Raw genomic sequence first — 143,756 nt, 5'->3', positions numbered from 1 at the left:
ATTGCTTTTAGACTGGAGCAGTTGAAAGGAGATAAGCATCTTGTTCTAAGGACTGTGGCTGTTTAATCTAAATATAGTGTATCTAAGTTACGGGTAACGGGGAGAGCAAAACTTCATGTGGGTTATGGGGTAGGGGAGAGGCAGAAGGAAAATAGAGGCAGTTAGTTTTGTAGTAGCCCTTACCAGCTTTATTACTTGGACCAACTGTTGCTAAATAATTTGAAATTTAGAGGCCAAATGTGAGAGAAACAGTGCTCTTCGTTGAAGTCAAGTCCAGTAATTAGTTTGATAAATAATACAAGGAATGGAAGAGGGATTCCCTTCTGGTGAAAATGCTGACCGTTTGATCCCCAGCTGTGGCTCATCATTTAAACTAGTGTTTTCCTTGTTTCTGTGGTTTTTACTGTAAGAAGTTTTTCCTAACCTCTGTATAAAGACCTGTGCAGCAAATGTAGGCACCCTTTGTTTAAAGAGTGCCTGGGGGGTAGAGTAAAAATTCCAGGGGCTGCATTTCAAAATGTATGTGGCTGTTTAAATGATCAAGTACTAGTAGTATTAAAAGGAGTGTGTGTCTTCTCTGTTGTCTCAGTACTGGAAATTTGCTTCGGGGCTTATAGGCTGGCCGTCTAAATGATGTGGTAAGATTTTTTTCAAAACCAGGAACTGCTTAATACTTCAGAAAATTTATTTGCCTCGGCCTCATTCCTAAAAATGCTTTTGAAAACAGAATGAAAGGCCAGCCTGAAAGAAGCGTATTTTGTGTAGCTGTGGATCGGTAGTGACTCTGTCTGGCTGCTGATGCAGAAACCTTAGAAGGCAAGGGAGACCTGAAGGAATGTGTGCTTAGGTCTTTCAGTCATAAGGAGGAGCGTTACATACACGTAAATCCAGAGAACGCGCAATTGTGTGAGGAACTGTGGATGTGTAGTCCTGAAAGACTGGTGGGTGTGGCGGGGTTTATTTAAGCTTTTCGTATTCTGCGGGACAAATCACTCAACAGAAGGTTGATGCTGCTGCCCTGATGCTCATGGCTGGTTCGTGTCTCACAGGAGCACGCCCGGAGGTCGATGAAAGGCAGAAATGCTTCATGAGAAGGGTCTCTCCGCTGTCTCCTACACCCCCTTGTACTTGGTGCTCGTGCTCCAGGGAAGGTGTGTTCTTGACTGGCTTTGTTTTCGTGTAACTAATTTTGTTTAAATACACATAACAATATCAACAGCCAAGATTTGTGTTTGTGGCAAAATTTGCCTCTTTTGTCGCTGTTAGTCTAATCCACATGAAAACTTGATTCAATAATGCACTGTTTTGGTATTGTAGATTCATGGTACTTCCAGGAGGTTGGATGTGTGAAGATCCACTCATGGTTTATAATAACAAGAGCATAAATTTTTGAAGACATCTGACGTCTCTTGGATTTACTCTACGCACTTGTCTTAAAATGGTTGGAGTAGCCATACACTTAAACATGATACAACTTCTGCTCCGGAGAAGAGCACAACAGAGATCAAGTAGTACATCTACTGTAATATCTTTGTTATTATCTAAATTATCTAAAGTAATTAACATCTTTAGCTTCTCTCATTGCAGTATCAGACTGAAATTAGAGATGAAAAAGTTGCTGTCCTGGCCAAATACAGAGATGTAGTCTTTTTTACTTTGTACGTTAACAACAGCTTGGATGTGTTCCTTACCAATTCTCAGTCCTGACTGTTGCTCGTTGGACTTGTGTCACCATCAGAGGGAATTACTGAGTGAAAACCAGTAGCGTGTGTCAAATGGTTGAGCAGAGTAACAGGAGCTCGTCTGCGGTGGCGCTGGAGGAGCGCTGCCCTGAACCCGAGGGCACTGCTGTGTAACGAACAGTAGCTGCACCGTCTGAATATTGCTGATGAGAGCTCCACAGTGAAATGAGGACTAGAACTACAGGAACATAAATATTTCCTTGCTGTCTAAGGAAAGTAAGAACCAAGATTCCCAAAAGAATGTCTTTTTCTGATTATTTTTTTTTATTTCTGCGTAGTGTTGCCTAGTTTAACAAGGACTCAAAAGCTGACTGATTTAACTAAGGCCCCATTAAAATGGATTTTACTCTGGGTCACCTAGAGTTTAAGAAGTTCAGGAAGAAAGCAGAAGAAATATTTTTGTGTGTGCTTTCAGCACGCCTCTGCAGGGGCTCTGAGCGAATGAGCCCTTGTGTATGAAGGGCCGGATCCCTTGGACAGAGCCCGTGAAGCTGGGAGGGGAGAGAGGTACCTTGTTGTTAGTGGCAGGAAAGCTATTATTTGTTATCAGGCAAAACTTAAAAGTACGTAGAAGTCTCCAGAGAGAACGGGGATGTGAAAGTAGTGTCACGTTCATTAAGAAGTGTTTATCTTCTGCTTTTTTCCTGCTTGGCGGTATGAAAGTACAAAGACCCTTTCTCTTGTTTTCTCCAGTGTATTTTGTTAACCCGCGCCAATTCCAAATGATTTTTTTTCCTATCTTCTCGTGGTTTGTCTTCACCTTAAGAGAATTCCACCAAAAATGAAACACAAAAAGGCAAAAGGAGATAAGAGACACCATCCTATCTTCTCATAGCTGTCTTCAGTTTCGGGAAGGGATAGGTACCTGTGGGACTAGTTTCCTTAAGCTGAAGGGAACTTCCATTTGCATAGTGTATATTTGCAGTGGCTGAGGAGTCTGTGGTTATGGGTCTCCAGGACAAAATAGGAGGAATAAAAGCAACCTGAATTCTAGAAGTCATGGAGTTTTAGACTTTATTTTTGACCAGGATCAACTCACACTGAGAATTGTCCCCTTTTGTAATATGGTTGAGGCACAAGTTTATTTTCCTGGACGTTTTACTTAAGCCCCAGTGAGGAAGCGAGCTGATCCAGACTGAAATAAGCACTGGGCACAATTACACAGCACCAGCTCCAGCGGGGCGGTTCGGCTGGTCTTGCAAAATCTGGAATTTGGATAACTAATAGATATTCCCAGCTCTGATTTCCTTTGTGATGGTGGCTATAAATACTGCTCTAGAAAAAGAATGTTTGCAATACTTGAATACTGAGGATTTTAAAGTTCTATTTTGCCATAGGTATTGAATCTCTAAAGATTCTCGTTTTTAAGTATTTAAGTTTGTAGTATTTAAAGATTTAGTGTGAGGTGTTCTATAGACTCGATCCTCTTGATTTGCGTTCAGAAAAGTGGATTTTCCCTTTTCTCTGTACAGGAGAGAAAATATTAGGGCTAAAGATAATGGGCCAGATGATGAATTGAGTCTAAACTTCTGGTGTCTTGGGATTCTGGGGGTAACAAGGGGCCAGCAGGCACCTCTGCGTGTTGAAGCAGTCTTCAGATGTCTTGCTGAAAAAGTATACATTCAGTGTCAAAATTGGGAATAGTTTAATTTCTATAAATTGTGTTGTACAGCTGCTCAGGTTGGGTAACTTTGAAGGTTTGTTTAATACTAGAATCAGCACTCACAGTGATTGCCTTCCACAGCTCAGGCTTAGTTTAGGTCTAGCATGGCAAGGGATGTGGGAATGCGACCACAGAGCACGGTGCCTGCTATGCCAGGCATGAGCAGGGTCCCCTGTGCTAGAAATAGTCATGGGAATGGCAGGGTTGTTCTATTCTTTTGTCTTGTATGAACCACGGGCTATTGCTGGTTAGAAAGTTTCTGACAAAATGAGTCGATTCACTGAACTGGAATTGTTACCAAGAAAGATTCAGCTAGATGAGTCTCCTGCTTAGAGGATCTTTGGGTTAAAAAAAACCCCAAAAACCCAAGAAAAAAACCCCAACAATTTAAAAAGGCCCTTTGACGTTGCCATTCTGACATTTTCTCTTTTTTCTATTCCGGTGTTGAAATGCTGCTTTTGCTCAGATAAAGGAGGTCAAAATCTGAAGGAAACATTTCAAAAGCATGGGAAGCAAAGCTGCTCTCTCCAGCCGATCTGTTCATCCTGCATAGTTTGCGGATGTTTTTCCCTCCAAATTTTCAACCCCTTTTGTGGCAAGGAAAAATGTTTGAGTTCTTAGAGGCTGACAGGTTAGGAAAACTGTTTCCCTTGCTGCTCCCCCTGTAACTGTACAGCCCTTGTTGGAGACTGATAGTGCTGGGATGGCAGCCAGGACCGAGGCGGTCCGGGGGCTCCGGCTGGCAGCAGCGCTGACAAAGGAGCTGCTCTGAGATGCCTTTGTTTTGCTGTCATCAATGTCCCATTGTCTGCCAGGATAATTGCCCAGTTAATCCTAACTGGTGGGATAATTGTATAAAGCTCATGTCCAGTGTAAACAGGAAACAATAGACTTTCCTTATCTTTGATGGGCATGGAGTTCCCTCGACTCCCATCAGCCTTCCAGGATTGGCCCGTAATTGTTTACCACCAGGCAATGTGGGGTGACAAATTAACTTCGGGGACATGGGATCAAAGCCTAATCTCCTTTATTATTCAGGTGAAATCCCTAGGTTTAGGGCTTAATTTTACTGGATCTAAGGATTACTCCTAGTTAGACTGTATCCTATAGCTACAGCTGTCCAGCTGGTTTTTCTAACTTTGAAACAAATAGTTCCAAAAGTTCATGCTTTAACAAGTCTTTTCTCAGTTCTAATAGCAGTTCTGCTACTGTTAAAAGGTAATTTTTTTTATACTCACAATAAAGAGGACAATTACTGAGTAGTAATACAGTTTGCAGTATAAAAATCTTAGTATTACTATAGCAAATTCTCCAGCACTTGGTTTATATAGTGATTTTTAACCAGTCACTTAATTGATTACAATTATGAGAAGCAGTTCTAAAGGTAAAGTGTCTTATAGTAACTAAAAACCATGGGTAGTTTTTCCTCCTGTTTTAACACTTGAGATTTAAGGATGGGATTTGCTTTGCATTCTGGCGTTGGATATTGGTGCCCTGCAGCACCAGTGGGGCTGTTTGCTGGCTCCAGTGGGGCTGTTTGCTGGCTCCAGTGGGGCTGTTTGCTGGCTCCAGTGGGGCTGTTTGCTGGCTCCAGTGGGGCTGTTTGCTGGCTCCAGTGGGGCTGTTTGCTGGCTCCAGTGGGGCTGTTTGCTGGCTCCAGTGGGGCTGTTTGCTGGCTCCAGTGGGGCTGTTTGCTGGCTCCAGTGGGGCTGTTTGCACTGCTGAGTGTATCAACATGTGGCTCGCAGTAATTGTTGCAAGAGTTAGTGTGTGCAAACTGGTAAAATGTTGGTGAAAAATCAGACTGGGAAGATAAAGTCTCACTTTTGATTTTGGAGTTGAGTAGCACAGAACGGCATGAGCACATGTGCGGTCAGATGTTGGCCTGTGTCATGAGTGAGGGGGATGTGGTGGAAGCCGCCGGTGCACCTTCCTTACTGCCAGTTGCTTTGCTCCGTAAAGTCTCGCGTATTTCCTAGGCTTGCTAACCTCCAGGGAACCATGCTGGAAGTGTTGGCAGTAAATCGGGCTCTGACTAACAGAGAGCCACTGGGCTCCCTAGCCTTGAGCAGCAGATCCTTGCACGTTCTGATTTAGGTGATGCAGTGTGCACAAGGTCGCTGATAGTCTCTTCCCTCCAGTTTTCCAGCTACAGGTTTTGTGGTGGGTGGAGCTGAGCCAGTGGTGGAAGCGGCAGGGACATGCCTCACGGTCGCCCGAGGGCACTAGTTTAATTTGCCTGCAATTCCCACTTACGTTAATGGAAAGACATCTCAAAAATAGCTGAAGAAAAGGCATTTTAACGGGTTATGTAAAACCTCCGGATGACCTGGTATGTTAGGAAAGACTTTGGCAAGCGGTATAGAAATGTATCCTTTCGTCCTCAGACACCCTTTCCTTTCCCTTCCAGGGAACATCTTGTGGGTCCACAGAGAGTACTCCACTATTTATCAGTTTTGATTTTTCGTTAACCATGTTATCCCCTGTTCCATCCTTCTGGCTGGAAGCTCTGTACAGTGCTTCGTACACTACAGCTTGTTTGTTCCCATAAACCTTTCTGCCACCTTTTAATCATAAAAAATTTGGTTTCTTGAGTCACCTTAAAAAATTCCGGGAGTGCATCCAGGAGAATCAGTGAATCCACATTCCCGTCATCCATCCTTTTGAGGATTTTGCTTTACAATGCAACCAGCTTTTGAAATCTGTCGTGCTGGGCAGATCAACAAATCAGATCGACATCTTTGGTCATTTAGCTGTTCCCAGTCACTGTTGACAGAATGAGAGTGTGGGCTGCTACCTGTTGGGTAACTTTCTGGAATAAGGTGGATTTTGGAAGAAACGAAGGGGGTTTTTAACCAGCAGCACAACTCCAGTGAAACACTGCCTGTCAGGCAGGTTTCTAATGGTCTCTGGCCCCTTTCTCTGTCCAGCTCCTCCATCGCCAGGTCACTCTGAACGGTAGGTGACCTTCCCAAGCCATAGAAGCTGCATTGCCAGGGTTGTGCAGGAGGCAAGAACTCAGAAGCCCATGGCCTGGGCTGGGCCAAGGGTCCCGGCTGAAGCAGGAAGGGAACGGGGAGGTCTGGAAAGCTCTGACGGCCACTGAGCAGTTCTGAAATGCCGTTTTGTTAAAGCCTCTGGGTTCCCAGGCCAGCAGGCCACAAAGCTGCATGTGCAGTTAACAGTTTAGTTTCAGGAAAGAATTAGCGTTTCATCATATGTATGTACTTTGTCAGATACCTGGAAAATTTCCCCCCAAAATGGTGTAAACTGGAAGTCTTGAATGTGAGAGACATGCAGCAGTAACCAGCTGGGGAGAAATAGTGCAAGGTGCACTTGAACCTAAATTTCAGAAGTAGAACTTGCTATGCTAGTTTATGGCTAGTACTAGGATTTGTCCTGTTAGTCAGCCCACATACTTTTTCTCGTTCACAGCTGTGAATAAATGAAATTAAACATTCCATTACCATAACTTCTGCAAAGGATAGGCAGTAAATTAAGGCTATTGGTTTCACAGTATCTGCTGCTATCAGTTTCCTTGCTTTTCCCTTTCTGCTCTTTGTCTTTTCTGTTGCTGTGCTTGCTCTGTGAACTGGCAACCTGCTCTGTACAAGCTTAACATCGGTCAAAAGACATTAGTTCTGACGATGGTGTGTCTGCAGACCTTCCCACACACGGCTGCGACTGCCATGGCGTTCTAGGGAAGAGCCAGTAATATCTGGAGACCTTATTTAGGCCTCCTTGATGAAAAAAAAGCTACTAGCAGTGAACAGGGAACCAGGAGAGATGTTGAACAATAGCTGGGGCTATGTCCCAGCAGGGGTAGGTCAGAATCGGCATCCCCTGGCACTGTGTTCACACCTCCACAGCGCAGTGGTACAGCAGGGAAACAAGCTTTGCAGTTTTGCCTCGTGGATGGCTTTCAGACTTGGCTCAGAAAGGTGCCTCCTGGAACATGTGATGTGAAGCCTTACAAAGCCAGGCTGTGCCTGACTACAGCTGCTGGTGGAACGACTGCTGTCTCTCCTGATCTGCAAGCGTCGTTGGAATTTTCAGCTGCCTATTGCTGATGGCGTTGCTTTCTCCATGCGACTGTTTAAGGCTTGTTTTCCATGCTGATGCTCTTGGGTTCAAGCTTCCAGCTAGAAGTCAGACAACAAACGTTTGAGAGGAAGGAAGGACTTGTTGCGCTACTGCTCTAATTGCATGCAGAAGATGTAGGTTCAGGTTCTGGCTTTGCTACAGATTTCCGATGTGACCCCGCACAAACGTCCCGGTACATGAGTTGCCATAGCAAAACAGAGATATCGTTTCCTTCCTTCCACTGCCTGTCTCCCATACAAGCTTTTGAGGACAAACATTTTTACTGACAGTTTTACAGAGCAGTGTGTGATACAGTGTGGTCCTGACTTTTGGCTGGGGCCATGAGCTGCCTCCACATTACCAATAATAAACAAAAATAAAGCAGCCTTGTTCTGCAGTGATGACAGTCCTGGACTGTTGTCCAGGCAAGCCTGATGAGAAGCATATGCAGTGTCTAAAAGGTATTTTATCTCTTATTACCAACTCCCTGGCTCATCTAGCCTTCCAGTTATTCTCATGTAAAGAAACAGCAGGGCCAAAAGCCAGCGAGTGAAGCTGTATCTCCCTCCCTTTGCTTCTTGAGTGGGACATGCAGAAGTAGCAGCTGCTCCTCATATTCTGGCATCACGTTGATGCCCAAGTGCCCCTAGAGAGTGATCCCCAAGCCAGGGATGTGAAACCTGCAGCTGGACTAGTGTCTGTTCCTTCAGCGTGTGCCAACAGACATGACAGGAGGTTCATCCTGACCTGCATCTCCAGTGGGGGATGCACAGAATCAGCCACATGCTGGGGGTCATCTGTGAGGTGGGGACTAGGAACGGGACCATCTCTTGCGATGCTGCCCTGAATGCTGCTTTGGGTGTCAGCCGTGAGTGCATTTCCCGTGAGGTAGGTGTCAGAGTCTGTGATGTTTTAAACTGCTACAGAAAAACAGCCTTAAAAATATGATCACATATTTATCCGGAAACGAACTTTAAAAATATGGTGTTATGGGCAAGTATTTCCAGCCGCTGAGAGGGGAAAATGGCAACTGACCCCTTAGTCCACGTAAGTAGCACTGGCCTGGAAGTGAATGAGAATGATGCCCTGTGCTCTGAGGAAACTACGTAGGAAGAACTTTTTTAAGACACCTGTTAACAGTGTCTACACCGGGCACTTCTGTTAGACTGCTCACTTCTGTGGAAGATTGCAGGGGTCTCGGGGAGTTCTGTGGTGCGTAACGCAGAGCTCTGAGGGATTGATAGCAGGTAGGGAGCAGTTTGTGTTGGTCTGGTGATGCCTTAGCAAATACGCTTCGTTGTAAACAAGCCCGAGGACAGCTACCGCTGGTATTGGAGTGGTGTCTCCTAATGGCATGGTGGGATGCTAACAGAACAGTAATTCACAGGGAGGAGTGTCCTCTACAAAATTACAATGTCTCCCTTTTAAGCTCCTGGTATGTTTCTGGAGGTTTTCATCAGCCAGACGTTGGCACAATGTTGTTTATCTGAACTGAGGAGACCGCAGCTTGAAGTGATTGGAGGCCATTAGAGTTACAGCAGAGGGGAATATTTTAGGCACATTTGGGGGCTTTCAGAAATATGTTGACTAAGGAGACAGCACTGTGATCAGGTTCCAAGAAGAGCATATAAAAAACCTTATGAATTAAAATTAATTTCTATTCTGCATTTCTGCAGAATTTCTTTTCTAATAAAATGAGACAGGGAGGGGAAGATGCTTGCTTTTTAAGTAATTCCTGTCAGATACCTCTGCTGCCTTTCCCACCTGCCCATTTCCTTGTGTTTCCCAATGGGTAAAAGATCTCTTGCCCCTGCTGCCTGCCTGTGAACTCGTCACTGACATTCCCTCTCAACTTTCCTCCATTTTCCTTTCTTTGCAGTCCTCATCCTCCTTTTTCTTTCTGGTTGCTCTATTTCTTGTCCCTTTTTGCCTCCCCCTCTATATCCAGCATCACACTGTTTATTTTTGATTCTCCCTCCCCCGACGCAGGGGAATTCTTTCCACTCTGCTCCTTTCAGATCTACCTATGAGTGAATACGCTCTCGTCAAGGAGTCGTATTCTGAAGTGTTTGCTGTGCTGTCAGTGTTCCAGTTAATTAGAGTTTCTGTAAAGGCTGTTGGAAGTCAGTTCAGTGCTTGAACACCTGTGACTTATGTACAAAAGGTTCTCAGTCATTCAAGTTCATATGACTAAAAATCATATTGTTAAAGGTCTTTGCAGGATCTGTGTGGACTCCAGGCGAACCGTAGACTTGCCACCATCAGATCCTGAAGCTCTCAGAGCTCTGGTTGTCAAAAGAGCCCAAAAGTAAGCGCTCAAGGCCAGGTTTCTGAAGCTCCATTGAGTTGTCTAACCGTCCCTGAAGCGGGAGCTTGCCTTCGGTGCTTGTTGCTGTGCAGTTGGGTTTGGTTACCTCGTTTTTCAAAGCTCTGTTGAGAACCTCTGCTTCCGTGTTTGTTGCAGAATCCAAACTTCACGATGAATCAATGGTAGAAGCCAGAAAGTGGAGGAAAAGCAGAGAAGAATGCTGTCACATGATGGCAAAGCAGGAAGGCAGTGCACGGAACTTGGTTCTGAGCGGTTTGTGACAATCAGCCAGGCACACAGGTTGGCCGGAGTGATTCCTTCATCTTCCAAAAGCAGAAACTAAGTTTGTGTTTAAATGTTGGATAAAAACTTTGCAGGAGCATATGTGCATTTGTGTGTCTTGACAAATAGTAACCAGCTTCCTGAGGAAGAGCTCTTGCTCCCAAACAAGCACCATGGACAACTTTCCTTACTCCCAAAGAGAGATATTTAACAATAAATTAATATTTACAAGGTGGGGTTCGCTCTGAAGTAAGAAGAATTAGATTTGTTGACCGTCCATGGGAGGATACTTTTCAGCTTTGAATGTGTTTTGCTATAAGATGAAATATACAACTTTTCTATAAGAAAGTTGTCAGTTACCACTGGATCAGTCGTAACTTTATTAGCCTTAGAACCATCCAGTGCTATTTGGAAGAATCTGCTTCATTTTCTATCTGCACATCTGCGTAGCAGCTGCAGGCACATACTTCCCAGGGGCTCAGTCTAATTTGTAGAATTACAGGGGTTGTGCCTGGCTATAGAGAAGGTCTATTAGTGTTGCTGATGTTGAGAATTTAGGCTTGATGCCTTCCACATGTTTGTTTTGTTTTGTTTTGTTAGTCTTTTTTTGGGTCCGTAATTAACCCTTTCAAGAAATTTTTCTTAAAGCAAGGTAACTATTGTATCATCTAATTCCTGATCAATCATTTTCAGGAGGCCACGGTTTGATACCGTGTCCTCTCAGAGTTTTTAACAACAGTGTCAGATGCACCGTGAACTCAGTTGGATTTTTTTTCCTCTCTCCCTCTTTCTCTTTCTTTTAATTGCATACAGAAATCAATTTCTCCGTTCCTGGAAAGCAGCCACTCTTAGAGAAATAACAGTTGACAGAAGAAGTGTGTAGGAAGCACGCAGAGAAGAATAGATCGGCCAAATTAAATCCTAAAAGGGACTTTGGGACGGCAGAGTGATGTTGACCAGATTTGAATTCGGTCAAGACACCAAACACAAGGCTTGGCTACAATATTCACCAGCCTGGTCCAAAGTGATGTGCAAGGCTGAGTTCTTTGCCTGCGGTAAATCAGCAGCGGCAGGGTCAGTCCAGCGGGCAGCTCCATGCAGATGGGCTCCTCGCCTCTCTGTTTCAGCCCAGCTGAAATCTACCATATGTTTATGTTCTGCAAGTGAAAAGCATCACGGGGGGAAAAAAATAATCCAACAAACCAACAACTGAAAAAAATTTTTTCCATTTTGGAACCTTTGGACAATATATCTGTTGTCTGGGGTCTGCCTGACCAGGGCTACTTGCCAGACTGGAACCTCAGAAAGAAAAGTGCCACCTACTGAATAACCGCTGCGGCATCCTGCCCTCTGCTGCGATAGCCCAGCCCCTCCGCTCCCCCAACGCTCCATGTCAGACACGGTCAGCGCTTGCAGGAGCCCTAGAGCTGAACTTCCAAGTGGGAAAAACATTGCCCTTGTGTGTGAGCTGGGCAGTATCGCTCGGTTGTCTTGTGCAAAGTGAAATGAGGCTTTTTAAAAATTATTTTGCTGAAGTTTGGGATTTGCTACCAGGAAAGAAATTGCAGCTGCGAAGAAAGCACTTTGTGTCAGGCTAGCTCTAAAAACATCAGCCTGTAAACCTAAGCCAGTTCTTTTCCTGCGAGATCTGCTTTTCATTAATCTGTGTTGATCTCAGTTGTTACGATACCTTCCCAGCGCCTTGTTTCGCTCCTGCCGCAGGGCCTGGGTTCCCGGGAAGAGCCACGGCTTGCCTGCCAGGTTACGGCCACCCGGTGCTGTTTGCATCACAGCGAGCTGTCACAGTGCAAAGCGTGGTCTGCCGGCAAGTTTGGCACGAATAGCATGGAAATGGGATTCAGACAGACTTGGTGAGGTGTCATGAAAGCTGAACGTAAAACAGTCCAAAGAAAAGATTTGTTAACGTTTCCCAGTATTGTGGATGGTAAGTGTCATTGCGGAAAATAAATCTCAGTATTTTAATTGTTCCTCCGTTGAGAAGGTAAAGGCATATATTTTCTTCACCCATGAGATCAGGTTTATAGCTTCAGAAGGCTGTCTGTAGGGACAGGTGTTTGCATGGAGCAATGTGAGCAATCTGTTTCAAGGGAAAGGACGTGGCCTGTAGGTGTTACGCAGTTGGAGGGAAAGGTGTTAAGACGTTATTTGCAGGACCAGCAGCTGTGCATCATGGAACTTATTATTACATCCAGACTTTCTGTGACCATTCCCCATATGGATTCACTTCCTGTAAGGAATACAGATAACTTTTTGTATTTTCTAGTTAAAAGGGACTTCACAGTCTTTATAATGATCTAACTTGACTCTTGCTCTATATTTTCATATCCTCTGTATTACTTTCTCTTCCATTCTTTAGCTACACAGACATGTATATGTGTAAATTTTATTTTAATTTCATTGATTATGTGATTATGAAGAGGTAATTACTCAATCACAGAAATTTGTTTCTGGAATGGTCATTGAAACTTTTGATGAAGGAGGGAGCAAATTATTTTGTTTTCATCACCCAATTCATGCTTTCCAGTCAGCTTTCTATTCAGTGTGCCACAGCTAGTGAATTGTTCAAGACATTATTGAGGAGATGGTTTACCTGCTTTTTTTATGGGAAAAGGGTTTTTAATTCGATTATCTAAGCAATTTGATAATGTATTTCAAGTACAAAGGCAATTTTGAGAAAGTACTGTTCATTAACTGTATGTGGACTAACGATACCTGACATTGATCCGAAATCTGTTGTGCAAGATCCAAGTGCACTTCAGCCACGATTACCATAGTGATCCTGCTGAAATAATTGATTAGACTCCCATAATCTTCAGCGGAGCCAAGAATTCGTCTTTGAGGTCTTTAAGCCCCTCTTGCTCTGTTTCTCCTTAACATGTGCCCTCTCCCTTTCTGTCTTTCGCCCTAAATTCCCCAATCTATGTTTACAGGCTTACTTCCATCAGGAAAATGCAGCTATTCCTGTTCAGCAGCTTGCAGCGGTGTTTGCTAAAAAAATTAGGAGCAACGTAGGAACGGGGTATCAAATGTCCTAGGTGGCCTTAAAACTTTGTGTTAAACATTCAGAATATTTTTAAAGAGTATTTTGACATTTGAAATTACACTGCCTTTTCTTTGCTTGTGTTCTTTCTTCAAGCCCATAGTCTTATTCCTGACAAACTGAGCTAATTCCATAAGAATTGCTCAAGTGCGTGAAAGTACATGTTGGCAGGTGCGGCTGGAAGCTTGCCACGACATAAGTACCTACAATGGATTTAAGACTCTCTTGCCTACAGTTGAGGGTAGTTTTATTATTGATTTAGGTAAGAAAAAATATCAGGCCCAATGAAATAAATTAAAGATGACTAATCACATTTTTCCTGTTCATTGTTTACCTGGCATTAATCATCTGTTCTTTAACTATCAGCTCATTATTTTATATTCTTTCAGCTGAATTTGTGCAAAAGAGATATATTCTCACATGCTGCGTAGCCATCTGTTTGCTCTGGCAAGTTTTGTAGTTGTGCCTTTCAGGGGGCTGCTGTGATGTTATGCAAACATGCCTGTTGGTTTGCTACACCGCCTCGGTCACCGCTGCAGCCGTGTTCTCTGTTCCAGCTCTCACATCTGTATCTCTGACTGTGTAACGTCCAAACTTAGGCCAACTCCATCGTGATTTGGAGAACTTCAAAACGAAAGGAAAAGATTAATGGTCATTTAATAACCTGTGACCAAAACTCTCTGCTTTGGTTGTCTTCATTGTTTAACATCAGTTGATGTATGTGTGAAAGAAAAAATGAAGTAATGGGAAGGAACTTGACTAAGTCAGGGGCTGTTTGGAAGTCAGATGCATTTCTGGTTTAGTGAGGGCCCGAAAAAGTAGCAGATCTGTGGGAAACGTGAAAATATGCGCATTAAAGCAAAGGGAGTCTCCATTGGTCAGCTTGACTAAAATACATGGGAAGATTATGCAGTGCTGCTTTTGTGGTCTGGAAAACAAATAAACATTGGGCCACATTCTTAGCACGTGCCTGTAAGCATAGCCCTTGAAGTCCGTGAGGTTACACCAGTACATTTGAGCTGAAATCTGCCCCACATACAGATAAAAGCGGTGATGACGGGTCATTTTTTATGACTGCATAGGTCCAGTTCAGGTTTCTGAAAAGCTGTGCTGTCACTACCAAGCACCTGCTGCCTTTTGACAGAATGAATAAAGGGATACAGGCTGCAATTATTATTATTCTATGGATATATTTTTTCCTACTCTCATATTGGTAGTGATATTGCTTGGATTTTATTTTTTTACTCCCCCTTTTTTTTTTTTCCCCCCTGCTAACAGCAAACTACATAAATGGATGCTTCTGCTAAGCTCGCAGTCCTGCAAAACTCAGCAATGGACTGCCCCAAACCCTGCGGTACCTGCTGTTTTGGGACAGCTCTTCAGTGATGGGTGCAAGTAAAATTGTTGGTTGGGAGAAGGAGAAGTCTCAGGCATGCAACAAAAATAGAAGAAAAGGTTGCCATTTGGCTTTGCGCCACTCTGGGACAAAGTACTGCAGCACTTCACGATGTTTTTAAGGAAGTAGCTTTTTCTAGGTGGTTTTGAAAACAAAGTTTGAAGGCACTTAAGGCTTCTTAGGGAAAATTTTGACATTGGTCATGTGGTGCAGTGTAAATCAGGAGTAACTCGACTGAAAAAAATAGGGCCATGGTAGGAGGTACTGCACATTTTGTTTTTGCAGTATTGTATTTGCTAGTATAGAACACACACTTGGAAAGAAATATTACAGTGGCTTTATTTCCTTTAATAAGTATTGGAACATGAATTTTCTAGGGTGTTGTTTGTTTTTTTTATGTTGTGTTTTTTAAAAAATGTATTTATTTTCCAGTACTTCACTGTGGGGCAACCCATGAAATTTCTCAGTGAAAAAGTGCTCAGGGAATTCTAACAAGCCCCACTGGATAGCTGCACCAGTGTGCCAGGGAAAGGGTAAGGAGCATTTGCATTCAAAGCAAACCTTTGTGACATCAGGAAACATTAATTGAAAATTTAGTCAGATTATTGAAGGTGCGTGGCCTCACGAACTAAAAGTAGTTGAAGAAAATCAGAATTTTTGAACTAAATAGAAGAATATAGCATTCTGGGGAAAATACTGGCATTTGGTTTGCTTTAATGTTGGATCGAGATAGTCTTTTTTTTTTTTTTGTCACTGTTGAGTCTGGATCTGGAATGCTGTTGTCACATCAGTGAGCTTCAGAAAAATGTTAGTAATCTGAAGCAAATTCAGGCAGAAGCAATACTATTCTTTTGTTTAAAGGCAGGGAAGAGTTCTTTTGTAAATGCAATAGAAAGCCTGTATTAATAGTTTGGCTAAAACACAGTTAATATTTTCCAGGTATCCATCACATGAATATATATCAGGGAGAATGACTGTTTATTTTTGTCTTGTTTGTAACTATTTGCCTTAACAGTCTCCGAGACAGAGGGTGATTTTTGCAAACTATTGAGAAACTGATATTAAAGTTTCTTACAAAGGTCTTTCTCTCCAAGGAGTTAGCTGTGGCTGATCTCGTGCACCTTGCAGCTATACAGAGGCAATTGTTAGACAAGCGTTGCCCTCCACCGGGAGAGGGATCGGATGGATTTGGGAAAAGCCCCTCCAGCTCCTGCTCTGTGTGTCTGAAAGCATTTCTTCTCTTAGGATGATTTTTGGGAAGCACAGGGCTCTTGACACCCCTCAGTGGGCATCTCCAAGTTGTCCCTAGGAGGTTTTGTCCTCACTGGGTATAAAACAGGCCATATGTCTGCTCCTAAAACCAGAGCAGACTCTCCACTGCTGCGTGCAACTTGTTGGCAAATTGCTGTGCCACCAGGACAAATTTGCTGGAATCGGTGTGCAAATGTCCGTGGCAAATCTCCAGACTTACTGAAACTTTCCTTCTCATATAATTCACAGCAATTCTTGAAAGCTTCCCAACTTTTTCCTATGTTGCTATTTTTATTTTGAATGGGAAAGGGGGAAAGAGCATATGAACAGTACCAGATGTAGACACCTTTTATGTAAAATTATACTCTGCTCTTCTAATAGCGCACAGAGATGAATTCATGATATGCGTTGGCATCACTATACGGGCTGCATTCACAGCCTGATGTGAAATTGATTCCAAACCAAACATTGGTATTGCAGCTGGGAGAAAATGCCTTGGTGAGCTGTCTGTGTACAGACTGCATTTGCAGAATAATGATGGCAATGCCTCGCCTACCATGTTCACTTCCAAAAAACCAAGATAGCTTCCAATTTTTCCTAAGCCTATTTTGGGAAACAGCAGTTCTTGGCTCTTCAAGAATCCGTGCTAGGAACTTAATTGGCTCATTAGAAAGACTAATTTGGCAAATCAAATCATAATGTTTTATCCAAGCTTTACGGTTTAATTTAATTTTGAGTAATTTTCAAGGCACTTGGAAAGCCAGCTGCAATCAAGGATGTTGTGAATGGCAGCTCCAGGCACGCTGGGGAGCTGGCTGCACCAGCAGCAGAGGCCTGGACTGGTTCCTCCCCAGCGTGTGAGGAACAGCACATGGGGTCCAGAGCACAATCCCCAGCGGCTGGTGGATGAGACCTTCTCTAGAGGAAGACCCCTTGGCGGCAAAAGGCATCTGGCAGCTCGGTTGTGGTTGTGTATCTGGATACAAGGGCTCTCCAAATAGCACAGGAACACCTGAAACAGCGGCAGGCGATGGCCTGATCATTCACCTGTGGACACAGATGCTCTCCCTTCCCTTTGCAGTTCACCCCGAGCTGAGGCTGAGGGGTTTGTAACGTAAACTGCAGGTGTTTACTGACCGTAACCACACCGTGTTTTGAGGACTCTACAGTGAGCCCACTGGGGTCAGACATTTACAACTATCAGCTTCTAAACCACTTACCGGAGTCGCAATCCAGTGATTGTGTCTGATGGACAGTGGAGTTGTGTTTGATGAACATGCCTGGTTTGAGCAGTTTCCTAATATGCTGTTCAGTTTATACAGCGCTGTACTCATCGCTTCCTTAAATTGCAGCTGCCTTTGTACCTGCTACGTTGACATGCGCTGTATGAGCAACCCTCTGCAGGGGATATTGCCATTTAAACCAAGAGCTTGCATGTTTCTATCTGTTCGAAACTCCTATGAGTCTAAAGCACTTTTGATTAAAAGATATGTAGAAATTCTTGGCTCTCAGTAACTACATCTCTCTCTCTCTCCTTCCATTTTCTGGGAGGGATATTTCTACATCACCTGCTGTGTTGGCCCATGAGTCCTCCAGTGGTTTAAATGATCTGGAAAATATATTTCAAGATAAATCTGTTACAGTTTAGTTGATACTGGAGTTTAAGTAATAGGCAAGCTAACGAAAAGAGTGGTGGTCACAGAGCAAAACAAGTAATGGGTGATGGCTTTTTTGGTTCGGTTGTTTTTTTGTTTGGTTGTTTTGTTGGGGTTTTGGTAGTTTGGGTTTTTTTGGTGGTTTTTTTTTTTTTTCTTTTACGCCAACACTCAGGAGGAGACATTCACTTCTGAACTACTTTGCTCCATGTATTAGAAAGAACAATGTGATAAGATTTAACTGAGGAAGACACTGGGTGTTTTCCCCAAACAGGGCAAGTTCATGGTTTGATGCTGGTTCCTGTCTGAAATGAATATTTAAGCAACTGAATGGAGCATTTGTATAAAGGCAGCTTCTTGAGCATCCAAAATACTACATCTATTTGTAAAGTACTGGCAAAGGATATTTGAAGTACTTAATATTCAGTGATACAAGTCCCTGCAGTAACAAGTTGTTTGTATCTACAATTACCATGTGGAGTTGAACCAAAGACCAAGCAAAGCTTTCCGTGCCTGTAAAGGTTTATGCTTATACTTCTTTCTTATTTTAACAGAATTTTATACAGCAGATGATGGGCACTGTGTATTTTGGAAAATGAAAGCAATTACCGCTTTAATAAACATTCAGCAGAATGTGATTATTTCAGCCCACCTGCAGGTGACTTTTTTAATCCATAATGCAAACAGTTACAAAGATACTCTAATCACCTGCAGGAAAAGCAAAACAAACAAAAACACAGTAGGAAAAGCCAATTTTTGATTAAGCCAGTGGAACTGAGACTAGCCAAAGCAAGCTGTGTGACACAACAGGAATGGAGAGGCCCGGTGCTAGGTTAGCCTCAGGAAACTTACTGGAGTTTGCAAGTAAATTTGGATCCAATATACTCTTTGTTAACCACCCGTTACAGGATTCTCAGAGGTAAGAAAAGTTAACCTCCTAATTACAGATGGGATAAGATACCACGCTGTCTCTTTTAACAACCCTGACTTGAGTACGGTCAGGATTTCAAAATAGCTAAATTTCTGGGAGCTGGATATTGGTAAAAGGATGATCTCACCTGGTCTTCTCTTTTCTTCCTCTTTTCTTTCTATAATATGGCAACTTTGAATCTTCTTATGGAAGTCTCAAAAGTGCTGACTCGGGCAGCACCCTCTGACATAAGTAACTGTGTGGCCTCGTACACATCGAGAAACTTTGCAGTTTCCCTGTTCTGTAATTTTCCTGGGCTAAAGAAGGAACACCACAAATATTCTGTCTGGGAAGGTAGTCTGGTCCTGGTTTTGCCAGTCTACGTGTTCCTTTAGCATTTATGTCTGTATCTCACTACGTATGTCTACAGTGGTACCCACCGTACTGCTAATGATGGCAGTTACTTTTGGGACTATGTGATTAACTTGTAGTGTGGAACAGCATCGCTAGGGCAGCCTGAGCCATACTCATAGCTTTGTTTCTCCTTTTATTTTTTATTTGTTTATTTTTTTTACTCATAGCCTTATTTTACTCTTCCTCCGTGGTTTTGTTTCTTCTTTAACTCATATGTTGCCATTTCTATATCTTTGCACTGTGATGTGGCCAAAGTTTAGAATAGGTATGTACGTGTTGATTTTAATCTGTTCTCACAAAAGGTCTGCAATTCATTTTGACTCAGCATTTGTTAAATTTTATGCAGTCTATTTCTAAACACCTCTCAAAGCTACGCTAACTTTTAAACAATGCTCATTTTAAAAAGAAGAATGTTACAGACCATGCCCAGTTGGTACAACATTGGAGCTAGGTATGATCCATCCTTTCTCATTGTAAAACACGTAGTTTGAATATGATTTAAGTCATAAACCAAAGTTTATTCGTCACGTTCTGAATGGTTGCTGCCTACTCAAAGAACGTGTTTGCTTGCTTGTAGCCAGTAGTCTCTTAACTGCTAATATAGGTTGCTGTCTTGCCTGTGAAGACTACAGAGAGCACCTCCTCAAGCTCTGTGACCTAACGGGAAGGTGAAGCAGCCGGTGCTGGAGAGCAGTGCTGCTCGGGCAGCAAGCCAGGCACAGCCCCAAACTGTGCTGAGTCACAGGAGGCCAAATGATGGGCTCAGACTGCCACCCCAAAATGTTTGGCTTTTCTGTGTTTTCTCTCATGTGATTTGCAAAAGCCACTGTGCCAGCACATCCCACTCAAAACCCAAAGTGCCAAGCCACCGCTCTTGGAATGGCAGCATCCCTTAGCACCTGTGTTCTAGCCACAAGCATAAAGCTGAGACCCCTGGTGGATCCCAGCACCTGATCACCTGAGCCTGTGAACCGCCATACAACACGTAACATCTGTGTAAGCCACCAAACTTTTTTTTTTCCCCATGTCTCCCAGTGCCCCACACACCACAGAAAATTTGGTGATGGCTTCATTGCTAAAGCAAGGACTGCGACAGCACACAAGAAGTCCTAACTGCAAAAGGTCACGCAAAGGCTGGTGGGGGGACTGAAAAACATGGTTTTTTGGAGACTGCAAGCATCTTAGGTCCACAGATATTTGTTTGGCAGGTCTGACAGTGGGAGGCGTAGCTTGCCTCCTGCTCCCTCTGATATGGAGGAAAAATTCTACAAGAGCCCAGACTGGGTGCTCAGTAAAGCTTTGTACCATTTGCTAAACCACATGTAAGTGCTTCATATAATTTAAAAAAAAACATTGACTTGCTTCAGGACGATACTGGTTGTGTGTGTTTTAAGCAAATAAAAAATACTGAGCTTAGTTAACAAACACAAAGGGGTTAAAACTTAGTAGCGCAGCACATTCTTTGGGGAAAAAAAATGTAGGGAGGAGAGCTGTGGTACCTGATTTGTTTATTTTTGCAGCTGAGGTTTTTTCCTCTTAGGACGCCAGTGTGCCGGAGCAGTGCTCCGTGTACAGAAGGTTCATTTACAGTGGCAGGCAGGCAGCTGCGCTCTGAGCTCTGTTCAGTTTGTGTTATGATGGATGACTTGAGTGGGAGACGTGAAGAGCGAATTAACAGCTTTAGTAAAAACACATTGTTTGTCTTCCCATTGACTTTCCACTTTGCCTTACCTTGCTGTCTTACCTCCCTCGGGTCGCCGTTCTCGTCTGCCTTGCTCTCAGCTTGTGTCTCCTGTCTTTCAGGACTGCTTTCCTGCCTTGTTTTTGTTGCTGGGCTTGCTTTCTTTGTTTGTTTGTTTGTTGTTTTTTTTCTTTTCTTTTTCCCCAAGCTAGTTTGTTGAAGAAATTAGAAATCATTGCTTCAGTTGCCTGTGGTCTGGGTGGAGGCATGCTTCCCGGCCAGGACACTGTTCTCTGTGTGGAGACCTCAGGAATCCAGCAATGCCCCTGTTGGTGAATAATTCATATCTGGAGGAAGAGAAGCCTTCAAACACCTTTTCCAGCTGGGTCTGTCTTAAAAGGCAGCTGAGGGAGGTTGCCAGCACCTTCCACTTGCTTCCCAGTGATAACTGGTTTGGCTCACCAGCCACAGAAGGGGTTTAGGCTGCCCCTTAGCAAGTCCCACTCCGGCTTACAGCCAGCCACTGAGTGCAGGCAAGGCAGGGCAGACCTGTCTCTGGAGAAGACAGCTGGGGAGGTAGAGCTTATGTGAAGGGTAGTCAGGCTGTTAGGATTGTCACTAGGAATCTGGGAGGCTGGTGTGCAGTATCTGTGGTAACAGAAAACCATCACTGTCCCGCAGAGGAATGACCTATCGGGTTTTATTTCTTCCTTTTTCTTTCCTTGTAGTACCTAGACATGTGCTATAGAAGATGACTAACTCTTAGTGGGGAATAAAGTGAATTATAACACCCCTAACCTGAGATGTATGGAACTGGAAGATTTGCATTCTTGTCTTTGTTTATTTAAATGTTGAATGCCACAGAAAAATAGGGACCTGAACAGATCCTGTACTTTCTTCCCCAATGCAATATTTATGTATCCCATATAAAGCCCATATCTGGCTTTATTCTTGGACATCTGCCATGATGAACACCCTGTAGTCTGATGCATTCTTGGCTTCCACTATTCCAAATGTGAGAAGTTTTTTCTTAAGTTTCTTAATTCTTGAGTATGCTGTAATGAAATATAATCCCCGTTACTTTTATTCATGACATGTCTTGAGAACAGATTTCCTTTCCTTTCTGTGACATCCTTTTATGTTCTTTAATATAATATATTTTATATTATTTATACACTGTATATATAACATATGCTATACATATTATATATATTAATGCAACATAATAATAAATTATATTTATTTTATGTTCTGCTTAGCTCCTACACTCTCATTTACCGGTTAAGCAGTCCAAGTGATGTCCTGGTTTTCATCCAACTTACATCCAGTCCAACAGCTCCTATTCTTTCCTGAAACACAACACCCTGAAATTAAGTGCTGAACTCCATCTGAGTGGGCTGGAAGTGACACTTCTCACCGGAGCCCAACAGATTGTACACTGCCTATACATCCCAGTGTGATGTTCCCCTCTTCCAGGTCTTCCTTTACCCAGCCTGTAGTTCCCTGGTTGGTGTGCATGAGGCTCTTTGTTCCTGTGTACTCATAGCACCTTGCACTTGTTCTTACCGAAGAGCAGCCTCTTCTTTAAGGTATGCCCTCCAACTTTTGGTTGCCCCTCCTTATCGTCATGTTGTTTGTCAATTAATAACCTCATTGTTCCACTCTCCTGACTGTAGGCTACCTGCTCCTAGTCATGTAGTCATAGGAAAAATCCTATGGCAATCCCTGGCAGAGTCCTAGCTTCCATTTACATTTAACATTGATAACTTTATCTTTTCCTACTAATTTTGTACCTGACCTATTACATTTTAATCTAGGACATGGTTGGTTGGGTGGTGTATTATAAGAGAATATGAAAAGCTTTACCAAAGTAAAACTATGTGATATATTCTCTTCTGCATACCCACAAGACCTAATACGCTGTCATAGATGAAAACTAGAACAGTTTGATGTTATTTACCCTTAGCATAGGTTCACACTCCCTGCCGCTCATGGAGCTCTTTTTAGTGCTTATAAATAGAGTGTTCAATTACATGTGCCAGTGTATTTTTGATAAATGAAGTGTGCTGTCAGGCCTGCAATTTTTTTGCTCCTTTGTAAGAATAATCACCATTTTCACTCTTCCGCAGTTTTCTGCTATATTATTAATCCTCCATAGATTTCCACAGATAAGCAATTGCCATGGGACTCTGAGATTTCCCAAGTTTTCCTAAGGGTTTCGTATATCTTAGCCTGAGTTAAAAGTATTTGACTTACCCAAGTACTCTCTACCCTGTTCTTTACTTGTTCTTGCCTCTTAGGATTACCTAAAATTGCTATTTAATTCTGATTTACCTTCTGAAATTGAGTGTATAAAAAAGCTTTAAGTACTTTGGTCTTCTCAATACTATCTGTCAATGGATCTGTATTGGCTTAGTGGACAAACATTCTTCTTAGAATTTCTCAGGTTACTACCGTATGTATTATGATATAAGCTGCTGCTTTGTAGGGACTCATTTGCATGCTTTAGGATAGGAAAAATATTATTTTTTCTTATCAAAAGCTGAACTAATAATGTATTCACTAGCCAAGCCTTAAAATCTCAAATACACCAATATTCATGGGGGCAAAAAAAAAGAGAGAATTTGTAACCTTTTCTGTGTGATGTGGGAGTGTAGCTAAACACATGTAGACAATCAATATCTGGGAAACAATTGTGTAGCTGACACACTGTTTGCTTATTGTTCTTCATCCAGGGGTTGGCGGATCGCTGTGTCAAATCACATTAACTACAACATTAGCGCTGTGTGTCAATTTTGAAATCTGATGGGATTCAATTCCCTCAAGTCGGATGTACACTGAAGCAGAGGTGGGCTGTGATATTTTTAGTTTATTGGGTAGACATGGACATGTAGTGCAGCATCCCAAAAGATGAGAATTGCAGTGAATCACATGGGAGTCTTTTGCTGCCAGGCATAAGAGTGTATGTGAGACTACAGCAAATGAGGTGTTGGTTAAGTTTTGTTATTGCCTGCTGGGCCTTTGGTGTCAATTTAATAATGAAGCACTGAACCAGTAATATCTGTGAGGGAAAAGTAGTACAGCCGTTGAATTTTCCTGCTGGTGACATGACTACTTGTCTCTTTTACTGAATCATTTTTGCTGCAGTTTGGGAGTGTGCACATGAAATTAGGCTGCAAAGAGAGCAAATATACCATTAACAGAGCTGAACAGAGAAGATAACTTAGCAGTAACTTGTGAAGTGACCACTTCTGATGACAGTGTCACCTGCATATATAAGCTGAGTCTAAACAGTAGCTGAAATATATATATCTTAAGAATGACCTGGCTTTCTTCTTTTCTTTTTCTTTTTTTTTTTTTTTTTTTTTTTTTTATAAATCTCACATGAAAGTCAAACTATTTCAGTTACAGTCCTACTGTTTTCAAATTAATTGAAGTTAGGGCAAAAGGATACTCAAAGGTGAAGTTTTGGTCTTACTTTTTTGGTTTTTTTTTTTGTTTGTTCTTAGGTAGCAGAATAGGTAGATGGTTTCTATTTAGTATTTTATTATTTATTAGGAGAGCGTGTGAAAATGAAGAATTTCTTATCTGCAAAGCAGTAGTGATCTCTTTTTCCCATGATCATTAAAGCCGTGTGAATTTGATTCTGTAAATGTGGCACTGAAAAATAAACAGTTCCTCCTGACAGATAGTCTAGTTCAGTAGAGAAACTGGTGAACACATCTTTTCGAAATTGAAGTTATGCTTTGGATGCTATGTATGAGGCTGTTTTCAAAACTGTGTGTTTTGAAATATGATGAGTATAAAACTAGTTGTAGTTACTAATTACAGTTTGTCTTTCGGGAAGAAAGGAAAGGGCTCTGATGGGCAAGGCACTGTACAAACTCACAGCATCTGCACAGATGTTATCACAGAACCATGGGCCGAAGGGATTGGGAAAGATCAGAGTTTGTCGTGCTGCCCCAAGGCAGGATTAAATAACTATCCCTGAAAGATGTTTGTCTAACTCATTCTTGAAGGCCTCCAAGGATGGACACTCCACAGCTTCCCAGGACAATTTTTTACTTACTTTTAAGTGAAGAATAACTTGAGTTATTTACTGGATTTATTAGTTATTCAGTTATTTTATGAAGTTTACTGCTTCACTACTCATCCTGTTAGAGAACTTCTTTCCATCATGTTTAACATAAATTTATTTTATTACAGTTGAAGCTTTTTATTTCTTTTCCTAGCTACCAAAAATATTGGAAAAGAGATTATTTGCTCCCTCCTGCAGCAGCCTTTGAACCCTGTTACTGTAGTGCTCCTTTCCTCTATCTCCTTTCACTTTTTGGCTAGGTGACAGAATTAATTCAGGCTCTTCTGGTGTCTTGGCCACGCTGGGCCTCTGCTTGCCCTCTCGTGGCTTTCTCAGAAGTCTTCCCTGGTACCTTGCTTTGCCCAATGTGGAGCCGACGTGGGGTGCCGTACCAAAGCAGGATGCTGTTCTTCAGCCGGGGCATGGCGATGGTGAAGGACGGCTGCGTGGCCGTTGGCTCTGCTCCTCTTCACGTCCTAGTGAGGAGTTTGTTTTTTTTGTAACAGATTCCGTGGTTGACTCATGCTGGTGTGATCCATTACAACCTCCAAGGCCCATTATGAAAAGGAACATGCCTAAGCCTGGCTAATCGCTCCCTACTTTGGATTTGTGGAGCTGATTAATCCTCCCTGAGTGCAGTACTTCTGTTTTGCCCAGAGAGACTCGAGGTGGATTTTCCAGCTAGAAGAGGGTTGAGGTAGGGAAGAATAAAGTTGCTTAGTCAAGATTGCCCAGGGAGCACGGGGAAGAGCCAGGAATCCTTTCTGACTGACCTCCGGAGGCCTCATCTGCAGAGGCTCCTCCCTGGGTTTAATGGAAAATCATTGAGTTGGACCCTGAAAATACAGCAGTCTCCAATACGTTTTCAATCTGACTTATTTTCACTCATTGCTGGTTTTATGGCCCTCACTAACGAGACCCAACGAGGCCAGCCCTTGCCAGCCATCTATCACAACTTCCCGTGCATTTGCTCTACACATGGCACTATTTATAACTGCGCACTGAAGGCAGAAATTGTTAATATTGTAACATGTAAATGTTGTGTGAATTAGTAGCTTTTGCAGGCAGACAGCCCGATTTTTGTCCTGTGATTAACAGCCGTTCTCTGTTTTCCTTAATGAGAAAACCAGCCAGGCACGTAGAGCCAGCCGTTGGTATTTGTCGTGCTCCTCTCCGGCTATGTGTTGAAGGAAAGAGAGGAAAAGTGGGAATACCATGAAACTGGTAAACTGACTCTCCTTTAAGAAAGCTGGTTAGCTGCAGAGTTTTCAAATTGAGTTTCCCCAGGTGATATTCCAGAGGGAGTTGTTTGGTGGTAAGCGCTCCAGAATACCTGGCTGTTTCATGGAGTTCTTTCATGGGAACAACATCCTTTAGGAAATCTGAGCAGTTACCTAAATGTGAGGTGCTGAGTGATTTTTAAATATACAGTGCTTAAAATAAAAGTTGCAAGCAAGCAAAAGGACCAGGTAACAAGTAAGAAAGTTGGTGTGACAACGGACGAGGTAGGCATAAAGCGGGAATACAGTCTGCCGGGTAGGACACAGCAGCATATACAGCTTTGTTGTCTGTGGTGCTGTGGTTTGAAATGTTTAGCTTGAGTCTGATGCTGGTGATTAGAAACATGCTGTTTGTTATGGAAAGAGCCAAATGCACTCTATTGTATTCTGTTCTGGTTTTTAAACTGCACCCATCGTTGTGGTCACCAGCTTCTTGAAACATTGAGATATTTTTCACAGCACAATGTTTTTCTAAGTGTTATCTAGCTTTATCTGTACAGTTGCAAGTGGTTCAAGTTATACCTGCTGTCAAGTTGCTGCTTGTCTTCTCCCAGAATATATGGATTCTGGATTTACAAGGTTTTATTTGGTTTCTGGTCTGGAAAAGAGCTTTGCTTGCAAGTAAACCATTATTTAAAATGCTGCCAGGGCTGCGTACGGCCTTTGGGGTGTAAGTGTGCTCAGGTAGGTAGCTCAGCTACAGGCAAAGGTTAGAACGCAAGTGAAAATGGTCACACCGGCCGGCGCTTTGCAGTTTCATTTCTTCTATGGTGTAATGAGACACTTTGGCTCTTGTGTAAGTTCATGTTTCCATTTGGGATGCTAAAAGAGCCCTGGTGTATTAGATGCAGCTGCATAAAGGAACAGATCTATCCCAGAATTTGGAGGATGAATCTTGATACAGTTTCATTCTTCCAATAAAAAATACTACATGTTTGTGCTGTATTTATCCTCGGTGACCATGAAAATTCTTGCCAGGCATTATTGTCTCCATGCTTTCTGAGGCAGAAGTCTGGCCAGGTGTAAATTTATCACTGATGTTCTAGCTACAGCTAAAACCATGGCTGCCCTAGTCAGCGCTGTGTGTCCTTGTCACCTTCCTGTATTGCTGCATTGCTTCTGTGCCCTTTCGCTAGGGAGCTTCCACAATTGGTCTTTAAACATGCAAAAGGAAGGAGAAAAGGGACATCCATTTAAATGATTTGTGTACTACTTAATGATGCTTGCAGTGTTCCTGTGTTCTGCACCTCATGTATATTAATTAAACATCCCAGTGTACTTATGTGATTTACCCTTGGAGTCAATGAAAAAAACATCCCCTTGATTTTAGCAATCTCAAAATATAGCTCACTGGATGACATAAGTTTTTCTTGATGTTCCTGATTCCCAGCATGGCTGTAAAACTTGGATAAAAAGGAGCCAGAACCTCTAACCGCAGCATGCCCTTCTAATTAACTGTTTTTCAGTTCCTATTTAATTCGTTCCCAGCTGAGCACTAGACAATAATCTCAGCACTAGAAAATAATTTTAACACTACAAACTAATCTTTTTTTTTATTTTTTCAATTAGAGGTCACATTTACGAAAAAATCCAACACCCTGCAATTTTGTACTTGCAATCTGCTGGAGGGTACAAATAAGTGAATTTCGATTTCATTATACTTGACAATGCAGTCATACTCTCCTTTTGATAACTCAGGATTTACTGCTAAAATAACTGGGGAGATAATGAGAGGCATAGTTAGGTGCCAGTGCTTTTGCCTGATAATGAGGAGGGAATTAAGCTTTTTGTCAGTTTGCAGTTTTCTAGTTTGGCCTTGGCCTTGGCAATTGGCACATGTGAAGCAGATAAACGCTCAGCATTCCCTGCGCTGCCGTGCCCTGGGCTGTGCACACCATGCACCCCTGGAGCTCCTCCATCCCTCTTTTCTCCTCTTTTGCTCCCGCCACAGTTTTCACATCTGCCACGGTCCAGAGGACCTGGTTGGTATTTATTTTCTTCTCCCCTAATCTCTCTCTCTTCATTCTCCCTTCTTCTTTCCCCTCCTGAATGCCAAACTCTAAACCTTCATTTTCCACTTCACTTTGACTTCACCTCCCTCTTCTCCTCCACCAGCCTCTAGCTGGTCTTCCCTCCTGCCTGCTGCAGCCTTCTCTGAAGGGCAGCGGTGTGAGCCTGCTCCTCCCTTCCTCCGTCACCTCGGTGTTTCTTGCTCGCTGCAAAGCCAGTCACTCAGCATGTCAGCAGGTTACTCTCCTGTTAAAAGGACAGGACGAGCACACGTGGTAGATGAGACTGAGATGGAAGTGGTCCCTGGCTGACAGTTTTTAGATCCATTGGACGGTTAAGATAGAGCTAGTTGAAAGTATTGGAGGTATGCTTGTTTAGATACATTAAACTTTGTTTCTCCTTGCTGTTTTCTGAATTCCTGCTGATTGTGAGCACAACCTGGTGCTTTGGCATGGGTCAAACCTGAAGACCAGGCTACGCCTGCCAGGCTGCATGCATTGCATACATTGCTGTTTGTAGAGGCTGGGCTGGTAGGTGCGTGGCCATTAACAGACTGTCAAAGTAGTGTTAAAATCTAGTTTTAGTAGTGTAATTTTAATCCAAGCCAAGTCTTCTGCACATTTTGACCGAGCAGTTGACCTAGACCATCCCTGGATTTTTCAGTTTGGTAATTTTGACAAAAAAAAGCCCCGCAAACAAACCAAAACCTTGCAGCCTTTTCAATGCACGCTAACCCTTTCTATGCTCTCTATAGAAATACATATAAACTTCTGACCTCTCTATAATCTTTTTTTTTTTCTCCACCACACACTCACTCTTTGCCAAATTTCCAAATATGATTGAAACTTGTAAAAGCTTCACAGTAGTTTTATTGCAAGAATACTCACGATTGGCTCTAAAAGAGTCAAAGCTTAAAATAAATGTTAAATGTCGATCCATTGGAAGTCAGTAAACCCCCTGTGTGTTTTTGCACTTGTATGTTGAAAGCATTGGTGTATGTCTTCTGGATGGGCATACCTTTCATCGTGCTGATGATGGAAGAAGGTATGACAATATAGCAAGGTATCATTGCGCTAATAAGCACTTGAAAACAGCTCAACAGGGTTGTGAGGTCTGTGAATGGCATGGGAGGTGTCTAAGATTTGGTCTCATAAGGAGGCCAGGATTTGGTCTCATGAGGAGGCCAGTATCTGGTCTTATGAGGAGAAGAGGATCTGACCCTACAGGCTGCAGCTGGTGGTCTGCAGGACCCTGAGACCATGGACCCCCTCCTGGTGCCTCCTCGTTCTCAGGGACCTGAGCAGGGCAGCTGTGCTGCGGCAGGCACAGCATGGTGCTCTCTGGGTTGTGGAGAGAAGATGGCGTGTGGCCAGTTTCTGGCTCTCTGCTACTTTACTCCTGAAGCAGAGGGGCTGTCCAGGTCACCCTGCCCACTTTTGTGGGGTGAAGGGGCAGAGGAGGTGGGAGGTGAGGCTGCTCGGGTGGACGGGGCAGGTCGGCCCTGCGGGCACTGCGTTTCCTGAGGGTGCTGGCATGGCTGCTTCAGTAGCGCCGGGTGCCCTGCACACGCGAGGTTACAGCCGTGCTGCAGCAGCACCACGCTGCCCACTGATTGCGTGTTCGGGTGGGTGTGCGTGTAAAGGGTGGGGAGAAAAATCATTTGGCAATGTGTTAGTGAGCTTCCCAGATTCAGATCTGAGCTGCTGTGATCAGATTCTGCAGTTAGAAGTGTGGAAACTAGCTAAATCTGCTAAAAATCCTGCTATCTTCACTAGAAGGCCAGTGAGACCACCTAATCTCGAGAGCCTGCCATCGCCTTGTGATTATATCTTACAGACTTGGCTGCTCCCACATGGAAGAAATGCCTCCGCTCAGATTTGGCTTCGGTTCAGATGCCAGTTCTCACGAGGGCTAAATTTACATCTGGGTTTGAACAGGCACGCAGTGGGCCAGCAACCCCACCCAGCCGTCATGTTTTCACCTCAGCGTGGGGTGAGAAGAACAGGGCTCGCTTTTTCCCTTCCCGCTGCTTTTAATTCCCTGGCTGCTCGCTCCCTGAAGTGGATTGCAGGTGTTCGGTGGGGCCTGGGCTTTCACCGTGTGGCTTGCAGTCAGCGCTGGCCCGGGCCGGCTGCAGGGCTCGGCCAGGCTGCCTGAAGGCTGGTGACAAAGCACCCGTGGGCATCAGCCGCAGTTGCACCGCCGTGTTGCACGTGCCATTTTCCAACCTGTAAGCGCTGCCGAATATTCCTGCCAGCAGTAACACAGAGAAAGCTGATTCAAAAGCAGGCTGCGAGCCCCCGGGAGCCCTCATGGCCAGCAGGTAGAAAGGATGAAGGGGTAGCAATAAGGAAAAGAATGTTAGTAAAAGAATAAGAAAGCAGTTTCCGCCTCAGAATATAACCGGTGATTATAATGAAGACCAGAGTGGTGCTGGTGAGAAGATCATTTGCACCTCCTGGTGGCAAATAATAATAATAATATTAAAAAAATCTTAAAAAAAAAGTCCAGATCAGCTGTTCATACATTTACTATGCTATAATGAGTCTGCTCAGAATAACCTGTAATAAGACGGCAGCAAAGTCCTGAAAACTATGTCTTATAGGAATGAAAATTAGATATAACAAAAGCAACGTGTTCAAGAGTTGGAGCTCTGCATGTCACTTGAGAATCAAAAATAGAGCCACGAGAAGTGGGATGTTCCTTCTAAAAGCCAGACTTCCAATTAAACCGTCTGAATACTCATATTTTCAGGGTTTATTTTGCAAAGGAGCACAGTGATGCAAAGCAAACCCAGGAAATTCTTGTATAAATGTGCAACACAACGGGCAGTATGTGTTGTCTGCTGTTTCACCTGCACTGAGGCAATATACCTGCGAATATAAGACAGCAGAAAAATGCTGGTTGCATTAGAATAGTACTCTGCAGCCTTGGCATCGCAGCTCCAGGGATGGGGTTTGGCTCTGAGCTGCAGGCTTCCAATGTGTCTCTGGCTCCTGGGACTCTGTCTGTCATGTGCAAAATTTTGCCAGGTCCTTTTTGAAGCTGCAAGATGCCGTTGTAGTAAGTCCCAAAGAAGGTAATAAGTACCTGTGGAGTATGAATATCTCTAGGGACTCCCTAGCAGTGTGTTTTCATATTCTTCTTGCTGTGGGTGGCCTGAATACTGCCATGAAAGAACTTAAGTTTTGAAGTAATCAATCAGATAACAATAAAGTACAGGACTTTCAATTTCTTCAGACATTGCAATCATTGTAGTAGCTGGACTTTTGAAAATCCCCCTGATGACAGTTGTATTGAAAAATGGTTTGTTTTTTTTTTTTTTTTTTTAAAAAAATAATCCTCCGCGCCCCCATTGTTTTGATCTTCTTAAACTTTTATGGGTCTCCAAGAAGTTAGGAGGGGCTGGTAACTGTAATTTGGAAGCGTGACTTGAAAAATATTCGATGTTCAATCCCAATTGTGTAAAGTTAGGGCAGAGTGGAAAGGTATAGACGTGAGCTTTTCAGTCGGGTCATAACTCATCAGTCAACTCAGTAGTGACCTTGCAAGCTCAGTAAGAAGCTCGCTTACAGGATGCAAGCCTTTGTTGATGTTTTTTAATGTAAATGAGACAAATGATTGTGTAGATTTCTCTCTGGGTTTCACAGCTTGGGCTCACAACTGACCCGATCACCACTGAAAAGCCAGCTGATTTATGCTGGTCATGGGATACAATTCTTGGGATGCCGTAAGTATGCTTGTAAACAGGGGGTTACAATGGAAAGAAAAACGGTTTTCCTATTATAACTTTATTTTGGGCACTGGTCTAAGCGCCATCTCACGTACAGTATTGTTTTATAGGTATACCTTTCAAGTAGAGACAAGGTCTCCAAGTCACTAACAAAGAAACAGGGTGAGGTGGTTGACTAATGCAGGCAAAACCTTGCATCTTATCTAATCCTGCCTGGAGAGTGTTGCTAAGGACTGCGGTGGTGCCACACACATGAGGCTGGGCAGGGGCCTGGGAGTGTCTGTGAGCGCTTGGTAAAAGCCTCCTTGACTTTTGGGCGCTGGAGGGATGGCTGAGCTGAAGTGCCAGTTTAGCGCCAGGTCAGTTGGAATTCACTGGAAAGCAGTAGGTGAATGAATGCACCAGGTGGCTCGGAACTGAAGAGCGTATGGTGTGTTTTAAGCTTGGTAACAAGCTTTGGTTTGTGGAAGTTGACTACAGTTTCTGCAGCTGCAAATATGGATGCTAAGAGGATATTCTCATAGGGAGAGAATGTGCATGCTTTAGGAAAAAAAAAAAAAAAGGCTCACGAGCCTCCACTCCATTGCTGGAGTCAATTGCAAGAGGTGGGACAGTGAGATCACTTGCTAGAATCGGTTCCAGCAACGCGATGTTTGGCAGTACAAACGCCCACTCGTCTATAGTCGCTGAGTCTGTCGCAGGGTGCTGGGTGGCACCCTCCTCGCAGGGGTGCCTGGTGTGTGGGAAGAAGGGAGAATGTCTAGCAAGCTGTGTTCAGAGCCTTGCTGCCTGGTCCTCCGCCCCCAGTGCGGCTGGCCCTAGCCACAAACTGCAATGCCACCGTCCCTGGGGTCGTATCCATACTGAGCGTCACAGGTACTGGCAGGCGGCACTCAGTGCTGTGTGGGAAGGCTGCCTAACCCAGCTCCTTCCCAGCCAGCACAGCTCGTGACTTTCATACTGGCAAACTCCAAATGTAAAATAAGACGACGTGCAGCAAGGGTCTGGAGTCTCCTTGGTCCTTTGCTCGCTGCTTGGTGTGCGCAGGGCCACCGCTGCCCAGTGGCAGCAGCAGTGCCAGCGGCCGCCGGCAGCTGGGATCTGCGGTACCTGGTGTATTTGGGCTCTTCCTCATAGGCAGCAGGGCTGTGTGCCCTGGGTCTCAGGGCTGCTTCAGCCCAGCTTCTCTCGGCTTCCTGGTGACCTAGGTGTCAGAACACCTTTGAAATGTCAGTCTGTGATCTTGTGGTGAGCGCACGCTGGAAATGAATAATGTTTTTCGTGCATGATTTGTATTTTGTGCAGTATAAAAATTGATGGAAATTTTTTTGTGTTCAACAGCTCCAGAAATACCCACCAGGAAACAGAGTTTCTACGGAAAAAGAGTGATTGCTTTTATTATGCATGAGCACACGGACACCTTTCTCCAGTCTTCCCAAACAAACTTCTCACACTTTATAGTTTCTATGTGCCTGATATTATAACATTTATATTCTTTTAGAGCAGGTTTTGGGAACGCATGGCATTTAGAAAGTAGACAACATGTACAGGTCTATATAGCTGTATGCACTAGGAAATATTTACAGAAATTCAGTGTTACATTCTGGTAACCGTAACTGTTGACCAAATAGCACCCATTGCAGTCATAAGCTAGCTGGTTTTAATTCGGCCAGGATTTGATGCCAACAGGTGCCCCAGGTTCACAGCCTGAGGAAGGGCTGCTCTCCTTGCACTGTGCATCCACAGCTCACTGTAAATGCAGGATTTGCATACACTGTACCATCTGCTGCCAGCACAATTAGTGGTAATGTGAATGGCGATCTTAAAATAGCATATGCTGAAAACATATCTCTGCAGACTATTTAGCAGGAGAATTTCATTGCAATTTTTTTTTTTTTCCAGGTAAAAATCAGTTTCTGTGTTTACAGCTGATAACCAGGTTAGCATCATGATAATTTCCTAAATAGTTGACGTGATCTTCTCTGAAACCTTAGAAGCCAGTCATGCTTATAATGAACAGCAGAGTTTGCCTGATGTTTTATATAGTCTATTTAAGGTCATTGTTATGCTTTAATGTTTTGTTTTGCTTTTTAAAACAAATAGCACAGGCTGGAAAAGAAACATAGGGGTTCCTTTCTATACTTGCTACCTGTTCTGTTCAACAGCATCGCACTGACAGATGAGCAAGCTCTATAGGAGCTAAATCTGCTTTAAATAATCGTTCAACGGGAAGTTGCTAATTAGGATCTGAAGTTAGAAATCCTATCAAAGAAAAAGTGCTTTGTGAGGTGGACAGCTGGGATAAGTGGGACATAAAAAGGAAGGCAGGAACTCGGGAAGTTGGGAAGTGCTTTCTTCTGGGAGTTGAATGAGTCAAGAAAGTCATACTCGGGTGGAAAAGATGGAGTGCAATGCTGAATACTAAAATGCATGAGCAATAATGTTGCCTTCTGGATATTTACAGTAATCTTTCTGCTATTCTCATCATTGGAAAAACCTCAGCTGGACTTCTCTGGCGTTGCAGTTCCAGAGGATGTGGACCAGTTGGAAAGAGCCCAAAGAGAAGCACAATTAGAGGTCTCGGATGTGACCGAGGAGGTAAGAGCTAATCGTGTTACATGTTTCAGCTTTTAGAGGAGAAGACTTTGGGCAACATAGGGGTGATCCTCAAGTATGCAGGAGGGCAGGATCAAGCTGTAAAAAGGACAGAAATAGTCTTTCCTAAAAGCCCATGGTTTATTTCATAGGACCTTTTGATCTCGCACTACAGGAAGAAAGATATAGGTTAAAGAATAGCGAAAAGCTTTCTAACAGTAGAGTTCTAAATGGAAATACTGGAGTTTCTGTCTTTGAAGGTCTTTAAAAACACAGTAGACAAATCTGTCATGAATGATTTAGGTATAGATGATCCTGCCCAGGGCAGGGGGATAGGATAAATCAGACTACTTCATATGAGGTATTTTCTTTCCCTGATTTTCTGTGATTCCACATTGAGGTTATGCTGACTTTACATGTGTTTGGATCAGATCCATTACTCTTGTCTGAGTCACATTCCAGGACAGGATTTTAGAAAGGGCTTTGAAAAACTTCAGTGTGATTTGGGTGCCTGCTTCCCTTTTTATCCTTTTGAGAATCCTAGCCTGTGAAAGTATTCTTCCAGCCAAAGCCAGATAATTTTCTGTATGTTGATATTTAAGTCCTCTGGCTAAATCTTTGTTTCCATGAAATGTTTCTGCCTGCTCCAACATGCCCTTGTGCATTAAATTGCTATTTTTCTGGATGAATCATGCTGAGAACATTCAACATATCAAGCTGGGTGTAAAAATGTGCAGTCAGAATGTGAACTAATCAACAGCAGCTCTTGTATTTCTTCTTTACGTGCAAAAAGGACCATTTCCAGATCTCTCCACTGGCTCTGGGTAACCCAAATATCTGAGTGAACAATAAACTGACCCAACCAGCAGACAGCCCCATGGGAAGCAGAGGTTTGGCAAAGGCTTACTAATCTAGCATGAAAACAGAACAGATTTTAAATGAATAAAGTAAACAACATTGTGAAATTCTGTTGATACTTTCTTATGAGCTGTGCATAGCGTCTATGCTTTTTGCCTCATCCATGCTCTCTGTTGTCTACACATTTGGACCTCCTGTTGGCTGCTGCAACTGTTTTTCTGGTGCTCTTTGATGTCCCATCAGTACTTGTCTTGTGCAGTGTTGCTCCATGGATTTCTCCAAAGAGTCTTTTCCATCTTTCTTCATGTTTTACATCAAGAATGAGGAGCAAGTTACATTGGGGTTAGGAAGTCAAGTGACTACACTTAAGTGCGAGCCTAAAAGCTCCACAACTGAAATGTGCCTGTCCTCTGCATAACAGCCGAGGAGCAGGTTATTAACCCGGGAGCCTGGTGTGCTGCTGCTTAGGCGAAGGGACTTGAGTTCATATTACTCACAAGTGTACTTTCTACACAAGAAAAAGAGGGAGTAGAGTTGTTCCTCAGCCCTTCTTCTCAAGCTGGGTCTCACTTTGGAGAGGGCACGCCTAGGGCAGGAGAAGAAAGAGGCACAAGCATGAGTTGGTTGCCCTGTGAGGAAGGGATGTTAAAAGGAGAGAGTCTGCTTGCAACTGAGCCATTGAAGTACTTGCCAGGGCGCAGGGTTGAACCACAGAGGACCTGTAAATTGGGTTTTCCACAGCCTGAAGGAATATGAGAACCATCAGCTCATCATACGAACCACGTTATAAAAGAAAAAAAATATTAATCTGTCAACTACAGATCGTAGGCACTTCAGAGCAGAAAGCTGTTCTGAGCTCACGATGATCTGGATCTCACACCTAGATGACTTATGGCTCTCAGTCTGGGAAAGATTATTTCAGGGAAGTTTCCCTCTTGTGCATTCCCTGCTTGTCAGTTGGGTGCCTTCCCCATGCCTCCCTTGCCCTCTTTCAGGAGAACTTCACTGCAGGCACCTCTCTGGATTTGCTGCATAAGGGAGATGTGGGGAATGCCTGAAGACCGCTGGAGGTAGGTGCACTTTGCCAAGCCCCAGCCTGCAGAAGTCCCCCTGCAAATTGGTGCCCAGACTGTCACTTTCAGCACTCTCCACTGTTCTGTAAGGCTGCTTTGCTTGCTTTTCTCCTGTGCTTTGCAGACCTTCCTGTGCTATATATGCTTCCCTTTCCTCTTCTTATCATGCTATATAGTCCTTGCTTGCATCAGCTTCCCGCTTCCTTATTGGTTCTTAATCCAGTTTAACTCCTCTTTTTGCTGTTAGTGGTTGCCTACATATTCCCCTGTGGGCTCTTCTGGCAACACACACTTTGAAGCTCAGAGCTGCGCTGATCAGCGCCCATGCGGTGTGCCAGGCACGCTGCATCTCCCCCAGCTCTCGCGCCCCAGAAGCACAGGGCAGTGCCTCTCTTGCTCTTTCAGGGCTTGGGACAAGGTGTCCCTGCACGCCTGGCCCACCGCTCCCTTCAGAGCGGCCAGCCTTGCACGTGCCCGCTTGGTTTTTTCTTAAGCCTCCGTGCCCCGGTGTTGGCGGCATCTGTGACTAAGTGTCAGCCCCGTTGGGTTGCGGTGAGGCAGGCAGGTCTAACTAGCTGCCTGACCACAGCCCGTCTGCCCAAACACGAGGCTGGCCCGTGAGCCTGCCTGGCTGCCCAGCGGTGCAACCAGAACCCCACCAGCTGCTTGGGGCTACTGGGTGCTGCTTTGAACCCCAACCACGGAGGACTGCCCGGGTCCTGCTTCCTTGATGGTTCTTGCTCCCGCTTGTCCTGTGCCTATAGCACAGCATCCCTGGCTGCAAACAGCGCTCCTGCCCTCCATCAGGCTCCTGCCCTCCCTCCAGCCCTATCTAACCTTAACACAGGTTCTGTACATGGATGGCAGCCGACGACCTGCAGCATGGTTAAGCTCTCCTGATGTTCAGCAGGGAGATGGTTTAAAGGGTGAACCGTTATGTGCCAGAAAACACACTGCTGTGTGCTCCTCCAGGAGCCGTGGCTGTCATCACCCTCGCAGCGCTCGCTGTGACATTGGCACATGACCTATGCTGAGGTTGGCATGAAAACTCTTGGTCTGTCTTTCCAAATCAAGTGGCTTTGGCCTGCTTTCCGTTACACTGGCAGCACCGTGGCATTGGCACAGCCAGCCCTGCTGCTCCCCTGCGGGGGTGCAGCCTCGGCCAGCACCCCAGCAGCAGCTACCATGCTGCCAGTGCTCCCACCCGTGTGGCCTCCGGACCCCAATCAAGGGACCACGAGGCTCTGTGTAAGGTCATTGTCTCTCCCCAGGACAGCCTCTTGGCAGCTGGTGGCAAGATGAGGACACCCTGGAAAGGGGACTGTGACAGCTCCACAAGACAGTGTCTCCAAGCCTTGAAGTCCAGGTCGCTGTTTGATCCGGCAGCAGTACTGGACTGCTGCACTTACAGACAAGTCCTAGAGACCCTGATCTCATCCCATAGCCTCAGTTCTCATGAACAAAATGTTTATTTAACTTGCTACTAGATATTTCATTATCTTGTCGGTATTATTTTATCTCTTAAAGTCCATTTTTTAAATTTAAGTTCATGCAATACAGTATTTTCAAAATGAAATGTCCTGACTTTTCAGGACAAAATATTGTGACTTCTGTGGTGAAATTATTTCTCCAAAATCATGTATTCGTGAAGGATTTTGCTCGCTCAAAGCTTGCTGTTAAAGATCCTTCTTTCTAAACACTTCTCCCTCTGTACTGCTGGGCAGAGAAACTAGACAAGGTCAAGCTTTAAGTCTGGGTGGATTCTGGTGTCCTGACTTCTGCAGATGTTTGCTAAATCAAGCTGTAAGCAATTCAAGGAAAGCATCTGTCTTTGTGAAGCACAGTATGTCTTCATCTGCTGCTTGACCCACAGCCTTTCAGAATATAGCTCCTTTCTCGTTTTTCTTTGGGTGTCCTCCAGCTCTACTGTATTTTCCATTTCATCTCCTTCAGCAGTGTGACTAAGCACCTCTTGAGGCTTAGTCTATGACATGGTCAGTTCATTTGAGTTGATATTTTCTGGGAGTTATACAGCTGGACTCTGGTTTTTAAGTTTCCCTTTACCCAGTAATTTTTTTTCCCCTTGGAATAGCTGAAGGAAATGCACACAAACTAAAATCTGCATGTGGTTTTACTTGGAACACTTAACGAGAGGCATTGATCTATGTGTTTCTAGTCTGTTTCTACAACAAAATGTTATTCTGAATTCTGTACAGACCTTCCCTTACATTTGCAAAAGTGAAGATATTTGGCAATTACAATTTCAGCCAGAAAGCAATACATTCTGAGCAGTTCTGGAACATCATATTCATGTACTTTCCTCTTTCTGCCATCCAGATCCTCTTTTAATGAGGGAAAGACATTGGTGGTCATGCTTTGTGTTCCCAAGGTGCCTTGGCTCCCAGAAGCTCTCCCCATATTCTCTTCCAGGCTTTCCAGGCGCGTTAACAAACATCCATTGCTGCATAGACAGAGGCAGCCTTTATGGTTTTTGCCATGATTAAACTTGGCAAGATTGACATATTGGATTTAAGAGAAAGAGTCTGGGTTAAAGTGCAGGCTGGACTACCAGGAAAAAGCAGGAAAAAACCCCAGCCCCAGGCAGAGGGAAGGCAGGTTGACTGCTGGAGGTGCAGTCCTCTGCTGCCCCAGCTTGGGCTGGATGGTTTCAGGCAAGCCTACCTTTGATCTCAGACTCTCATGGTTGCTAAACTTTACTCACACATTGATGTCAGTAGGATTATGTGTGAGGTTAAATTAGATTAATAAGTGTTTGCTAAATTGGAGCTTTGGACGTGCTCCTGGAGAGCACACGAAGGACATTGTTGTGGGCAGCTGGAGTCACAGCCATGAGTCATGCCACTTGATGAGAAACAAGGAGCATCTGTTAATGGCAGGTGCTCTAACTGAGAGCAAAATAAAGTTCAGCACAAAAGCCTGGTTTCTCATTTCTTCGGTGTACCCAGGCCCATTTGCTTCTGATTAAACCTGTTTTTCTTCACACAGCTGCGATTTCCAATCACGGTACCCTGGGGCACCTGGGTGCTAACATCCCTGGTGTGTGCTGGCTTCTCCCTGCAGTTTGCTGACTTGTAGCTCTGTGGCCGGGGAAACTGCAGCCTTCCTCCCATCAGTGGGTAAGTGTGTTTGCCTTATCCATATCTATACATCTGAGAATTTTAAGTAGTTGCTCCACGTGTTTTTTAGTCGATCAGATTTGTGCTGTACTGTGCATCTGAATGGAAATTTGCTGACTGCATTTGGTTTTTGGTCTCCAGGCACTCGGAGAGCTTGGCTATTCCTGTTAGAGTTCATGGAGAAAGATCCTGCCTACTTAAAGTCAGCGTTGTTGGCTTCGATAAATCAAGAAAGTTTGTGCATTAAAGGATTTTCCAGGTTGTTTGTTTTCCAGGCTGTTCAGAGCCTCCAGAAGCGTTTTTAGTTAGCATGTAACAGTCAGCTTTTAATGTAGGCTGCTGTGAGATGGAGGAGGAGATTGAGCAATGTGTGAAAGGCGGTTTACTTGTTCTCCCAGAAAGGACTCAAAATAGCAATTTGTGGTTTGGATGTGAAGTGTGAAGAGGTTATCTGACTGACCTGGGATCACGCAGGGTCTCTGCAGTAGGACTAGAAAACAGTTTGCTATCTTCCAGTGCAGTGCTGCACCTAGTGATGTATGGAACAGCAATGAACCCTTCAGTGACCTTTATTACAAAACCAGGCTCTTAGGTACCTTTCTCCTTTTTCTGAGTTTTTGTAGGCTACTATCACCATATTCATGTTCACTGCTTCTTAAACCGTGATTTATTAAAGTGGTATTAACTAATCCAAGAGCTACTGAGAACCTCTGCTCAAACTAGCAAATGCTTTTCTTTGATTTTGGATGCAAGTTAATGGAGCCATGAGAGACTGGTAATACTCTGAGCGTCTATGGCTTAACCACAGAAGTGTTATACCTGTGCTATCCTGCTCGAGGTTTGGTGTTCCCTAGTGCTTCAAGGACTGGTAGGAAGCCGAGTTGGAATGGCAGGGTTGGGCGGTTGTTGCGCACAGGGCTGAATGTGACCTATAGGCAATGTTGTTTTGTAACTTCTGAGAATGCAGATGGCAAGGCTAGGGGAGAGGAAACTGTAGGATGGGTAAAGAAAGTGGATAATCTTTAGCTGGGCTAACAAACTGCATATCTGCGATACAAAGCTGAATTTCTTCCCTCTTTCAAGTGGACTTGTAGTGTAAATGATCAGGGAAACTTGGGTCGAGGCTCTGTAAAGCACCGTATTTGTCATCTTGCCTTTCTACTGCGTTTTTTTTTGTTTTCAGCTGGGAGGTATAGCACCCCAAAATATGATCTCCACCTGTTAGGACAGCACTTAGTGGTAGAAACAGATCTCCACATGATTTGCACCAAACTTTGTCATAAAAATTCATACGCTCAAAGAACGAAGCATTTAATTTTGAATGCTTGCAATGCAAAAAGCAGACTTTGGGGTAGAAAAGGTATCAGAGTGAGTGTATTCACCAAGAGGTTCACCACGTTTTTTCCTCGGTATGGTTTCAGAATAGCCTAAGACCAAAAGAGAGGCCCCCGTAACTTCCCTGCAGCAGGCTCCTGCGGATGCAATCACAGCAGGGGCTGACTGAGGTGTGAGCCCTGAGATGGTCTGTAATATAGTTATCGGAGTCTGGTTTCCTTCATTAACCTTTGACCTCCAAATACCTGGGTTGAGACATGGCAATGTTGTTTGATAACAGAAGAAAGCACAGGGGTAGTTAAAACTGCACTCTTGGTTGTCACCGCCTTGTTTACCTAAGGCGTGTGATGATGGTCAGGGGACAGGCGTTGACAAACATTAGAAGGATTTTTTTCTGAGGAAAAGCTAAGCATGAGAATAGGGGGGATGTGGCTGAAGATGAGTTTTGCTTTGCATATCTTAGCAGTGGGTTAGAGAGGATGGAAGTTGGAAGTGAGACTTTGGCTATCTAGTTATCTGAGGAAATAAAAGATTTACTCTTCTCTGACCTATATTTCTGGTAAGATGTGGGTTTGTGGGTAAATTCAGACTTTTTCTTGTTGTTGCTAGCAAATGCAATGTTAAAGTACACACACAAAAATTGCTGTTAGAGTAAGCCAGAAGTAGCTGTATCTCCATCAGAAAAATCAGTTCTTTGATAGTGGTATCTTTGTAGCTTTCTCTCTTCCCCCTTTCCCCTTCACATCTGGGGATGTGGTTACCCCTCACCTCTGTCAGCTGCCTCCGCTCAGGGAACCCCCTGGCAGGCTGGAGCAAACCGGGCAGCTCCACGTTACGTGACTCCTGGTCGCCTGTTTTGGGTAATGAGGAAGTGTCCAGTACTCCACTTGGTTTTGGGTAGTTACAGAGTCCCCTTAGGCCCTATGACATGTGATGTGGAGTAGATTAATCTCAGGACTGCCCTTTTCCATGCTGGATCAGTGCTGAAAGCAGCCAAGACTGGGAATCACAGTTGAAATCCAATAGTCGAAATCTCCCAAGGTCTTTGGGAGATACTGTCTTCTGATTTTTATGATTCACATCCCTCCAACCTGAGTGAGGTGACAACATGGATTTGGGTAATCTGTTTTCCAGGATTTTTCTTAAGTAGTCAGAACTGAAGTAATACTCTCCAGAAAGCATCAGTACTCTGTAGTGGCTGTTGGGGAGAGGATGTCAAGTAGAAATCTTGAGAACTTCTTTCATGTTACTACTCTTTCATCAAAACTTCTCATTAACCTACCATTCAGATTAACTTGCCATTGACCTAATTTTCTTATGTCTTTTTAAATGATGTTGCATTTCACCCTGGAATGAAGCACAGTGCTGCTAAAACTCTTTTAATTTATATTGTGTTTGACAGAGCAGCTCTGATTTTTGGGTGAAGGTGTTCTTGCAGTTATGTCGAGCTCTGTAAGGAGTTTACAACAATCACAAAAGCAGTGAGATTTGAGAGATCAGATTAAACCCCAGGAGCTGCCGTTAAAGCTCATTGAAGCAAAGGGCAGGGCTTCTGGTGACCCATTAATCTCTGCATCTGCCCCCGCATACATGGGAGTTTGGAGTTTGCAGGAAGGTGCATGCCCTATGCCAGGAATGAATAGTATGTGGTCTTGACAATGCATTTAGCCTCCTCCGCATGCAGGAATGAGAGCCCAAGTAGCTTGTCCCTTATCTTATGTGTTTGTCCCTTGCTTGTCACCCTGTCAATTGCCAGCGCTGCTAGTCTGGCTCATGTTTTAGATGGCCTCTCGACCTTTGACTGTTTAGTTGACGTGTCTGCAAAATGATGCTTTTGGTAGAGTTTTTGCATACTTGGGATCTGAAACAGAAGGAAAAACTTAGGGACTGAATCTGAGGTGTTGAAATGAGTTTGTTTTTTTTTTTTTCTCAATCAAAAATTCTTTTTATGCTATATGAAAATGAATAAAAATACATGTTAAGCCTTAGCTCTTCGACAAAACTGCCCAAGAAACCTGTAAGAAAGATTTAATGAGAATGTGTTGATGAACATGTGTTCTCTTTGTCTTTAGCCCTGAATTAATTTCTGGATTTTTATTTGTCTGCGTGGGGATTGATAGCTCTCTTGATTTAGAGGTGTTTAACATTGCCTTTCAAGAGTAACCAAATCTGCACATCTGAGGTAGCATGTTCTCCTCCAAGTCAGAAGGAATAAATTGTTTAACAGCTGCTCATTCTTCGTTTACTAACCAGTACATCCTAGATGAAGATTTTCAGTATTTTGTTCTGGATTGCTTAGCCACATCCTTGTATTTGGTCAGGTTCCTGTGTTTAAGTGAACCGTGTTGCATTCAGCATGTCAGCTTCTAGGACAGTGTTTGAAAGAAACAGTTCTAACTGTTTTGAGGCATACAACATTCAGGTCTGTTGAGGGTATCGTAGCATTGACGGTTGTCTTTCAGGGCTATAAAACGTTTGAAATGTTTTTGTATGGTGCTATGTACAGCAACTGATGTGCATTTAGAAGGCATATTTAGAATAACATCAAGTATTAAAATAATGGCTTTGAAAAAGCTGGATGAATTTTTAAAACGTTATTTTGCTGTGAATTGATCTTCTAGAAATTTCCACAGGAGTTACGATGCCATTAGCAGTGTGCATTGTGTCAAGGAGGTCCTGAGCACCATGAGCTTGCTGTGCTCTTATCAGGGAATAGACAAAATGGAAGCCTTTCCTCTTCCCTGGATGCACTGAAGCATTTAGAGTTAAAATGTTCTAGGCAACTGCTAGAGAAACATTCCTCACTGTGTGCCACCTCTGTGAGCAAAAAATATGAGCCCAAATAAAAATATGAGGCCAAATAAAAAGCAGAGTATTCATAATGAACAGTCTCTTAAATATTTCCCTTTTAATCAAGGTCAGAAAGTATTTACTGTATTCGCACGTGCCCAGGCCTCCCCATTGTCACACCTAACTGTTGAAATGAAGAAGCGTTCATGCTATGGCATGGTGAGATGGGAAACAGTCGTGGTTTGGGATGATACAGGCTAGATGGGAGGCCAGCAAGATATATTTAATTTCAAAAGATGATTTGAAAAACCAGTTTCTCAGCGATACCTGTAGGGGTTATCTTCCTTCTGGGCACGGTGTAATCAAACGTGCCACAGTTTTTCCTGCTGTTTTCTTGTTTGGAAATGGACATTAAAAAGCACCGTATGGCTGAACTTCCCTTTGTACTGTGTCGTGAAACAAGGCAAGGAGATTGATAACGGAGTTCAGTTGTCTGAAAATGCATTTCAGTGAGTTTTTTTAAGACAGACGTATTTTCACATCAAGTGAAAGCAAGTAATGCAGGACGTTTCAGACAGAAACCTGCATGGTAACTGCAGGTGAAAACTTCTGAGGACCTTCTTTGACACTGTTACTCATATCTCTGAATACTAAGATGTAGCAGTTCACACTAGCATCGTGCCAAGCATGTGAAAATGAACATCTCTGCCAGCGAAGAACTTCAGTGTGTGTGTGTGTGTGTGTATATATATATATATGATCTCCTTTTGAAAGCAAAGCCCCAATTACAGGTGTTCTGTTATGTTGTTGTTTTTTTTTTATTTATTATGCCATGGTTCTCACCTGTTAGAATAAGCCATTTAGAGAAAAAAAAACCCTCAGAAAATACAACTTAAACTGAATCTTTAAATGAGCCAAAGAAATACTTAATCTTGAAAACCAACAAGAACATGTCCCACATCCTTGAATTTACAGACTGATTTTTTTTTTTTTTTTTTTTTTTAAAACTTTGAAAGATTAAGTACTTCTTTCCCAAATACTCACCCGAAAGTACTTTGTGGGAGAGCCAGTTAATTGTTACTGCTTCAGGGAACTTTAAGTAAAAAACACTGAGGCTGTTTTAATGATCTTATTGCTGAAAATATATGGTTCTATTGTCTCTATTTTGCATGCTAAGTCCCGAGAAAGTTTTGAAGGACTGTGAAGAACAAGGTTATTACAACTACCTTCACTGGAATTCTGCTTTATTATAACAGTTGTTCGAAACTGTTTAGGCAACTGGGAACCATCATAAGTTTTAATAAAGTTTAATTAAATTCAATTAGGTTTGTTGCTTCTTTGTGCATTTAATTTTCCAACAGATAAGATATATAGATAAATATAAAAATGTGTACGTATGCTGTATCTATATATAGATATACAGATATATCTGCACACACAATTTATGGAATTACTAATAAGTAATTAACACATGAAAGTTGCAATATATAATTACTACCTCCCAAGTAAAAACATAATAAATGTTTCTGAAAGGTACTGGACAGGTCATTCTGTGTTGTAATAATCCCCCAGGTATGGTTTTGTACTCGGATGACAGCTAGGTATCGTACAAATAACACATAGCTGTGCAGTACATACCTGTGCCCATCTTGCCGTCTCCTTTTCTGATGATGAAGTTACCTGAAGGTACCAGCCGGTTGCAGAGATCCAGGTGGCACCGCAGGTTCAGGCTCTGAGGCACGTTTCTGGATGGGCGATTTAGCTGCAAGTCTGTGATGGGAATCAAGCAAACGGCATAGCTCTGCCTCCTCACACTTTCTGCCTGCAAACAAGATGGTAGGAGCTGAAGAAAATCTTTCTAGTAAATAGGTAATGTGATTAACTGGTGTACAATTCACGGTCAGTCTGCAGAGGGATCAAAGATGGGGAATGGGACATATGGACAAAAGCAGGCATGAGCCGCTGGCTCCATGGGGCGGTTGTGCTGCTCGCCTTCCCGGCCAGCCCAGTGTCGGGCAAGCTGCAGCACTGGGCTGTTGGGAGACTAGGAGTGAACTGATGGAACGTTTGGAGTTCGATGTTCCCAAGCCTCCTCATCTACACCCAGAATCTAAGGAGAATATAGATCATTTGTTCTCTCTCAGCCTGACTGCTGATGAAAAGCAGTCTTCTACTTTCATGTGTTAGCCTGCAGTGAAGGGAAAAAGAGTTTGTGCTTGAGTCCAAGTATAGGTTTTTTAATTTATTCATCAGCTGAAAGAATTAATGGTTATAGTTTGTGAACATATTGAAGCCTCAACTAGTTGTAGTGTTTGGTTTTTTTAAAAAAAAAAAACACATTATGCAATATGCCAAGTAGAAAAGTTGATTTAAAAAACCCACAATAATAAAAAAACCTTCCCAGAGTGATGAAGACTGTTATACAGGGCTGTCATTTGGTGCCAACGTGATTTTCCAGTGATCTTGAAAACAAAGAGTGAGGGAACACTGAACAGTAGGCTGTCTCAACAAGTGCGCGTGTGAAACATGTTTTTTCTTCCCCTGCCCAGTCAAAAGCTCGTGTTATTCACACACCTTTGGGGCAATTATTTGAAAAGTTATTTAGCTCCCTGTGCGTTTCTCATCCATGGATGTTTCCAAGGCAGTTGTGGGCAGAATGCAGCAGGGCTGGGAGCAAGCTGCTTTGTTTGCTGGCCGCTTAGGGTGGGCAGAGCGATGGCAGAATGATGTACAGCTGTGGGGCACGTGGTCGATGTAATGAGAGGGGTAGGCGGTTAATAAACACATGAAACCTGGTGCAGTGATGCTGTAGAAATGCCAGGCCCGCCTGAGGTGTCAACACACCAGTTTTAAATTTTTAAATGACATGCAAGTGTCTTCTTTCTATACCCAGTGTATGCTGGGTGAAAACAGCTGGGTTTATTTACAGTTGGTTTCCTTTCCCCACTGACCCCCCAATTTTTTTATCCTTACCAAACTTTCATCGTGGAGACAAGGAGCCTTCAGTGAACCTTGGAGAGCAAAAGCTTTGCCCTGAAACTCATGGTGTTACTGGTAAGCTTGCTCTGGTCCTGGTGAGATCCTTGGAGCAGAGACAGTCTCAATTTTTGGTGGTGCCAAAGCCTAGTGCTTCTGTCATGCGAAATGTAATTCTGGTATGTTAAAGGACCAGCTTCTCTGCTTTGAGTCTGAAGAGATTTTCTTGTAATAAATAACTCCTCAGAGAGGTGGCACTGGCCTGAGTGAACTAGAGAGAAATCCAGTTTCTGCGGCTCCCCTAAATGTGGGAGTGTTGGTGCTTGGCCAGCTTGGTGATGTGAGCTGCACAGAGGCATACCTGGACTTTCCCCAGGGGCAAAAATGCACTGCTTAGCTCCTGCTTAGTGAAATGTGTGGTGTCAGGCGTTTGCCAGCACCGTCGGCTTGGATTGCATCTAAATGCATCCGAAGGAACAAGGACGTGGTGGAGTCGTGCGGCTGCTGGCACCGTGCCTCTTGAGCCAGTGCCTGGGGTTCAGCTGTGGGGTAAGGCTCCTGGCTTCAGCGGGGCTGTTCTGAGCTTGCAGGTGCAACGCCTGCTCCGGTGCCTTGATGCAGAGGAGTCCCGGCTTCCTCGGGAGCTCCCGCGGGGAAGATGCTGCAAGACGTGTGTTTGTGAGCATTGAGTGGGATAAAGTAGAACAACGCGGACCCACCATGGGCCTTTCTGCAGCATCTCTGCTGCTTGCGAGGGAAGCTTTGTGAGGGCAGTGAATGCCCTCCAGTGGCAGAAAATAGGTAAATAGGTTGATTCCGTTTGTTTTCCATAACTGATAACTAATTGGTGTATATAGTCCAATTCCAGTTTATAGCTGTGTCCCCTTACAGGGTAGCAGTGCAGTATTAGTGAGTGTCCCTGTCTCTGGTCTTGCAGTTCACAACAGGGCGCAGCAAAAAGCTTAAGCTCAGCTGAGATCTTTACTTTTACATAAGGATGAATGAAATAGTTACTTTTATATAAGGCAGTGGGCCTGAGGTCAGTGAGAGGATGCTCTTACTAACAACCTTGTGTTGCTGAAGGTCATGTAATCAGACTGTGCAGCTTCAGGAGCTGCCTGTTGATACAGTCGTGTTTGCCGGAGCATACACCGGGAAGGGGGGCATCCAGCGTGCTGCAGCCAGCAGGCAGAGATGGGGAGAATGGGAAATGTGGGGTCTGAAGGCGTGAATCTCTTCCACAGAGAGGTTTTACGCAAGTGTGGAGGTTTTGTGTTGGTTTTGATTGTGTTTTTGTTTTTTAAATAGTGCTGCCATAATGTGTCCAGGCATGTTTGTGGGTCAGAGCAATTAAGATTTTTCTTGCTAGTTTACAATGTGGAAACATCCTTTAGAGGGCACTGAACACGCTGCAGCCTATTTGCATCTTTGTCATGGAATAATCCTCTGGTAATACAGAGACCACATGGGGTGGAAATGTACTTGATCCACCCTGCATGTCAAACTCAGCACAGGTTTATAAACAAATAAGAAGCTTTTCTAACCATAAGTCAAAACCCCAAGAAGGGCTTGAATACCCCCACAGTGCTGACCCCAATGTGCCTGTTCAGTGAAGTTGTTTCCCCAGCCTGCGTCTTGGTGTCCCAAGCCTGGGGGAACTGCAAGGCACGTGCAGCAGGGCCAGCCACCGATGTTTATGTCAAAAAGTCCGTCGTGCTTGAGTGTTGTCTTAGGAGGAACAATTATCTAAGTGTTCATTAGAGAAAGTGGACCCGTAAGCCATTAGCTCCACTGTTCCTACATCCCAGGTTCATGTATGGGAATGCATCCATCTGATCATGGTCTCTGTGGCTGGGGGCTTTGTCTTGTTCCATGTTTTAGCTTGTTTGGATAGCCAGGCATCCAGTGCCCAGCCTGCGCTCTGTATAGGCCAGTGGCCTGGAAGTTGAAAACTGGCATCAAGGACGGAGTCCAGCCCAACATATTTTCCACTCTGAGTTGGCCAGAGTTCAGACATCTGGAAATCAAAATATCATGAGCATCTTTAAAAACAAAATTGAGCAGTGCGGCTTTTTTTTCCCTTTCTCCCTGCACCCCCCCCCCGCCCCCCTCCCCCCGCCACCTTGTGAAGCACAGCCCTTATAAATATTCTGACAACAGTGACCTCAGAAAGGGCTGATGCTGATGTGTCTTTTCTCTCTGGTCACTCTCTGCCATGCCCGGTCTGGCTCCATGCTAGATTGCTCTGTGGCGGGAAGACAGTTGTCTTGATTAAGACTTTTCAGTCGTCTTAAATAAAGTTACCTTGTTATTTGCAACACTTAGAGTCTTCCTTCCAAACAAAAGGATGATACCCCGAGATCTAAAGTAATATTTTTGGGTGATACAGAGGCTGCCCTTTTGGAGAAGAGATCAAGCTGTGCTGCGTGTGCTATGTGAATATCAGTACAGGTAAAAGAAGTAATTTGTACTTTAAATGACCCTGGATGTTTTCTCTGGAAATATTGCTTTTCCAGGAAGAATTTTCTGGGTTCATCATCATTTGGTGATGGCCCAGGAAAGAGTGAGATCAGGAACTGATGCAAAGGTTAGTGCAAGACACACAAGTCTCTTGTAAACTGTGGCTGGTTTGCTATGTAAGCTTAGTACAAGTTATTTAGCATTTCCCCCGCCTCCTTGAGTGCCTCTGTGTAACCAGCTACGCAGGGGTTTGCTGTTTAACCGTGCATCGCTCATGAGGGTTTCACTAAAATATCTATTGGAAAGAGACAAAGAATCTTCATAGTATTTGTGTTAGTTCTCAAGTGCTCTAAGAGCTGTGCTTTCCTTCCTGATTTTGGCAGATTGTTGATTTTACCCTTCAAATGTTTTGCTCGGTTCAGCAAGCAAATATAAAGACTTTTCTATTTTATTCTAGGAAATGCAAAAATCTATTGGATTAAATGAAAGAATTACCAAGTATATTTAATTAAAAACACTGGTTATCTTTCTTTTGATTTAAAGGACTTTGCAAAGTTGATAAAGAAACTGAGTTGTATAGAGTTAATCAGAGAAAACAAAATCTTTTTTCTTTTTTCTTTTAAATAATTTAGTATTACTTTTTCATTTTTTTGGCCTTTGAGGCTAGTATTATGAACACTTGTAACACATAGAAGTATATGAAGACAAATAATATTATTAGCAATTCAAGAGCAGAAAAGATCCTCAGTTAAGGAAAAACATATTTCTGCTTTCTCCAGATTGGTTTCCAAAGGCAATTTCCACCTCGATCCAAATGATATTTGTCTGCTGTTGAAGGCAGTCACATTGCAAGTCATAAGCCAAAATGTTCTTCACAAGATGCTCTGACGGAGCCAATTTCATGCTTATAGATTGCAGCTGAGTGTTAAAGTTTTGTGTTTCAAACACAAAGTGTAACAGCATGTTCATACTGCACAACTCAAATAATACAAGCGGCCAAAAAGTGAGTTCTGTTGACTTTTCTGTTGAAAACTTATGTTCTCAAAGGTCATCAGTCAATATTGCCTTGTGTGTGCTCGTGTGTATCGACAGGGTGTTGGGCTACGAGGAAAACATGAGCTCGTGTTGACACAGTGTTACTTGGAGGAAAAGGTACGTATCTGCTGCAAGAGTCATGTTTAGTAAGAGGAGTAGCACTCCACACCATTACTCATTTGCAATCAAGCACCGCGGTTAATTTGCTCAAACAGCAGATCGCAGCCTCCTGGGACGCCCTGCTGCACCATCGGCCCTGACCTGGCCAGGCTGGGGCACGCAGTGAAAGCAGCAAAACCAGGGACTTTTGCCCTGTTTGGTCCCGATAACGCTGCCCAGGGCCTGGCCTCAATGGGGACGTGGGACAAAGCTTTCAGGTTTCAGGCTGCCTCTGCTCGCTGCAGCCCCAGGGGGAGGATGTAGGCTGAGGATGCAGGCTCTGAGCATCGGCTGGACCAAAAGTTGACCAGCCTTTGGCTTTAACTCTGCTGAGCCCTGGCTCCGAGAGCTAAGGATTCCTCCTCTAGCACTGACCTCCTGGTAGCAGGGGTGTCCTCTCACAGATATACCGATCACTCAGGCAGCAATGCCAAGTTGCTGCAGCTGCCCATGTCCTCAGATAGACCGTGCGCTCCTGTTCCCTGCAGTGGTCATCACTGGGATTAGTAAAGTCCAAGCAAGTTTTAATGAGTGCTTATCTGCATGTCCAGCCAGCTTCAGGGTCACACCGGTACCCTGACACCAAAGGTTATGTTGACCCAGAAAGGAACTGGAGTACATCCAAACTGCTTCACGCTCAGCTCACTGATGTATTCTAATTAATAGGGCAGCTGCAGCAGCGCTGAGTTTTGAACTCGGGGTTTTTCATTCCCGGTTTAATGTCTGTGCATAACACTGCGATAGACATCTCTCGTGCGGTTTTGTGGTTTAGGATGTTACCCTTGCCTTTTACTGAGCAGTGTTGTGTCCCTCGCACAAATCCTTGGGTCAGTGTCCACAGGCAAGAGCATGAGCAAGACCTCGAGTGGTGAAAGGAAGCCTTGCTGTTTCAGATCTTCTTTGTCCTTCATTTAATTTAATTTCTTTTCTTTTTTTTGGGGGGGAGGGGTTTAATGTTCTGAAACAATGTCCTGTGCAGGAAAGGAATCCCTGAGCTTATGCTGTTTCTATGTTCAACAACCCTTTTTGATAGAGCACTTTGCCTGCTGCAGAAGGAGTGGTGAGGGATGTGTTTATGAGCAAGGATGGTCATGCATGGCAGCAGAAAATCTGAGCTCATCCCATCTCTCTTTCCTAAACAAGAGCCTGAAAATACTGCCAAAACCGCTCACTGCAAAACATAGAATTTGGCTCCTTGGCCACGTAAAAGCTGACTGGAGCTATGCCTCTGCTCAAAATGCTTTCAGATTTATAGGCTGTGTGGACTAGATAAAAATACTTGGAGGGGAAAAGGAGGCTTTGAGGGATTATTGACTCTTCACCTTATTACGGACAAATAAACCTACGGGTAAAAAGAGAACAGAAATGTGTTTACTCGGAGACATTTGATCTGATAGGGAGAGGCAGCTGCAGAGCCAAATGTGCCCTGCATGCTGTCTAATCTCCAGGAGATCTGGGCTGCAGGTCAGACCCATTAGTCAGACCCTAACCCCACTGAAGCCTCCTGTAGAAGGTAAAAAATGTCCGAGAAGACTGTGGTGATGCTTACTAATCCTTGGCTGTGCTATGGTGACTTTTTCAAGTTGGGTCCATGACTGGGAAACCCCATTTCTAACCTATGTAAGCCAATGCTAATACGCACCAGGTCACCAGTGCTTTCAGTAGCTTTGGGCTTCTGTGTGCCCTGCAGCGGGGACCGAGCTGTGTGCGGCTGAAAGGCACCAAGAGCAGAGCAAGGCTGAGATGGATGCCAGAGCTCCCCCCGCTTTTCATAAGACACAGGTTGTGCCTGACATGGGTTGCTTCTCCCCGCTGGGGAAGCCGTAGCAGGTGTGGCTGGTGCTTTGAACATCTGCATGAGTGTCTGGTGTAGCATCCAAGCCTGTGGGTGTGCACCGAGCTGCTGGGGAGCTATCTGCTGGCTTTGGTCCCTGGGATGATGCTGGTACCACTCTGCTCAGCTCTGGGATGCTGGTGGGTCAGGTCGGGCATGGTGCCAGGGGTGCAGGCAAAAGTGGTCCTGGGCCCCCAGGGCAGCTGGACTTGGGAGCAGGTGCCTTGGAAGCTTTGAAATCAAACAGTGGGATGGGCACGTCATAAGTCTGGGCACCCTCCTGTACAGGCAGAGGTGGGGAGGCTGTTAACCAAAGCTCTGGAGCGAGATGCTGAAGGTCTGTGGTGGGTCCTGCTCTGGATGACACCTCCCAGTCTGTCCCCTGGTGCGTGTGTCCTGTGACCCCATCCGCACATGGATGTGCTGCTCCGGGTGCTGGGCTGCAGCCCTCTGGGCAGTGCACAGGTGAAGGGTTTTTTAACCACTGAACCAGGTTTGCTGCGGTAGGTCCTGGGCTGTGTGGCTTTCCCAATTAATGTTTAAAGTGGATGGTTTGATGAGGGGCATGTGCATCCGTAATGTAGGAGAGTATTCCCGAGGTACCTACCATTGGGTTTCAAAGGGAATAGTTCAGCGCAAAGACAGACATGTTGTTGTGCTTCCTCGTGGGAATCAATTGGACATGTAGAAAGGAAAGATTGGTTCCTTTGCTGCTCTTGTGACCGTTCAGTTTGGAGCTGTAGGGCGGGCTGGGACTGCTGATGGCCAGGTGAGGTTTGACCAGAGCATGGCGTGAGGACGTCATGTGTCTGGGCGCTAGTGCCAGCTCAGCATGGTGCTCTGCCACAAGCAAGTGGGTGAGACCAAAGCTCTGCGAGTAAATGTGTGGGCACTGAAAGCACTCTCACCGAAATGGAGATGAGTCTTGCTGAAGTGTCTCTTCTTCATGCAGCTCACAAAAATCTGGTTGCAAATGAACCACTTGCTGTACGGACAGCGGGATAACATGGGAGAAGTGGAACACGCTTACAGCTCCTCTGCTATGACCTGTGCCACGTGTGGAAGGAGGAATGCTCCAAGTGGGCATTTGCAGTGATGCTGAAACCAGGACATAGCCAGAATAAAGAGCCCAATAGGAACACAGGATTCCTGGACACATGCACAAGCTGGAAACATCTCATCCTTGCTGTGCTGTTTCTGAATGCCTCCTGTGTCAAATCTGAAGGAAAGCTGCACGGTTTGCTGTCACTAGCAGTGTGACTGGTTCCCCTGGGGAGTGAGCAGCACCATGCCCAGCTGTGACCTTCCTCTCCAGAGCAGATAGTAAATGGCTGGGGGAACTCTGCATGTAGGAGCTCCAGGAAATGAAGGACTGGAAAATGAGGCATCAGGTTGGGAGCATGGTGCCGCCATGCATGGGCGCCCAACTTCTCTATAATTCATGCTCAATAATTATCTCAAGGGGAAATCCATATTCCTAGCCACATTTGGGCTAAGAGGGGTATTGGGCAAGCTTGGTGCACACCCAAAATGACTACCAGACTAGGATAAATTTGCTACTAACAGAGCAGATGTGACCAAAACTGACCTGAAGAGCTTGGCTTCACAAAAAAACCTGCATCCTTCATCACACTGTCATTTGGTTGACTCCTTCCAGTTAGAGGTTTCGTAAAATACTAATGGCTGAGGTTGCCTGCAGTGTGGTGATGGAGTTTCTCAACCCAGATGCATCTGGGTGGCTAAGTCTGTGAGCATCCCCTGGGGCTGCTAGAAGGGTGTCCCATCTCATCACCTGCAGGTAAACCTGAGGCCAATTTACTACAGGGAAAACAAACAGAACAGGTATTCAGATCTTGGTACGTGGTCCAAGCAGTACTTAATATTAATAGGAGTCTTCTCCACTGGTACTGGTGGCTTTGGGCTTGGCCCTTGGCAGGGGAAGTCTGAGGGCACTGATCGCTCCTTTTTTGCCCCTAATGTGCTGGTCCCAGGAGGTCTTTAAGTGCCTGTGCTGGTGAAACAAAACATCTTCAGTGCTGTGGGTAGTCCTCCTATCAGCCAAAATAGGCCACTTTCAGGGGGGAAAAAAAACCTAAAAAAAATCAAAGCTACTGGAAGTATGTATATTTCTAAGTGGCTACAGCCTTTCTATAGTCTTTTCATTCTTTAGCATTTTTCCGTGAGTCATCAACAGCACTTCTTATTTGTGATGTGTGCAGTAGGTACCTGTGGCTTGTCCTGGGGTGGGCAGCCCTGGTTTCCCCAGGGGTCAGGGAGAGCTCCTGATGCACAAGAAGCTGCTGGGAGCAGCTTCTCACCAGGCATCCCTGTCAGCAAGTGATCCCGTGAAGGACTGTTGGTGCTACTTGTCTTTAAAGTCACAGTGTTATGATTAAATCAATCTGTAACCCTTCCTAACTGGGGCTTCTGCTGTTTCGGGGCTCCTTCCACTGTCAGAGTTTGCAGCAATTCTAATGCGAGGGAGAGCAGCCATTGGGAGGACCCTATACCAGAAACGCAGCTGGCTGCAGAGACATGTGCAGGACAGCCCACTCCTAAAGTGCAGCTCCCCGTGGGTGCTCTGGCATCATTAATTACCCCAAAGTAATTTTGCAGTTTCACTGTCTTCAGCCTGCCCTTGCAATGGCAGCTGATGCCGGGAGACTGGCTCGCAGTGCTGCTGCCTGCACCCCTGGACAGCCCTTTACCCTACGTGGTGCGCGGCTCTGCAGAGGATCCATACCTTAGGATAAAACATCCCTTCCCCAATGCATCAGCCATAAAAGGAAAAATGTTGGTGTCCTGGCTCCCTGAGATGCCCTGAGTCTGTCCGTGAGGGTACCACCAGAAGCCATGGGATGGTGAAGGGTTCCCCGCCCCTGTGAGCTGCTTTGAACAGGAACGTAGAAAATGTCAGGGATGATCACCAAGCTGGGAACGGTAAGTATTAAGTGGAAAACTTTCAGGGGGCTTTTCAGCTCCTCGGCACAGGAATGTGATAAATCATCCGCAAAGTGCTTTTCCAGCAGATGTGGCTGTACAATGTGCGGTGCATCTGACAGCAAACATCTGTCCAGGCTGCAGCAAAAATGTGGTCTGTTTTTCCAATCATGTTGGTTTACCTTACTCATCTGATGGAGATGAAATTCCCCTGAACCTTGGCTTCCCCTTGGCTGTGGTTCTTCTCGGCTGAGCTCCCCCCGTCCCGGCACCAGGGCAGGGATGGGGAGCAGACCGAGGGCTGCTGCAGCCACCAGCCGGGGGGGGGGGGGGGGGGGGGGGGCAGGGCTGGCGCGAGGCTTCTAGCCCCGGGGGGATTTGAAGATTAAACTTCAGTTATGAGAATTTAACTTGGCTCAATTTGAATTGGGTTGCGGGTTGCATCCAAAAATGGAACAGGATTTACTGTCTTCCTCCGGCTAGGGCAAGGCTGTAATCTCACCAGCCATGCTTTGTCTTGCCGGACCTTAGTGGATCTCTCACAAGATGTTGGATCTCATTACGTTTCCACAAACTTCATCTGAATTCCCATAAAAGCAACTGAAGACCCAATACCCAAGGCCCCAGTTGGACCGCAGGCGTAGCCCTGCCCGTCAGCTTCTGGCCCTCGCTTGGTTCCCATGCAAAGAAGATGGCTTTGTGCTTTAGCTCCTGTTTGTGTCACTGCTGCGATGAGGTCACAAATTGGGGAAAGAAATTCAAACCACCAAGTGGAAATCTTCTAGGCTGGTTAAATCCCAGGCTGGGAAAGGAGCTCTTCACACTGAAGGTGTAGCCGTAAGCAGGCTCTGAAATACGTGACGTAACCCCTCTGTTGCATCTTCTTACTGAAAAAGAATTAATCTTATTGGGGAAAACCCCCCAAAACAAAACCAAAAACACTCAGAAGCAAATCCTTAGCTCTGGAGAGAAGTGAGGTGCACTAGAGGAGGCAATGTTTGCCCTCTGCCACCAATGGTTCCTTTAGCCGATAGCTACTCATTATGAAAAAAACAATTAAATTATGCTTTTAAAATTATTAACGATGGAAATAATGGCAACGGGTAAAAGGTAAATAGTATGGAAAGCATATAACTTATAAATAAAATATCCAGAGTTAAAGAACCTAGTGGATTGCATGCCTTTGGGCAAAGGGACGACGTTGTGAGGGCAGGGGAGTGATGGAGTCAAGGAGAAGTTGCAACCACCACGCACAGAACTGCCTCCGCGTGCCTGTAAGGGAGCCGCCGCCACATGGTGCTGGGGAAACGTGAAAGGATGAGGAAAGGCTCTTCCTAACTCTTTGCAGTTGCCAAAAAATAATCTAGTGATCTGGCTGCGTAGTGCATGTTTTTCTTGGCAATCTTGTAGAGGAGCCAAGAAAACGAATGGGTCAGGCTTTCCTCCTACCGACCCCCTGCCAGTGCGCTTGTCAAAGTGAAGCCAAAGCTGCAAGGGAGCAGCATGGCAAGGCTGAGTTGTGAACGCAGGACTGGAGGTGGCAAAGGACCGCAGTCAGCTCCGGCCTCAGGTGCTTGGAAGGGCAGGAGCTGAGGTACGCTGTGCAGCGCTGCAGCAGCCGCCTGCTCCTCGCCTGCTTCCTTTCAAGGGCATCGTACGGCCCTTAGCACATTTTCATAACAACATTCCTCTTTGATTAAAGAGAAAAAGCAGGGCAAGATTTCAGAAATTGAGTATGGCATACTCTGAAAATTGCTGTATCTTTTCCGTGTCTGTTGCTCTGTGATCTTTGCTGCTTTGAATGCTTCTAAAAATAACTTGAAAGAGACGCATAGCTCGATTATTGCCAACACAAGTAGTTATTGATCTAAATGACTGCCTGGAAAGAAAGGATGATAGAGAAACCATGCTCTGCTATCCACATGTTTAGACCTCCTGCCTTATTTTGCTTGAGCTAATGGGGAAAGACATGTATCGTGGCACGGCAACAAAGAAAACACTCTGTCTGCTTTAAAGTTACTGGGCACTTTTACATATTAAAAGAAAAAAAAAATCATCAAAAAGACATAAAACATTGGACTTGAGATATGTTTTGCTAACTAAACTGGCTCGTATCCTACAAAACGCCCCAAAGGAGCTCCCAGTCCTTTGGTTGACCAGATGCCCTTGAGGCGATGTGAGCAGTCTTGGGACCATGCCGAATCACTGTGACTCTGCTGAAGATCCTTTTAATTAGTGCGGGGAAACAGTAGCTCGTTGATTGCTGCTGCTGCTTTTCTTGTTCCCCAGCACCGTCCTGCTGGAGATGTTGCAGGAGGCCGGGAGTTGTGCCTTTCCCCTCCCTTGTGCCCCTGGGAGGAGCGGCTGCAAGATGCCCTCGCTCCTTGCTCTTCAGATCTCATCCCGCGTCTGATAAGGAGGTTGGTTCCAGGCAGAAACACCCCGTACAGCTGCCATGGCTGTGCTCCAGTTAAAGTCTGATGCTATGGCTATTTTCTAGGGATGATGTAGCCAGTTCCCTGGCTTTGATGATTTCCTTTTCTAGTCTTCAATCAGACGTTGCATAGAAAGGTTTCGTAGGAGGGGTGGCGATTTGTTTTCTTTTTGTGTTGGTGTGGGATGGATTTTTTGTTTGGTTGGGGCTTTTTTTTGTTTACTTTTAAAAGGGGATTTTTGTGCTTTTTCTGCTTCTCAGTCTTTACCATGGTTTTTTGTGCTACTGGACTGGCATAACAGAGTGGAGGCATCTTTTATTGTAAATTTAAAATGTGTGTACTAAATAGATTTCTTATATTAGCTTTTACCAAAAGTGATTTCAGATTTCCAGCATGAAATTTTCTAATATGGACTTGCCCTAAAGCAACAGCTTTATGAATGTGTAGATTAGGATAAAAACACATTTGCCTTAGGAAGAATTTGAGATGATACCCCTAAGTACTTTCTCTGATTTGTGTCAAGCACAGTACAGAATAAATATGTATTTTCTAGGAGAAATTCGTTGTATATGTGATGAAAGGCTGCATTTAATTTGCTGTGCATTTACAGAAGGGTGGCTTTTAAGCACTGGTATGTGCTCTGTACTCTGTCAACTTGTACAAATAACTTAGAAGCTGAAAGTCTTTTAGAGTAAGGAAGAATCAGTCACAAAGCGATCATTAGTTTAATGAGCATAGCTACTTCTCCAACTTAGAGTAAAAGTGAATACAGCAAATAAACTTCAATCTACCAATGGAATTTGAGCCTGATGGCTGAATGTCTTTTTGCATAGAAATACCTGACAAGCGTTAGGGAGCAGCTAGTGCCTGCATTTCCCATGGCTTTGGAACGGCGTCTATTTGCCCTAACCCGTCACCTTTTACCCTGCCATCAGATCAATGGGAACCCTGTTTAAAAGGTGCTGGTATGATGCAACCCCATGACAGCAGCTGCACGTTGGAGGGCTGCCGGCGGAGCCGTGCGCCCTGCGGTGCGTTAGGCAGAGCTGTGTGCTGGGAAAGCAGTGGGGACCAGCCTTCTCGTCCTCATCACAGCCCGTACAGCCCCTGTGGGATGCAGGACTGCATCTGCCTTTACACCTGTGTCTGCCTGCGTGTACATAGACACACAAATACTATTTGTGTACGTACAGCTATATCTGGACACCTATATAGCAATATATTTCAACTTGCAAAGCTAGGCAGTTAATCCATCTTTCTTCCCCCAACAGCCATTTGGAAATCTCTCCAGACTCGGGTTTACTGCCTACCCAGCCCAAAGCTGGCATGCACAGCAGTGGCTAAAGCAGAGCTGGGCTGTGGTGATCGACACAGATGGGAGTGTACTGATGTGCCCAAGATGCTACTTGTTTTCAGCAAGCTTTAAACACTAGCTGGAAATATGGTATATAAAAAAATATTTTAAAATTTGCACGTGAGAACAATGCCATGGGATTGGAGCCAGTACCCATTGCTACAAAATCCAGTGCCAGGTGAAGAAAGATAGGGCAAAAGAGAAAAGGAATTTGCAAATAATAAAAGGAATATGTATCTTTCCTGTTTCTCCACCTGTGCTCAGAGCCCACCAGACGCAGCTGGCTGGCTGGTTGGTGTATCACAAACAGCACAAAGATAACATGGTGCTATAGCTTCTGGAGTACAGCCAGCTAAGTGAAATCGTGGCTGTTAGCACCCTCTGGACACAGCCCAAAGGTTCCTCAGAGTTGTCTTGCAAACACCTCTTACCAGCTGATTTTTCTCTAGTACGGTAGGGGCAGTTGGGTCTGCCGTGCTGGGTGACCTGCACATGTCACTGTGGCAGCCGACCAGAAGCTAGAGCCATCTGAAAGCTTTGCCATCTCATTCTTCAGTGTGGATTTGGAGACAAAAGGGAAATAAACCCATTTGGGGCTTCTTCTATTATTTAGCCTGACCAGGCATCGGTGCAATCATCAGATCTACTACACGGATAGTGACAGAAACACTCTCTTTTCCCAGTGTGGCTACAGCAGACACAAAGGTGTTTAGAATTAAAATTTGTGATGTAGATAGTAGCTGGATCCCAGAAGCTGAGTAGAGAGTTTGCAGCCAGAAATGTAAGTTTTGATCGTGCTCAGGCTTGTGTGGGTTGTCCAGCCCTTTTCCTGTTAGACTGGACATCATGCCACAGCTCACAGGGATTAGGTTTTGTTTGCGCAGGACTTCGCGCAAACTGACAAACAGTTGCGACCATTATTTGTACTCCATTCTGCAGGAAATACTTTGCTGAATATATAGTAGCTACGATTATATTTATATACAATATAAAAGGAATTACATACTGCAAATTGCAGGCAAGTAGGGTGATTGTGCTGTTGGGAACCTGGAGGCACAGCACTCCTACACCTGCCCATCTTGCCTGTGTATGTGGCATATGCCTGTGGTCTGCAATGCCTTTTTTTTTTTTTAAAAAAAATACTATGTTCTTTTATTTAATGTCGATACTACGTATTTTTGGGAAATGCGGTTCAGTTCAAGGAGGTACGGGTATATAACACACAACATATCTCAGGCATAAAGTTAGGAACTTCAGGGATCTCTTGTGGGAGTTTTTAATAGGGTGTATGTCACTGAGAAAAAATTCCAGCAATGCAAAATTAGGTCCGTTAAAAGCCTTGATTAATTCTGGGGCTTTTTTTTTTGGTTGTTTTTTGTTTTCCCCACAACTGTTCAAAGCTATGAGTTTAGTTGTATTTTAACGATGTAAGTATATGGGACAAACCTGAATGGATCCAGGTCTAATCATATTTACAAATATTTGTAAATAACAAAAATGACTTCGTATCTGTGTGCAAGACGTTATGTGTGAGATGAGGTACAACCTCAAGACAGTAATCAGTTCCGTAAAAGCTTTTAATAAACAGAAATGCCAATAAAAGAGTTTTTAGAAAAGTACAGAATAAAAGCAGAAAATATCTCTCCCCTATTAACCATTGGTATAAATCCCAAGATGTCTGGTTTTAACATTATAAATGGCAATCTTCACTCAATAGTTATATGGAAAATATCACAGTTAAAGCACAGCACTGCTGGTGTCTTAGAGAATACACGCATTAACTTTTCCTCATCTTTTCCCCCTTTTATAGCAAAGGCAAAAAATACTTTCCATGTTCCCAAAATTAATTATTAAAGGAGGCACCGAGAAATCAAATTACCACTAAAATCCAATTTTGTTACACTATATCTTAATGTCATAACTTTGATAAGAACATTTCACTATTTACTAGAGAGGAATGGATTTCAACCACACTGTGCTAGTTTAGTTTTGTTTTATTATTAATTATTTTATTTGATTATTCAGCTGAGATACCTGTTGACTGTAAATGATGAGTGGAAGTGTTTGCAAGCTGGTGTTAGCTCCTCGCTCATGTTGAAGGGTTTTGTGTCGACACATTTAATTCTGCAGTTATTTAATTCTGGAGTAACAGTTCTGTTGTTTTAGCCTGCTATGAAAAGACTAGGAATTCTTTGACTTTCAGGGAATAGTTTGAAAATGAAGAGTGGGACAGAGCAATCTGGGGGTGGAAGTGTGGTTATTTTGTTAGGCTTGCAGCACGGGGGAGAGGGCATCCCATTAGCTCGGCACCTATAAGGACAGTAAAAAAGAAACTGTGGACATACTGTTGGGTATAAGAATAAGACTTTCAAAATTCTTTTTCTTTCAAATTGGCATATGAATATAGGGGAAAAAAACCCCACTACTTTGGCTGCAGTAATTTTTTTAATAGCGTAATCTCTATTCAGAATGCAACCTAGAAGGAAAGACCCTGCAGACCAAGTCTATCAGAGGTGTGTGCTCTTTTATTTGGTAGAACAAAAATGGATCTGAGGTCAGTTGCCACTTCTCTGTCAGGTGCGGAGCCAATAACCACCTCTTGTGCTTGGTGGTTTCCAGCCACCGAGCAGCACCAGCATTCCTCCTCCTGACCTTACTCAAAAGTCTGTCTGTTCTGCAGATATTAATTACTTCTGTGCACAGCATCTGATGGGATTTCTGACCCTATCTGTGGCCTCTACACTGAGATTTATTTCTATTCCTAATGCAGCGGAAAATTAATATGATGCATTCTCTGGTAGCTCTATTGTTTCTGAGCTTATGGATTTAGAAACGTTGGAAAAATTATTTGTGGCTGTGAAAGTCATCACATGTACCACGGGAGAGGCACAATGCAGCATCTGTTGAATAAGATCTTGCATTAAAGTGGAGGTCTACCTGGAGAAGCGTGTATATAAAAATAACTCCACAGCAGTGGTTGTTTATTTTGATAGTGAATTTTAGTTATGATTTATGCAATAAAGAATGCCGCTCAGAAAACAGAGGAAGGTGCTGTTCATAACAAGTCTTTAGTAAGTAATACTTGAAGCTTTTTCTAGTTGCTGCCCTCCAAGCTTTCTAGGGAGGGCAGGTGTGCTTGTAGAGGCGAAGGAAGGCATTGTGATACCCAGCCACCCTGGCGAAGACTTTCAAGACATTTTGCACCCTGATTTTAAAAAACAAATGAACCCACAGAGGTAGCAATGCCTTTTACAGACTGAAAGACCAGGGTACAGGTAAATGTTAAATTGTTATAAACAACAGTTTTCTTAGCTTATGGAACTCAGACAGAGATATATATATATATGTGATGTTAGCTTCTGGAAACACGATTTTAAAACTTTTTTGTTGTTGTTGAGGTTAGTCAATCTATGTTTTGCTCATTCTAGTTAGAAGAGAGCTCAGTCCCTATGCAGGACCCTCTTCCTGAGGAGCCGGAGCCTTGACATGACCACATCCCAGTCTGCATAGGCACCTTCCAGGTGACGAGTCACTTCTGAGTCCGACGGGAAGCTTTGGCGACCATGAAGCACACGCCAGTTATCAAATGTCACTATGTCTCCTATAAAGAGATTGCATCAAGGTTTGATATTTGGTCTGTTGCAGACAGATAATGTGGAGGTGGATTTGTATCAATGCTGATGGAGCAATAATTTCAAGTAGCTTGGCTGGAGATGTACGGAAATGACACAGTAATTTTAATTCAGCTGCTCATGCTCAACCAGAGAGGGCAGGCCCCTTTCAATCTCTGCTGCTTTTCCTGTACAACCAGGAGTTAAAAAGCAGAGCGGTAGGGGAGCCCATACTGAGAAAAGCAGAGCATGAGGGGAAAGGCGACTACAGCAAATCCACGGGAAGGTTAAAAACAGTAAAAGCCAGTAGGATGGTTTTTATTTGATCAGCTGGCTACTCTTTGTGCTATACACATCCTGCATTACTGTCCCTGTTAAGAGAATTTTATGAGAACAAAGTCAAGCCACTGAAAGTTGGGAAATCACCTCATGAAGGCTAGCATGCCATTTTAATTCTTCTCCCTGGTGTGCCACCATTATGATAAATCTCTAATTAAATAACCTTATAGTCTTTCTTTCCTTCTCCCCCTCCCCTCTACCACCCTTTCGGTGTGTTAATTGATGGCATGGATAGTGCTAATGTAATGTGAGGTACTTTGGTTTACCATTTATTATGTGATCTTATAAATTATTTCATTGCGTGTTCCCAATAGAGAGATATTAATTTCCTGATAGACATTTTAAAGAAACTACCATCACCGTACACGCGGCAGTCAGATCTGCTAATGAATTTACTTTTTTAACATCTCTTGAGAGATGAGGGACCGTTCATATCTTAATTTTACAGCTAAGGAAGGAAAGAACAGAGATTAAGGCCGAAGTAGTTAAATATATGCATAGACTGACTTTTAAAGAGTAAAGGACATTTCTGGGGCATGTTTTACGTTCAAAAACACAGCCCTGTACAACTCCAGCTGAAGTTTAGAGCACTCTGTTCTTCTGCAGATCTGCCTCCAGACACCTTGTATAGGCCACCCAGAAAAAGCAGCAGAGCAGCAGTGCCCTTCGGCAATTCATCCAGCACGATGCTGGCATTTGGTGTCTAAGCAAAGACGATAACTGAATTCCCCCCGGCACTGTTCAGCTGCCTTCAGCGTTATGCACGTTACGCATCAGCATCATCCTGGAGATGCTGTGCAACTCCTGCAGCCATCGGGAAGGGGCCTCACTAACCAACTGAAGTGTCATGAAGGAATTGTTTGGCTTAATGGCTGTACTCTGCATCAAATGAAGCAGAAGGAAAAGTATGTGATTGTGTATCATGTAACAAACAGACACTGAGCTGGGATGGCCCAGCAGTCTTACACATGATTTCCCATCTGTGGTGCTATCGCTATGACAAGTTACAATTTCCTATGTGGTATGGGTAAGCGCTATTCTCCCCCACCTTTTTTTGTTCTTTCTCCTTTATACTGTAAGAATGGCAAAAGAAATCTGTAACGTGAACATAAGGATGCACTATGAAATAAAACAGGTGATGGAAGGACTGAGATTTCCTCTCGGTACCAGTGCTAACAATGCTCAAGTGTTTTGGCTGTTAGGAAAAACATGGGAAAATCATTGCGAGGAGAGGCAATTTACTGACCTGGTTTCAGCTTGTAAGTAAACTTGTGTTCTGCGCTGTTTAATAAATCATCAAATTCCTTTAGAGCTGCATAAAACGGCCTCACTTTTTCAGCCGGTATGTCAAACACCGTGTCTCTTGTTGCATTATTATAATTGATGCGAACTGCTTCGCCCCTGGAATCCACGCTATGAAACACAGAAGGAAAGGGAATGTATTATGTCGTTACTAAAACATGTTAAGATGGTTAAACAACAAATGAACTCTCCTGCTGGGATTTCAGTATGTTTTTATAGTGAAATTCAGATTGGTATTGGGTTGGGTTTTGATAACTAAACCTAACTAGGAAAAGGGAGAATGCGGAGAAAGTGTAGGTGCTTAACGTGCTAAAAAAATTAATCTATTTTCTATACTCCTCAGCTGTAGAATCATCAATTTTTTCAGTTCAGCAGATTATGAAAATTTGTGTTTGATCTTTTCATAGTATATAGTTCTTAATCGGAACGCTTCAAATGATGACCTCTCTTTGCGTGATGCAAATGTGCATCTGCTGGAATTTAGGAACAGCCCCAGCTGCTGTTAACCTGTGGCAGCACCTAGAAGCTGCTCTGATTACCAGCACTTCTTGCTAGTGTGTGGCAAAACCGAATCAGGCAAGCAGTGGTACACAGCACAGAAGTCATACACTGGCAAAAAAACCCCGAACCCAACCAACCCAGCCCCCCAGACCCCTCCAAATACCCGCAGACCAAGCTGAACCAGCCTTTCCCCACAAGGTGGCAGGAACAGACCTTCTCCTACCAACATGCGAGCCACCACACAACAGGGGATTTATTTTCCCATGGTGTTGAAACTACTCACTCTATAATCCTTTGTTTACATTGCACAGCAAAATCACAGAAGTCCACCCCTATATCTGTATAGTCTACAGCAGTAGAGGTCAGGATCTGATATGCCTGAGGGTTTTGTTTCTTCAGCATCCTGGATACGTGAAATCCATCGACGACTTGGCTTTCACCTCCTGCAGCCGTTTGCTTTATACAATGGAGAAACTGAACCTGGAAGGAGTTAACATCTTGTTACGAAACGAATTAGCTTGCATATTTAACAGTTCATTAGTATCGGTTCCTTCCTATCTGTGGTTCTGGGCTTTTGGGGTTGTTTTCCCATTTTTTTTCAGGGAAAGACTGAGTTCCCATTACTGCTGCTTCACAGCACCCTGCCACCGCTGTCCCAAAGGCAGAAAATTAATGTTCATAAACTGCATCCCGGCTGGGACGCCTTCAAATGCTTGCAGCCTGCAGGTCAGCTGCTGGGCCTGGGGCTCGCTTCTTTCCTTCGAGTCCCTCTTTGTGCCAGTAACAGCATTTTAAACGCATTTCAGTCTCATCTCACCAAGGAGGATTGTCTTGAGGAAACAAAACCTGCTGTGAATTATCTGCTCACAGAGGGGAATAGGTGGCTGTCACAGGAGGCAACGGGCCCGGCGTCTCTGTGCCCAGGTAGGGTTAAGAAAGTTTCATTCCACTTCACAGCAAACTTGCCCAGGTGTAAGACAGGGCAGAAGGCATGAATTGGGCTCTTGGTGGCACCGGTGTCAATCTGAGACGCTGACACGGCGGTAAAGCTGCCTGCGGCATCAGTCCAGCATCACGCAAAGCGCGACCGTTCATCTTAGCCACACCACACAAAACACGGAGCGTTCACCTCTCCCTTCTGTGATGGTGAATTATTTTGGAGACCACCAGGAGGAGGGAAAAGACAAACCCCAATAAAAAAAACCACTGGAAGAGAAAGGAGCAGAGAACAGGGCTCGTCCCAGAGCCCCCCACCCGCTGGATCTGCAGACCCTGAAGATGATGACGAGGGGGGAAACTGATTGAACCGACAGTGTAGAAGGGCAGCTTGTTTGGAAAGGACATCAGCTACTTTATTCGTGTGATGAAGCAGCTTCCCGCCCTCCCCTGTACTCCTTTTGGCCATCAAGCTGTGGGGAGGACTGGGGCCTCCCGCTGAAGCGAGCAGGAGGCAACAAGCTCTTTGCTTTTGCGGGTGCCTCGCGCAGGGTGGGCACAGCCTGGCACTGCCAAGCAGGGCAGCCGTGCCCTACGTCACGGTCAGCGACGTTGGAAAAGTTGAAAGGGAGAATTTAGTGCAAATGAGAATTTAGTTTTACATTCTAGAGAGCTCATGTTTCTGCTAGATCTAACCGTCAGTTGTGGTTTGCTTGGGGTTTTTGTTTTCAACAGGACACCTCCTAGAAAAATAGTTGCCAGATGAAAACCTAGGAAATCTAAAAAATACTTCTATGGAACAGTTCTGAAACTAATCATCGTCTGTTCCAAACCATTTCTTCACATACTTGTCATAAATATGTCTTAAGAATTCAACTATTGTGTAATAACTAGATAAATAAAGAAAACTACACGTTCAGGACAATGTTAAAAAATAATTCAATGTGCTTTAATACTTTTATTTCTTACAAACATTTCTTGAATGAGAAAGGTTACGCTCTTTTTCTATCGTTCCATAGCAGTGTGAGGTTTGGCATGGACAAGACAGTGAGCTAAAAGCCCTGTTCCATTCTTACTCCGCGCTAATGAACAGGATGCTAGTGTGAAGTATTTGGTACTCGCGGATAACTCACGGTGGCTTTTGGTTTGATGATAGAAACAACTGATACAAAGTACTCCACAACATTAGAAAGGGAAGGTTTATGGGAGCAAACTTTTCCAGGGTTATCTTTGCTCCTTTGTACGTGTCCCTACTACTTTCCAGTTCTCTGCTGAGTTATGTGGCTTAGACTCTGATATGACAGGGACAAGGTGAAAACTTTTTTTCTCTGGTGGTTGCCAAGCTTTACGGAATGCGCCGCTTTTTTTTTGTCTAGTATGAAAGGGTAAATAAGTGTCTAACTTGAATCAATTCACAGAAAACAGAATATAGCATCTTATTCATATTTCCTCTAGTAAGGTCCCCTTTTAAGGTGAACAGATGAGTCCTAAAATGTCACCACTTGACTATAGCATTTAGACACCTAGCTTTTTTAATATAATGAAAGCAGTACCAAGAGCACCTACAGGACCCTGATGTTCTCTCGTGTGGTAAAATTCTTGATATTTTGTGACTGTCATTTAAAAATTATGGGCTACATAATGGACTTGTTATGCAGAACTTGCATCATAATGTGTATCTTGCATACCCATGTGTATGTAGGTCGTTACAGGCAGATTAGTATTTTGTTATTTTCGCATTGCTCTTTTAAGACCCAATCCCGTCACTGCATGCTAACCGTATTCCGCGCTATAAGAACATTTCCTTCTCCCTTTTGTGTTGTCAGTGGATTCGCCTTACCCCAGGTGGATGCTGCAGAACAGGGTAATCAGTGTGAAAACACAGTTTCCCGGTGGTGTAAGCGACGTTGTTAGCATCTGCTTTGTCCTGCACTTGCCAAGTTGGTCTTTGCAATGAAAGGGAAAAGAGAAAACTTGTTAGAACAGCCAGCCAGCATGCCAGACAGTGCACACTGAATCCATGAGATCGTGGTCATTCCATCTTTGAACATGAAAATATTGTAAAATTATAAGGAAATAATGATTTAACAGTGTCTCCCCACCCCGGCACAGAAGGCTTGTTTTGGCAGTCCTAGATTCAAGCTAGAAACTGAAGTGTGCCAAGGGACGTCTGGCCCCAATGTAACATCTAAAACGATGGATTTCCAGTGGCCATTTGTTTTGGTACATAGCGTCTGTCTTGAAATTTGACAAAATGCAGTAAGAAAGTACACTGACAAAAAAAAAAAAAAAAAGGTCTTATTTCTATGACAAAGATGTGAATACCTCATGTTGCAGCAGAATCAAAATCTGTTCCGAGTGACACACTGTGCAGGGGAATTTCAGACCAAGAACCGCACGTTTTGTTTGCACAGAGTTCACGCGGCTGAGGACGGTCCGCAGCAGATGCTGTGTTATGTCCGTGTTACCGACCCAGACATTTGTCTGGAAAAGTCTTAAGTCACCATACACAGCCCGTGTAATCACAGGAGCACAAGTGGTTTAAAAAAAAATACAAAACTCATTTTCCCTTGTCAAATACTACAGACCAAATATATTATGTTTCGGATGGTGTGTCTCTCGCATTACTTCTTATGAATAGTTTAAAAAAATAGGCTAAAGAACACGCAGACAAAAATTATTTATATATATTATATAAACACTTTTGTTCTAGGAGCGGTATTTAGAATAGAAACAACGTAAAATGCTAAAATGAAATTTCTGAAAATGCTGGGGGGAAGCCCCCTCGCATATGATTTGCAAATGTGTTTAACTGCCTGAGAGAAATAATTTTTATGACTTGGTACAGCACATATTCCTCAGTACATGACTTCAGTACTCAAGTATGATAATTTCAGCCACACTTCCACAGTTCCCAGTTTTACAGCCGAAAAATAGCCCATTATATCATCCTCATCATTAGTACTGAAGGTAGGTAGGTTCACTATATCTTTAATTTAAAAGGCTCGGCTGTCACTTGATGGTTCTAGAAGAATTTAACCCATTTTAATGGCCACATTATATGTAATACAGTTTCTGGAATGGTAGTATTTTATAAAACCATTGTAAGGTTTTGCCAAAGCGGTCGGTGCTTTTGTGCTGTTAGGCTTAGAGAGGGGCGCTGCACCCGGGAACCTTCCTGCCAGGCAAGGAGCTTCGCTCGGAGCTCCAGTTACTGGCCTGGGGGCAGCGATGCTAACAGAGAACTCAGCACCGAACGTGGAAAAAACCAGCCTTGCCTTGGCAAAGTCTCAGCTGAGCTGGAGTATCAAGTCAGACACAGGGAGGGAGCACGAGAAGGAAGAAAATGTGGGTGATGTCAGAGGACTCCTGGCCTTAGGGGGAGCAGAGTGGGGCAGAATGGTTTATGGTTCAGTAATTAGAGGCAGGTTTCAACATCAGTTTCTCAGGCCGGTTGACAGAGGAGGAAATTTGGCACCAGGCAGGCGTAGTAATTTTTTGCATGAAGTGACAATGTGGGCTCAGCCTCCCTGAGCAGAAAACTGGCCCATCTGTTAGATCCACTGTCTTGCAAACCCACCACGCTAGGAACTGAAGCCATGCTCGAATCATGTCTTGCACTTCATTAAAAACCTAAGCCTCGTTCATAAGAGATTTGGGACCCGTGTCCTTGCCTGGGAGGTGCAGATGGTTTGGCAATTGTGGGAGTTGTGGGAGCACTGGGGAAGCCCTTTGTGCCACCCCAAGCCCTGGACAAGGCTTCAGGACCGGGAAGGAGCACAAGTCTAGGGTGAGAGAAGTCGAGCAATGAGTTGTGGTATGACAGGAGACTTCGTTCATGGAGTTGTGCCTCCATAATGTAAAAGAAAAGGTTAATTTAAAAGTGTGGAACCTCTTGACATTCTTATATGGCTGATACAGTGAATGTGTCTGCTTTTTAAAGTAATGACATTTTAGGTAGCATGTAGCAAACAGACACCTAGACAAGAAAAAAGGCTTTTGTTGTTTCCATGTGTCAGGGTTACATTCGTTGCAGGTACATTTCAGTTTAAAATTCATGGCCCTGTTGAGGTAATGTTTTATTTGGCAAGCTTGCCAATTCCGAATTTATCCTTTTATTTCTAATATTCGGTAGGCATTGTATCTGGCTGCTAGTGAAATAGCAAGGGAATTACCCAAAGTTATTTTATTACAGTTGTAAAACCCACCTCAGAATTGATGCTAGTAAGAAATGAACTTCTGTTTTAGAGCTGAAGACATGGACTGTAAAATGCTGCTCTAAGTCTGTTATTAAGACTGAAAACTCAGTGGAGTTTCTGCTACTGCAAGAAATATTTAAGAGCAACACGACCAGGCACTACAATAACTACAGCTAAAAATCAAACAGGTTAAATTAGAAGAAAAGATGCTACAGGGAAAGAGTTTTTTTTCTTCTCTGTAATGTTTTTAGGCTGAGTTCCAGCTATACATAGTAAAAAAAAAAAAAAAAAAGAAACCAACAAACTTTGTTCCTTATAAAACAGCCCTACCAAATATCCAAAATGAAGCCAAAAGCATTGAAGTCTTTTTTTGAGACTTCATGTGATGAATTACACATTTAACAAACACTGTTTATTAGGCTGTTTGAATACAGTTCTCTAACCATTTTCTGATACGTTTAGCATGTTACCACTTCACACACATCTGTACTGCACCATTTGAAACTAGTTTTGGCACTTTATCTTTTAAAAATACTTTATGAATGATTTCTTAAACCACTGCACGTAACAACTCAAAGTTTACACACGAATCTGCTTGTATTTTCCAATGTTTTAGGATTTGCTCCCTTTTTCCCCCCACCCTGAGCAGAGCACTTAGGGAAAAAAACACAAGGTCTAAAGGGTCATTTATAATATATCTCAAAGCAGTAATCATTAACATCACCAGTATGGTGGTTAGATTAGCTACACATTGCTGAAGAGGTCAGGCTGCAAACGTGTGCCTCTGCACATGTGCATGGGCCCAGGGAGGAAGGAGACTCGATAGCCATGCAGCAAAGTGGAGATGGTGTAGTATTTTGCAACCCAACTTTCTGTGCACAGCCCTTGCCGTTAAAGAAACTCCTCTTAAAGAGAGATAAAAAAATAAACCAACAACTCCTCACAATGCACAGAGAGCTCAACGCTTGGAAGCAGCGTTTTGCCAGCAAAGTGCCCACACGCAGCAAGTGACACTTGCTTTTGTAAAGTGTTTCCCATAGACTTCATCCAATCTGAAGAACTCAGTGACAGGGGCAGGCAGTATCCTTCTAATGACTCGTATGAGCTTTGGGTCAAGGTTTATCTATTTCGGTAACAAACTCATCTTGCACAGCTCCTCGGCAGGCCAGCTGTGCTGTATGGTGCTGGCAGCTTGCCCCTGTGCTGCCGTGTGAGTTGGTATGCTTTTGGTGTAGCCTTAGCAGAGGCATCCTCACAGTGCATCCTGGAGACAGCTACACCCTTTGTGACCTCTGAACGGGTGAGGTGAAAGCTGGGATGTAGGGAATAGCACACCCACCCCCCATCATCCCTCAGCTCGGCTCTGAACTCTGGAGCAGGCTGCCTGTGTGCGTACAGTTACTTTCTCTCCTTGCAAGTTGGCAACATTCTGAAAAAGAAAGTGCGTTCAACACTTTATGTTCTCCCCCTAAAAATCTTGGCTCTGCTAATAGGCACATTGTCTCTCACACACCCTACCCCCTTTACCACCGTGCCTTTCCTTTAGCGCTGGAGCATCCACTCTGCTCCCAGAGCCGGACCATACGCCACATGTTGGCTTCACCTGGTGGCAGCTGCATTTTGTTTCTTGAAATCCAGACTACTCTGCAAAACTGGTCTTTGGATGTCAGGCTATCTTGGACCTTAATTTATTCAGATTTTAATATTGCAAAATCAATCTAATCAGACACAGAAATGTAATTAGCAACTGTCAAATGACCAAGAGTAGATCTACCCATGGTGGCTCAATTGGGATGGTGTAAGACTTCAAGGCTTTCAATTACTGAAATTATTAATTCAAAGATTATTTGTTTAAAAGCAAATAGAAAAAAACCCAAAACTGAACTGGATATTCCAACTATGTTTTCCTTTAAATGCAGAACTTGTAATGAATTGGAAGATTTCCCTAACATTGAAACTCTCTTTCTGCAGCCTAGTAAGTCCAGGAATTAGCAAATATGTTTTGGAAAAGCAAAGAAAATGATAACATTTTATCATTCCTTTATTGTGAACCCTAACAGTTAAGGAAAATAAAAAATAAGGTTTAATCAACGCCAATAGTGAAGTTGGTTTAAACAGTGAAAGAAGCTCTAACCATTACTTGCTCAAATGGTGTGGACCAAGGTCACGTTTCAACCTTGATCTTGTACGGAACATTAATGGGTGGGAGTTTCTTTGTAGGATGTATTAAAACACATTTAAATATATATCTATCTCTATCTCAAACACTCAGAATTTATCCTGACAAATTACTTCTATTGAAACCATCTTTAAAGAGAGTAAACATTAATTCAAGCTGACTTTAAATAAGGTGAAGCATTTAATAATCTTTACTGATTATAACTGTATTAGGGAAAAGTCAGTGAGTGGTAAGACTAAGGTTTTTTTAATTAGAAAAAAAGAACAACAATCTGATGACACACCTGATAAACTGGCAAGTCTCCCTAGGGCAGCCTAAACCTCATTAGCTGAACTCGGGCAAGGACAGTATATCCTCACTGTTAATGCACATTTATAAAGTAAGGGACTTTTCAGTCTCTCAAACAGCAGAGTTATCACAAACTGGGTGCTGCAGACAGTTTCAGACCGGTGGCTGGCATTTCAAACAGCAAGGATGGTTAGGAGCTGAGGCAGGGGGCCAGGCAGGGTGGTAGATGTTTCTTTAATCTTACAATGGTGCCGAGTTCAATATAAGACGTTTTCGAATTGCCTTAGTGACAGGCATGGTACAGGGCACAGCAGATGGACAACAGGTGAAACACAGTGGGCTGCCATGTCAAGAACATTAGTCTAGATAATGTTATAGATAGAAGATTTAGAGATCATTTCCAGTTTTAGAATCTAGGAACTACTTCTAGATCCAGCTCTCAGTCCCTGGAACTTAGGAAAGCCACTAAAGGTTCTGTTGTAACCTAAGCACAAATTCATGGTGCATGTCAAAGGTCCTGTATGGTGGTGGTGGGGTTATTGGTATTGATTTTTAAGGGGTTTTGGGTTGTTTAGTTGGTTGGTTGGTTTGGCTTTCCTAACTCAAAATGCTTGTGCAGCTGTCTGGATACAAACAGAACAAATGTTTCATCCTCTAGATACAGAGGAAATCTGTGAATCGGATATCCCTAAGAATCTCCTTGTATCTGTTATTAGGATCATGTCAAAACAGAAATAGAAAGCAGTAGTATTTTCATAACGATGAAAGTTTAAAATAGGCTGCCAAATGTAGAAGTGCTTGACATTAAGAATGCTTTTTTTAACATTAGAAAAAATATCCTAGCACTGGATGAGGTTTTTGAGTCAAGCAGGGGGTTCTGTTCCCATTTATTTAGGTAGGATTAACCTGACTGCATCCCAATTAATGTTGAAAACCACTTTTCCTTCTGGCACAGTAAACAGAAAGAGGAAACCACACCTTAGTGAAAGTGTATTATCTTAACTACCCTAGTACATTTATATGTTACTCCCTTTAAAGCTTTGCAAATATTTATTATGGCTGCTGGAAATGGCAAAAAAAAGCTTCATAATATTAACATTATAAAAAATTCCATCCTGTCCTCTTGGAAGACAATAAAAAAAAATTAATTAAAAATGCCATTCTCACAGGCTGTTCTACGTCCTATGAGTTCACTTCAGTTTCTGCCAATTTCTGAAAAATTTCTTGAGGCAGCTTTCCTGATTTGAAGCGGGGGGACTGAAATTCTGCACAAACCGGTTGACTTTCAACATAAATGAAACAAAAATGAAGGACTGTTCAGAAGCAACTTATACACTGCTAGACATTGCTAGTATATCAGAATAGCAATTTCTCTGCCTCTTGGAAATTGTTTACTAAATCTAAAAACCGGCAGCATCACTGACGTCTTTTCCCATAGCTGATGATGGAGAAATACTTGCAAAATGAATATGTAACAGTAAGACTTAATAAGCATCATAGGTTGAAAAAGGGACCTTTCGTTCACCTTCCCTTCGCCTCATAATTAACATTCTGAGTTAATGTATTTTTCGTGGTGTCACGGTGCTGCTTTGTACCTCACCTGCATTACGTGTGCCAGCAGGGATCGTATGTGCCTCCACGCAGGAGTGTGCAGGGGCAGATCTTTCCTCCTGACTTGCAGTCTCGAGGGACTGTGGTATTTCTGGCGAAGGTTGAATTTTTTTTCCCACTTCCATTTATTTAAGTTTTTTTTTTTTTTTAAGGCAAGGGAGAAGCCCCTGGTTATTGCACACGTGGTTTGTTAGCTTATTCTCTGAACTGGAGGTAAAATCCAAGTGAAGGAGAACTCTTGCCATAATTTTTATTATCTTTTTCTGTTACAGGGGAGAAGGGACCTTTACAGAGAGTGAGGGACAGTGCAATACGTTAGCTATGACACTGCTCCTTCACTTAGCTAGATGGAGGTCACTGCCTCAGCTTAGCAAGATGTGAGCTACCATCATCATTTGCTTACTCGCCTAGTAGGTGCTTGAGGAGGCAGGCGTTCATTTATCACCTCTGGGCATCAAAATGATGATTTACAGGTTCCTGCTTGCACTCCTGCAGGCTGAGCTCTTCCTTTTGCAAAAAGAAAAGCAGTTGAAAGCAGTGAAACAGGTACTCTGACCATCTTCTTGGTGATGTGAGACACAACGTCATCACCTAAGTATTACCTATTTCCATGACTCAAACTCAGGCTAAGAGAAAGTTTCAGTACAGATAGATTCCAATGTTCAGAAGGGGACTGGATTAGGGATTTTTGATTTTGTTCTGTGGTATATGTAAGTAGCTTTTTTGTGATTATCTTTTATTTGATGTAATCTGTTTTCAGGCATTTTTCCTTCTCTCGGCAGTTAGTATTATTGCTGCTTTTCTTCACATACCCTACCTGTGACAGCAAAGCAGTTCTCTCACACAAAATATTAATTGATGGCCATATTTTGTAACACACAAAGAAAAAAAATCACCTTGCTTTATGAAATTAATCCACAAAACAGGTCCAGCAAGCTGAATTGAAGTACATTAGCGGTGATTCCATAGCCAGCAAAGCACAGATATTAAAACCCAAACTCACCCATAGAAGGTAAGACGCAGGAACCCGATCCTGTGGCCAAGTTTAACCAGCTCTCCCTGCCTGGCAGCAGCTCCCGTGAGCAGCACGATCCCGACTCTTTTCAGGGTGCACAGCCACTTGTATGTGCTTTCGTCGTTGTACATGACTTCTTCAAAAGGCAGTTTGGGAAGTTGCAGGTCTGAGCCCCAGTGCTGGCATTCTGAAAGGGAAAAGCACAGGGAAGCACGTGCTGAAGCTGGTTTAGCACCGAAGCTCAGGGCACAGGTGGAGGGTGGAGGGGGTGGGATTTACACACAGTTGTGAATCCACCCCCAACCCCGCAGTCAGAGGCACCTGGGACTGGGTCCTGAGGCTGCGCCGAGAACCAGCAGTCGGTATCGTGAAGTTCAGCAAAGCGTTGTAGTCAAATCTTAACCTGGAAGCTGAAGGAAAGACCATTTGAAAGGGAGATTTTTGTTAACTACATTAGAAACGTGCATATTCATTTTTCTGTCTGTAGCAGTGAACCACAAGAGTGAAATTTTGAAACTAAGACTGTTTTTGAATGTTTCTTGTCTAGGATAAAATACCATGGAGCACCGCAACATCTCCCCCAGACGTGTCGCTGTATGGACATATAACAACTAGCAGATTATATTCCTGATGAAGGAACAGGAGAAGACGCATCAGTATAACGGCTTGGAAGCAGAGTAACTACATGAATTGCAAAAATGTATGTTTTGCAATTTTTAAAATTTGAAAAAAGAAAACTGCAAAAATTTTCTGTTGTAGATTTGTCTTCATCAGATCATATTCTGTTATATTAAACTTTGCAGGATGGTGTTAATCCTTGTCTGTCTGCAGATTATTATTTTTTTTTTGTGAGCTTTTGACTTATTTCTGGAAGATGCAAAGACGTTAATAAAACCCGAGCGCTGCCAGAAGGTAAAGAAAATGATAGAGTGATTGTGTGATGAGCAAGAAATTATGTCATGCCCAATCTCGGACAAAATTAATTATAGGAGCGTACGACTGTGGAATAGCGGTAAAGCAGCCACACCATAACCAGCCCCTAAACAGCCCCTGTGCAGGAGGAGCCCCAGGGCCGCTGCTGGGAGCAGGCACCGACCTGCAGAAGGAAACTGCCCCCCAGCTCTTCCCTTCTCCCCCCCGAGCAGCGCAGGCGGCCAGCGCAGCCCCCAGGGCTGGCGGGGCGGGGAAATGGGGGCAGCGGCAAGGGAGAGGCCGCGCAGCCTCGTCCTGCAGGGGTGTCCCCCCGCCCCAGCTGGGGGCAGCTGGGCCGGCCTGTGAGTGGGTCCCTGCCACGAGTGGGTCCCCGCCGAGAGTGGGTCCCCGCCGAGAGTGGGTCCCTGCCGAGAGTGGGTCCCCGCCGAGAGTGGGTCCCTGCCCTGAGTGGGTCCCTGCCCTGAGTGGGTCCCTGCCCACAGCTGTACCTGCACCTTCAGACGCAGCCGGGGGCAGCCCGAGCGCCCGGGCGCTCCTGCGGGCACAGCCGTGCCCTGAGACCGTGCCAGGGTCACCCGAGGACAATCAGTCAGCCCTGGGGGGTACTCGAGGTCAAACCGGAGTTGTGCAAGGTCAAACTGAGGCCCCTGGGGTTACTCGAGGTGAAACCAGGGTTACCAGAGGTCAAACTGAGGCCCCCGGGGTTACTTGAGGTCAAACTGCCTTTTTTAGGAACACGCCGGGGTCATCTGAGGACACCAATTAGCATATGGGGTTACTAGAGGTCAACTTTACCCAAAATCTTGGACTCAGGGGTCATCTGAGGACAACCACTTAGCCCCCGGGGGGTTACTAGGGGGCAAACCGGGGTTACTCGAGGTCAAACTGAGGCCCCCGAGGTTATTTGAGGTCAACTTGAGGTTACTAGAGATCAAATCGAGGCCCCCGAGGTTACCAGAGGTCAAACTGAGGCCCCCGGGGTTACTTGAGGTCAAACTGCCTTTTTTAGGAACACGCTGGGGTCATCTGAGGACACCAATTAGCATATGGGGTTACTAGAGGTCAACTTTACCCAAAATCTTGGACTCAGGGGTCATCTGAGGACAACCACTTAGCCCCCGGGGGGTTACTAGAGGGCAAACCGGGGTTACTCGAGGTCAAACTGAGGCCCCCGGGGTTATTTGAGGTCAACTTGAGGTTACTAGAGATCAAATCGAGGCCCCCGAGGTTACCAGAGGTCAAACTGAGGCCCCCGGGGTTACTTGAGGTCAAACTGCCTTTTTTAGGAACACGCCGGGGTCATCTGAGGACACCAATTAGCATATGGGGTTACTAGAGGTCAACTTTACCCAAAATCTTGGACTCAGGGGTCATCTGAGGACAACCACTTAGCCCCCGGGGGGTTACTAGGGGGCAAACCGGGGTTACTCGAGGTCAAACTGAGGCCCCCGGGGTTATTTGAGGTCAACTTGAGGTTACTAGAGATCAAATCGAGGCCCCCGAGGTTACCAGAGGTCAAACTGAGGCCCCCGGGGTTACTTGAGGTCAAACTGCCTTTTTTAGGAACACGCCGGGGTCATCTGAGGACACCAATTAGCATATGGGGTTACTAGAGGTCAACTTTACCCAAAATCTTGGACTCAGGGGTCATCTGAGGACAACCACTTAGCCCCCGGGGGGTTACTAGAGGGCAAACCGGGGTTACTCGAGGTCAAACTGAGGCCCCCGGGGTTATTTGAGGTCAACTTGAGGTTACTAGAGATCAAATCGAGGCCCCCGAGGTTACCAGAGGTCAAACTGAGGCCCCCGGGGTTACTTGAGGTCAAACTGCCTTTTTTAGGAACACGCCGGGGTCATCTGAGGACACCAATTAGCATATGGGGTTACTAGAGGTCAACTTTACCCAAAATCTTGGACTCAGGGGTCATCTGAGGACAACCACTTAGCCCCCGGGGGGTTACTAGGGGGCAAACCGGGGTTACTCGAGGTCAAACTGAGGCCCCCGGGGTTATTTGAGGTCAACTTGAGGTTACTAGAGATCAAATCGAGGCCCCCGAGGTTACCAGAGGTCAAACTGAGGCCCCCGGGGTTACTTGAGGTCAAACTGCCTTTTTTAGGAACACGCCGGGGTCATCTGAGGACACCAATTAGCATATGGGGTTACTAGAGGTCAACTTTACCCAAAATCTTGGACTCAGGGGTCATCTGAGGACAACCACTTAGCCCCCGGGGGGTTACTAGAGGGCAAACCGGGGTTACTCGAGGTCAAACTGAGGCCCCCGGGGTTATTTGAGGTCAACTTGAGGTTACTAGAGATCAAATCGAGGCCCCCGAGGTTACCAGAGGTCAAACTGAGGCCCCCGGGGTTACTTGAGGTCAAACTGCCTTTTTTAGGAACACGCCGGGGTCATCTGAGGACACCAATTAGCATATGGGGTTACTAGAGGTCAACTTTACCCAAAATCTTGGACTCAGGGGTCATCTGAGGACAACCACTTAGCCCCCGGGGGGTTACTAGGGGGCAAACCGGGGTTACTCGAGGTCAAACTGAGGCCCCCGGGGTTATTTGAGGTCAACTTGAGGTTACTAGAGATCAAATCGAGGCCCCCGAGGTTACCAGAGGTCAAACTGAGGCCCCCGGGGTTACTTGAGGTCAAACTGCCTTTTTTAGGAACACGCCGGGGTCATCTGAGGACACCAATTAGCATATGGGGTTACTAGAGGTCAACTTTACCCAAAATCTTGGACTCAGGGGTCATCTGAGGACAACCACTTAGCCCCCGGGGGGTTACTAGGGGGCAAACCGGGGTTACTCGAGGTCAAACTGAGGCCCCCGGGGTTATTTGAGGTCAACTTGAGGTTACTAGAGATCAAATCGAGGCCCCCGAGGTTACCAGAGGTCAAACTGAGGCCCCCGGGGTTACTTGAGGTCAAACTGCCTTTTTTAGGAACACGCCGGGGTCATCTGAGGACACCAATTAGCATATGGGGTTACTAGAGGTCAACTTTACCCAAAATCTTGGACTCAGGGGTCATCTGAGGACAACCACTTAGCCCCCGGGGGGTTACTAGAGGGCAAACCGGGGTTACTCGAGGTCAAACTGAGGCCCCCGGGGTTATTTGAGGTCAACTTGAGGTTACTAGAGATCAAATCGAGGCCCCCGAGGTTACCAGAGGTCAAACTGAGGCCCCCGGGGTTACTTGAGGTCAAACTGCCTTTTTTAGGAACACGCCGGGGTCATCTGAGGACACCAATTAGCATATGGGGTTACTAGAGGTCAACTTTACCCAAAATCTTGGACTCAGGGGTCATCTGAGGACAACCACTTAGCCCCCGGGGGGTTACTAGGGGGCAAACCGGGGTTACTCGAGGTCAAACTGAGGCCCCCGGGGTTATTTGAGGTCAACTTGAGGTTACTAGAGATCAAATCGAGGCCCCCGAGGTTACCAGAGGTCAAACTGAGGCCCCCGGGGTTACTTGAGGTCAAACTGCCTTTTTTAGGAACACGCCGGGGTCATCTGAGGACACCAATTAGCATATGGGGTTACTAGAGGTCAACTTTACCCAAAATCTTGGACTCAGGGGTCATCTGAGGACAACCACTTAGCCCCCGGGGGGTTACTAGAGGGCAAACCGGGGTTACTCGAGGTCAAACTGAGGCCCCCGGGGTTATTTGAGGTCAACTTGAGGTTACTAGAGATCAAATCGAGGCCCCCGAGGTTACCAGAGGTCAAACTGAGGCCCCCGGGGTTACTTGAGGTCAAACTGCCTTTTTTAGGAACACGCCGGGGTCATCTGAGGACACCAATTAGCATATGGGGTTACTAGAGGTCAACTTTACCCAAAATCTTGGACTCAGGGGTCATCTGAGGACAACCACTTAGCCCCCGGGGGGTTACTAGAGGGCAAACCGGGGTTACTCGAGGTCAAACTGAGGCCCCCGGGGTTATTTGAGGTCAACTTGAGGTTACTAGAGATCAAATCGAGGCCCCCGAGGTTACCAGAGGTCAAACTGAGGCCCCCGGGGTTACTTGAGGTCAAACTGCCTTTTTTAGGAACACGCCGGGGTCATCTGAGGACACCAATTAGCATATGGGGTTACTAGAGGTCAACTTTACCCAAAATCTTGGACTCAGGGGTCATCTGAGGACAACCACTTAGCCCCCGGGGGGTTACTAGGGGGCAAACCGGGGTTACTCGAGGTCAAACTGAGGCCCCCGGGGTTATTTGAGGTCAACTTGAGGTTACTAGAGATCAAATCGAGGCCCCCGAGGTTACCAGAGGTCAAACTGAGGCCCCCGGGGTTACTTGAGGTCAAACTGCCTTTTTTAGGAACACGCCGGGGTCATCTGAGGACACCAATTAGCATATGGGGTTACTAGAGGTCAACTTTACCCAAAATCTTGGACTCAGGGGTCATCTGAGGACAACCACTTAGCCCCCGGGGGGTTACTAGAGGGCAAACCGGGGTTACTCGAGGTCAAACTGAGGCCCCCGGGGTTATTTGAGGTCAACTTGAGGTTAATAGAGATCAAATCGAGGCCCCCGAGGTTACCAGAGGTCAAACTGAGGCCCCCGGGGTTACTTGAGGTCAAACTGCCTTTTTTAGGAACACGCCGGGGTCATCTGAGGACACCAATTAGCATATGGGGTTACTAGAGGTCAACTTTACCCAAAATCTTGGACTCAGGGGTCATCTGAGGACAACCACTTAGCCCCCGGGGGGTTACTAGGGGGCAAACCGGGGTTACTCGAGGTCAAACTGAGGCCCCCGGGGTTATTTGAGGTCAACTTGAGGTTACTAGAGATCAAATCGAGGCCCCCGAGGTTACCAGAGGTCAAACTGAGGCCCCCGGGGTTACTTGAGGTCAAACTGCCTTTTTTAGGAACACGCCGGGGTCATCTGAGGACACCAATTAGCATATGGGGTTACTAGAGGTCAACTTTACCCAAAATCTTGGACTCAGGGGTCATCTGAGGACAACCACTTAGCCCCCGGGGGGTTACTAGGGGGCAAACCGGGGTTACTCGAGGTCAAACTGAGGCCCCCGGGGTTATTTGAGGTCAACTTGAGGTTACTAGAGATCAAATCGAGGCCCCCGAGGTTACCAGAGGTCAAACTGAGGCCCCCGGGGTTACTTGAGGTCAAACTGCCTTTTTTAGGAACACGCCGGGGTCATCTGAGGACACCAATTAGCATATGGGGTTACTAGAGGTCAACTTTACCCAAAATCTTGGACTCAGGGGTCATCTGAGGACAACCACTTAGCCCCCGGGGGGTTACTAGAGGGCAAACCGGGGTTACTCGAGGTCAAACTGAGGCCCCCGGGGTTATTTGAGGTCAACTTGAGGTTACTAGAGATCAAATCGAGGCCCCCGAGGTTACCAGAGGTCAAACTGAGGCCCCCGGGGTTACTTGAGGTCAAACTGCCTTTTTTAGGAACACGCCGGGGTCATCTGAGGACACCAATTAGCATATGGGGTTACTAGAGGTCAACTTTACCCAAAATCTTGGACTCAGGGGTCATCTGAGGACAACCACTTAGCCCCCGGGGGGTTACTAGGGGGCAAACCGGGGTTACTCGAGGTCAAACTGAGGCCCCCGGGGTTATTTGAGGTCAACTTGAGGTTACTAGAGATCAAATCGAGGCCCCCGAGGTTACCAGAGGTCAAACTGAGGCCCCCGGGGTTACTTGAGGTCAAACTGCCTTTTTTAGGAACACGCCGGGGTCATCTGAGGACACCAATTAGCATATGGGGTTACTAGAGGTCAACTTTACCCAAAATCTTGGACTCAGGGGTCATCTGAGGACAACCACTTAGCCCCCGGGGGGTTACTAGGGGGCAAACCGGGGTTACTCGAGGTCAAACTGAGGCCCCCGGGGTTATTTGAGGTCAACTTGAGGTTACTAGAGATCAAATCGAGGCCCCCGAGGTTACCAGAGGTCAAACTGAGGCCCCCGGGGTTACTTGAGGTCAAACTGCCTTTTTTAGGAACACGCCGGGGTCATCTGAGGACACCAATTAGCATATGGGGTTACTAGAGGTCAACTTTACCCAAAATCTTGGACTCAGGGGTCATCTGAGGACAACCACTTAGCCCCCGGGGGGTTACTAGAGGGCAAACCGGGGTTACTCGAGGTCAAACTGAGGCCCCCGGGGTTATTTGAGGTCAACTTGAGGTTACTAGAGATCAAATCGAGGCCCCCGAGGTTACCAGAGGTCAAACTGAGGCCCCCGGGGTTACTTGAGGTCAAACTGCCTTTTTTAGGAACACGCCGGGGTCATCTGAGGACACCAATTAGCATATGGGGTTACTAGAGGTCAACTTTACCCAAAATCTTGGACTCAGGGGTCATCTGAGGACAACCACTTAGCCCCCGGGGGGTTACTAGGGGGCAAACCGGGGTTACTCGAGGTCAAACTGAGGCCCCCGGGGTTATTTGAGGTCAACTTGAGGTTACTAGAGATCAAATCGAGGCCCCCGAGGTTACCAGAGGTCAAACTGAGGCCCCCGGGGTTACTTGAGGTCAAACTGCCTTTTTTAGGAACACGCCGGGGTCATCTGAGGACACCAATTAGCATATGGGGTTACTAGAGGTCAACTTTACCCAAAATCTTGGACTCAGGGGTCATCTGAGGACAACCACTTAGCCCCCGGGGGGTTACTAGAGGGCAAACCGGGGTTACTCGAGGTCAAACTGAGGCCCCCGGGGTTATTTGAGGTCAACTTGAGGTTACTAGAGATCAAATCGAGGCCCCCGAGGTTACCAGAGGTCAAACTGAGGCCCCCGGGGTTACTTGAGGTCAAACTGCCTTTTTTAGGAACACGCCGGGGTCATCTGAGGACACCAATTAGCATATGGGGTTACTAGAGGTCAACTTTACCCAAAATCTTGGACTCAGGGGTCATCTGAGGACAACCACTTAGCCCCCGGGGGGTTACTAGAGGGCAAACCGGGGTTACTCGAGGTCAAACTGAGGCCCCCGGGGTTATTTGAGGTCAACTTGAGGTTACTAGAGATCAAATCGAGGCCCCCGAGGTTACCAGAGGTCAAACTGAGGCCCCCGGGGTTACTTGAGGTCAAACTGCCTTTTTTAGGAACACGCCGGGGTCATCTGAGGACACCAATTAGCATATGGGGTTACTAGAGGTCAACTTTACCCAAAATCTTGGACTCAGGGGTCATCTGAGGACAACCACTTAGCCCCCGGGGGGTTACTAGAGGGCAAACCGGGGTTACTCGAGGTCAAACTGAGGCCCCCGGGGTTATTTGAGGTCAACTTGAGGTTACTAGAGATCAAATCGAGGCCCCCGAGGTTACCAGAGGTCAAACTGAGGCCCCCGGGGTTACTTGAGGTCAAACTGCCTTTTTTAGGAACACGCCGGGGTCATCTGAGGACACCAATTAGCATATGGGGTTACTAGAGGTCAACTTTACCCAAAATCTTGGACTCAGGGGTCATCTGAGGACAACCACTTAGCCCCCGGGGGGTTACTAGGGGGCAAACCGGGGTTACTCGAGGTCAAACTGAGGCCCCCGGGGTTATTTGAGGTCAACTTGAGGTTACTAGAGATCAAATCGAGGCCCCCGAGGTTACCAGAGGTCAAACTGAGGCCCCCGGGGTTACTTGAGGTCAAACTGCCTTTTTTAGGAACACGCCGGGGTCATCTGAGGACACCAATTAGCATATGGGGTTACTAGAGGTCAACTTTACCCAAAATCTTGGACTCAGGGGTCATCTGAGGACAACCACTTAGCCCCCGGGGGGTTACTAGGGGGCAAACCGGGGTTACTCGAGGTCAAACTGAGGCCCCCGGGGTTATTTGAGGTCAACTTGAGGTTACTAGAGATCAAATCGAGGCCCCCGAGGTTACCAGAGGTCAAACTGAGGCCCCCGGGGTTACTTGAGGTCAAACTGCCTTTTTTAGGAACACGCCGGGGTCATCTGAGGACACCAATTAGCATATGGGGTTACTAGAGGTCAACTTTACCCAAAATCTTGGACTCAGGGGTCATCTGAGGACAACCACTTAGCCCCCGGGGGGTTACTAGGGGGCAAACCGGGGTTACTCGAGGTCAAACTGAGGCCCCCGGGGTTATTTGAGGTCAACTTGAGGTTACTAGAGATCAAATCGAGGCCCCCGAGGTTACCAGAGGTCAAACTGAGGCCCCCGGGGTTACTTGAGGTCAAACTGCCTTTTTTAGGAACACGCCGGGGTCATCTGAGGACACCAATTAGCATATGGGGTTACTAGAGGTCAACTTTACCCAAAATCTTGGACTCAGGGGTCATCTGAGGACAACCACTTAGCCCCCGGGGGGTTACTAGAGGGCAAACCGGGGTTACTCGAGGTCAAACTGAGGCCCCCGGGGTTATTTGAGGTCAACTTGAGGTTACTAGAGATCAAATCGAGGCCCCCGAGGTTACCAGAGGTCAAACTGAGGCCCCCGGGGTTACTTGAGGTCAAACTGCCTTTTTTAGGAACACGCCGGGGTCATCTGAGGACACCAATTAGCATATGGGGTTACTAGAGGTCAACTTTACCCAAAATCTTGGACTCAGGGGTCATCTGAGGACAACCACTTAGCCCCCGGGGGGTTACTAGGGGGCAAACCGGGGTTACTCGAGGTCAAACTGAGGCCCCCGGGGTTATTTGAGGTCAACTTGAGGTTACTAGAGATCAAATCGAGGCCCCCGAGGTTACCAGAGGTCAAACTGAGGCCCCCGGGGTTACTTGAGGTCAAACTGCCTTTTTTAGGAACACGCCGGGGTCATCTGAGGACACCAATTAGCATATGGGGTTACTAGAGGTCAACTTTACCCAAAATCTTGGACTCAGGGGTCATCTGAGGACAACCACTTAGCCCCCGGGGGGTTACTAGAGGGCAAACCGGGGTTACTCGAGGTCAAACTGAGGCCCCTGGGGTTATTTGAGGTCAACTTGAGGTTACTAGAGGTCAAATCGAGGCCCTGGGGGTTATATGAGGTTAAACTTGCCCTCTATTGCCCTCCCAGATGAAGTACAACCTCTGGCCCATTATTTATGTGTCCCTGCTGATGTGCATGAACCATTTTGCAACGCAGAGCAGAGCTGGAAGAGCTTCCTACCACTGGCGCTGCCTCCCACTTCCCTCTAGGTGTATTTTGCTTGTTTGTTTGTAACGTTGGTAAACCTTAACCATGTGGGATGGGGTTTTCTATGGCAGCATCCACCAAAAAGTTTCAGCAACAGCCGAAGTGGATCCAGAGCCTACAGCTGTGAAGATAAATCTACATCAGCCAAGTCAAAATTTTCACACTGGCTTAGTGGAGTAGCTTCAGTGCTTTTATTCTTTCAAGTGTCAATTTTGGCATGTAAGTTGGTCACATCTTAGGAACGTACACTGGCTATTCCTGTGAAACTTGTCAAGTTTGGCCAGTGCTTACAGCTTTGGAAAATATCACCTTGCAGATGCTCCACAGACATTTTTTTCAGTTTGGCAGCAAAATTGTCCCAATATTCCTTTCACCCTGAGCAGGCTCCACAGCTGGGGTGAAGGATATAGCAGCACCACTGCAAAACACAGATGAGGAAAGTAATATCTGTGTAAAATTAGCACACTCACATGAAACAAGGCCAAATACAGACCATCTGTGTGTTTCAAAAATTGTGTAATTCTAACTTCAAACTTCCATTCCCCTGGGACTCATCTCACCTGTCGCCTTCAGAATATTCTGAAGTACGAAAAGAGATATAATAATGATAAATAATACTGAGAAATCATAATGGTAAATAATACTAATACTAATAATATGATTGCTCTTCCCCAAGTGATGGGACGTGTCACTGACTTTCCCAGAGTGATGTATAACCGAGAATCAGCCCAATATTCATACTTTCCATTATTTCACAAATAATTTTCCACAAATTCAAATTACATTCATCTCATACCATTAGCATACAAGAGATTTAGAAAAAAATACTGATTGACTCATTTGTCCATGTGGAGAAGCTACGACAAATCGGGATGCTGCAGGAAGAACCTCTTTGTTAGCCATCTATTTAAAACTACTCCAGTCAGGTACATTTTAACATTTTCAGACACATTTGAAATCAAATTAATTTCTTTCAATAAAAGGCAGTGCTATAGCCACTCATTAGTACAGGCAAAGCCACATAATAACTAAACACCACATTTCTTTATTTTGGCCTCAGTATTCATAGGCCAAGATCAGTTTGTTAAAATAATAAAGATTGTTCCCCCCAGCCCATTTCCACACCCCCCCTTCCAGACTAACCCTGCCAGACAACCCTAAAACAGGTATCACCTAAGTTTTAATGGCTCCAGTGCATTCAGCCAGGAACTCAAGGGATCGGTAATGTAAGACAGAAAGCAAAAAGGCAGGAAATTAATCATGGAACCCAAAGCACAGCTTCTCACCAGGACACTTTCTGGACTTTGCCAGTTCTTAATGCAATTAATTTTAATTTAATTTGTCTGTGCTACTGGCAGAGGACACTGGAAGCCACAGTTGTGGGTCACATTGGATACTTTACCACGAAAGGTGACTTTCCTCCACAGCTGAAAGATCTCCAGAGAAAGTCCTAAAATACCACGTGGTGTCCCTGGATCACTGAGCCCATCCTGGTCTTCTGTTTATTCATGGAGCATTTAAAATGGTACAGGGAGTTTAACATAGAACCGGGTTTAAAGCCAAGTGAAATGGCTGCCCGTGCACCTGAAAGAAAGCTGCTACAGGGACTCTGTAGTGATGTTATTGTTAACAAGCTGCATTTGTAAGCATTGTTAGTAAATTAAAAATGAAACAACTACAGGTTTACCAGTGTAAATGAATCTTAGGTCAAGATACAGCTTTTATTAAGCTGCCTTGCTAGAAGGCATCAGCAGTAATTGTTTTTTCCCTTGCATTTGCACTACTATTGTCTACGTATATTTATGATACCAGATACACACCCCACACATACCAGTAGCTCTAATATGGAAAAAGTTGTTATTAACAAGTGGTACTATTTCCTCAGAAACTGGTGTTTCTGTTGTAAAGCTGTTTTTAATGCTTATAACCGTAGCAAAAGATAATCTTTTGGGCTGACTATTTTTTCATGCCAAAGATTTCTTTCTTTGAATCTATGGAGAGAACAGTCAAGTCAAAAGGCTTGGCTGTACCTTAGAACAGAACTGAGCACGGCAGTACACTTTTTGCTCATGTTTGAAAAAAAAGTCCAGCAAAGGCTCTAATTCCTCTGATTTTAGTGACTGAGGCAATGTGAGAAATACATTTTGGTGAATCCCCCCCTACCCCAAGCTTGCTGAGGTCCAAGTCCACGAGGAGACTTGGTAGCAGACCTTCCTACAGCTTCCCAGCTGCAAGTGTCCCCACCGCTGTGCTGCCCAGGCACCTGCCTAGCCGCTGCCGGAGGCTGCCTGTGGATGCGGCCATCTGGGGAGAGACGAGAAGGAAAGATGAGGATGAGCTGAGCCATTCCCCTGCTCTCCGTTAAAGCCTCTGTCCCAGGCCCCTGAGAGGGGAAGAGGTGAACTGAACAGTGCGAGAAGCTGTCTAGGGAGGAGGAGGTGCATTACCTGGGGAAAAACTCAGGGAAGCTGAAGTGGGGACACTGACTGGTAGGAAGAAGGTGACTCTGGAGACTGAGTAAAAACTGCTGCTGGCTGCAGGGGAAACTGGAGCCAAGGAAGAGGAGCTAGGCTACCTGCTTGGCAACGACAGTTAATAGTTTAGTGACAGCAGCCTGGTGCTGGGAGCTGAAAACAAAGTGAGAGACCTCCAGAAGACACTGAGGCTGTCCTAACGGAATGACCAGAGCACAGACCCTTTTCCTCCCCTTTTGCATAAATAGCCAGAAAACGGCAGCAGATGCCTGGCACTGAGACACAACCAGCGACCCCTCACAGGTAAGGTCTGGAGTTAAAACACTGCCCAGGGAGCAGCGTAATTTATTTCCTGAGGGGTGTACAGAGCAGAAGGTGCTGAGAGGAGGGATGGCCCCGGCCCAGAGCGCCACTGCTGCCGAGCTCCCAGGTTCCGCACAGACCTCTGCCCTGCTCCTACCTCACACACTGCTGCTACCCCCTGAAACGTTTGCACGGTGCATTTAGTTCTAATTCACAGGAAAAAATACTTTATCACTGAACAGAGAGCATGCAAGCCTTTATAACCCCGCACCATGACAGCACTCTGTCCCCTCCACAGATTTCAGCTGGGCTGGCTGCGGCAGCCACCGCTCACAGAGCTGCCAAGTGCCGCAGCTCAGCCGATTTCAGAAGCCGAAGAGCCCTGGTGATGGCGATACTACAGCCCCTTCGGTAACAACGCTGGGGCTGACATATTTGAGACTTTTTGTAGGGTATTAATAACTGTGTGTTAACTTGCAGGATGAGGAAATGAGGCGTGATCTGCCCGCTTGACCTGAAAAGCAGCGCTGCTGGCAGGTACCAAAGACCACTGGGACAGATACACCTGCCCTTCGACGTTACTGTAATGCACAGAAAGAGGTGTGAGGTATTTACCTTCTCCCCTGTATGAAAGAGCTATTTCAGATTTCTGTTCCCCGAATACAACACTCCCTTGCTCTCTTCTCATTAATTTCCACTTGTAATGTCTCACAAGTTTGCCAGTTTAGTGGTTTGTATGCACGAATAAACACATACACACATTCAAACTGAAGATGTCACACAGCAATGGGTAAACAGAACAAAGATGCTATCTTTCTTTTTTTTCTTCATAAATTTTGCATTGATTTTAGTATTTTGGAAAACTTAAAAAAAATAGTGTTTTAAGTCAAGCATTCTCTTGGATGTTGAATCAGAGCTCTTATTCTTACAGTAAAGATGTAATTTGGTTTTCCCTCGCTTTTATGTATTTAATTTGAAGCTGCTTATTCTTAAGAGAGCGCACAATAAAGCGTGAAAGGATTTTATCTATTTCATAGAATAACTGTTTTGTTTAAATCACATCTGCATCAGAGTTTACTTGGTATTTTATCTAATTTTCAGTTAACTTGCCCAATCATTGATCACAGAGATTACGCACTAGAAACGAGATCATAAACATTGCAAAATTCAGATGGCATAATTTATAAAACATCTATATGTCTCTCTATTCCAAAATCCTTTCAGCGGACAGGAGTAATAAAAACTATTCCAAGCAGGTTTCAGAATGAGAGCTCCGGGGATTCCACCTGGTGACTGAGGGACATGCTGTACTTCAAAAAGATGTAAAGAGCCAGGTTTGGGGGGTTCTTTTTCTTCTCTCTAGATATAGGTACCAAGTACAAAATGCAACGTGCTCATGAAAAAAGCAAACCCAGACACTACATAGTTACACATTTTTCAACAGTTGCAAAGTCTGCAAATTTCCAGCCAGTGGTGCTCCTCTCCCCTTTGGCTAAGGCTGGTTAAAGACTGTCCAAGAAACACAACGCACATACCCAAATAGAAGCTATCCACACAGACCATCTTTTATACTCTACCTCGTGTTTCAAAGCTGTTGTATGATTGACAAGCTGTTGAATTTCACAACATGTTCTCAAAAGGAAAAAAGGTGCAATCCTTGAGGAGAGATGTAATCTCACCTCATTAAATTCCTTTTGGAGACCACTCCATGGCCTGCTACTCACTGCTCCAGTGTGTTTAACTCAATATACATCCTTTCACACACCTGATGTATGGGTGAAAAATAAAATATGAATGTTCTCCTCCTTCTCTGTTAAAAGTTATGAAATTTAAATAGCTTTAGGTATGCTGTGTGAACTGCCAAGAATATCCCTTGAAAGGCAAATTCAAGCTTCAGTGTTGGTGCAGGTAAATAACCACGTGAAAACTAATGGAATAGTTAAGTTTCATCTTTTCCTTCCTAATCTTTCTTGCTGTCTTGCTAATAAATATTTTCCCAATCTTCCTTACATAAAACAAGGGGTAGAGGAATTTTAGTATTTCAAGGAATGCACCAACAGGTCTTCCCCCACTTTGGGATATAAATGTATGTACCTGGAATTTAACTACAGCTCCAGGAGCCCCAGGCGTCCCCGAGTACACGGACTGTAGACTCCTCTTGTTCAAATTCCCAGTTCCCACCGTGCTTGCTAAAGGTTCCACCTAACACCGGGATGCCCCTTCTGCAGCCAATGGTGTTGGGTTTTGGGGTGGTTTTGGCTTTCGTTGCAAACACCCGCTTTGCAACAGCACTGCAAAACGGTGCACACTCAGCATACCCGCCTGGGACTGCCAACCCCTAGAGCAGATCTGGGGAGAACGTTCCAGCAACAGCCACCCAGCTGGCCTTCGTCCCCACCAGACCCCCTGCGGGGGAGGCTCTCACTTGGCCTCACATCTCCAGCCCTACGGAGCCGATTCAGACTGTTTCTGTATGTAACATGCAAAAGCAGTCTTTTCTCTGTGTAAAAACAATCGGTGATGTGAATCCCGCCACGTACTGGGAATTTATCCTTTCCCAGACCCTGCAGTGTATCCAGGAGTCAACACTGCCTACTGGCTGAGATGTTTAAGCTTTACAGTACCACTACAACATGGAAATTGCAAAATTTCAAGGAAACAGAACTGTTCACTGATACTCTCCAGGCAGCTATTAAAACTGTCAAACAGTTCAAATAAAGCAGCTTCTTAGGCATTTTTCAATGTTTAGCTATTCTGTATTAAAAAAAAAAAAACAAAAAAAACCCCCAAAAAACCAACAAACACCAAAACAAAACAAAGATAGAAAGTGGTAAATACAGTTAAATCCTGCCTGGCCAGGCTATAAACTCTGTTCTCAAAGTTCCAGTTTTCCCACAGGAATTCACTTCCAGTGAGAAGTGCAGCCAGCGTCCTTAGTAGTTTGTGTTTGTTTTTCTTTTTAAAAGTGTAGGCTGGTACACAAATTCTTATAAATCCTACCTCATGTTTCAGAGAAGAAAGGCTCCAAGTTCCCAGCCCTTCAGTGGCATCTTGATGCAGCCAAGAGCTTAGTCTTTCAGCTACTGCAGGAGTAACCTTTCCCCCTTGACATTTGCCAATGTACTCTGTAATGACACATGCCAAAAGCTGAAAATGGCTTTTGTACAGCCCTAAGTATTACTAATCTTGGGAAATGTTTGAAACGCAGCAGCAGTTGGTATCTGGGAGGAAAAAAATCCAGTGCAGCTTGTAAAGTTGTTGATATTAAAACATGGCTCACCTCAGGTCTTAAAATCTTCCTTTTAATTTGAAACATTTTATAGTTTATCTGAGCTCCAATTTTTACCTATTCTGAACAGCATTAAGAAAACCTGTTCACATAGGTTCACATGCTTTTGTATAGTGATGTATCCACCATGAACATGGAAACAAACGGTTCCTCCTCTCGCTCCCCCTGCTCCCTGCACTTGAATCATTCACTGTTTCTAGACTAGTGATCATGCACAGTGCTTTCCAATGGGCACTTTGTAGTCTTTCTTCATGTATAGTGCCCAAAATTGACACACGCTCTGGAAACCTTACTCCATCAACAGGAGCAGAAGGACTATTTGATCTTTTCTGCAGGTTAGGCTTCTCTTTGGGCTCAGCTGAAAGCAATGTCAGCCCTGAGCCCAAAAGTCTGCCAGCATAGGCTCAGATTCAGCCTGTGATCAGCACCAAGCCCACCCCACGCGGGCGGTCCTTTCTCTATCTTGCACTCAAACAGCTGCCGAGCTGCAGCATCCCACAGGAAACCCTGGTGCCATGACTGTGGTTGCTAAAGAAATATGATGGAGTTAAACTGCAGAGAGTGGTTTGGCTTAGATGCTTTTACTACATTGCTGCTGGAGCCTGAGCATTAGGCTAGATGAACAGGTCACCAGACTCATTAAAGCATTAAAGCATTTTTTACATTTTTACCATTTCTCCTATTTGCCAAGGTCATTTAGAACTGCAACCCTGATCCTTCAACACATTTCCAGTCAATCTCTGGTTGGTGTCATCTGCAAGTTTAATGCGGTTATTTCTTTCTATCATAGTCATGGATGAAAATAAGGAACAGTATTTCAGAAAGCACAGACCTTCGCAAAGCCCATCTTGATATATCGTTCTGCCTTGACGGTAAACCATTACAGCTACTCTTTGACTGTTTTTTAAAGATGACACGTTTCCTTAGCGCATTCATGAAAATTTCATATGCAACAGTGACAAACGCTTTATGCTAAGAATATGAATCTGACCACTTTTTTTAATACTAAATATGCCAAAGAAAACAATGAAAAACAATCAAAAGACAAAGTTGCATACTCAGAGCACAAGCCAAACCACTGTCTTCACTACACAGCATAAAACTTTCAAAATATTAGAAAGGCATAATCACCCTGAACAGAAGAAGCAGATAAAATTTCAGAGCCATAACTAAAATAAAGTGGTTCGTTTGCAGGAATAAAGCCACAGAAAATGGGGTGAAACTTGCAGCATTTACATACCAGCTCAAGGCTGAAAGTGTAATAAATGTTTTTATTATTAGCAAAGTGGAAATTGGCTGAGAATCATACTGCCTTCCTGCAGCTGACTATCGGATGATTACTTATACCAGGTGCATACAGTAAATTGCAGAGTAGATTATATGGGGACTTCCTCATCATTTTAGCACAGAATTTCCTACAGCCTTTTTAATCTTTATGCTTTACATATTAGTAATTTTAGGGGTTTTTTGAGGGAGATCTTTGAGCTTGATTCAAACATATGGGCACCAGTTTTAATCCTTCTAGTAGCTGCAACAGATCGGAGGTCTGATTTCTAACACTGATGTCTGACATACACATGAACTATTTTTAAACAACTCCTATTTATTTGCATGAAAAGCAGGGAAGGAATTCTCCTGACTGGTCCCAGAGACCATTACAGCCAGGTAAGTCCAACAGTAGTAGGACAGAGACAAGTAATAGGGCTACACTAAAATAGGCAGCATTTATAAAGATCTCCTTCTCCACAGTCCCAGACAAAAATGTTAGTATGCTGCCCAATATTTACAACTTGACAAATTATCAGGTCCATAATTCTTTGGAAAAGGGACAGGAAAGCATACATCATAAAACCAAAAAAGAAAAGATCCTGTGATGTGAAGATATTTAAGTTCTTCCATTTAACAATATTTTTAAGAAGTCTATATAAAAGTCTTTGAAAATTCTGCATCCCACAGGGCATGTTATTCTCTCATATACTGAACAAAAGGAACTTTATTCCCATTTTTATCCACAAAGACCCTTCAGCCTGAAAATCTATCAAGAAGCTGCACTGAACAGAGACTGTATTTCTTGCCAGTCTTTCCTGGTGGTAATTGATCCCACTCATGTTCTTCATTATTTTATCATGTCAGCATAGCATGTTTTCTCCCGCTGCGTAACCACAGTTCATATAGTTTCCATTGTACTACAGTAGAAATCTAAGAACATACGGGCTGAAAGCTGAAGGGGTAAGAAAGATAGGAATGAGCCATTAGTGCCTGGGTAGCCTTAGGTCTCACTTGCACAGCACAGCTGCAGTAGCCAGGTTAAAAATCTTGATGTTTACAAAGGTAGCTGAACAATTCGTAAGGGACAAAACCAAAGGCTTTGTAGAATTATTTTGTGTCTTCATTGATCATTCACATTATGACTAATAAAGCTACAGATCTACAAGCTTTGCAAAATGGTAAGAATTAAATGTGTTTGAAAGAATTAATGAGTCACCGTCTCTTTCAATTTCAGAAAAATAAAATGGGGGTGCAGGGGAGAAAAAAAGAATCCCATTTCTTGATCAGACTGGGTTAGTCATAAAAAGTCACCTATACTGGACTTTGCACAAAATGAGAAGATGGCCTTTGCTCAGTTCCTGCAGATGGCATACAGGCATCAATGAACACTCGGAATTATTCAGCATTTACTGTGCAAGCTGGGTCAGTGCTGGTTAAAGCTTTCTGTACTGGAGTCATGTGGGAAAGGAAGTCTAGACAGCATAGATTAATTTCCTTAATCTAAAATTAATTTGTCTACAATGTGTGCTTTAATGTTTGCTGAAGGCCAAGTGTATTTTTGCTGTATTGTGAATTATGTCTATGGCACCCTAAATTGTGGTGCAGCTCTTATTAATTACTACAGGATAAATTTTCAAATGACCGAACTCTTTTAGTAAAATATAACTTTTAACTTCTTCCTCTTGAAATTATAATCTCTCAGGACCTAACAGAGAAATGGAAAGCACTACTGATGCTGTTAACATTCTGACTCAAACTTTGGTGGAGCTGGATACACGCCCAGCATCATTTTATCACATTTTAAAGGACAATCATAATCTGAAATCTTTAACCTCAAGTTAAAACCTTAACCTAACCTAAGGTCAAAAATATTAAGTAGCACCAGGTACTACCTCTGCTGAATCTTCTTCTCTACCCAAAAGGAAAATATAACTGTGATGTTATTGAACTTTTTTTTCTCCCACATCCTGTTGATGGGATGCCAGTGTGCTGGAAAATAATCCTCAGCAAAAGCAATGTCATGAGAGGCTGGGTACTGGAAAGCACCTGTATACTCAATGTCTTCCACAAGCTTCCTCCACCACACACACAATCTGAGTTACAGAGAGACTGCACGAGGTAGTAAATCACTCCTGTAAAGTTCGTTGGGGAGGACACAAGTAAACAGGAGGGGAAAAAAAGTTATCTTTGAAACACCATAGCTGGAGAAGTAGAAGATGGCTCTTTTGTTGCTCTTATAAACAAATATCAGACTTTGCATACTACACAGACAGGATCTGGCAGTGTTTTTAAAAGCAGAATCTTGATGTATTGCCACAGAGCTATAAGAGCTATTTATAGTCACTTCCATCATGCAGTGCAAATCTGACCTACTCTTCTGTGGGGAGCTGACCCTGGCTGGGGGCTGGTGCCCACCCAAGCTCTGTCAGTGCCCTCCTCAGCCGGGCAGGGGAGAGGGAGCACAGCACCAGGCTGGTGGGTCGGGACAGGACAGGGAGATCGCTCCTACCATCGCTGTCACGGGCGAAACAGACTCAACTGGGGGAAAACTACTGTGATACCATTCAGATCAGAGCAGGGTAATGAGAAATACGAACAAATCTCAGAACACCTTCTCCCCACCCTTCCCTTCCTCTCAGGCTCAGCTTCACTCCCGATTTCCCTCCCGCCTCCCCCGAGCGGCGCAGGGGGATGGGAATGGGGGCTGCGGTCAGTCCATCCCACCCCACGGTGTCTCCGCCGTTCCTTCCTCCTCACGCCCTGCCCCTGCTCCAGCCTGGGGTCCCTCCCACGGGAGACAATCCTCTACACACTCCTCCGGCGTGAGCCCTTCCCCCGGCCGCAGCCCCTCACCCCCTGCCCCGGCGTGGGTCCCCCCCGGTGGGTGCCGTCCTTCAGGCCCAGCCTGCTCCGGCGTGGGCCCCCCCGGGTCACGCGTCCTGCCAGCGACCCTGCCCCAGCCTGGGCTGCCCAGGGGGTCACAGCCCCGTCGGGCACCCCCTGCCCCGGCGTGGGGCTCTGCCCCCCCATACCCTCCGTGGGCTGGGGGCACAGCCTGCCCCGCCGGGGGCTTCCCATGGGCTGCCAGGAACCTCTGCTGCGGCGCCTGGAGCCCTCCTGCTCCTGCTGCACCGGCCTCAGTGTCAGCTGTTGCTCTCACAGTCTCACTCCTCTCTTCAACTGTTTTTTTTTGTGCAGATTTCCCCCCCACCACTTCTTAAACACGCTATCCCAGAGGCACTACCACCATTGCTGATGGGCTCAGCCTCGGCCAGTGGTGGGTCCGTCTCAGAGCCATCTGGCACCGGCTCTGTTGGACATGGGGGAAGCTTCTGGCATCTTCTCACAGAAGCCACCCCTGTTGCCCCCTGCTGCCAAAACCTTGACATACAACCCACTATGTCTTCTTTTTGGATTTGACATATGACTAACATCTTTCTTTTTGAATCAGAAATGATGAAAAAACATAAAAGCAACACCCAAAGCAAGTAACTTACTTTCAAAAAGACAGAAAAAAAGAGGTAGCCACAGCTACCCCAATGTCAGCAGTGAAGGTTAACCTCAAACTACAGCAGCCTAGTGTGCTTGCTCTTGTATTTGTTGAACCAGCACGCAGGGCTGGCATTCCATCTCATTGTCCGTAATACTATCCTGCTGGGATATGATTAGCTACTTAAGGGCCTGTAATTTCCAGTGTGTGACTCCACTGACCAGAAGGAAGCAAATTCTAAACCTACCCTGATACACAATGAGAAACAGGTCTTAAACAGCCAGCCAGCAAACTCACACACTTTGTAACTGTAGCCTTTTTTTGCAACAGAAACCTGAGAAAAGCTGGGAGAAGCTGTCCGCCACAAGGAGCCAGCTCTGCTCTGAGAAGTGAGAAAGAGCAGAACGACACTACTGAGCAAAGCCAGAGTTAACGCGGGCCCTTACTTAGTACAACTTCTATAAACATATTTCTTCAGATATGGCATGGAAAACAGAATTTACAAAAGCATTGCCCAAAGAATAAAACATGTCTTTGGGGTATATTTTACCTGGACCACTCCAGTGCAGAAGAGCGGTAGCCAGTGGGAGTACTGGCCCCCAAAACAAGCATTGTATTTAGATGCTGAGAGCAAGCACTGTGTAAATGTGTGTGTGTGTAGCCAAATCACAGCCACTTAGACCTCATAATAGGGAGAGAAAAGTAGCATTACATCTGAAATCTCAGTTATTGATACCTTTCGCTAATAAACAACCAGAGATGTAGACTAATTTGCCTGGGCATTAATTAAAGCAGCACTCAATTTACATTGTTCCCCTCAAAAGGCTACAAAACATCTTGCTAGCTTCCACAGCACCTTCATTTTCCCAAATAAATTTCTTACTACATGAGAAATCAAGTCTAGTTTCCCTGAATGAGGTTTGCATCTTCACCACGTTCATTCTGGGAACATGCCCAACCCTCTGAAATAGTAAACAGTGTAGTTTACTCTTGCCAGAGTTAAAGTAGACACGAACTTTTATATCACTAGGGGAAAAAAAGTTCCACTCCAAACAAAGAAGAGTCTGTTACAGGATCCACTGAAATGAACAGAAATATTACTCATCACTTAAGTTTTAAGCCAGTTATAAAAGGCTGAATCTTAAGAACTTACTTTTGTTTAGGAGAGCATGTGCTAAGAGCTAAGGCATATTTGACCTACAGAAATTTGGAAAGCTTACTGGCCCTTTCAGTTGTTCCTAATGTGCCAAAGCTCAGATGCAGGAGATACCTAGGGCCACATATTTTCCCATTTCTCATCTTTCAGGGAAAAAACCCAAACCAACAAAATTTCTTTTCTTTGTTAGAATATAAACCACATGAATAAAGGAGCACAAACCAATCACAGATTTGCCTTTTGCTGAACTCCGAGGAAACTGATACCTGGATCTGAGTTTCACGCCATCAGCCTGCCTCTAGTTTCTTTTTCCTGAAGTAATATCCTGTTTTAACGGATACTGTTTTAACTCTGAATACAGACCCACAAATGTCTGCAAGAGCAAATCTCACAGGAACACTGTCAAGAGCAACAGCAGAAATCTTACAGGTTTTCACACATCTCATGCTTGCAATCTGAAAGGCTGCCAAAGGAATGATGGTGTTCGTCATGACAAACCTAGTGGACCTATAATTATTGACTCAGACGGGTGAGTCATTTGTACTGGGTAAACGTTACACTGCCCGTTGCACAAAATGCTTCATGACCCACAGTCAGCTCCTGCAATAAGTGTGGGACACGGCGCAAACACAGCCTGAACTTCAGCACTAGACGCTGCTAAGCAACACGGTTACTTTTTAACAGGTGGCCACAGAAAGGGAAAAATTATTTTGGTTATAACTCCCTTCCAATTCTGAATGATCTTTCTAAATCCAAGAATTTAAATAATTTAAACAGCACACGCACACTTGCATTTTCACATACACCACTGCTGGTCCACAAAACTCATTTTTGAGACCTACTGACCCTTTCTGGAAAGAAAAGGCTCTCAGGAAAGTAAACACAGCCCAACCAGTTGAAGTCTTCACAGGTCCTGAGGTTAGAAAAGGGAATGGGTAACCACAGGCTCCTGTTGAGCATGCACAGCCTGGCACTGAGCACCAAGAGCAGCTGCCACTGCTCCAGCTGGGTAGACCTGGTCCTCACACAAGTGGCTTACAGCTGGGACTGTCACCGTCAGATTATTTGTATTTGGAACAAACATTAGAGATATGCTTTGAATTCCTACCTGGTAAAAATAAATTTTCTCGCATTTCTGCTCTGGCTTCTTCAGAGAAGCACCGTTTTTTCAACCACTCAGCTTCATATTCACTTGCGTGTTCATCAGGCCACGTAATAGAGATCTTCCAGTATAAAAGAAAAGATAATTTTAAACAAAAAAAAATCAGAAAACATCACCTAGAACAAGAAACTCCTTTAGAAACTGCAGAAATTGTAATATTTAGATCAATAATATCACAGTTAAGCTTTTCCTGGAGCATAATGTAAAACAAGTAATGAAAACCCAACCTGAACATCATCCAAATTCTGACACCTTTTATAAATGCTTATTTCTACATGAACTCATGACCTAATTTCCTGTTTTGTGTGGGCTGCTTTCACTGTGGGAGCTGTGCTTAGCAGAAAGAGGAGAACCAGGGAAGTTGGCACATATCACTGGGGAGAATGCTTCACCACCACTCAAAGAGAGAAAAAATGCCTTCCAAAACACTGACAGCTCATCAAAAAAGGACAAGACAGACAGGCAAAAAAGAAATGATAGGAGAGAAATCGCTCCCCTAGTTATGAAAAGTCTGCCCTCTTTGAAATAAATTTAAAAAAGGCATTGTTTTTTGTTTTTTTTAATCCAGAAAAAACCATGGAAATAAAGCATATGCCTTTGCTTGTCATGAACTGCAAGAGCTCAGTGCAGCACATGATCTCAGCTGAATTCTCAAGGCTGTCCAGCAGATACTGATTCCCACGCCACATAATTCCACCCATTGACATGATGTGCTCTCCTCAGTTTCTGAGTATAAGTGGAAGCAGGCATTCCCTCTACTATTTTAACACATTTGCCTATTCAAATAATGAATTTATATGGCATTAATTCTAGTAACAATCAATCAATGTGGGAGCCCGGAATTCCTCAGTACAGACCTTCACCCTGCAGCTGAGCCATGCTCCCGTCTGGGTCAGCCTCTGCAAACACCCTGCAAACCCAGCCTGCAACGAGCCTGCCCCAGCTGCTGCAGCCTTGACTGCTGCATCTTTAACACATTTAAAACATCTTTAAGTGTAAAATGAAGGAAATGATTTTGCATATCAAAGGAGCAATGTATTGCTTTTAATATAACCCATAAAATTGAAATTATATATAAGGTTTTTATGTGGCAGGAAAGATTAAAATTCACAGGGAGGGCAGTTCCTGTCCTCTCTTGCCCAACAGCCTTCTCTTTTTCATGAACAAGTGTCAGATGCAGATAAAGACACCGGGCCAGCTCTGAATATTGGGTTCAACTTTGGTTTTGAGTGCTTGCTCCAAGATGAAGTATTTTGCACATTGGAAATGAGTTAAAGTGGTATTTTTGTTAGGGACCAAGGCCACCATCACTTTGCCACTTTTTTTTTTTATTATTTTCAAGCCATTTACTTAGAGAACAAAGGGGGGGGGGGGGAGGAAGTGCAAGGGTAATTAAATCTGTGGGGAATGCCTACATTTTCTTTTCAATGTCTAGTGATGAAGAAATACACAGCAGAATTTTTAAAAGCACAATTACAGTCTAAAACCTGAAGCCTGGGTTTCTGCAGCCTCTGCATAACATCTGTAAAGTGAAGTCTCATATAAAAGTGGGAAGATCTGAGCTTCCCGGGCTCTAATTTACAGACTAACAAGCATTGTTAGACAGGTTTCACGAGAGGAAAAAAAAGGTTTGCTTCAAATACCTTTCTTCTATCTGCCACAGCAACTTCCTTCACCACGATGTTCACGTCCAGGTCCTCGATGAGCAGCCTGCGTGCCTTTGCCGAGCGCAGGAAGCACTGGGGACACTGGCAGTTGTCCCTCAGCCAGACGCAGGGGTAGCGGCTCTCGCTCCCGTCCTCCCACTCCACACGGATAAAATGACCCGTGTCCAAAGCTTCCACCTTCTGTATCCCCAGGTTCATGCTGAGCGACTGGGTGGCGTGGACCAGCGGTGCCGTGGTCCCGGCGAGCAGGCTCCTGCCCTTCTGTGCCGGCTGCAGGCAGCACACCCTGCTCCTGGGGACTTTGGCCCTCGGCAGGAGGTTAGCCACCACCCTCCACATTTTGGGTGCTTTAATGAAATCGTTGCAGGGAGAACGCCTTCGTGGACTACCTAAAACACCCAGAAGAGCATTCTATTACAGAAGGAGTCAGTAGAGCAAAAAGACCATTTTAAGATGATTCTCTTCCCTCCTTCTTTAGACCTTTAGGAATATTCACTATCTGTTGCTCACATTTTTTGAGGCGCAAAGGGTGTACTCAGACCCATCTATTAAAAAAATAGCTTAGTTTTGCAGGGCTTCAGTTTCATTCATCATCTTGTGTATCTTTTGTTTCTGCAGTCTGTTCAGTATGTATTGCACAAATAGCCCCTTTTAAAAAAACACCCTGAGATTAATCCCACAAATCCAAGGTAGAGGTTACTACCAACCATGTTCAAAAGCTGAAGTACACATACCTTAATTCCTGCTGTGGAAACTATGGAAAAGAGAGCACAGAATCCACCTCCCTGCAAGGAAAAGCTTTTTAAATGTGACTTCAGCTACAGCAATAGAGTTCTGCAAGAGCCTCCTTCTTTCGCAGCTGGACTGCTTTCTATCGATACACTCTTTTATTTAAAGCTAGCTGCGTACTGCACTGCAGAAAGATGATGCATCCAAATTTTAGAAAAGAAGTTCTGGCCTAATGTTTTTCTTACTCAGAAAAATATTTGGTCTCCCGCTGAATCAATAAGTCATTACATATATTTTAATAGACTGCTCAACCATTTAAAATATTGCACATTTATTCAGTATTTTTTTCTGTTGTTTTTGTTCTTGAGATCACAGGGCAAATATTGATCCCTTGCCAGGGCCAGGGTCTCCCCAGTTGCCTTTGCACAGGGAAACCTCATTGGCTTCAGTATTTTGACTCACTAAGACCTATTTGAGTTATCAGAAGGTTTTTGAAATTTTTCCTTTGCTACAAGTTAGAACTGCGTTATACAGGACCCTTGGGTCTCGTTTTTATTTCATTTGATTAAGTATAGCAAAGCAGAATACTGATTTCTACTTTCTCCTGTTTGCCTGCAGTAGCCTCATTGGAACCCGGTAATTACCAACCTTCACTTGCAATGCAGTCCAAGCCACAGCTATGCTGCTGTGCGTACAGATTTAAACACCTTTTATCCAAAAATGGCTTCATATCCAGATTGAATAACTTTCCTTTTATATATATATATAAAATATGTGCACAAACATATGCATGTAAATATATATGTATGTGTATCTCCACCTTAATTCTAAAGCATTACTCAAGTACTGCAATATTCCTCCTAACTGTACAAATATTTACACTGCAGGACTGGCTGCAGCATCCTTCTGAAATTTCTTGAACAGAGTTTTATTATGTACGACTGCAAAGATGTGGTACGTTTTAGGGTTTTTAACAGGTGATAATTGGATACTTACTCTAACCTCTGTGAAACAAGACAAGTACTGGAACATAATGAAGCTTTCCAATAGACTGAAACTTTAGAATATCTGGTTAAAAAAAAAAGAAGAGCATGATCATTTTAACATTCTGTAAACTCTCGCTACATCTGTACTGCTTTCAGGATAGTTCTCTGTTCAAGGCAGCGGATTACCTGATGGTAATAGATAAGATCCACAGATACACTTAAGCAACCAAAATATAGTTTAGATTTAATTAGGACAATTAAGATGCAGAAGCTCAAGGCACGAAACCATTGCCTAATTGCCTAGGCTACTCAGAGGCTGTTGATACCTGCCCTTCTGCATACAAAATTATCTGAATCCCTTTAAATGCTAATACTACCCATATCCAACATGAAGCAGACAGAACTGAGCACCCTCAGCAAGTACCCCTCCTCCAGTTTACCTAAGATGGGTGAACAGATAGCTGTACACCGGAGAACCTCGCAAGTCACAACAGGGTAAGCGAGATTAGAAAATGCCTGACACCTGGACAAAGCTGAATTGTCCAGCACAAAGCATGGCATTCACATCCACTGGAATTTAAGAATGCTGCAAGAAAGCGTATAAACAACATAAATGGTCGGATCAATTTATTCCACCGGTATTTCAGTGTATAAGGATTTCAAGCACAAAACACTCTTCCCAGAACCAGCTACCCAGCACCTTTGGGGATATGGAAGCTTTTCTCCGTCTGCTAAATATATGTAGGTATTCCTGTAGGTATCTGCTTAAAACAAGACCACGAGAACCAGAATTTGGTTCTGAAGTTTAAGGCCACCAGGAAGCTCCTCTGGCTTACTGGAGTGGGCCAGGGGAAATTCTGAGAACTGGATATACATAATACACCAACCTAAGTAGCTCATTACAAAGTTTGTCATAATGTAGTTCATAGATTCATTACATCTGCCTATCCAGTAGTTCACATACTGGTTTTGTACACAATTTTCTCATCTTACTTAAGTGGTTTGCCAAATAATTAAAGTGTATTTCACATGCTTAGTGTTCAAGCAAAGGCTCTTAACTTTAACTTTGGCATGGATCTAATAACTACCTGGATGTTGTATATGAATTTACTGTATATTTTTTTTTCTCCCAAATGGCAAAACAAGGTACTGGAAAAAATATGTAAGCCTTTACTTTCTCAGTGTCTCTCAGGGAAGATTCATCACTAAACTTGCCAGATTCAAAAGGCTTCTGGGCATCTCCTATTTTATCATTCAATTAAGAAATCTGAACTTGTTTCTACAAGATTCATCATAGCACCAGGGGTAATAGAAAACCACATCAGATTTTTTTTTTTTTTTTTTTAATGGCAAGAAACTGAGGGGAGTTTATTGTCTTCCTATCACAGAAGTTGCTTAACTGGCATTTGTTCACCTGGTAAATGGAGAGCTTAGTCACATCAATTGCATGTCAAGCAAAATACTCTCAGTCCATGACAGCAAGTTTTGTAAATGCTTTGGAACAAAAGGTCAACCTAAAAAAAGCAGATGCAACCAATCCTTCCAGACACAATCTTAGATTAAAAAAAAAAAAAAAAAGAAGAAAACTTTTGGAAGTTACTGACATGAGATACACGTAATTTATGTTACAATGGGGAAGACTGTAAGCCAGATGGGAATTTTCAGCTCTGCTTGAATGCGAGAAGCTTGTACAGCAGAGTTCACCTCACTAATTTCAGACATGTACCACAGTGACCTGCCCCTGAGCATCACATGCACCACTTCCAACACTCCTAACAGACCCATCTGGATCACAATTCAGCTGGCTTTTTCAGAAACCTGCTTTAGGATGAGATGAACTGAACTCTTTTTTTTCTCCTCTCCAATAACTACAAAAAGAGCCTCAGTGACTAGTTCCAACGTGGATGTTACACCATCCGTTTACATTCAGCAAGACTACTTCTCATGAATTTTTTGTTTAACTGATACTTTTGTTCACAGACAATTATTGCTATGTACAATTCATTAAACCCTATACTGCTGGGAGAATCGTGGATGGTGGCAGCCCTAAACTTCACTGCCACATAGACAAAGCCTACACTCCTATCAGCAGTACCCCTGTTGCACAAGACTGTAGCTCTTAGTGTCATCAGTCAAATCTATTGTTGATCACAAAGTAATCTCTTGAAATACTTCCATTCTTAATAGGCAGAATCTGAAAGAGCCACTGCATCCTGCAGAGAGAGGGGAGGATCTCCTTCACAGGTTGCAGCAGGAGCCTTTGATACGTGTAGGATAGGAAACGATTCCGCTCGACACTTTCCAATCCTAATAAAAGTCATTATATGTGGCTCATTAAATATGCAACTCTACCTTGTCTACTGTTACTCTGCTCCAAGTCATATTCAGCTCTTTCATTTATGTCTATTTATTGAAGTCAATGAACTTGTACCTGCATAACATTGCTGTTAATTAGAAGAGAATTGGGCCCTCCAGCTCCAATGTTATTCAGTTTGCTGGCTACAGAAGAGGAAGCATGAAAATTATTATAGCAAAAAGATTTCCCTTGTGGTGAGGTTAAGCATTTACTGTTTACATACACTGCAGCTTTTGCATTAAACTTCTGTCTTTGCTGTAACGCAATTGTTTCAGTTAGCCACCTACCCAGAGAAATCTTGTAACAATAAAAAGGCTGTTTATTGTTTTCCTTGAGTTATTCATATCATAGTGTCATTATTAAAACAAAATGACAAATGACAATGATTAAAAATATCTGCTACACCATGCCCTCCAGATGTTTTTCTTCTTAGATACACAAATTAGATCTGCAAGTCTAGGTTTTGTCTCATACACACAGCACCACAGAAGTGACTTCTCCCTTCAGCAGGATTTTTTCTGGTTTGCATCAGTGGAGTGGCAACAAATTCTGAGTCAAGCTCTCCACAGAGCCCACCCGGCATGTCTTCACTAGATAACTCCAGTAAGGCATTTCACACCAGCTGGGGCTTTGTCACCACTGCTATGGTGCCCAGCCTTCCCAGCTGGCGCCTGTGTGCCAGGTGAGCATCAGGCACATCGAGTCTGCTCTTTCTCACCTGCACTGTGCAAGACCTGGACGGTCAGGCTATCCAGCTGCAAGGTAGACACAGCACCCAGGGACTCTGACCATCCTGGGGACCAGCAGCATGGGGGAAGAGGGTAAGCAATAGCTCCAGGTGCAAGGAAGCTTGGTGCTGGCATTCCTCCTTTCTGGAGCAATGGATGACAGAACCCATAGAGCTGGGATGAAACATTCCTCAAGTAGCACTAGCAAAGCCTTAGCTGCCACATGGGCAAGAAACCCCTGTCTGGTGGCTCTGCCCATTTCCAGCATGCTGTACGGAAAGGAAAGGTGTCCATTTTGCATAACTGTGTGTTATTCCTGATTTCTAATTAAGTGATTTTTCTTTGTGTTGAACATGTATAGGACATTAAGGTCAGCCCGCAAATGGCAGCAAAGAACTCAAAATGTTCCAGAAAATCCTGCAATTGCATGCTTAAAAGTACCACAGAAAAGCCAACCTTCCCGCTCAATGGCGAAGAAAACATTCTTTCTCCTTTAACAGTAAATATCTGTAAATGCTGTAACTGGGCAAAATGACCATTTCCATCCCTGATCATTTGCAGAACTATAACTACTACATTATACTGCTGTCTTCCCAAAACCTTGAAGTTAAATGCTACAGAAATACAACTTTATGTCTCAAAAAACCGGCAGTCCAAGACAGTTGAGCTGCTGGTAAAGAAAACCAAATCCAAATACCTGGTGCTGATGGTGCCATGGCCCTGCAGAAAACACATCTCCTGTTTTAGGAGGCTACTGAAGATGCCTAATGGAATCAATCACGACGTGGATTTTTTTATCACGCTCAGCCTAGTTTTTCAGTTCATGACAGTTATTTAGAGGTTTGCCTTGTTATTTCTTTTTTTTCCTTTTGTTTTTACATAAATGTGAGATGCTGATCTCAAATCAATGGAGGTTAAATTGCCAGTAAGAGTTTCAAGAGTTTTTATCCCCTTGCTCCCTCAACATTTTCAGGCACTTACCCCCATGCTGCTATTGTATACTTGAAGTTGCATTCTGTACTAAACTACGAGCAGAACTCATCGGTTTGCCTAAAGCCAGCATGCTCATAACCACAATCGAATGGAAAGGTAGCTGACAACACAAAGCAAATTCTTTGCATTACAGCTCTCCACATTTCTTGTCTCTAAATCACTGTTATCTGTGAGCCTAGAAGACACCATATGTAACTCTGCTGTCAGTCACCAGAGATCACATTCATGTAGTTTAAAACAAACGCTACCAATGGCTCCTACAAGTCACACCATCCCACGTGAACACCGTCCCAAGCTCAGGCTCATGGATTTTCTGTGCACATTGTCATTATTCGCTTGTAACCCTCAGCACCACGAGGGCTGGCCAGGATGTGGACCGGCAATTGTGACGGAAGGCAACCCCCACCACTCGGTGGCTGTGCCCCTGGGCTCTCCCAGCTCCTCAGTTAAGTGCCAGTCCTCACTATTTTCTTTCTCAAAAGATCTGTCTGCTTTAGTCTCCTTCAAACCTCACCTCACCAGGCACCACCCAGACCCCCCGTTTGCTGACAGCAGCAGCATGTCCACCAGCTTTACCGGCACAGCTACTGAATTCTGGTGAATGGCACGTTTAAGACTGCTGAGCTGCTTCGGGTAAGGGCCGTTCTCCTCACAGGGGGTTAAGAAGCTGCAGAGAAACCAATGGAATTTTGTGTCATAACCAAGTTGTAGCTATGCCTTCAAGCCAGCTTGCTGCACCAGGTGCTGGTTGCCTCACGGCCCGGTGTCACAGCCCCACAGAGGGTGTCACAGCCCCACATAGGGAGTCATGGCCCTGTGGAGGGTGCCACAGCCACACAGGGTGTCATGGCCCCACGGTGGGTGTCACAGCCCCACACGAGGCATCATGGCCCCGTGGAGGGTGTTACAACCCCGCAGAGAGCGTCATGGCACTGTGGAGGGTGCCACAGCCCCACGCAGGGCACCACAGCCCCGTGGAGGGCGTCACGGCCCCACGCAGGGTGTCCCGGCCGCCAGCAGCGCAGGCCCCGCGTGGCTCCCACGGCCGCTCCGTGCCTTGAAGCGCTGCCCGGGCACCGCCCGCCGCCCGCTCCCCGCAGCGCCCGCGCCCCGCCCCGCCGCAAAACGCGCCCCCGCCGCTGCTCCCGGACCCGACCCGCAGCGGGTACGTACCGCACCGGACACCGCCCTGCGCGCCGCACCGCCGCGGGGCTGCCCGTAACGTCCCTCCCGGCCGGGGCCCGCCCGCGGGGAGCCGCCCCCGCCCCCACCTGCGCCCCGGGCTGCGGGAGGCGGCCCCGCAGCGCCGAGGAGGTGAGACCGGCGCCCCCACGGCCGCGCCCCCCGCCGGGATGGCCGGTGCGTTCCCGCCCCCCGGCCCGGGTCCCCGCACCGGCTGCCCGCTGCCCCCTCGGCGGGGCACGGCCCGGCCCGGCCGCTGGCTGCAGCCCCCGCGGTGTGCCCCGGGGAGCCTGTGCCGGGGTCTCTTTCAGCCTAAGGGGGATCTTCAGCCCTCTGAACACGCCGGAGAGAACCGGGCTCGGCCGGCTCCTTGTGACCGTGCCCTTGGCTCAGGGATGGATTTTGCAAAGGCCTTTGGCCTTGGCTTGAGGGCGAAGGGGTGGGAAGGGCCGTTTCCCCTGGCTGCTGTTCCCGGTGTGTAACCAGCTCCTCCCTGGTCAGAGCAAGGAACCTCCTTGGACCAAGAAGCGAGGAGGAAACGTACCGCAGCGCAGCGTGTCCTGGCTGGCCTTGCTGGGTGGGCTGAGACATGTGCCCCTACAACAGAAGCAGAGAGAGACAGAAAAAAGAAGAAAAAAAATCCCAAAGCCCCAACAAACCCAAATTCCCCTCCACCCAACAACTGAGGTCTTTACATGCCAGGTGTAGCCTACAGCGAACTTCATAAAAAATAAAAGATGGCCTTCACAGGGAAGGTTTAGTGGGATTGCGGCCTAACAGAGCCCATGCTGTGGCACAAACCAGCCCAGCTGCCCCAGGCGGAGCAGCCCTTGCCCGCACCCTCCCAGTTAAGGGTGCTGAGCTGTGCCGGCAGCCCGCACCCTCCCAGTTAAGGATGCTGAGCTGTGCCAGGAGTGGCGTGGCCAGCAGGGCTGGGGCAGTGCTGGTCCCCCTGCGCTGGGCACTGGGGCGGCCGCCCCTCGAGCCCTGGGCTCAGCTCTGGGCCCCTCGTGCCAGGGGGACGCGGAGGGGCTGGAGCGTGTCCAGAGCCGGGCAGGGGCTGGGGAAGGGGCTGGGGCACAAGGCTGGGGGGGGACGGCGGGGGGAGCTGGGGGGGTCCAGCCCTGAGAGGAGGGGGCTCGGGGGGACCCGATGGCTCCCTACAGCTGCCTGGCAGGGGCTGCAGCAAGGGGCATGGTACTCACTTCTAAGTAACAGGTGATTGAATAAGAAAAAAAACAGCCTCAAATTGCGCCGGGGAGGTTTAGATGGGATTTTAGGAACAATGTCTTCACCAAAAGGGTGATCAAGCACTGCCACAGGCTGCCCAGGGAAGTGGTGGAATCACCATCCCTGGAGGTGTTTAAAAGACGTGTGGATGCGGCACTTGGGGACATAGGTTAGTGGTGGGCTTGGCAGTGTTACATTAACAGTAGGACTCAATGATCTTAGAGGTCTTTTCCAACCTAAATGATTCTGTGATTCTACGAGATGATTTTACTGTCAGGCAAGTCTTGTGATCAGCAAGCTTCAGGCAGATGAGCTTCCTGGGAATAAATTTAAGAACAGCATTAACATGCCCTCATTATTTAGTGCCCAATACCTGCTGACTAGCAAATGCGTTAACTCTGCAGTTACTTGAACAGTGTGTTCCTCATGGTTGGGGGGAGGGAGGTCCTAAGAGACAGAAATATGGTTGTGCCACTGAAGGCAACATTGGGACGTTAGCACCTACCAAGTTTTGGCTGGAGTGGCCCATGTTGACCTTCAAGTTTTCAGCTTGCACTGGGCTGGAATCCCCAACTTCTTCAGTACGCATAAGCTGGTGGCATGGCTGACATGAAAAAGAAGAGCTGAACTAAGACATAAAAGGAAAACCTTTATTTTCCTCCTGATGGGAAGCTCTTTCCCAGAGGCACCTGCTCCACTGGACACCCAGCGGCTGTATTGTGGTCTGCAGAGCACCCAGAAAAGTCCTGGTGCCTCAGTATAACCAAGAAAGGGAAAACCTTCAACATAAAGTTTGCCTAAGCAGCACTTTTCACAGACAGTAAAGCATTCATAAAGACGAAAAGCTGGCTAGTCGGATGGAAACAAGTACATGCAGAAGTGAAAATATTCAATGACTGTTTAGAGACTGTCTAAGCATTTTGGCAGTTAGAAACAGCTAAGACGGAGTCTGCGACTTATAGGAAATGAAATATTTTTGTTGGTAGTTATCATTTAACATCTTCAATATAAAACAACCCTAACGTGCCAAAGTAGTGCTGTAATGCATGGAGTTGGATGCATTACTTTCTTTTAAGGAAAGGGTGGTAGGAATTAGTTGCTTTCAAATTAGGTCCCAAATCCATTTTCCACCTTTCTTTCACATTCTTGCCATGGTTTTTTTCCCCATTTTCTCTATGGAACACACATACTCTTGGTAGTCATGGCTGTCTTCCTGGTTTGGTTTCTTTATTTATTTTAGTTTTTACTAAGTAACTCGCGTAATACTTTCCCTCCCTGCTCCCTCCATTGAAATACATTATTTGAAACTAAGAGCTTGAAAATTCCAATTATTTTCAAGGTTTCATAGATTGGATGTCTGTTGGCAGATAACTGGGTTCATTTCATATATATTCTTTACAAAATTTATACTGTTTACAAATTGCTTTGTTTATTTATTCCTGAGTTTTAAGTAAAGTAACCTTCATTACAAAAAAAAAAAATCAAACCAAAACCATACATACCTTAATTGCTAATCTGCAAGTGGTAGCTCTGAGGAAGAGCTGTGTGAACATTTTGCTGGTGCTGAACATAGCTTGTTGCTTGAGAAGCCACAGTTTTTAATTTTGCCTCTTTGTTTTTATTTTAGAACTAGTGCACACCCTATTAAATGCATACTGGCCAAAAGAAAACTTTTTATATTGTTTGTTTATAATTAATTTATTATTTTTGCTAATCAAAAGGAGAATCAAGTGCATTTATTTTGTGTGGAGAACCGAATCAAATTGTGTCTAAATAATGTATTTAAAGGTTTTTAATGAGTGAAATCTGTTATGAACGTGAACTAAGTATATAAGCATACATATAAATCCCCATCAGGCTGAAAATAAAAGAACCAGAAGAAATTATGTTTAGACATTAGGAAGAAAAGCTGTACATATACCAATAATAGAGATTTTTTTTTTTTTTTTTTTACCAAGCCAAAAGGGGAACATTTTGAAGTACTATAAGCATAATAAGGAGGGTGTGAGAATGGAAACGGTCATAAGTCTCATTCAGTAACTGGAGCTCAGAGGTGCTTGCAATACTGGGTCTTTATTTTTATAAGGACTGTTACATAATACGCAAGTGGAAAAGTATCCTGAGTGGAAATAAAAACAAACTGCCTTCAAGGTGACATAACTCAGAAAAATATAAATCATTAGTGTTGTGCCTGTGTTTGCTGCATATCCATAAAAGAAAGAATTTTAAGAGGTATGTCAGAAGTGCTACACAGTGGAAATCTGGACCTTGTTTATTTTACTGTGCATTTACGTGCCTTTTTACTGTCACAACCAACACGGTTTTGCTGAACCCTGTAGCACACTATCAATTTACTGATTCGCTTTGGGCTTTGCTCTGTCGCTGTCACTCATAGGGGGAGGTACGATATCATGGGGGTGAAGCCATAGGTTTCCATGTGACTACAAGTCTATGCAGTAAGTTACCACCAAATACATTGAAGGTTGGCAGCAATTAGTAGGTAAAGGGCATTGCAAAATTTAAAGTTACAGGCTAACATGCAAAGAGCATAAGAAGCAGACCTTCCTTAGGAAGCAAACTCTGGTGTTCAGCCAATAAATTTGTTACGTTGACATAACATTATAAGGCTATGAACTAGACTAGTATTCCCAGTGGTCTCAGACATACCAACAATAATGACGTTTTCCTGGTCCTGTGAGCATCAGCTCTGCGCGCAGGCTGGGGGCATGTAAGCAGCAGCTTGGAGCAGGTCTGTGGGGCAGGGCAGGCTGAAGTGTAGCTTAGAAACACAGAGAAATTAATACTAAATTCAGTAAGACAGTATAAGCAAATTAATACCATGCAGCCTGCAAATGGTTGTGGAACCAGACACAGTGAAAAGGTGATTAGGGTAGGAGCTATAAATAAATATATATGTAGCACAGTCAAATGCCTGGCTAGCTGAAAACCCTAATTGCCACAGAAATATAAATGTCAGAAATGAAAACTGGGCCTGGTTGCAAATTAGCTTCCAGGGTAAAGGAGCACAGGGTGAACTTCAGTTCATTCTTGATGTACAGTCAGATTTATTGCTCTGTGCTCATATCATGAAAAACCTGAGCATGGTTTACCTGTTGTCCATTCAGTTGTCCCTGCCCACCCACCCCCATCCCCCCCACTCCCAGGGTTATTCTTCTGAAATTAGAGGATATGCAAGATATATTTAAAATTACAAACTTGATAGCATCCTGAGCTGTGTGCTGACCCAGTTATGAACTAACTTGTGTTTTGTTGTGCCTCTGTTAGAGTCCAGAGTTAGTAAGTATATTACTCTGTAAGAAAGCATCAAAACATAAAAATAATTTGCAATTAACATATGCACTTAATTTACTCTGAATTTTAATACAAATCTCAGTTAAATCACATTAAATCAGAAGCAAATTCATATTCATTAAGAAGGACAAAGCCTGCTGTCAAGGAAAGTTGACCGCTCCTGATTAACCAAAGAGTTGTCAACACAGAAAGCATATGGGAAAGAATTCTTTATCATTACCCAGGTAAAAGCATAATAAGCTCTTAGATTTAAGTAAAAAAGCTAAGAACCTAAGACCAAAGGCCCACTGAATTAATTGTCTTGGACCTAGCACTAAACTGAAAATCTTGATCAAGTTATTTTTGAAAAGAGACGATAGGTAGATAGGAAAAAAAAAACACCACCTTGCAGTTTGGACAGTCTGTCTATAGTAAAATCCCTATTATTTACAGTAAAACTAATTTATGTTGGTAACTCTTGTCACAGTGAAATGTTTGCAGCGTGGAAAAAGTATGGGAAAATACTTGCCAATATTTAGCACTGCTAACGAATCTCTCCCTAAGCCAACCTTCTCCAAGGACACCCTCCCACCCCCCCCGAAAAAGTTCAGACACAATCCATTACTACTACATCGGCAGTTTCTGAGCACTTAAAAGGGGTATACATACGGCCAAAGGAAGGTTGTCATCTGAGAAAATACGATACACTTGGCATTGTCTTTCCCCATGAAGGAATGTTAATGGCATGTTGGAGACTGTCAGCGATACCTCCCCAAGGTAAGGCAGTTTTCAAGGACGAATGGCTCTACAAGCCATGAATGACTCTGTCCAAGCCACATCATTAAAAATGTAATGATTATGGAGACCATATGTTTTTCGTGTTACAGAATTCGTCATTAAATCCTGCCTTTTCCAGTCGTAAACTGATCTCGTAGGCAGGATGACAACTCTATGAAGAAAATAAAATAAGCAGAGAGTTACAGTCTTTTTGTATGTATATATTCTAATAAAGGCTTTTTTTAAAAGCATGTAGTGGGGTCAGTATTTTTGCCAGTTTCACATACTTCAGGAATGAAATACGGACCCACAAATTGTTCAATTTTTGCTAATGGCTCGCCAAAAATCAAAGTAATAGAGAAGAAATTCCCCAGTGGGCTGTAAGTAAAAATACATTTTAAAAGATAGAAAAAATGCCAGATTTTGAACATACAGGATTACTTCATGAATAGTGGCTGTCAAATACATTTAACTAAACAACACCTCTCTGTTAGCTGAAAACTTAGGTGAAGTCACACGAAGCCCATCTAAATAGACAACTGACCAACTGCAACAGATGTACCCAGCAGAATTTCTCCACAGAATACGTGTTTTCTGTGTGAGACTATAGCCAGAGCTGACGCTTTCTCTGTAGCTCCCCAGGTTGTTTCCATTGACTAAGGCAAGTCTATTTTTTGCTTCTGAGGTACGTATGTTGGCAACCCACGTCTCAGCACGTGACAACTACAGAAGTATCAGCTGAGCTTCAGACAACTCATACACCCGGCTTGGCGCGCCCAGGATTTTTGAGAGGCTTACTGTGTTTTTGAAAAACTTTGGAAGCCACAATTTGTAACACCCCCACACCCCCCCCCGCTAAGTTCTTAGCCATGGACTTGAGACAAGGCAGGCACAGCCTTTTCTTTCCCAAATTTTCATCGGTGCTGATGTGAGAGCACAGTGTGCTCCGTGCTCACACTCTGAGCTTCTCCCTCTCCACGTCGGTGCCAGTGAATGAGAATGTCCACAGCAGAGCACTACTGTCTTCAAAAGTTACCTGGAGAGGAGCAGAGGTGCATCTCCTAATGCCTTGCTTTGACTCTTGAGGAGTTAAATCACAGGCTGAGCAGCAAAGAAAACTTAAGTAAGCTCTCTGTGACTGTTCCAGCATCCAGTGCTGATCGTTATTTTGCTTCAGAAAACACTGATGCCTTCTCTTCAGTACCATCAACTCTAATAAATTCAGAAAACAGTACCTGTTTTGAAAATCTTCAGTACATCACAAAAAAAAAAAAAAAAGACCAAGTCAGCTTAACCTTGGTTCAAACTTCTGCATTAAAAAAAATTAAAAAAAAAGGAAAGGAAAAAAAAAAAAAAAAGAGCCCAATACTGATGCAATGTTTAAACACAACAGGAGGAGCTATTGGGTCAAAATAGCTGCTACAATCATCCTTTTAAAGCTCTCTGCTTAAAAATCCTTACTGAGTTTTCAGTGATATAAAAAGGCCTTTACCATTTGCAATAGGCTGCATAAAACCAGAAGATCTTAATCTGTTTTTCTTAAATAAGTTTTATCAAATAAAAAAGCTAAAGCGGAAGATAATTTTAAGATTGCAAAGAGAGTTGCAATGTAGCTTTCATAGTTTTTAAAGAGCTATTTTGACTTTAAAACTTTACACTGCTGGCCATCACTAAACACCCAGTTCCTGCAGGCACTGCAGATTTATAAAAGCCATTTAATGTACCAGCTCTGACTCAAAATTGATTTATTTAATGGATACATTTAATATACATGTTTGCTTAGACCAGCCAAAATTATATAAATCAAATCCTACTAGATTTAAAAGTCCTAAAAGAGTTTTGTACTGGCTTCACAGTTCAACCTTCACAGTAAGGTTGGCCTTTTTTACTAAACATGTGAACTTACGTGTAGGCCAGACTCAGATGTACGCATTTTCTTTTTGAAAGAGAACATCTAAAGCCTTTTATAATCAATGTTACAGAGCAGAGTTCTGATTTTGTTTCTATTTCAAATATAAAAATGTTTATACTTTGCTGAAACATATGTCAATGGAGACATTTATCAAAATGTTCATATTTGTCATAGTGTGGATTTTAACGAAATGGGTTTGTTTCATCAGATAACAACTTATAGACAGGGTATTGAGCAGAACGAGTGATAACATTATGTCTCCACAGGTCACATAATCTCCTTTTCAAAGCAGCGCCCTGCAAACATTGCCTCTCCTGGTATGCCGTGTACGTTGAGATAGTTTGAGCTTGACTAAAAGTTTGCTACTGCCCACAGAATAGCCAAGCTGCTTCAAGCTTATTCACGATGCTATGGCTTACGCTGCTACTACTACTACTACTACTACTACTACTATTTTTCTATATTATGGTTCGAATACCGCTCTCATGTGGCTAACAGCCCAGCATGGCCTGCCATTTGAGTTTCTTTTCTGATGTTTACAATTCACGTTATATCTGTTAACTCAGCAAGTGGGTAAGCAGAGACTAAAACTCCTTTTAAGAGGCACCTGCGCACAAATAGAACCTCATGACATCTTTGGTACCTACTTCTAAACAGGTAAGATTCCAAGAGAAAGGAGAGACTGGACGTGAATGAGACCCTCAGATACTTCTAGGGTTTGGTCCATCCCACAAATGCTATATGGTTTGCTGTGGTAGTGGGCAGACAACTCAGTGACTCAGGTGGCCCTTTTCGCTCTTGTGTTGTGCTAGCCAATGCTAGCGGCAAGCAAAGTATCACAAATTAAAATAATTTTTAAGACCTAGACCCTGTCCCCTGTCATGCCTTCTAACTTGACGACATACTCGAAAACAACACTGAGCAGTTCCACTGAAGTCTATAAATAAAATGTTTCATTTTCTTCAGGCAGGTCCTCAAAGATACTGGGGATCTAAAGGTGCCAGTGGACATCTAAGGTATCCTGGTGGGAGCTATACCGCACTGCCTTTAGGGAAAGTGAGCTGCCTGGGTGGTCCAGACATTCCGTAAGCACCTACCTTCATCAGACATTTCTTGGTGCCTTCAGCACTCTGGCCCCAGGCGACTTACGTTGACCCACTGCCTTGCTGGGTACCTTACAGACTGGACGGTCTGCAGACCAAAGTATAACTGAACATGAGCAGGGTTAACAAGATCAGACCTCAAATGTGCCAACAGTTGCTCTTCCAGTGCCGTGGGCTTGCTAGTTTCTTGAAAAGGCTTTGGAACTCATAAAATATCCGCCCTACGTACCCTCCTGTATCATTACTTTTAATGAAACTTGCTTACCTCTGGGGTCTGTAAGTTTTTATTTGTTTTTACTAAAAAAGCGAGTTATTTCATTTGGCAGGGTCTACATACAATTTCTGCTGAAAACACACATTACAACAGCATGTTCTAAATCAAGAGCATCTCGAGCAGAACAGTAAAAAAGAAGTATGCTTCCACATCATTTTCAGATATTTATTAAAACAACATAGGAACTTTTTGTCATCCAAACAGTGATTCTGCCTGCAGTATCTGTAACCTAGTAGCTGTATTACCCCAAACAGACAATTAGATAACAACGAGTCTACAAACCCAAACAATCCTCCTTCTCCTTCCCCTTCCCACGAGGCACTTCTGCTATTGTCTAGGCGCACCGATAGTTTTATTAATAGCATAGCTAGCAAAAGTACAAAGGCACCAACAAGAAGCGTCACTGTGGTGGCACAGGCCAAACCTTTTCGTCTGCTTTGGAAACGTGCTTTTAGAAACCTGGCTCTCACGTTTGGGATCTGAAACAGGCATCGCTGCTGGGGCTCCTTCTTCAAATCCACATCAGCATTCTTAGGATTTGACATAAGCCCTTCTGGCTGGCTCGCGGGGTTACAATAGAGTCACAGATAGACAAGCCTGGAGGGTACAAATCCTGCCAGAATAGATCCCGGCTTTCAAGCGGACATCCCGGCTTTCAGGGGCGCAGCGGAGCGCTGGGGGTGCGCGGCGTACAGAGCGTTATACACGGTTAGGGAGGCGACAGCGGCCAGCGGCTGGCGGTGGGGGCCGGGAGCAGCACCAGCAGCTGCGGCACGGGATGTGGGGCGGCGGGGACCCCCACACCTGCCTCCCCCCCCCCGTCCCCCCGGCAGGGCGGGGGGACCAGAAAGCCACCTTGGCTTTGTAACGCTGGATGAACGCTATACGCAGGGTAATTCCTTAAATATGCGATATTAACTTAAACATACCTCTGACCTCCCGCTTTATAAAAAGGCGTTAATTGTTTAGGAAGTCAAAGGCAATAAATAAGTTTTTGTTTGTGTCTTTTGGTGTTTTTTTTCCCCGGGGCATCGGTGCCGCCCCAGCCGGGCCGGCTGCGGCTCAGGCGCGGAGATAGTCGTTCTTGAGGCGGCTGAGGCGGGCGCCGTGGCTGCGGACGGTGAGGGCCAGCAGGTCGTGCTTGTCCCGCAGCCCGCTGGAGATGTGGCGGGTCTCCCGCAGCAGGGCGCGGGCGTGCAGCAGCAGCCCCACGAAGCTGTCGCCCAGGCGGGCCTCCTCCCGGCCGCCCTGCTCCTGGCCCTGGCGGAACTTGCCCTCCAGCTCGCTCAGCGAGCGGTCCGAGCTGGAGTAGGCGTCGCTGATCTGGGCGGACTCGCGGCGCAGGTAGGTGCTGTAGCTCTCCTCCCCGTCCAGGTCGTAGGAGATGCTCTTGCCGATGCCCTCCAGCACCCGGCCCGCGTCCTCCACCTGCCGGCCCAGCACCGTCAGCTCCTCCCGCAGGCTCAGCCCGCCGCCGCCCGCCGCCGCCGCGCCGCACCGCCGCTGCTCGCTCACCCTGAAGAGCAGCTGGCACCGCTCGGGGTCGTCGTTCTCCTCGTAGTCCCCATCGGGGACGAAGTAGTGGTGCAGGGTCCCGTTGGACATCTCGGGGTACAGCGGCCCCTCGAAGTACCCGCGGCAGAGGCTGCAGAGGCAGCCCAGCCACAGCAGGCGCAGCGCTGCCGGCATGCTGCGGCGGGCGGCGGGCAGCCTACAGCCGGCCGGGCCCCCGCTGCCCCCGGCCGCGCCGCCCACGCCCCATGGGGCTGCCCGGCCCCGCTGCGCTGCGCTGCGCTGCGGGCCGGCCGGGATGCGCGGCGCAGGCCTGGCCCGCTCTGGGCGGGGGACGCCGCACTGCCCGCCTTAAAAGCCGGGGGGAGGGGGGGCGGGGAGCGGCCCCCGCGCCGGGCCGGGCCGCCCCCCGCCCCGGACTTCGCCCCCCGCCCCGGGCATGGACCGGGGCACCGCCCCGGGGGGACACACGGGGCGGCGCGTACCCCCGCCCCCGGGCATCGACCCCCACACCGGCACCTCCCCTCGTTCCCCCCTTTGCGAAGGGCCGCGGTGGGGGCAGCAGCCCCCGCCCCCCGCCCAGGCCAGACCCGGGGGAGGAAGGTGGGGGTCCGAGCACAAGGTGTAGGGCGCAGACAGGGAGGTGAGATGCAAAATCTGCCCTTAAACAAAACGTCAGGCGCGGCTGAGGAAAATCCAGGTGCAGTCCGCTCTGTAAAACCTCCGGCGTTTCTCCCTCCTGATACATTATTCCACGGGAATCCAGTAGCTGTGTTACAGCGGGGTCGGTCCCTGTACGAAACCTGTGTAAATCTGTCCTTACTCTGTTTGGGTTCTTAAATCAAGGTGAGATCACAAAAGGTCTGTAAAGTTACCGGCTCTTTTCACAGCATCTTTCCTCTTCCACGGAAAAAAATCAGCTAGCAGAGGTTGTACCAGACCCTGCAGTCAGCCAGAGTGAAGGCTCCTGCTGCTGTTCGTGAGGGCTTTGCATGCAAAAATATTTATGACGCCTCTTTAATGTAAATACTTTAGCTGCCATCCTGATACTTTCTGCGTGATGCAAATAGCTACGATGGTTACAGTTAACTTCATTGGGAAAGAGGCCTGACTCTTAGCTTGTAGCTCTGCTTTTTCCACCGTTACGCTGGGCACTGTAGAATGTAGAGCCTGAAGGGACTCGGGGGACTTTGGCTTTACCATTTCTTATGGTGACGTGACTTTAGACACCTTTAGGCTTCCAAACACAGTCTCGAGCCCGTTCCCTTGCAGCAGCTTCGTTCTGTAGCCACAGGCTGTCCCGTCTCCGGGCGCACGTGGGGCCGATAGCCCACTGCAGGGATCGGCTGCTATTCTCCTGCTCCAGCACGTCGAGCTCCACTGCCTGCTCCCTTTTTCTTCTCTTCCCCTGGCCCCACATCCCTGCCCATGGTGGCTGCCTGTTCTGCCCCCGTTACCTGTGGGCAGGTTCCTGGGAGCTCGCTGGTGGGCTTTGCAACACGGCCAGGCCCTTTCAGGGATGACACAGCCGCACCCGGTGCAAGCTCCCACTGTCAGCGTGGCCCTAACGCTGCACGATAACCTGTGCTATCAGCCTTCCCCGGCATTGACTTCAGAGCCTGCCGGAGCGCTTTACGTAAGCACAGAAGGTCATAAGACTAACAAACACCAAGAAACATGAGCAAAAAATAAACCTACCGGTCAGCCAAGCAACAAAACCCTAACCCCGAGGCAGCAAGGGTCACAGCTGGACCCTTCCCTTACTCCATTGCTTCACAGCAGTCGTTCCGAGCCCTGGAGTCAGCGATGGCCACGTGCATGTACACCTCAAGATGAGCCATGTTTGCAAGAGTCCAGGCATCTTCTTTTGCGCTGCTGAGAACCCAGGCCAGACAGGCTATCCAAACAGAAACACTCCACACATTTGGAAACATTTTAAATTTGTAATTAAGTTCAGAAAACACTCATATAAATAGGTTGGATTAGGCTAAGCTTTTGTGCTTCAGCTTTCTATAAAAGGTTTAAAGCTTATTCAACTGAGCCCGCTTGGCATTTGTCCTTGGCCTGTGTTTGCCAACAGGGGCTCTTTCAAACAATTTTATTCCCAGGATGCTCTTGTTTCACCTAATATTTTATTGGGTTCCCAATTCTTTGCCAGCCATAGTACTTTATCTACAGAAGTTTCCACCCAGGCTGGTGTTCCTGCCAGCTGACTGGTTTGGCTGATGCTTGGTTTGTGGTGGACTCCACTTTTGAGGTCTTTTGATGGAAGTACCGCGCTGTAAATCACTCGGCTATAGCTTTGTCAGCATGGTTATGCTTTCACCAGTGCCACAGTGGGTAAAAAGAATTCAGCCTTAGTAAATCCTTTTTCTCCATCTCTTCAAACATTCAGAGACTAAGAGGTGTCTGTTGCTCCCTCCTGCAGCTGCCGACTCCCAGCCACTGCTGTTTTCAATCCACGACACATTATCTGAGTTTTATTTAAATTTTACATCAAAATAGCTTCTCCCCAAGTAACCCACTTGGAATGTCTGCTTCTGAAGGAAGTCTGCGGTACGGGATCTGCAGCCTTGGTGACTCAGTGGGCAAAGATTTGGTAAAAGCTGGAACTTGCTGAAAGGTACACAACAGCCTGATCCGAGGCAATACCTATTATGGTTCAGGATTACAACCCAACAGAATCCTAAGTGTCAACTGAAAAGCACCAAACAATGGAAAAGATGTAGGCTTACGTCGACAGAACAATACTGTGCATGAGTAGCTGTTATTCAGTCCAAAATGACGTGTAAAAGGCAAAAGTCTTGAGAATGCACCAAGATAATCTAATATGAATACCCTTCAACTGTCCATAAAACCACGTGCGTACAAATGAAAATCATATATATATATATTATTCTTTTGAAAGACACACACTGAAAGTAACGATTACCTTTATCCATCAAGACCGGGGCTGAAGGGTCAGACATGTTCAACACAGTTAATGGCATTAGGAACTCCACAGCAATGGCTGAAATAACATAAAAATAGTGTTAACAAAGAGTTTTACAAAGTAATTTCTGGCATTATCTAGAAGGCACAGAGGGCAATAAAACTGAAGGAGGACAGAAGGGATTTCTCAGGAATACCAGAAACGCGGGGTGGAGAGAAGCAGGGAGGAGAGCGAGCTGTTTTCTGCTGAATGTTGCATTTTCTGCTGGGAACCCATAGGGGTAGTTTGACTGAGATCAGATATCTGGGGAGCTTTTGGGATGCATCCAAGAAACAGCTGTGCCTTGTGGCATGCTCCCATGAAGGCCCTCATTGAAATCCTGGTATTGTCAAAAGGCCCATTGATTTCAGCGTGACAGTATTTTACCCTCCGTGCCTGCTCAAGCATTTTAAAATTCCCTTTGCATAAAATGAGGGAAAAATACTGAAAACAAAATTAAAGCGGCATACTGATACTGTCTTTTTTCCAAATACTTGGCATGATACACTCTGCTGTGGTAAAGCCATTGTTTTTCCACTGAACCGCTTTAGGTTTATAGTACTATAAAGAATTGCAGAATTTACTCTGCATGACCTCTCCTGCAACAGCACCAACTGGGCCAGAAACTGCCTATAACTGATGGCAAATATGCAGCTTGGCACTGGGCTTCAGGTGATGCTCACATAATTTTCCCCTGCCAGCAGTGCTTCATTTCTGGTTCTTGGCTTACGCAGGCTTGCTATTTCTGTCGCAGATCACGGTAAACCTTGCAGCATCAGAATGTTTCAGATATAAATGGCCGTTAATTTGGAGAACAGATATATGTTATATGGTCCTAAAGGCCCCACAGGCTTTAGGGTATAAATGTTGTTTTCTGACTACTGGCTTCTGTTTTCCTGCTGGGAACTGTTCTATAGCTTTACATAAAGATACCTTGTTTAAACATGAGACTAACAAGTATGTGTGTGTAATTTCTAATTGTAGGGTGTAGCACTAAACACTCAAATGGCATCAAGTGAGGTGGGCATGAAATAGCCCATGAAAGAATAATGCCAGGGTTTTTTTGTAGGAAAATTGCCATAGGAATATGCCAGCAATTCTGCAGAATAGAAAAAAAAATTGTAGAATGAAACTTTTATAATGCACTTAATATTCATGCAGTAGAACTTTGGAATGCAACAGAAATTAGGACTGAATACGCCACAGCATGAACCATACTGAATGTTCCAGGACCACCATGCTTATCTGCTGTTACACTGAAATTTTGAATTTGTCAGAACGGTGCACTTAATTCAGAATTGGAACAGCTGGACAAGACATTTCTCCGATACCAATTTGTGGAGAAAACAACTTTGCTGTTAGCTTACGTTGAAGGCTGGCAGATGGCAATAACCTTTTTCTTCTTCATAGGTTTCAGGCTGAAAGCTCAGCTGTGTCTGGGCATAGAGTTCTCTGAGTCCTTTAGCGCCGGCCCTTCTTGGATAAGCAAGACGAAGAGCCAAATCCAAAAAACACGAGTAGCTGTAGGAAGTATTGGGTATGAGGCTGGATGTGAATAATAGAAAGGGTCTGTCAGGCTGGTTGTGTCAGAAGAATATACAATTAGTACTGAATCTGCTTCAGCTTCAGCCAACATCAAAACGAGCTCAACCTTGGCAGAAAAATACAGAAAGAGATTTTACCGCAGCCTGGCTGTGTAGCAGGTGCTGGTTTACTTTATATAAATACAATTTTCTTCAAGAAAAAAACTGAGGATGCGCTCAGGTTATTTTTGAAAAGAGAAGTGATGCATCTGAACGCTTCCTAAGAAGGGAAGAGATTAAAAGAGAGATGAAGAAGGGTGAATAATTACTGGTATTATAATACTAGCGCCATTTCTGTCTGTTGATGAAAACCCTTGAACCCCAAAAGGAGTATCACTAGCATTTCTTCAGCAAGGTTCCTGAAGTGGAAATAATAACACTTCCTCAGTGGAAATGAAAACACTTAAAAAAGCATCATTATTGGCCTGCACGTGGAGAAGTTTCCCCATGACTGTAAATGTGGCTTGTTACAGAGACAGTCTATCGTGCTGCTAAAATGTTGATTTGATTTTCAGTCCTGTCTGTGTTATTTTTAATGCTCTATGTGAACGTGAAAAGGCTGTATGTGAAAACATACACTTTGCAGATGTTACAGAAACATAGTTCACTAATTATTCATAATAATGCATTCTCCTTGCCTCTAACCTGTTAGAAGTAAAATAAGATTTATTTGGAGTTTTTAAAAGACCCTGACTTTTCTTCTCTTTCTTTCTCTCCCTCTCGCAAAATAGAGCAAGCTTATGATCTGACATGTTCTGCTCAGGCAGAGTTGGAAAAGAATTTGAATAAAAGCCTTGGAAGCAACCTAGGAGAGTCTGGTGGAGGAATGCTGATGTCATTCCCAATGGGAATCCATTGATACAGTTGCTCAGGATTTGCAGTCCTGTGATCTAATGTATTCATCTGAGGCAGGGTCTTAAAAACATCTAAATTTTCTGAAAGCTGAACCTTCACGCCTATTCTCTAGGCCGGTTCCCCAACATTTTAAGCAGATTTTACAGCGCATAATTTCCAGCTTTGCCACCTTTATAAGGATGGCATTTTCTCATTTACACACATAAACTTATGTATTAAAATCAGGTATGAATTTGTGAATAAAAGCTAGATCCTGACACATTTTATTCTGGTTAGTCATCAAATTTCCTCTGCTCACTGGACCCTTTAGAGTCCCTGATTGTAAATTTAGAGTGGGAGCCTACATGTTCGGGGCTAACCAACTGCATGTACTTTTGTTAAACACGTCTCTGAAATGGTTTAGCCTTTCTATTCTCTGCCTTAGATAAAAGTGAAATATTTATATAATAGTATCCTTTGTCAGATAAAAGTGAGAGAAGATGGAAAAAAAATATCCTGGGATTTAGCTGGTTTAAACTCCTCTCACCCATACCTTTCCCAATGTAGCAATTAAAGAATAAAACAAAACATGCTTCTATAGTAAAATTCACTTGTATTCCCAGATCTGTTTTTTAGGAGTTGGAAAATGTCCTTTTTGTATCCCAAAACATTCAACTTGGATTTTTATTTAGGTGTTTTTAACGGTGTATTAAATTTAAAACTAGGCTGACTCTGTTTGAGCAGCTTAAAACCAAGCATATGGTTTCAATTGAATTATACCAAAAATTTCCCTGTTAAAAAAAATAAAAATAATTCCCTTTAACAAACATTCTTATAAAATTCTGCTTGAAGAAGCAGGTGAGGGGGCACTATTTACAGTCAGCCCTATATTTATTTTTGTGCAGTCACGGTTGACTGTTCCACAGGTTTTTAATGACTCGCTGCACACAGAGCACTCTTTCAGCAGCCCTAACACTGCGTTATTCTCCCCTGCTTGAGGTTGGTGCAGAGTATCGATAGGGAATGTATACCTCCTGCTAGGATTTATGACTTCTTTTCAGAACGGGGGTGACTTAGGAGCTGGCATTGGAGCTGAATTGCTCGTGGCTTTGCGGGCACTCCTGCAGAGGATGCGATGGGTGCTGGTGGGACTTGCCTCGGCCGCTCGACCTGGAGCCCCAGCGCGGTCATTTGCTACAACTGGCTTTGACCCAATGTGTGCGGGTGTCCTGCAGAGCTGCAGGAACACTACCTGCCTGTTTCCACATTTACAGTCAGGAAGCAAAGACATATAACCTGCTTTAATGGAAAGAAGCTGGATGGAGTAAAGCTTGCAGGTTAATTTAGGCTTAGGAAATATGGCTCATCCAGCTTGGATGCCTTGGATAAGAAAGCCCCAGCCTCGCTGCTGGCGTTCAGGGCCTCTGAACACCATGTTTGGTCTCACAGATTGGTCTGTTCTGGTGCTTTAATCCCACTGGGGTTTCTGGTCCCAGAGCCTGTGCCAGCTGATCAGCCTGCCTTTCCCTAGGGACTGTCATGCCAGGGTGCCAGAAACCCTGAGACCACAGCGCTGTGGTGCCTTGGAAGTTTCCTGGGTTTTCTCCAGGGTTAAACAGGTGATGCCCAAGCATAGATTTGCTGAAGGACCTCAGCACCCACACCCACAGAAGCACAAAGAAGAGCAATTTCCCTCTAGTAACAGAATAAATGCTTCTGTTTTCACAGCAGGCAGCTTTGGAGGCATTTAAAACACTTTCCTATCGGGACCCCGAGGAAGGTTCAATCAAACCAAAGCGATGCTGTGACAACTGTTGTAACCTCGGATTAAGAAGGCACATTCAAAACCTTCCAGACGCATCTGGAAGGCAGGGCAGGACACCTCCGTGGGTCAAACACCTGCAACATGTGCTGTTTGTCTGATGCCAGCAGCCTCCAGAGCAGAAGGAGCCTGTCCACGACTGTGGGGTTGCCTCTCCTTCCCCTCCCACTCTTCTCCCAAGGAAGACCCTGCCTAATTAAGTTGCCAGCATTAAATATGCAGGTGGCAGCAATAATGCCTGAACAGAAAGGATTAGTGGGAGCCTGTGGCCTCTTTCACCCCATTAAGGGCACAAATATTGCTTTGACAAAGGCGGCAAATAATATTCCCCTTTCTGGCACCCCTGTGGTACAGTGAGATATACCAGCAATAACCTCCGGGTGAAAGCTGGCCCCTGGCGCCGTGCCATAGCTTCGGTGGGAGGTGGGATTTCACCCTTAGTTTCAAACCTGCTAAATCACTCCTTTGTCATCTTCACAATACGTTTTGCAGGTTATGCTCCTGAGTGCTGTGGCACTGGACTTCAAAATCACCCTCTTTTTGTAGAAAGTCATCCCACTGGCACATGGGATGATAGCAGGGGGTGACATGTCCCCTGTTTTCTTAACCTCTTGTTGCACTGGAGTCATTTGAATGTAAATTTGGTGAAGGAGTAGTTCACCACAAATAAAAATGCTTGAAATGGCAGTGAAGATTTCTTTGGGTAATGAAATCATATGGTTTCTTCCATTTTTCACTTCTCTTCACACTTGCCTCCCAAAGCACCTTGTGCAGAGCACGATTCTGGGATGTGCTTGACCTTTGCTGCCCCAGGAATCTGCTTCCAGAGGGGCTGCGGGGTCCAGCTGCTGTCCTGACACAGTTCTGAGGATTTGTCAGACATGCTGCAAGTAAGTGGCACTGCCTGATGCATTTTTATGTATTTGTCTTCAAAGAACCACATTTTGCTCATTTTCTGCTCTTGCTGTTGTTTAAAGAAACAGCATACGTTTGAACCCTTCCAGCCTACAAAGTATCGGGCCAAGCTCTCCGACATGACTTTCTGAAAAATCACAGACAGTAGTTTGTAATATTTTGTGTTTTGTAATCTTTTTATTACTTGTAAACCTGAAGAATTTGGACCAAGAAGGAGGTCTTGCTGCCAAGATGGATGCATTAATCAAAACATACTCAGGCATCTATTAAAACTAACCTACCTTTCTTTTGAAGAAGTCCAGCTGGGATCACGGATAACCACAGGCTGCAAATTCAAGCTTGTTTTGTGGTGGTTTCTCACGTTCCTGAAAATGTAGGATTTGAAATCAGAAAAAAAAAAGGATTTTCAAAAGTGTTAAAGTGAGCAATAAGCATTATACTACAGCTTTTGAGAAGACTCACCTTATAAATCATAGCTAGGACCACTAATTCTGTGGCAAAAATTTAAATAATTTGCACATTATAAAATCTTTTGATTGTTTTACTCCATTTATAAGCATTATTTCCCCTCCTTTTTTTTTCTAAAAGGAATCAGTTTAGTCTTTAATTCACTGTCAAGAACGTAAGCACACCTCTGAGAATGGTATCTGGATAACTGCTGCTGTTGTTTCTGCTGCAGTGACAAAAAGGGATCAGGAGTCCAAAGCTGCTTCAGCATAAATGGAGAAATTCACTACCTTAGTAGCTAAGATACTTGGAAAGAGACATTGAGGACTGTGTTTTCTAAACAAAGTTTCTCTAACTCTTGCTGAAAGTGATGGGAACTTTCCCCTTGCCTTTGACTGGCCAGAGTCAAAGATGAATCTTGGAGATATTGTGCTCTATATTCTAACTGGCTTGCTTGCACTTGGCTTACTTGCAAGTTACTTGTAGACAGTAGCCTCTTTTCTTTTTTTTTGGGCTGCGAGTCATCTGGGAATCAGCACACTGAATAATACAGGAACCATTAGCTGTTTCTGGAAACATAAGTTTCCAGAAATGTTAGGCATTTCCAGATATCAGTTGTAATTCCTAGATTGCTCATTGTGTTAATTCCAGATGATACAAAAAAGAGTTTTCTATTGTTAATGAAATTACAGCGTACATAATGGTTTTGAGCAGTTCTCTCTGACCACCAGCTGTTTGGTACTAATTATTGATACGTGATGACTAGCCTTGGGACAAAGTTGTTGCATGAGAAAAGTCATCACAGCAGAGAATGCTTCTGGTACAGATTTTCAGCAGAGGTTCATTTCTGCTGAGGTGTACGGAAGTGTTGGCATTTACAAATGGTTTTGTTTATCAAACGTTTTCAGAGAATTAGCTGTACAATTTGATTAGAAGCAGCTGAGCAATTAAAATATTTTCTTAAGTAATGCAACGAAAACACTTAATTGCCTCTTGTGATTAAAAAATGAATGAAATCTAATTTAGGGAATAAATTATCTCCTCTGAAACCTTTCTATTCTGTTGTTTCCCTACTAAAAATTCCATTTTCATCTCTTTATCAAATATATAAACCTGGCACTGTGACTAACTGGATATAGTGTCACACCATGTGGGACTAACACATAGTAACGCAACAGCAATCTGCTCCAGACATCGTAACTTTATCATGTTACTTCACTGGTTACCAAACATCTTTTTCTGTCCAGATGTTACAGCAGTAGATATGCTGGAAGTGGAACACATTAGCAAATAGAAAGGTGTCTAATCCTCTCTGGAACAGCACAGAATATCTTCTTTCATCATAATCCCTGTACCTATTAAAAGCAGAAGGGTTTGCCGGTGAAGTAAGACTGCAGGAAGTAAACTGTCCCCCACTTGTCGAAGCTAATCATACAATCATAGAATCATAGAATGGTTTGGGTTGGAAGGGACATTAAAAATCACCCTGTTCCAACCCCCCTGCCACAGGCAGGGACACTTCCCACTGGACTGAGTTGATCTAAGCCCCATCCAACCTGGCCTGAACACTGCCAGGGATGGGGCAGCCACTGCTGCTCTAATAATAAACAGATAAACCGAGTATACTGATCTGTTGAATGCGGATACCAGCTCTGCCATAAGCAGACAGGACTTTCATACCTCAAAATAATGCCTCTAGAAGCACCAAAATCTTAGGAATCTTCAGGGGGCTGCCAAAATTCACACTTCTGGGCACTATCATCAGCATCAGCTGCTGTGGGATCTGTGAGAGACAGCATGGGCGCAGGAAGCATCCCCTTTCAGCCCTACCTCCCCTCCTCTCTTGGACCAGATGTTGACAGGAGGCTCCACTGCCAAGTCCAAGACTCTGGATCTTGAAGGTGACTCTTTGGAGAGAGCTGGTCTGTGCCAGGTTTTGTGAGGGATTTGAAAGCAAGCAGCCTTAGCCACCAGACCTTTAGAGAGCAGCCGGCACCTTTCTGCGATGCTGTAACAACCCCCCGCCAGGAGCTCCTCAGCACTCATCACCTGTAAACCTGTGAAAACCCAACAAAAGATGGCTGGATCTCTGAAATAGAGAGAGTGGCAGAAAAAATCCCAACAGGCAACCTGAGGGTGGAGGTGTACCTTGCCCAGCCAGGCAAATGTGCCTGCAGTCTCTCTGCTTAGGAAGCAACACTTTGGGCAGCATGCTGTTTTGAGAGGAGCATGTAGGGCATGGTGAGAACCATGGTAATAGCCTTTTTGAAGGAATATGTGGGAATTCTGATTTCCCAACTCCCCCCCCCAAAAAAAAAAAAAAAAAAAAAAAAAAGAATAAGCAGTGTCTATCCTAAATACAAGATATATTTAAGGTTAAATCTTGGCTGCATTGACAATGAAGCTCCCCCTGAACTGACACTGCAAAGGCCAGTATTGCACGTGTGCAGGTTGCCATGTGAGAAGAGCCGTTCAGTTACCTCTTGGTGGCTCTGGAATGGACACGGACAAGACTCGGGGCCCATTCCGAGCCACAGGGGGTTCTTCTAAAGCTGTTGCACTACCTTCTATTTGTTGTTTATGTATTTTACATGCCTGGTTAAAATTGTGTTGAACTCTACTTACCATGAAGTGATGGAGCACGCTGTGATGGGGTAATCCCTATAGATTCATAAGAAGAAAAAAATGGACCTGCTTTTCCATCTGTGCTTTTGGACAAATTAAGGCCACATTCCTGTCTGTACTTAACTGTGTTCATGTACACAGTCCAACCAAACTCAGCATGGCTGGTTATATTCAGAAAGTGAAGCACATGCTGAGTCCTAACAGGACAAGGGTCTGAGGAAGCAGACGTCATCCCCATCAGTGGGTCAGCCAGGTGAGCCAGTACATTTCACACATCATGGGTGATCTCCTGAGGGGAGGTCTGGAAAATGGGCTGACCACACATCCTTCCAGGCATCTCAGCCCTTTCTCCCTTTCCCACTAATTGCTTTATACTTCTGAAATTGTACCGGTCAATTTAAGGGTAACCCACAAAATAATAATAGAAATTTTGTTTTACCACCATGTCTTTTCTATTTAAACCACATGTAATACTAGAAGCTACAGAACAAAATGTAAACCAGCATCAGCCAGAAAAAAACGTGAAAATAGCATTTTCTCACAGTGACTATGAAGATGATAAAGACAAGTATGGACAGAGACGCTTGCAAATTAGTTAACATCAAAGAGAATATATGTCAGGAAAGTGTACTTTTTTTCACTGATTTAATGGTGAGTGTTAACTGATTTTCTTTCAGGAAAAAATCCATGTAAAAGATCAACAGTTCAGATTGTGAACAACATCTAAGGCTGACAGCTATTTAATATAATCAAAACATTGCTTTTCTGCAATGTAAACTACTCAAAACCCCCAACATCCAGGGTTGCTGCTACTTGCACCACTCAGACATGAAAAAGAAAGCATCAAAACTTTCCTGAAAGCTTTGCTGGATCCTAAGGCACACTTGGATGCAAGCTCGGATGCTCCCACACTGACATAGGTCAGAAATGCCAAGGCTTTGTCTAGCTGCTCGCTTGATTTGTTCTCACCATGCTTGGGCCAACTAGAAAAAGCTTAAAGACGTGTACAAACACAGAGTAGGTGTGAGCAGGAACAGCAATATCTCTTTTCTCTCCCTCTGTGCTTCTCACGGTTGCTGCTGTGTCAGACCCCAGGCAGCGCCTGCCCTCCGCTGCAGCCTCTGGGCAGCACACGGGGCGAGCGGGGCAGCCTGTCTCACTGCAGGGCGTCTGAGCACTTGCTGTGGGTTTAAATCAAGTTTTAAAAGTTTCTGTGACCAGACCGAGTGCGATTCCTGCAATATATTATACTTGCTGGGGGTTTAAATCAAGTTTTGAAAGTTTCTTTGACCAGACCGACTGCGATTCCTGCAATATACTATACTCTGGAATCATCTTGCATTTTGCTATCAATACCTAACCTGATCCAGGATGCAGGTTGGGTTATCTAGCACAGAAATCTGGTTTGACCTCGGTGTGTACGAGGCTGGTTGCCTCCTTGAGAAAATATTGTGACATCCAGGGAAGTACTGGAAGTTGCAATTCATAGATTTGGGGGCTTTAAGACTGTCTTGTAAGTAGTCACTGACAGGTTCTCTCTTTTTTGGTTTATCCCCTTGTAGAAGACAGATAACAGTACACATGTTTTACCTTACAGGATTAGTGCGGGGGGCTTTGTATGTACAGCTCTGCCTTTTGTGGACCATATTTAGCAATGGGATGATGGCGGCGTCATTCCTTGTAAGCACAGGGGAGCTGTGACTTCTGCACCAAGGGTACGTGGGGACATATGCTGTATATTACAGCACATGCAGACACAGCTGCTCCGTGCAGCACACCACTTAGAGGCACAGCAATCGTACAGCTGAAGTATTTTCTTACCCTTTCCACTAAGTTTAAACCAGAAAAAAATCAGGACTTAACTTCCTGCCATGACATCACTATAGAATATTTAAACCATACACATCTCCTCATTTTAAAATCAACTTTCCCCTGCTGCTTGAATGCAGTCCCTTTTATGTTAAAATATCTGAGGAGAAACAAATGTTCAGACAGTGCTTGCTACTAATCCATTCCTCACACTAATTCTTAGCCATGCACACAGCTAGAAAGACTCTGTAGCAGAATCTCTTCTGTATATATATAATTTATTTCCACACATCCCCCCTCCCCCAAGGCTTATAGTGCCAGTTCAGAGGCTGACAACTTGAGTGCCTTGTAGCTCTAGCAGGCAGCCACCCCAGGCCTCCGTTCCACCAAAGTTTCATATTTTAATCACAGCCCTCCTCCCCTGCAGCAGACTCTCGTGCCCCTGTGCCAGCCCAGCTGCTGCCACCTACATGCCCTGGGGCTGGCGGTGCTGCCCGGCTGCTCCTGTGCCATTCCAAAGCCACCGGGTCCCACTGCGATGGCCACGCTGGTGCCCCAGGAAGGCTCCGACAGCCCCGCTGGACGGCTCGAGCAGCTGTTCCTTGTCTCCCCCAGGAGAAGGGCAGTGGGCCAGATCTGCCCGCAGTCAAGGCAGCCGGCTGGACCGTGCTGACCTAAACCTCAAATGCCTTGACAGAGCAGCCAAGTCCTTCGCAGCCACATCCTGCTCTTAAGCAGGACAAGGAGCACGGAGAATGGTCACAAACCATTCTGAGTTACTCTGCAGGAGATGGCCTTCAGCAGGGTGGGAGCTCAGAGGGCCCTTAAAGGCACACAGCAGAGAGAGGAGCATTTTGCCCCTGTTGATGCAAATTATAACACTTAGTTCATTGCTTTGCTGATGAAATTGAGGCTGTTATGGATAATCTTAGCCAGTCAGCTCCAGGGATACTCAGGGTCCATTTTAGAAAAAATGCCAACAAAACTAAACCTCACGGGTAGTATCAATGCTGTCACAGCAACACTCCATGAAAGGCTTGGCGAGGTCTGTGAAATTTGAACCATAGTTATAATATTCATCCTTATACAATTGTTACGGTTTAATCCTGGCTGGCAGCGCAGCCCCACGCAGCCGCTTGCTCCCCCACAGTGGGATGGGGGAGAGAATCCAAAGGGTAAAAGTGGGAAAACTTGTGGGTTGAGAGAAAGGCAGTTTAGTTTAATGGGTAAAGCAACAGCTGTGCATGCAAGGAATGCAAAGCGAGGAAGCCCTTCCCCCCTCCCCAGGGGCAGGCAGGTGCCCAGCCACCCCCAGGACAGCAGGGCTCCGCCACGCGTAGCGGTGACTTGGGAGGACAAACGCCGTCACTCCCAACGTCCCCCCCCCGTCCTTCTTCTCCCCCAGCTTTCCATGCCGAGCGTGACGCCGCATGGGATGGGATGTCCCTTTGGTCTGTGGGGCTCGGCTGTCCCGGCTGTGTCCCCTGCCAGCCCCTGGTGCCCCCCAGCCTGCTGGCTGGCTGCTGAGGAGCAGGAAAGCCCTTGGCGCTGGGCAAGCGCTGCCCGGCGTGAGCTAAAGCATCCCTGGCCACCAGCGCTGTTTGCAGCACAGAACCAAAACACGGCCCCGAACCAGCTACCGCGAAGGGAATTAACTCTGTCCCAGCCAAAACCAGCACAACCACAATGGTAAGGATGAAATTCAGGTTTGTCCCATAGCTACAACCGAGGTGTAGCTGGGTGTAAGGGCAGTGCCTGTGCATAAACCAAGCACACTTCAGCCATCAGCTCCTGGGGTAGTCCAGGATCCCCCCAGACCTCCATTCATCTGCAAAGAGGAGCCATGGGGCTGACCTGGGGCATGGAGTCACCTCACAGCACAGCACTCATTACTGTGGGACCTCTCCAAAGGGACATCTAGGAAGGCCCAGAAATCCCCCCAGGCAGTGCCTGCTGTGTGGGGCCCAGCTGCTAGCACTAGCTGCACGCTCTGGTGTGCAGAATAACACCCCAGATGGACAACCTGGCAGTCCAAGAAGCTGCCCCGAGCCCTTCTGCCTGCAGAACTGACCAAACTGTGCACAGAGAATGACCAGCGTTCCGTAGGAACTGCTCTGACAGGTGGTCACGTAGGACAGGCTTTTGTACATCGCTAATACAGTTTGGAGGTGCTTAGTTCACAGTTTAAGGTCATAGGAACAGCTCATGCTTTTGACAGCAGCCCCATGGGACCACAGCCCAGGAGGATACAGGCATGCAGCAGGACAGCAGCCTGGAGGGTCTCACCTGATCCAGCTGGAGATGCTGTTGCAAGGACCCTTGCAGCAGGGACTCCCACCACATCCAGGCAGCAACAGGCCGTCCTGCTTGAGAGATCTGTTTCCCCATGTCAGTGTCACCTGTGCAAGAGATCCCAATGAGTTAGCAGCATATTTTTGTTCCCAACAAATGCTCTTTCTGAAAGTGTCTGTGCAACGGGCAGAAAACAGGGGTGCTGAAAGTTTGCAGTTTCAGAACTGAGCATCAGGCATCAGAAAGCCCATTGCTTTGTGCCTGTTCCACAGCAGGCGGGGTTCAGGGCTCCAACCCTTCTCAGCACTGTGCCACCACTCACAAAGGTAAGGTTTGCTGCTACAGGCCATGGAGAAATAAGCTGAACAGTTCTTTCCTCTTTCCGTTTATCCAAACAAAAAACACAGTAACTTCTAATCAAGAATGGGATGATTCACTATTGTTGCCATCTAATATTTTCTCAGGATTGCGAGGTCCTTTTCTCCCTGAACTACATTTAACACACAAGGCACAGATGTTGCCTCAGAGTGGAAATCCACTTGCTGATCTTCCTTAAATGATCATTTTGTGATTCTCCTTATTAACAATATCTGTTCCCGGACAGTTAGCATACGCCTCTAGAAGCAGAAAGGACCACTGTCTGTTGGGTCTCATTGTTATTTAGGTGCAGCTGCATGCTGCACATCAACCGTGTGACTCTTTTAACATATGAGTTAACGAAGATCAAGCTATACTATTCTTGCTGTATTTTTCTTGGACACTTGCTCTTCCTAGAGCATTGTGAAGCTGCCTTGAAATTGCTTATACATGCTGTAAATATGGCAAATTTCTCTTAAGTGCTGCCTGAAATGAAATACAATTGAAATTTGAAACGATGGACGTAGTGGCATGAATCCAGTGATTTCTGAAAACCAGAAGGGCGTCAGGGAAAAAACACATCGGTTTACAGAAAAAAAAAATAATACTGCCATCAAGAGTTCAGCTAGACATGCCCTTCTACCTTATTGCTTGCTGAAGGTATAAATCCTAGTCCTCAGGAGTGTTACCAGAATGATAACCTTGGATACTGAAAGCCATTAGCTGATAAATCAGAGGTTCAGGCTCCTTGCTAGGGAAATCCGTGGGATTACCACTTTTTTCCAGCAGCCATAATGTATTGGGTTGCCATGTACAGGCACAGCTTCCAGATTTGTGTTATCTCGAGTACCGATAGCAGCTCTTTGTGGCCAGATCTCAGCTCAAGATAAATGTCCAGGTATTTACCTACCTCCACTCCTGACACTGCAGATTGCAGTGAGTTCTGGACTGCAAAAGCTACACTACTAGCAAACAGGTACCGAGCTGGCTGGTCCACAGCTAGCTCCTGCAGCTGCACCAGCTACCGCAGCAGAGTTTATATTAATGTGACTAGAAATGCCTTTTCAAACTTAAAACAAAGTTCTGTCCTAACATGGGGCAAAAAAGTATGAGCCTGGGATTGCTGAAGGCATCCTCCCTGGAAATACCCTGTGGGGATGAGAACAAGGGCAAGGTTAAGCCTTCCGTCTGTTCTTTTTTTTCAGGGGAATTTTAGCCTACATGGAGATTTCCTTTATCACCAGCTGTTATCAGTGAACCAGGAGCAATGATGAGGTGATAAAAACCCAAGGCAGCCTTTATGGAGAGCACACACCGAGGAGCCAGGCAGACTAAAGAAACCAGCCTGATAAGTTTAAACCATTTATAGAAGGTTTCCAAGGAACCCAGGGGAAAATTAAATCCCCACATAACTCACCGAGCCAGGATCATGCTACTGAAAACCTGAACATTCCCCCCCTGCAAACATTTTCAGTTAAACCCTTAGTGCTTTTGGCTTTTAAAGTCTTTAAAACAAAATACCTGAGAGGAACAAGGCAGTTGTTAACAGCAGATCTAGCAGGTAAGAACTTAAAAACCATCTCTCTGCTTCAAACTGGCCAAGATCACTTCTAAACACAGGCACGTGTGCTTTTGCTGATGCACTGCAGAGGCTGAACCTCTCTGGTACCTTCCATTTGTCTGTATGTAGGGAAAAATGAGAAGAAAATCATTAAGTCTTATGAATACAATAGGTCTTTGGTTTAGCGTGATCCTGTGCATTGGAATAAGGTGAATCGTTCATAGTGGATTTGCTGGATTTGGAAGGAATGGTGCCTGGGAAACCTGTACGTACGACTGGCTAGGATGTAGCTCCATTAGGAGCTAGCTGTTTCTGCTTTACCTATGCTGCTTGTCTTTTCACCGAGCTTCTGATATTGCAGTCATCTACTAACTGGGTGTGCAACCCTCTCTCCTCATGGATTTTTTTGTTGGCATAACCACAGCCTTACCCAGTCCAAAAGAAAGCACGAAGTCCAAACCAGTTTAAACCCTGTGTAGGCTGAAGTGCTGGGAATGTGACGTGTGAGAAAACAGACTTATGTACAGTTGGGCTGCTGGTTACCAGTCTTCCTATATCTCCTGAAGCCATTTCTTATGCACTTTTCACCAACAAGCTCTGCTTAAGAGGAATACCCTGCAACGATAAGTTCTGAACAAACAACAGATAAATTACAGTCTCCACCAGAACTTATACACTAAATGATAAACTCTAAACGAGCGCTTTTTCTAGATAGACTTCAGACAGCTTTAATTCTTTTTCTCAAGGCTAAAGATGAAGACTGCTTTTGTTTATTTCTCCAGTGAATAAGAAATGCTCTGCTTCTTGTGGTTTTCTAGAGTATTTAGGGGATTGGGGTTTTTCTGTTGTTGTTTGGGTTGATGGTTAGTTTTAGGAAACTGCTACTTTATCTTGTTTAATAGTTTAGTCTAAAATACTATATTTCAATGATTCTTACATTTCTTGCCTCTAATCAACGTTCTGAATTACCATACTGGGCTTCAAGCTCATATGACCAGGAAATAAAACTGTAGAGCTCTGGTTGCACAATATAAATCACTATGGGTTCACAAGCTTACTGGAACGGTAGTATTTTCGTGTAACAGCCCAGTCCCCATCCTTTCTTGCAGTTACTGTCACACCTGTATTTGTCCAACTCCAGGTAGCTGCCAGCAGTTTCACGGTTCTAGTGCTCCTGGGATAGGAAGCAAGGGTAAACTGAAGGACGACTAGACTATTTGCCATACTCTTTATACCGGGGGAAAAAATCCCCTCTAGGTAACAGAATCCTGTGTTTAAAGCATCAGCTAGGAAGGACAGAGCTTCAGTAAACATTCAGCACACAAACACACACACAGAAAAAGAATAAAAAATACCAGGTTGAGATCATATCATTCTTCTCAATAGCAGTGAGAAACACTCGTGTTTGGTTTTCCCAGCATGTCTCTCTGACTCAGTTGTGGCAGCTTCGACTAGTCAGGGATTGCAAAGCATTTTTGCTGTAAAGGTCAGCTGTTCCAGGGGCCTGAACTCAGCTTGCCCTGAAATTTAGTACGCTGGGGGAAGGGCGAGTCTGCCCAACATCAGCCATTTGGCTAAAAGAACCTTCAAAGGCATATATCCCCACACTCTTATTTCTTTCTTAAGCTTGACAAATTATAGCCATTTTGGGGCGTGCGGGCTCAGTGATCTTGCTCAGGCCACCAAGCAGCATCCCCATCTCCCGCAGAGCTCTGGTGCTCTGAGGGCAGGGCAGCACCACTGCAACTGATAATCACAAAAGGGCTTTGTGGCTGCAAGCCTCAAGGCAAAAAACTTGCATTATATCATATAGCTGGGGAGACAGCGGTCAAAAACCTTTCTACTTCATCCCTTCACGCCTGAATACCTGATATCTTTGTACAGCACGGCATAAAATTGGCTGCAGGCGAGCACCTTTACATAGATACTTGTCATATTGGTGAAATTTTTATGCTTTGACATGTGCAGACATACAATAAAATATGTCTTTTCATCAACAAGATAACTCTACTGTTGCTACTTTGTACTCACTGCCTTATTTTGCAGGAAACGTTTGGTCTGTTTGCATCTGTTTATGGAAAGAGAACAAGCATTTCAAGGGAAAGAGAAAAGAGCACAGCAAACTGGGAAAATGCTGTCTTCTGTCAGCACTACAATATTAATAGCGCTTGCCGTTTTGCTCAGCAATAAATAACAAGCCATTCCTTCCCTAAAAAAAAAAAAAACAAAACCAAGAATACACCCTTAGCCAAAAACCATCCCGAGCAGAAGGGCCAAGTTTCCATAAGTGCGAGACTACATTAATTACATGTCTAAACAGTCCACCGCATTTGCAGAAAGCAACCCATCTCTTCCAGAGCTCTTTTAAAACGTATTTTTTGTGCTTGGCAGAGCTGATCAGCAAAACCCACCGTTCCTAAGCAGGTCTGAGCTTGGTGGGGCTGGGGACTCCGAGCCGAATGGTGGGAAGGCGGGGAGGACCCTAGCACCCCACCGCGGGGCAGCCCAGTATCCCACCTCAAGTTCAGTTTCCTCTCTAATAAAACAACTCTGCCTCGAATCTCTGGGTCACAGTAATTCATAGAAAGAAGCTCAATTAGTTCTTGTTAATTCATGGCTGCAAAATACTACTATTCAAGCCTCCTGTGGCTGAAGTTTCTTTTTGAAGCCATATATAGTTACGGAACGGCTGTCTAGCAAACTTGCTGATCTAGCCTAGCTCTTTCCTTTGGAAAGTCTGACATGTGAAGCAGCTCTGTAAAAAGTTAAAGAGGCAGGATCGAGTGTGCTTGCAAAAAAATTTTTTTTTTTTTTTTTTACATTTGTGTTTACCAGCTGTTGCTAATGGAATAGAATTTCAGGAGTCTGTAAATGATCTCTTTCTTTATGGAGTTGGCCCATCCTTCAGGAAGTCGGTTACCTGAGGATTTAACTCCAAGAATGTGCTCTAAGTTAGGCACAAACTTCTTTATGTTATTTAAGAAGAACAACTGTGTTGCTATTATTTTTCTTGGGGTCTTTTTTTTGAGTGCTGCACAAATACATTGATTTCTTTTGCAAAATAAGAAAATCCTTTTGAATTTCTGAATTTTCTACAAAAGCATATTAAAAATTACTGTACGATTTAAAAAGTATGTTAAATGTTAAAAAGTCACACATGCCTGTGCAATCACATCTGAGGTGTGATGAAGTTCATAACCTTTTTTCTGTTCTTCCTCAGACTCACCATGAGATTTGCTCTTGCTAGCCTCAGCCAGGAGGTATTGATTCTCTTTTCAGATTGGAGCAATTAACCAGCGTAAGTAGCTTCTTCTGAAGCAAATTAACTTTAACCACAGGGTCTAAATTAAAGTGCATGTATTGTATTTCTAATGTGCCATGGCTAAGCTTTCTGCCTGATGAAAAAATCAGACAGAAAGAAAACATTATCTCGAAGATGGCAGCAGCTTTTAATGTAGATGAGTGATTTTGTGGCAGTGCTTAGCTGGAGTGTAGGCCTGCCTAAATACCTATTGCTCAGGTATTTAGCAATATTAAATATTATTAATATTAAAAATTTATTAACTGCAAGTTAAAAAGAACTGGAAAATCATGGTGCTCTCTCTTCTACCTATACCACATTCCCAGCTGGGTTCACCAAGCATCACGTGCACAAAGGCTGTGCTGCTGAACTTCCTCATCCTCCTTCTCTGACATAAGAACGGGATTAATCGCCTCCAGTGTCCTTAGACTGACTGTCTTGGCTGAGAGCCCAAGGGAGAGGGGCTGCTGCTGAAAGCCCACCTCAGCTGGGCTGGGATTGAGGGGGCAGCACCTCCGTGATGCCTGGGGGTGAAGATGGCCTGGGCTCTTACAGCTCTGTTAGGACCCTGAGCAGTCACAGGCATGTATCACTGTGTCATATGCCACAGCAACAGACTGGTACACAGCTGCCAAATTGTACTAAAAAAAATAATAATAAAATGCAAAAAAGAGGAAAACAAAGTAAAAAAAAAAAATCAACAAAAAAACCCCAAACTCCAAACCAGAAGAAAAAAGGTGCTAATATAACAGATGCAGTTTCTCTTGGTTTTGTTTTTTCTTTCTCTTGTGGTATTGTTTTTAAATCAGTCCTAATTTAGATTACAGCGACATATTTCCCCAGATTACAGCCATGTGCATCAGTTTTTCCCCCTCCTTGCAAAGAGATGGTTGTCTTCCTTATTTCAGGAATGAAATTCTTCCATTCCCATAGCTTTATGTGTCTGTGTGCTGCCACAAACACATACTGGAATTGGTGCTGAAAGACGATGCTCTCTCCCAGACTGCCAAACTGTATTACATAGGACAATCGGTTGTTTATCTTCCTTTACATGTATATTAACTCATCATTTACCGAGTGGCTGTTTCCCTCGCTTGACCTCGCAGGTGGAAAAGCTTGCGCGCCTGTTGTGCTTGCTTAGGGCAAGTGGTGGAAACAGCCTGCGCTAGGCAGCCCTCACTTCTCCCTAACTTCACATTTTCCTGGCTCTGCCATTGAATTGCGCTCCACCTGTGTAAAAGCCACTGAACTTTGCGTACTGTTTATATTTTGAGAGCTCACAGGTTCTTCTTAGCACCTTATAGGACAAGTCTTTGTAGGAACGCAGCTTATCTCATGCCTTTGGAACGCATGTCCTCATGTGAAAAATTTGATTATAAGTATCCAGGTGTGAGGAGACCATGGGATGAAATACATCTTGATCAGATACTACAGGGGTCTCACCTTATGGAATCCAGTTTCTGGGATAGAGACCATCTCTAGTGCTGTCTTAGCTCATGGACATAGTTGATTCTTCTGGATATAACCAGAATTCAAATAAAGAATAATAGTTAAAACTATATTGTGCTATACTATCCATAAGGTAATTCAGATGGGAATTCAAACACAAATGTGAACACAGGAACAGAATCTGGCATAAAATATCTAATAAAAGCCTGGGCCTAAAATGCTTTGTTGGAGTGTCTCATTTTCAGCATCTTTTCACTAAAACCAAGACAAGGGTTCATGGCTCCTCAGAAGAGCAGCTCCCCACTGCCATGGCAATTAATTTCCAGTTGAGATGCAGACATTACAAACAAACTTTACTCATTACCAACAAAATAGCATAAGAATGACTGCTCCAGTCAGCAGCTGGAAGAGCTGCTCTGCTAAAAAAAGAACTGGATTTCTTTTGATTTAACTGAAGCTAAACTTTGAGGAGAACATAATTCCCTGCAGGCTTGAAACTGGCTTCTCGGGGAGCTCCAGAAGGGGATTTCAGATCCCTGGGGCTGGCCCTTGGCCTCTGGAGGGGTCGGGACATGTAATCCTTTCCATAACCTGACTGTGTACCTTCTTTTGCAAAGACTGACAGCTCAAAATGTCTTATGAACAACTTTACAGGAGATCAAAATGTATCTAATTCGTCTCTTACGGTAAGAAATCATCAAGATCTACTCAAAGACCACCCTGCAATGGCAACCTGGTTTTTGTTCAGTTCCCAGAATTAAAGGGACTGCCAGATGCTGGCTCTGTCCCCACTGCCCAGATGCCTCCCTGAGTACCTGAGGACCAGGCACCAACTGCATTTCCACGTCAGCGGCCGAAACGGCACGTAAGCTTGCCTGATGCTGATGCTGCTCTTCACAGGGCCAGCTTCATCCTAAGAATCCAATATTCATATGAAAAAAGTTGTTGCTTGAGTATCAGATGATACCCATACATAATGTAAAAGCCTTTGGATTAGAGGTAATGATATCATTAGTTAACAGAGAGTTAGGATTAGAGTGGAACTACAACAATTCTCGATCTCCAGTATTTCTAATGTGAGGAGAACTAGGCCTTGCTTACAGTTTTTGTGCTATTCCACAGAACACCTGGAAAATTCTGCTTGTGAAATTCTAATGATTCCAGTTTCTGACTAGGCCATTTTGTTTGTTAGTTTTCTTTATACCATGCAGGTAAAAATAAATAAATAAATAGATAGATAAATAGATAAATACATTTATAGATAAATATATAAATAAATATATAATATTATATATAAGAAACCACCAATTGTCTTATAAACAAATGAAAATTAAACCCAGTGTGCTACAAACTGATGAATACAGCAGCCAGATCCATCTACTTAACTACCGAGTAGCTTTACATCTCATCTAAAACTGCTACACTAAATTTCATTCTTTAATTACAGCTGTTCTAATAGCCGTCTAGAACACTAAAAATGAATTAGAGAAACTATAATATGAAGGTCTTGTCGTTTACAAATGCAACTTTTGGTGCCAATAATGACAATTCCACAATCCCAAACGCGTTATGGTAATGGTTGCCAGTCGCCATCAAAGCAATGTACAGAAATCAGAACACACTGGTTTGTGTACACATCTTTGAATTTACACAACACAGTTTGTGCAAATCTTTATCTAATAGTAACTTGCCAGCCAAAAAAAAAAATTATAACTAGGATTTAAATAGTGAATTGGAATGAGAAGGATTGCAAAGGAGAGCTCAAGCTTTAGAAATAGATGGAATACGAAGCTCACATTATTGTGTTCTTTCAAGTTAGACGTAAGGATTCAGATATGAGCTGGGTCTTTACTGACCCATTTAGCTATACTGACATATGTCTTTAATACTCTAAAGTACAATAATGCTTTTCTGATAAAAACTAAAGTAATTCCTATTTTTTCATGGTTTATTTGTTGCCTGTAAAGATAAAAGATATATCACTGATGTGCTTCATGCACTAAATAGGTAGCCCCCCACCGCCCTCCCCCATAAGGTGATGCAGCTGTTTTTGCAGAGTCTGTTGCTGTGACTCCTTCATTTCAGCAGAAGTTAGCATGACCACTAACTTACTAAATGTGTAAAGAAATGTCAAAACTCTGTCCTTTTACTGTGCATTTTGGTTCACAACAAAAGGGGAAGGAGAAGAGCACACTGTCATTGTCAGACAAGAAACTGAAGTTCTCATTAATTCATTCTCTTTAAATTTCAAGCTGTTAGGAGTCTCGATTGATCTGAAAACCGAAATTCAAACCCAATGACATTATCAGAAGATTTCCAGTTTTCATGATCCGTGACAATCCTGCAATATTGCATGCACTAAGCAGAGCTGGAAAACTGGAAAAGTTGAGATTTGGGATGGAAAGATAAAGTCCTGCAGGATCTAAATGAACTTACGAGGAGGGCTGTTTTCAACTACAAACAACGTTTTTGTTGATGACGTTTTTCTTGGTCTGTTTATGCCTCCAAAATAGTCATCCTGTCTCAGCTATCTCACCACCCCTCCCCATTGTACTGTTTGGATTTCATAATTTCTTATTTTCAGGAAATGCTTATTTATGATTCCAGGAGTAAAATCTTACCCCTAAAGTCATCAACAAAACTTATAAAACTCACAGTAAGTCTCTCCAGAAATACTTCTGTTGCTAAGGGCCAGTAGCAGGTCCACAAGCGCTTGGATTGTAATAACATCAGAATATCCAACTTGAACCAGAGAACTTATCAAATCCTTCCAGAAGTGTTCTTGGAACTAACATAATTTAATATTTTCATTAGTGATTTTGGCACAAAGACCTAGAGGATATTAACAAAATATGATGGTGCCCTAAAACTAGGAGGCATAATTAATATAAGGAGGATAAAGAAAAGCTATAAATTGCACATGGAAATAGAAAAAGGATGCAATCTGGCAAAACACATACACTGGAACTGAAAGCAAGAATTTCTGCCTTGAGCTTGGAACTCAGCAAATTAAATGGCAGAAGGGGAGAAAAAGCTTTGGATATTAGTTGATCACAGGATAACTAAACCACTCTAATGCAGCTGTAGAAGAATCTGAGTGAAGCCTACTGTACTTCAACCAAGATATTTTGGACAGAAAGAAATATTACCGTGGTCGTTAAAGTAATAGTTGGATTGTATCTTGAAGTAAGTTAACAAATTTCCTATTGAAGCAAGATTATTCCAAATAAATAATAATAATAAAAAAGCAGAAGTACAGAATAATCTGCTTTATGATAGAAACTGGAAGACACTAGCTGTATTAAGCCTTCTAAAATAAAGTCTGAGAAGCAATATAGCAACTTTCTGTAAATACGCTATGAGCTAAACATTAGGAACGTGAGACCCATTTAAGTTAAATTACTACATATACACACAAACATATAGTAACGAGACATAAACTGGATGGAAATGAGCCATTACAGAAGAAAGGTTCTTGAACATCCTCCCAGTAAAACACTGCGGGCCAAGGACTGAAACAATTCCAAAATGAAGTCTGAGCAACTTGTGAAAAGGGTTATGTGCCACAATTACCCCTCTTAATACGGAGCTGGTTTCCAAGAGCCAGAGGGCTGACGGAGAGTGTGGTCCAGGTCCTTGCCAAGCCCATCCAGCTCATTTTGATGAGTGGAGGAAAAGCTCAGGAATGGACCAGTACAACGTAGTGACTCTGGATGACTCATGGTGGGCACTCATTGGAGGAGCGGTCGCCAGCAGGGCACATGGAGAAACTGGCACTGCACGGGGGTTGAACGGTAACCCTTCACACTGCTGAATGCCTAATATTGCTGGGAGGATGGTGCACACTGACTGGCACCCACGGGGGAGGGGGGCGGGAGGACCCTGGAGGAGGTTGCTAGTTACAGTTAGGCAGAAAACCAGCTGGAAAATGGGGTGTGTCACATGTGCATTTCTTATTTTCCAACTGCTTGACTGGAAAACCTGGACTTCATCTTAGAAATACATGCACTCAAAAAACGAGAACTACGTTTTCTCACACTGGACAGGTCAAGGTATTCTGTAAGTTGGGTTCTTCCATTGAATTAAAATCAAACTGTAACCACAGTTTCTTCGATGAAAAAACCCCAGCATCTTCTATTGAAAACCCTCTCACAACTGTTTGCAGTTGAAAGAACGTTTCGTTTAAGGGTACATTAACAATCCAGACACTAAAGCTTCACAACATTTGAACTATTTTCCAGATAAAACAGACCTTATATCCTTAAGTGTATTTTCTTCCTAGGCTGACTTTGCAGGAAACCATACTGAGCCTCAGCATCCCTTATGATAGCTGAAGTAGTTATACCACAAACATAAACCATCTCATTTCTCTGATGGGAGTAATGGCCTGTTATTCTTGCATGGTCAGTATAGTGAGATAAGTCACTTCTTTTCAGGAAAATCCTGTCGTTTGTTTATTTATTTTTTAACATAGAAAGATACTGGAGGGCTCTGTTTTTCTGCTGCCTTCTGAAAGACTGTGCCATCCCTTGGATATACATACCTCCTTCCCTTTTCTACTTTTTTTCTTTCTAAGTTCATCTACCACCCAGGACAGACATCAGTATAGTTCTTTTCCAGACGTTTGGTCAAAGTTTGGTACATCCACTACAACTGCTAGTAAAACCTCTCAATTAAAAATGTAACTTTAGTCTAGACATGTAAACAGTTTCATATTTGTATTTGTGGAGGCCAGATTAGCTGGAAACAGGTCAAGCAGAGCCTGGCAAACACCTTCCCCACCATAGTTTAAGGTGAAAGAAATTATTTATCAGGTACCATGTTGTTTTTTGAAAGTCGAACGCATACCTGGGAGAGATCTTGTGTTTGCAGTGCAACAGGAGCAGGGTCCAGGGCTGGGCATAGTCTGCAACGACTTGATCCAAGCCACGTCTAGTGCCTCGGGTTTGGTGTGTGCTGTGACCACTGCCAGTGCCCGGGGGGACATTGCTGAAAGGCATAAGGAGCATGATTAGAAAGGTGTTACAGCATAGGGTACCTAACGCCCCAAATCATTCAGTGGCTGAAACGTTTGGAAGAACGGTATCAGTGCTCTCTTCTGGTCTGAACAGCTACCCTGAGGGATCTGCTGAAGCTGGCAAGTACAGACACCCCTCCCCGACCCCCTCAAGAGAAGCTGCATGCTGCGGCCTGAGCAGTTGAGCATCGAGTAAACCAGATAAAGACATTAGCCTGGCAAACAGAGGGTAACTATAGTTATGATTATTAGAAGTGAGATTATTACTTATTAATTTTCAACATTATTAGTTAAATAATTATCCAA

General features: G+C 44.6%; 2 protein-coding genes and 3 long non-coding RNA genes across 7 annotated transcripts; 1 reads left to right on the top strand and 4 right to left on the bottom strand.

Moving 5' to 3' along the window:
• Positions 1-34,048: 34,048 nt before the first annotated feature.
• Positions 34,049-75,807, top strand: LOC114015079 (uncharacterized). 2 transcript variants are annotated; one of them, XR_003558842.2, is made up of 4 exons: positions 34,049-34,145; positions 35,996-36,070; positions 39,080-39,210; positions 75,057-75,807. It is a non-coding gene; the product is annotated as an uncharacterized LOC114015079 (long non-coding RNA). The 2 variants fall into 2 exon arrangements; XR_003558841.2 differs by lacking the exon at positions 75,057-75,807 and adding an exon at positions 74,421-74,499.
• On the bottom strand, positions 34,144-50,468 carry LOC114015080 (uncharacterized). Its single transcript, XR_003558843.2, has 3 exons — positions 50,341-50,468; positions 44,974-45,157; positions 34,144-35,586 (listed from the first exon to the last, which is right to left on the bottom strand). It is a non-coding gene; the product is annotated as an uncharacterized LOC114015080 (long non-coding RNA).
• Positions 60,088-106,493, bottom strand: BBOX1 (gamma-butyrobetaine hydroxylase 1). 2 transcript variants are annotated; one of them, XM_055722300.1, is made up of 9 exons: positions 106,360-106,493; positions 101,120-101,191; positions 99,371-99,783; positions 97,674-97,788; positions 74,498-74,696; positions 67,058-67,163; positions 64,565-64,761; positions 63,725-63,891; positions 60,088-60,838 (listed from the first exon to the last, which is right to left on the bottom strand). In XM_055722300.1, exons 3-9 carry the CDS (start codon positions 99,731-99,733, stop codon positions 60,786-60,788), a joined length of 1,200 nt encoding a protein of 399 aa, XP_055578275.1. In that variant the 5' UTR covers positions 99,734-99,783; positions 101,120-101,191; positions 106,360-106,493; the 3' UTR covers positions 60,088-60,785. The 2 variants fall into 2 exon arrangements, with proteins under 2 accessions (XP_055578275.1, XP_055578274.1); XM_055722299.1 differs by having other exon boundaries at positions 60,088-62,129; positions 106,360-106,492.
• On the bottom strand, positions 84,753-94,541 carry LOC114015081 (uncharacterized). Its single transcript, XR_003558844.2, has 2 exons — positions 90,362-94,541; positions 84,753-85,002 (listed from the first exon to the last, which is right to left on the bottom strand). It is a non-coding gene; the product is annotated as an uncharacterized LOC114015081 (long non-coding RNA).
• An 8,613-nt stretch (positions 106,494-115,106) lies between the features above and the next one.
• Positions 115,107-116,802, bottom strand: FIBIN (fin bud initiation factor homolog). The gene has a single exon (XM_055723019.1). It carries the CDS (start codon positions 116,642-116,644, stop codon positions 116,018-116,020), a length of 627 nt encoding a protein of 208 aa, XP_055578994.1. The 5' UTR covers positions 116,645-116,802; the 3' UTR covers positions 115,107-116,017.
• Between the last annotated feature and the right edge of the window lie 26,954 nt (positions 116,803-143,756).

The sequence above is a fragment of the Falco cherrug genome, chromosome 10 (genome assembly GCF_023634085.1).
Source record: "Falco cherrug isolate bFalChe1 chromosome 10, bFalChe1.pri, whole genome shotgun sequence".
NCBI classification, from domain to species: Eukaryota; Metazoa; Chordata; class Aves; order Falconiformes; family Falconidae; genus Falco; species Falco cherrug.
The sequence above is the reverse complement of the archived record's forward strand: the minus strand, read 5'-3'. Positions and strand labels throughout refer to the sequence as shown.

What these genes read in the sequence shown, in the direction of transcription:
- FIBIN (XM_055723019.1), bottom strand. Translation starts at nt 116,644, where the DNA reads ATGCCGGCAGCGCTGCGCCTGCTGTGGCTGGGCTGCCTCTGCAGCCTC.
- BBOX1 (XM_055722299.1), bottom strand. Translation starts at nt 99,733, where the DNA reads ATGTGGAGGGTGGTGGCTAACCTCCTGCCGAGGGCCAAAGTCCCCAGG. An exon ending in CTGTGGCAGATAGAAGAAAG is followed by an intron (nt 97,789 to 99,370) that starts GTATTTGAAGCA and finishes TTATACTGGAAG; the next exon opens with ATCTCTATTACGTGGCCTGA. An exon ending in TACTTACAAGCTGAAACCAG is followed by an intron (nt 62,130 to 63,724) that starts GTCAGTAAATTG and finishes ATCTCTTTATAG; the next exon opens with GAGACATAGTGACATTTGAT.